Source organism: Numenius arquata, chromosome 12 (genome assembly GCF_964106895.1).
Source record: "Numenius arquata chromosome 12, bNumArq3.hap1.1, whole genome shotgun sequence".
Taxonomy (NCBI): Eukaryota; Metazoa; Chordata; class Aves; order Charadriiformes; family Scolopacidae; genus Numenius; species Numenius arquata.
In genome coordinates, this window is record NC_133587.1 from 29,460,849 (window position 1) to 29,571,844 (window position 110,996).

The 110,996-nt window shown below is 40.4% G+C and overlaps 1 protein-coding gene across 1 annotated transcript; it reads right to left on the reverse strand.

Moving 5' to 3' along the window:
- Positions 1 to 460: 460 nt before the first annotated feature.
- ARHGAP12 (Rho GTPase activating protein 12) lies at positions 461 to 74,167 on the reverse strand. The gene is made up of 17 exons (XM_074156798.1): positions 73,419 to 74,167; positions 44,328 to 44,591; positions 37,622 to 37,762; positions 35,928 to 36,008; positions 28,005 to 28,130; positions 24,376 to 24,450; positions 21,591 to 21,652; positions 19,897 to 19,978; positions 13,178 to 13,279; positions 12,737 to 12,835; positions 10,099 to 10,207; positions 8,956 to 9,075; positions 5,928 to 6,026; positions 3,702 to 3,779; positions 2,733 to 2,867; positions 2,389 to 2,491; positions 461 to 1,956 (listed from the first exon to the last, which is right to left on the reverse strand). Exons 1-17 carry the CDS (start codon positions 74,085 to 74,087, stop codon positions 1,782 to 1,784), a joined length of 2,520 nt encoding a protein of 839 aa, XP_074012899.1. The 5' UTR covers positions 74,088 to 74,167; the 3' UTR covers positions 461 to 1,781.
- Positions 74,168 to 110,996: the final 36,829 nt, after the last annotated feature.

Sequence of the window (110,996 nt, forward strand, 5' to 3'; positions counted from 1 at the left end):
GAGCTGGGCTGGGAAATGTGGACAACAGATGAAAGGTGAAATGCAGATATTTCCCCGATGTATCTGCTTTCCGTAAAGTAGGTTCCAAGTAAATTGGGGTATGTTTTAAAGACCACAAATTTATACCCATAAATTACTTCTGCCCTCTCTGAACCTTATGTTAAAACTCAAGTTGTTAAAGAAAGGGACTGGGAAAGTTCCTAAAACTGTCAGGTTATAAAGTAAGCATTCATCTTTTAATCCAGCGTGACAACTCTTTGCCACAAGTAGTATCCATGCTAAGCGGTAAGATACATCTGTCTTACTGTTTAAAGGGGGTTCACGTTGTCTGGAGCGGGAATGGCAAACTCTAAAAGAACTAACAGTTTTCTTTATTCAGGTTAGACATAACAAATATGTCAGATACAGCAGTTAGTCTAGAAAAATACATTTAAAAAAATCTTCAGCAGACCATGCTCCCTGTAACAAAATCTTTCAAAACCAATTTTACAAATTATTCTACATTAATGTAAAAAGAAAATCTTAAACTTAGCATTATGGATTCCATCAAACATCTATCTATCAAAACATGAGTTTCACTATTTGTTGATGTTAGAATTCATAATACATTTCTCTAATGTATCCTGTACATATTAAATAACCTAAAAGGCTCCTCTTGTAGTGCATTAACAATTTAGCAAGCACACTCAGTATTTCTCCAGTACCATTTGCATTACAGTTATTTGCCTGCAAATGTAATTAACATCTAAAAGTGCACACAGTTAGGTCCCCCCTCCCTCCCCATAACCTGTTTCCCTGCTGAAACCCAGATGTCCACTGGAAACATTATGCTACTGTAGCTAATCTGCCCAGGATTAGAAATGTGTGACTGAAGTGTTCTTAACTATACAGGAACTGAATTATATACAAGAATCAAAAGGACAGCCTATATTTACATCAAGAAACTTCCACTACCACAACATTATACCAAGTAGTCGATACAGCGTTACAGTTGGTATTTACTTAGGATTTTAGCTTTAAATCAGTATAACACAAAACTTAGCTCTGGAAATACCCTGAAAAAATGAATATGTTTATTAAATATGACTTCTATTATGCCACAAGACAAATATCCGTTGCTGGATATTCTTACAGGTTCAGTGTTTGAAATAGTGTGCTGTTCTATAAAGCAACTAAGAAATTCCAGAATGGTTGCTGGGGGAAAGAAAAAGAAAGAAAGAAAAGGAAAAAAGGGGGGGGGGGGGGGAAGAGGAGGTACCAAGTGAGGAATTAGATCTGAGTAACTAAACCAAACTGTTAGCACAAGGTTAAGACAGTCACTGCATGCAGAAACCCCTTGGAAGAGTGTCATACTGATCCGAGTAGGCTGTAATACACAAGCTTAAAATGTAACTTCATTGAATTTTTCCATATCAGTTGGTTTTCCCTATCGAGTGGAAGAATTTTAAGATTAAATTCCAGATTATCCAGTTTGAGATTAATAGCTTTACTCTCCAAGAAATCCAGTGTATGAACCTATATTACATTTTTCCAATACTACTTAAAAAAAGGCAAACTATAAACTTTTCAATTCACTTTTTACATTGAACTTTTCAAAGAAATCCAAAGTGTTGTCTTTAATTCGCATTAAAGTGGTCAAACATTTCTCCTGTTTCTCCCCTCCCCAAAAGTGCAAAAAACAAGTTGCTGCTTGGTCCACAAACATAATCCATCACATATATTCCTTCTGATGGAGCACTGCTGCCAGCCCATCACTTCCAGTTTCTACTCCAAGAAAAATGTCAGCGTCCAAAGATGGAATTCAATTCCAGTAGAATTAATTCTACAATCTGATTCTGGTATACTGTGTGGACTGCTATGTTACCACTCTCTTTCTCTGGTTTTAATAATGTTGGACCAAAAACTATTGCTACACTTTGATAGGTCATTCGGTTCTTTTCTCCATTTTCTACAACTCTGAAAGAGAAGAAAATACACAAAAAGAGACTTATCAGTGTTAGAGTAATAGGATGACAGGAAAAAGACACAGTCCAAAGCAAATGACTATTCACATAATATTTAATGAGTAGTCTCATTTTTAGGACATACAGCTGCTGTGATTCCCCTCTCTACAAAAAAGTTTTGTTTTCAAATGCTATTCCTGATCCTCTCACAATCCCTCGACCGTAAGGGCTTGGCAGTAAACATCACAACTAGGACACAGACTGTCTAAAGTCTGTTTGGTGCTCTGCAAGCTTGTATAAATACAGGCTGATAGATTGCTTTCATCAAGTCCAATATAGGCAAGAAAAATGCAATTTGGAACAGTCACTTAGTACTTTTAATTGGATTATTTAGCTTCAAGGAAGGATCAGCCATACAAAGCCATTCCTTCTATCTGCTACTTACCTCTTCAGGTGTCTGAAGAGTACCTGCATAGTGTCCTGATTTGGTTTTGGCAACTGTTTGATTAAATCTTTAACAGCATGGACACGCTGCCTCGGTTCTTGTTCTGCAAAAGGATGAGGTGTAGAAACAAAAATTCAGTATTTTTGTTTAAAACTTTAGCATAAAATTTAACAGACTGGGAATAAAAGCAAATGTTTTGAAGTGCTAATATAATATGAGATAAAATACTGCCACCTCCTGACCAGACCTTGCATTACTGACAGGCAATTTCCAAAACAATGACACAAACTGTACACATTGAGCAGAGCTTATACAAAAAGCACAGGTGTGTTTTCCAGACTTACTTATTGCATTGACAAAGTCATTGAAGTGATTATAAGTGAACAGCGGCTCTGGCAATTCTCTGAAAAACATCTTTAGAGCTCCTGTGATGACATGAATATCTTCCCATTTACTGTCATTCAAGTCTAGTTTCTCATCTGAGAGAGAAAAATGAATAATTAATGTTAACATTTTAACTATTAAAGCTTTTCTTTTTTTTTTAAAAAAAAATGAACTTAACTACTCTTCTGTATTTATTGCTTTTAAAGCAGCAAAGACTCTCTGCTGGGATACGGAGCTGCAGCAGTAAAGGGGGATACAGAAGCTCAACCACTACAGAGATGGCCAAACTCTCCCTGCTGCACTACACGCAGCTCCCCCACACCAAGGGCTTTTTCCAGAGGGGAACAGGAGCTGCTGACATAACACAAAATTCACTGTTAGACCCTGTCACTCAGGAAATGAGAGGTCAGACTGTAGATGGGCTACTGTCCTCTTCCTGGTTACAAGCTGATTCCCACTGAACAAAACACTGAGATAGAGCCACGTGAAAGGGGTTTACACACAGAGTATGGCAAAGAGGAGCCAAGCACCCACATACTAAAAGGCAGTAGCAAATCTCACTAAAAAGCATTAACTTATAATTTTAATGCTAGTTTAATATGCTTACTGTTTTTCCACAAGATACGAAGTTCTTTTGTTTGAAATAATCCTCCCCACCCCCCCCAAATTCTATTGCCACCTTTCTTTAGAATTATGTTCTAGCAGTCTCTACATTCTACATAAGACCAAACACCTCCAGGATACGAGGGTTTTCAAATGATGTCCATTATACACAAAGATTCTGCAATTTTGAAGTAATTTTACTTCAAAGATGACAATTTCACACGAAAGACTGCAGTTATACATTAATTTTTTTTTTTCTGAAGCTTTGAGTGAACTTCAACAATTTGAAAATATATGCAACTGTAATAAAGTTGAAGGAAGCTTACCATGATTGACTGCAAATCTTAGCTTCTGTATCACTGCAAGATTGCCACTAACTCGGTATAAGCCGTCAACATCTAATCCTAAAACAAAGGGATAAATCCATTTTAATACCTTACACATGTATGAATTCTGCAATCATTAGGGCTGCCTCTTTATATGCCTACTCAGCAAAAAGAAAAGAAACCCACTTTGTAGCAAAGAACACTTGGTTCAACAAAAAAACCCAACAGCAACAAAAGAAGTTAAACTAGCTTTTTTGATGGGCAGGGCATATCAGAAGAGCTTTGGTTTGCTGACACAGGTTTGCTAGTGTCAAGCTCACAATAACCTCCAAAACTTCCTACATAGTAGACCAGCAGTAATGAGGCAGTAGCTCCAAGTTTCCCCAATGAGACTAGGTGTCTCATCTAAGATGCTGTTGGTGGGTGGGCAGGGGGTATACGGGAGTCCAGCATGCAAGAATCAAGTATTTTGTGGATGTTCAATTTTTTAATGTATGGTTAAGAAAAAAATCAAATCAAGTCATGCATAGAGAGCATCTCAAAGTTGCCAAGTGACCAGGTTTGCATGGAGAAGGAATGATGTGCATGCACACTCATCACTACCCAACCACCTACAAAACTAAAATGGGTAGCCCTTGCCTTTACAGTACTGCACACTCAACCAGAAAAGAAGAAAACTGCGTCTCTGTGGTTGCTACTGCAGTTACTCAGAAGTGATTAGGAGGTAAAGAATTTAATTGAAACGCCAACTAAATGCAGCATGTGAGTCAGTGCCACTGAGAAGGGTGAGTGTTGCCAGAATACCTGCAGGTCCCTGTAGCTCCTCAAGGAGTTGTCTGATGCAACACAGCACAGTTACCAGCACCATCTGACATATCCCTTTTCCCCATAATCCACTAGTCATTCCTTTATAGAAAGAACTGATTTGAAGTGTATTGGCAGTAGGAAGGAGAGTTGGAGAAGTGGGGAAAAAAAGCTGTTCATTTCTGTTAGGTTCCCCTCAGGTATTTAAAAAAGGAAAACTTCACCACTATCTTCACTGCAGTCCTGTCTTTAAAATAAAAAAAAAAAAAAGAACAAAGCAAAATAACCCCTTTCTCACAAACTGCAGATCACAAATGGAATAAAGCCTGCTGTTACAAGCAAGGTGGCAGTTTGTTGAACAGGAATAAGGCAATGGAAGCAGTTGTTTTTCCCCTCCCAGGCCATAAGATAGCAGCGTTGAAAAAGAGGACTACAGGCTGCAATAAAATCCTAAATGAAGTTCCCAAAGAAATGCCTTAAAATTCACACATAGTATTCCCCTGTAACACTTACCCTGATTCTCAAGAGAATGTTCTCAGATTAACAGACTGGTATATATCTGAATGATGATTATGGAGATTCCATAATCCGCTCTCAGTCATCTTTTCCAAGAGATAGGGCAATCACAACAGCAAGACACAAGCAAGAAAACCCACACATTCTACAGCCAAGTCAGAAGTCACAGCCAACATATTTTCAACAAAAAAGTGAAGATGTCCTTTACATCAGACAACCCAGAATGTCATATGTAGCTTTTAAACATGATTTTCTGTTATTAGACTTATTTTCAATGACAGCAAACAAAAATTGAGTCATACGTGGACACTGATAGTCTCCAGAATTGCATAAAACTTCACATAACCATCTGTGTAACTGGCTGCAGGGCACCAAACCAATAGACTTGCCTTCCGGCAGTTAACGCATATACAGAGCAGGAATACAACGTTTTCCTAGAAGTTTGTTTCAAGGAAGTTTTAATATAAATGATTGTTAGCATGCTTAAACCTTCCAAAAATGAATGGCTGTGCTTTGACAGTCTCTCTTTTTCCATCTGGAAAAAAAACTCGATGGGCTGAGCTCTTTTATTACTTCTTGCAATAAAAATTACTTCTTTCATTAGAGTGTTGCTGCCAGGAGCCTGTCCTGCCTTCTCCTCCAGCTTGCAATACACTGAAGCAGATCGATTTCTCAGACATAAGATACCTCCCTTCTCCCCATTTTGGATCCCACTTACCTCCCACTCCTGAAAACTCATTGCTAACGACAGATACAAGTTTCAAATTATTTTCCCCAAAATAAGTCTACATTTTAAGCCTACATTCTAAGTCTACATTAAGTCTAAGCATTTTAAGGATCAAAACGTTCAAAATTAGGTAGTGTGGTGAGGAAGAGAGATTCAGAAACAAAAAACATCAACCATACCATGTTCCTCAACATGCTCAATGCACAGCTTCACGAACTTTGGCACCGTGCTGTTTTCTCTTTGACACAAGCTGGTGAGATTGGAACCAAACACTTGATCTGGAACCAAGTAAAGAGACTGATTTACAGTGGAACAGGACTCAAGTGACAGAACTAGTTCAGGTTAAAACAAACCTTTTAAAGGGCAAAGACTACTGGATACAATTGTCGTAGTATTAGAGTGAAAATAGGAAAGTTTTGGAAAGAGCCCTCAGCAGCTCCCAGCAAGAAAAAGCTCCCGGTGAGAAAGCGTAGCAGCAGTTACACAAACATGAGTGTGCAAGTAAGGAATTTTGCTAGTGAAATCATTTTAATCCATCAGGACATAATGTGGTAAGTCTCATAATCATTATTGTAATGAGAAGTGTAATGGATTCGAATGTCCTGTTACACTCTATTCCTGTTCCAAGTTCAAAATACATGTACTGTAATCTTTGTTAAAAAAAAATCTAAACTAGCCAAAATGAAAGCTTTTGGCATTGCTTGGGGAAAAACCCTGTAAAATTTCATCTTTCATTGCACCTACTGTTTAACCCAGCATTACGTATTGATTTACTTTAATGTAGCATCTTTAACTTCTAACAGTTTTAAGTTCTGACATGGGTTTGTAAATGACAGACCTTTATATCACAGAGCTCTGAATGGGTGTAAATATGACTACACATACGCAACCTGGCTGCAAGGTTGGAATCTAAATACAGATACTTATGGGCAAAGGTTATTTTGAGTCTTGTTTTCAAAACTACACAATCCAGGGGGAGTGTTTCCTATCCTGAACTGAAAAAAATGAAAATCAGCTTGGGCAGAGACCAGGTTTTTGCAGTGTCTTAGTGTATTCCAGCAACATGTTAAATCCTCTTGTTCAGGTTATGTTACCACCAAAATCTCTCAGACCCATTTCTGTGGTTTTCACCAAAGATGCCCTAATAATAGATGGCCTCCCCTGTTCAGATGCGTGAGACTGAAATAGGGTCTTGAGATAGAGAGGCAAAGCTCACACTCTTAAAGGGACAGAAGTTGGTTGTTTGGTGTTTTGTTTTTTTTTTTTTTTTTTTTTTTTTAACATGTTAAAGAAGGTATGTAAGTGGCCATCTTTGCAGCATGTAGTAGATCTTACTTCAGAGCTTACACAAGAGAGAAAACACTCTTGCATTTGCATCATCCATAGCATCTAGCCCATTTTTCACATTTAGTAATTTAAGCAGATTCTTTAACAGCATTTGCATATGACTAGCTCTTTGGGAAATCCAAACAGCACACCAAACCAATTACACAGTATGAAAACTGGCATGTAAAGGTATTATTAGCTGTGTGCGTATATGGCCAGTGCCCCGAAACACCTCAGTCCTGGTGCTGCTACTCAGGCAGCCAGCTGTACAAGCAGAATCAGTAGCAAGGGACTGAAAAAGCCCACGCAGTAGAAAGCCAGGCAAGAATGCAGCTGTAGCAGGTAAAGAATGCAGAGCAGGTAGCAGAAGAGAATACTAGTGTATAACAAACTGATTTGCTACAAATGCCTCTGACTTTAATAATTTCCACATACACAACAATAATATTTTTCCCTCAAATCTTAAAGTAACTTTTGTAATTTTGTTTTTCCACAAAACAAAAATTTAGCAGTTACTTCTCTGCTTAGTGCATGCTGTTTTGAGTGGTTTGGGGTTTTTTTTCTAGAAGTTTTTGGGTTTTTTTCTGCTCATACTGCGTTTGCCGAGTTTTCCATTTACTAAGCTTGTTCTGTAGCACCGACGAAAGTACACTGGGCTTTTAAATAAAGACTTCTGTATTTTTCATTCATACAGTAAATGTAAATCTGTAGAGTGCAGATCCAACTTTAAAAGTTTACACCATGCTTTTAAATAAAAACAAACTCTCCATTCCTTAATGTCTTTATTAAAAATCCAATCATCAGCACGCATGTGTACAAATTAAACTTGGCTTAGCGTTCACTGTTGCTAATGTCAGAAGTTACGTCACTGAGCCATGACATGAATACTAAGCCGTAAAGCAGAGCAAAACGTCAAATTCTGGGAATAATGCCTCATTATTCCAAACAAAAATTCCATCATTTACAGTTAAATTATATTTGCAGATACACAAATATATCAAATGCCACATGCAACAGAAGCACATCTGTTAAAGTATGTAGTTAGGCAAATCACAGAAGGATTTGGTCTGATATTTGCCTACCCATATGCTATTTTCACCCTAGTAAAGCACCACCTAACAAGTCCTGCTAAAGCACACAAATAAATAAAGTTTTACAGTGAGTACCAAGTCAATAATTTACACAAACACATTAACTTCAACTTGTTCAAATACTGTTCTCTCACAGTTTCTACAAGTGTCACAAATGGAAATATATATTAAATTATCAATTCTTTTGTAAGTTTGATTCAAGAATATCTTTAAGACTCATTGTTTGTGAAACAGTTTAAAAAATGTATACATTCAAAAAAGGTTAGGGAAAAAGATGTTTAAGTTAAGATTCCTTTAGCCTCATCCTGGTTTGCTTAAATATTTCATTCCTTACGAGATGGCATGATTGTCTGGTTCCACTCAGACTAAAATACCCTCACGAAAGAGATGAGCACATGCATTCAGCTCTGTGCCCAAAGGACTTCTTCCCCTTGTACGCACAAATGGTTATCAGCTGTCTGAAGTTTCCAGCTCAGAACAGCAAACCAAATGGATTCTCTAGCTAAGAACCACTCCAAGTCCAAACAGGCTCTTGAGCCCTGAATTTTCACTGCAGTTCTGCCAGTAATGAGCAGAAGGAGAGGACATCCTCCGTGAAGTTTAGTGGCAAGTAGCACTGCTCAGAAGAATAACAATCAATCACCACTTCCACTACACATTCAACAATTTTGTTAGAAGAACTATATACATGTGTTTTACTCTAAAACTAGACCATTTTAACCCCATTTTACACATGAACTATTAAAGTCAGATTTTCGAATTATTTCCTTTGTTAAAAAGGTTCATTTACCCTTAATGTAGCCTTTTTCACGGACAGCTTGTAATGTAGGGCGCCGTGTAAGAAACTTCTTGAGCTTCGTTTTGGTCTTTTTCTGATCTGTGGAATCTATATTGCTAGGTGTTTTCACTGCTGAAAAGAGAAACGCATTTGGCTTGAATATCCACAGACCCAACACTGCATTTATCTGCCAAGGAACCAACACCTTAAAAAAACAAAAAAACTCAAAAACATAAAAAACCTATTAAAACTTGCAATTTATCTACATTTTTTTCCTTAACTTTCTGGAACTCCTCGTAAATAGCATCCATTTTTCAAGGCACCAAGAGACAGCCCTGTCACAAAAAATTTGTAAAACCAAATGCTACCTGTGAAGCTAACTAAATGGAAGTTTAATATGGAATTGATATGTAATTTCAAAAATATAGCTATTTTTCAAAACTGGTACTAACTTTCATTAAGTTAACTATTTTGAAAGAAATAATTACTTTCTTGCAAATTACATATAAAGCACAGAAGTACGAGAGAAAATAGTCTGCCTGATTAATATATTTGTGTGCATAGGAAGAAATTTCTGTGGCTAAAAGAAATTTAGCTCCAGAATTCTGAAGATGTTATTAAAAATGTTTAGATTTCCTAAATAAGCCAATATAACATCATTAGCAGATTAGCAAAATTGCAGTTTAAGTTAATAGTGCAAATATTTACAGATGCTGTACTACAGACAAAACCCAAGTAAAACAGTTTAATTAGTTTTGAACATGTAAAAGGACAAAAGTATTCTTATTAAAAATAATTTATCAAAGTCAGAGAAAACAAGTGTCTAATTACTTCTGTGCATTTGACAACACCTTGAAAATAATCCATTTCACCACTGCCTATTTTCTCCTATTTTTTATTTGTCACACAGCAGGAGCTGAACACATTTGGTACTGTACTTTTTTTTTTTCAATTATGACTAATGAAACAAGGAAGAAAATCTCCTATCTGGCACCAAGATGTAGAATGAACTATATCAAAGCCTTTTGCCAAACTTGAGTAGTTTCTTTCCTCGCTGTCCTTTTGACTTCTTCTCTATTTACACATAATACTGAAGATGCAAGAAATAGAAACTGGCATTGCTAAAAATCAATTAATGGAAAATTTTCAACTCACAACGAAGTTTCTTAAAGTCTTTATTCTCTTTCTCTTTTTCTTTGTCTTGTTTTTCCACCCCAGGGGAATCTGGTATATCATCTTCTAACGCTTCATCAGACTCTACTACCTATTAGATTTAAGACATACAGTGATCAGTTTGCAAATTCGTAGAATAAAGCGTTAACAAATACATTTCCTGCAGACAGTTCTACAATATGCATTTCTTTCCCTATAATGATATTCAGTCGGTTCTTTCCTGAACTCTAGATGCTAAAAATATCTTCAGAGATGACGCCACTCTCACTGGCAGAGTGAATAACTTTGAGAAACACTATTTGATCATAAGACCCAATAAAGAAGTTTTGTTGGACACTGGACAAAGTACAACCCGTCTTTCATGATAACGCTTCATTACATCAACTAATTGACGACAGAAATGTGGGTTGTTGGTTTTTTTTCAAATCCAGTAGACAAACATCAGCTATTTCATGGTCTGCTACAGAAGGATCTGATTGGTAGAGCCTAAGAAACATTTCTAGAGCATCTACCCTATTTCTGATGTCTTTAATTAAAATTTTCTTAGAAGAAAATGGAACTACTAGTTGGAAAATTACACCACTGTCAAAAGATACACTGGACTCACTCTGAAAAAGTAAATATGCCAATGCCTAAAATTCTTGCCCTGTGTTATTGCTCTCTCAGCATATTCTCATTAAACACAGTCAAGTGAAATGTAGCTCATGTTGTAGCGTGGAGGCAGATACCAGAGTCTGTTAAACTGCCCACCTCCAACCTCATACCTGTGCCACACACATGACTGCAGACATATCAGAAAATAGGAAAAGAAACTTCCTCTGCTGTCAATGCAACATACTTTCTTCCAAAACCGCCTATTTCCTGCTTCTACCAAAGTGAACTTGACTTCTACACAGTTACAAGAATCTGCCTGCACAGTGTCTGTTGTTACAAGGAAGGACATTTTAAAAATAAGGCAAGGTTGTGTGCTCCAGAGCACTGAAAGAGCGGAAGCATGACTTTACCGACTAAGTTGCACTTTAACTTGAAGGGTAGATGTTAGCCTTAAATACCCTCATCCCCTGTTGCTTTTCAAAAGTTTCGGATAGCCTTTTTACACATCAAAGATTGAATATATTCAACTGCCCAATTAACGTCCCCGCTAAGGATCCCTCTGCCACTGAGGGATGTCCATTTGGACAGTGCTCTCTTCAAGAGGCCTCAACGTTTTTTTTTTTAGGAATGATAAATTTTAAAACCATTAACAGTTTTGGAAAAAAAAAAAATCACCTGGAATCTAAGTTTGCATTATGGATCAAGTCTAACTTAATAACTTTGAAATTTCTGTATGTGTAAAAAAGCAGCCATATCCTTAGCTATCCCTCTTGTACAGCATATTGACATAACAGTAGCCTGAAGGAGCAAAGAGACCAGAATCTAATCTGTACCTTCTTTTGAGGAAGATCTCGTCACACTAGAACTAGCATCTCTGTCCTGGGAAAGAGATTCACAGCTACTATACCATTAAGTTCCCAAAATTAGAAGTTTGCTTCAGATCTTATGGATTTTTGTACCCAAAGTTTCAGTGCTCCAAATTATCAGGTAGTCTAATAATGTACTTTTTGAAAATTTCCCTTGTAATCTTAGGTCTCCTGGCTCCCAGCAGCAAATACATCACCATTTCCTCCAGAATGCTGATAAACTCTCCCCATTCCACCATTCACTACCTCAACCTAACATGTAATACCTCACTGTCATCTCAGTATATCTCAGCTTTCCCATCTTCGTTTACATTTAAGCAGGGAAGAAATGGCCTCAGTTGCATTACAGGGGGCAGACAGGAGAAGGGTATTGCTGAGTGACTGCCTTGCCTGGTTATGAAGGGTCAGGACATTTTCATACCAGGAGAGAGCAGAAGATTAGGAGCCTAAACCATGAGCGCTCAGAAAGAAACTAAGCCATTCATGTTAACCTGCTGCGTTTAGGTGAAAAACAGCCATATGTGGAAAACACTATCAGAGCTAAGAGAAATGAATGCCACTAACTGACATCAAAAGCAACATAAATGGCACCCAGGCCTGTTAACTATAAAAATTAAGAATATGCATGAAGTCAACTTGATACAAGAGTAGAGGAATATTTTCTCCAAGATCTCCTCCAACTTCTTCTGAATTCAAAGACAGTAAATCTTGTTTGGCAATACCAATAACAAATGCTTGATCGCTTTTCTGTTGATTAAATAGTTGGCACTAAGCTGTCTGATAAAAAGATAATATGGTATTTTGCCAGGTCTTTTAATTTGCACTTTTAAGTGCAGCCTTATTAAGTGAATAGCAGTATCAAATGCTGATTAATGTACGCCGTCACTCCTTTGGCTGTCCTCCCTCCTTCACTCCCTCTCTATCCAAACCTTTCAGGTCACTGAAACAGAACAAGTACTTGGCCACAGAAGGAAGCTCATTTCTGAGCTGGAGGTCAGCCCACATCTCCTGGTTCTTAATCCAGTGGACCAACCACAAACTGCCATATCCTCGAACTCCTGCCTACACTCAAGAAAATCAGGAAACGAAGATGTACATGAAGCACTAGGAGTTGAATAACATTGACTTGAAAATAGAGCCTTCACTATTCAAACACATACCTGATTGTTGATGGTATAGTTAAGAACTTTATACCATTCATTAATAAAGCTGTCATTGTCAGATTGAATTAAGAGCTCAGTTCCTTGACGGGTTTTTAGCTTTAAAGAAATAAGAACAGGTATCATCAGAATTGGTAAATACACTAGAATTCAAAAGTGAAATTATAAATCAAATTAAACTTCTCCCTAGTATAACTTTTAGATAATATATAGCCGCTCAAGAACACTTACCAGTAAAAACTTAGTAAGAGTCTGCTTAAAATTTAAAAGCATATCCCATACAGACTTATTAAAAATGGACATTTCTTGCAAGTATTAAGATATATCTACATTTGAGCAGGAAGAAATGTAGAAAACTAAGTTTTTGATTTTTAGTTTAGAGAAAAAAAATCTTAAGTCATTAAAGTACATAAAATTCTGTATTTAAATAAAATCATTCACCTCAATAACATTCTTTTTGCTGGATTTGTCCTTTGAGGCCCAGTCAATCAATGCACCTTTGAGATCCACCGTAAATTCTGGCTTAGACTGATTGACACCAAACTTCTGGAAAAAAAGGAACAATGATGACAAATTTAAAAACAAAGAAACTCCTAACAGGTACAGAGTCTTGCAATCCTCCAAATATACTATATATTATTTACAGTCTATACAATTTAACCCAAATAGAGTACTTTGCCACAAATCAACAGGCAAGATATCAGGAAAACAAAAACCACACAGAAAACACCCTTTAAGCATGCCTATTAAAAGCTGCTCTAAAGCCCTTAACATTCCCTAACTTCAAACGCCAACCAGATTCCAGCAGAGCTTTTTTTCCCCATTCACAAATGGTAGAAGTTCACACAGCAGTTGATTGTAGCTTGATTTTAGTCAAGACAGTCACTAACTTTAAACAAAACCGGCTAACAAGTAACTGAACAACAACAACAAAACTTGTCAGTTAGTCAACGGTTGTATTTAAGGCCAAAAATCAAACCACATATAGTAGGTTTGCTAGACAGGAATCACATCCCTCCTGCACTTAAAGAGCACTTTCAGTTTTTACGTTTTCATTTATATGTATATATAGTGTATATATTATTTTTTTCCAACAATGCTTTTCACTTTATTTTACAATTTTCTGTAGAGCTTCTATTGAAATACTGGAGCATATCCTAGCAAGTAAACAGAACTCAATTTCACTGTCTAGCTACTAAACAAACAGAAAATAAATGAAGTGATAAAAAAAACCACAACAACCACATTTAACCCACAAGTACCCTTCAAACAATTTGGAAGAAAATATCAGGAAGCCATTTTCACATTTAGATTAGGTATCACAATTTTTAAAAATCAAGTACTTTTACTAGGGTTTCAACCTACACCACATAGCTTTGAAATACCATTCCTCAAGGAAACCAATTCAGTGACCCATACAAACAGAAAGCTCTAATTGTGAGTAAAATAAGGGAAAGCTGCTAAGTCGCTTGGTTGTGGCACAGAAATGTAATGCTGTAGTTCTAGGGAAAGCTTGTAGCATCTGATTCATCAGAAAGGTTCTTTTCTATTTCTTTAAGAAGCCTTTGATGTGTGAAGCTGTTCGTGTGACAGCTCTGGCGGATGTTAAGCCCCAGGACAAGCTCCTTGCTGCGAGCACAAGTTTCCAGCCTGAACAACAGCAGCCATATCCAAGGGGAGAAGAAACGGTTCAGAAAACAGAACTAATCTGCTGCTTCTGATTAAATTCCCAGCATGGATGTTAATTAATGCTAATTGTGTTTCAGAAAGGCTGTTTACCACTGGAAAAACTCCCTGCTTTGAGTCCTGAGGGCAATTAAGTGTTGAATGGAAAGTAGCATCTTAACTTCTTTATTTTACCCGTGAAATATCAGAATATTTCTAATTTACCCAATGCCAAATAGCACTTGGAAAAAAAAAAAAACCACCTTCCGCTTTCTAACTTAATTGTCGAAGACCCCTTCCAAGAACATTTCTTATTAATTAGAGCAGAGCTTTTGAGAGAGGCCCAGCTCTCTGCTGTTCCACAGGAACAATCTCTGGGCCATTACGGCTCTCGCGGCTGTGGGTGGCTACGCAGCAGCTGCCTGTTTGAGAGGGATTCACATAACTGTTTCGCATACAACCAAAGTGCCCCAGCCACACACTTCCTGACAGCCTAGATCAATCTTGCTGTGTGTTGGAAAAAAAGATAAATCAATTTATAGAGTTTGGCACTGGAGAGAGCAGGAGCCGAATGCCAAAGTCCTCTGCAGGATCAGGGAAGGATTCACTAAAAACGTTGCCCAGATGATGCTCAGAAGCATGGTGCTGCCAGTTGTCCTAGATATGAATCTGTCCTAGAGTCACACAGCTGAAATACAGTCAAAGTCTGACAGCTCTCCCTAGGAAAAAAGCCTAGTCATGGGATGTGCTTATGGTAGTTATACAGCAGAGAGAACTTCTACTTTTTCGAAAGAATAGGTTTGAGGTTTTTTTTGCTTTAGACATAGTAGATGCTGTGTAGCTGAAGGATTGCCTTGAAGATGTGTCCTACATCAATAAATAGAAAGCCTTTTCAATCTTTTCAGGAGTTCTCTCCAAGTTCTGGAAGCTTCCACAGGACATGCCACGCAGTCCATACCATAATATATTCCAGCATTCTTTGGAAACAGAACTGAATGTTATTTATGGGAAGACTTTGGATGTACAAGGGACACCTGTCATTCTTGTAATTCTGTTTCTAATGAGCGTTGTATAGAATGTTTTAATTCCAAGTCTTCCGCAGATGGACTGTGCAGAGCTGAGGAGACAGATGCTCCCTTGTGGCTGGTAAGGGAGCTCCAGAACTTACTGCTTTAACAAAAAAAAAAAAAAAAAGAAAAATATGAAGATATTCTATATAGACACAGTAACATGATGGAAGTTTTTTGAAACCAGTCTCTGACAGGAGTATTTGCATTCCAAATAGTTTTCATGATAATCAACTGAGCTCCTGTAGAATCAGCTGTGCAATACTAATGAACTGTAGTAACATGCACGTAACATCCTTGGCCATAGACACAGTGGTATAACACAGTAAACAAGATTTTGCACCCAGATGAAACCTTGAGAGCATTTATTTCCTTGATGTTTGAGAAGCTTACCCACTTTTGGTTAACCACCACTGATAACCTCTGCTACTGAGGACATGCACCCATTACAGAAGGTTGACAGATGAATCCTTCTAAGCAGTTACCATTTGCTGTGTTTTATGAGCCTCACTGCTAAAATTCGGCAATAGCTATTACTACTCATTCACACCAAAAGTTGACACACACCTTCTTCTAATAGTTGAAATTTAAATTTCTGTGAAAAGACATATTAAAAAATCCACAGATTACCTTGTAGAAAGTAGCATTTTAAAGAATACCAAACTGTGTATAAATTATCTGTTCCAGTCTTCCACATACATAGCAATGAATTTGACAAAGAAAAGCTAGTTGCATAATTTTTAGCACAAGGTTAATAAGAACAAACCTACAGTTACTCCCCCTTACAGGAAAAATCTAAAACTTAAGGTACTGGTCATCAAAACAGTCATTCTAGAAGTCTCAGGAATCTTAACCAAACTCAAAACATACAGCGCTCTCTCTCCACTCTTCAGGAACTACAAGCCAGGATACCAAAATAATTTTAAACATTTCAAAATCTTGAAGAAGTCAAATTATTGAAACATTGCTTTTAATGCCTTCAGCATATGATTTTTTTTCAAGAAAGGTTTAGTTTGATTCTGATAAGAGTGCTGAGAAAGCAATATTAAAAACCAATAAAGCAACCAGACAAGCTTGTTTGTTTCTTCTAATAGTAGAACCATTATCTAAATGCCTCCTCACTCACCTTTAGCAACAAGCTTCCATATTAGTTACCAACACTTTATCAGTTTCTGATAAACAGCAGTTCTGTGCTTGGCATCTGCACTTCAAAACACAACTAACTACTGATGCTTAAATTATATATAAAGATCCATACAAATTTACATCAGCTTTCTGTATGTGGTATATACATCCTTGAGCTCTTTTCCTTGCAGCTTTTTATGCATAACATTTACATTTTGGGGTATTCCAATTATAGCTAGAATTAACCAAAAACATGTACATCATTGTATCAAAGGCATCATAGGCACTTTACTAACATCCTAAATTAGTTATGTTAGAAAGAATTAGACACAAAATATCTGTTAAAAAACTGACCATATCATGCTGTTTATTAGTCAAGACACTAGTGGTCCAAATAGTCCAAAAATTTGGGATTATAATTCTGGCACTGATGAACCAGATACTCTTTTTACTTTGTTCATTAGAAAAATTACAGGATTATTGCAATAAACTTGTGTTAATTTGCACCCTGGGTGACCTTCTGCAAACAGGATACACAAGGTGTTATATGAAGTGACAAAACTTAAACCTTGGAAAAATTCAAATTTACTTTCAAGATTAGTGGCAGATAGCCTTACTGTGACAAGAGGCATGCAACAAGAACACATACAGTGATAGCTGAAACTTGGTCAGAGTTTACATAGGTGACAGCAGGTCGACGACTGAGAGCATTTTTCCAAGAAGAAAGCAGCGAGAGCAGGAGCTCAGGAATTGAGCCCCCTTGGCAAAATGACTTGATGAGAAAAAGGAAGAAAAGTGATGAAGTCACAAAACAATGCACAGAAAAGAAGATATGGTTATATCAATCACTAGATGAACGCTAAACAAATATTCTTCTCATAAGACGAAGAAATGTAATTCTTAACGATGTGTCAAACTGTTAGACTTGACTTCATTTTATTAAAATACTAACACAGATCAAAGTTTGAGAGGTGAAATTTTTAACACCCCAAAAAAATTTCAGAGAGCAAAAAGAGTGTGTGCTGAATATTTAATAACATATTTACAAAGCCAACTGTGAGTATTCAGGTATATAACATAAGGTCTTTGAAAGAGATTCTCCCTTAATATTTCCAGCTTCACTTTATTCTGTTCATACTGTTGATATTTGTCTTGGTGACCCTACTCCAGTACTTGACAGTACACATACCTGACCGTGTCACACAGAAATACTGTGACTATGATACTTTTGCTACACTTAAACTATCAAAAGAATTTATGCCTTTTTCCCCCCGCTACCAAATAACTGTATTTGGAAGGTATAAACACAACTCACACTAGTATCCCTAAGCAATAAGCAGAGTTGCATGATTATCTTTTACAGATAATTCATTTGGGCACACATTCATTCATAACAGGATCATACATTCATAAAGAGTATCTCAGTTTAGCACTGTGTCTTTTAATGATATTAACACACAGTTAAAATAATGGGGTTTTGATCTACAGCTACATTTGGATTAACAATATTAATAGCTGTAATATAGTTTTTGGAACTTGACTAGTTACTCAGGTGAAATGTTTTACTTTCCAAACATTCATATTTATACCTACAAAACTAAAGTACTTTTTGGATCCTTAGCTATAAAAGTAAATTGCAGAAGTTATCAGTTTCCATCATTAATATTAGCATGCCAGAAAAATAGCAGTATTCTTTGTGCTTTGAGACTAAATATCAAAGCTCACTTCGGAATGGCAAGGAATTTTCATTTTATGAAGTAGGGTGATGAAACGGAACTTGACTAAACAATAGACAATGACTAAAGGGCATGAAGGAAAGTAAAGGAATGAGTTTTAAAACCTTCCAAAACCCAGTACTTCCTGCTTCAAAGCTCACTTTTTAAGGTTCTTCAATATTTCTTCAACATATTTTGTTATAAAAGTTACATTAAAAAAAAATTCACAAGTTCTGTTCCTTTTCTTATGGCAGTATTTTTCTCACTGATGAATAATGGCAATTTTATTTACCTAGTGTCTCAAAGTTTACAGGTGGGAAAGTCAGCAACTTTCAGATATATACGTGTTTCTATGCCTTGTTCTGTGCTTTGTCTCAGGTACACACCACGTTCCCTTCGCCCACACACACATGCTGTGGGCAGATCCCGTAGGTCACCAAATCCACTTCCTACCAGACAGTATAATTTACCTTATCTCATGCCTCTTTATTCTTTTTCCTTCCTTTCTCGTTTCCTTCTGTTTAACCATCTTACCCAACTTTACTCTTTCCATTCTCTTCTACCCCAAATGTTATTTATCCATCCTCATCCCCCTTCCCCCCACCCCAAACACCCTTTCTATAGCAACAGAAGGACAAAAAAAATGATGTTTCCAGCTCTGAAATGAACTCTAAAATCCTTTAGAAAAGAATTGTCAATACCAATTCACTACTCAAAAAGAAGCGCAGCAGGAAAGAGTGAGCCAAGTAGAAAGATCAGCAAAGCACAGCAAGATAGTATATATCTGTAAGATGCAATTCTGCTGAAATTCGCATGATAATACACTGGAATAATGAATACTGAGTCTGACATCTCTTTAGATACTCTAGGAGACTGACACAGTTTAATGTCAGACCTCCAAAAGTAAATCGTAGATAAAAGAACCATTTCTATACCTATTAATGTGGGAATGCAGCTGGATAAATATAGCCAATTTAATTATAGTGCTATTAAACTAGAGGTGATAAAAAAATTGAATAATCATCATCTTCAGTGCGACGTTTCTCTTTAGGTCTTCATCAGGTATCAAAATAGATATAAATACCTGTCACGCACTATGCAGATAAAAAACAAAATATGGAATCCAGCAAGGCAAAGACTAAATGATAAAACAACAATACTACATTATTCAAATAGCCAAGTGCCAGACTATTTTCTCTATTACATGTATCACATTCCAAATTACCTGGTTTAAGGAAAAATATCCAAGGACAGTAAAACAAACTGTTTAGACAAACACAGTAAGGAACACAAATATTTGGCCTCAAGCAGAAACTTCAAGCTTACAGGGCACCTGAATACCTTTTTGTCAGGCTCTTACTTATCAAATATAAAAATGTTTCTGAAATATAAGAAAGTAAAATTGGTTTTCTTCTCATTCTATATCATAATTGTTACATTAAACTATTTTCTTTATAACTTACACACACTTTTTTTTCTAAATTATGCATGCATATTTGTAGGACTTAAATACTGATAAGACGGCTTTTATTACTGTGCTTTATGTGATTAACAGCAAAATGAGGGTGGGGGTTGTTCTTGAGCTTACCCAGCCAGTTCCACTTCCTTGGGTTTTAGTGAACAGCAGTGACGAACCTTGTAACACTGCCCAGGATGACATCCAATTCTTTCTGTAAATATTTGTAAACAAACACAAGATAAATTGTCTTTGATGGTAGATATTTAAACTGCCGATCATTGCTACCCAGCTGACCTGTATGTTAATACACTTAACCATATATACAGTCATTATTGCCATCAGTAAGTCTTAATTGCTATCATATTTGTAGAAAGGAACATATGTTAACAGTCCCAGCCTGACCATCAAAGTCTAAATCAAATAAAGCTAATTAGTAGTGGAAGCAGTTCACCAGGAGAAACACCATACAATTATAATTTCAAAGGGGCTAATCTGGAACACTCAGCCTACTGTGTACTTGTAGACTATGCCAAAGTACTGCATAATTCTGAAAGTGATTGATCATATCTAACTGGGTTGCAAGTGTCCCGTGCTTATGTAATAAGCTCATTTACATTGGCAATAAAATATTTGCTACACATCTAAAGAACGCAGTAAAAGAACAAAATGAGTTGTTCCAGCTGTCTGACTATTTGCTTTTATGCCTGAGTACCTGTCCTCCTGAGGTTAAAAAAAACAAAAATCTTGACAAGCCCTGACAATCTATTTCCATTTCCCAAATATTAATTATTATTCAACAGCTCTCAAAGTGACAGGATGGCCACGTCGCATCTTCCTGTGTAGCAGCCCAGTAGTACAGACCAATGATTCCAACAGATGCAACCTAAGTGGTGAGAGTCTACTGTACCAGTAGCAGCTCACATGAGCCACTGTCCACCCTTTCCTACCAAGCTCTTAGGAATGGATCCGAAGAACCAAACTGGGGGTCAGATGTGCTGCCCAGCTGCACTCGACTAAGTCAGGGTGGCTCTGGAAGATCAGCTGGGTGCTGACTATTTAATCCTCAAGAAAAGCATGCTTCATGTATCAGAAGTCTGGGAAACACTGATTTAGATAACACAGTATTAGACCTAAATGATTACATTAAAAAAAATTAAAAGTTAAAAAGTAAAAAGTAAATCTAAATTAAATCTGAGGATGTGCCATATTTCTGCAGTATTTAACACCGATTCTTTGCAAAACACCCAAACTGTAACTTAGACAGCATTACTTGATTATACATTATGATTTATAATGTAAATGCCTGCCTGTAAGGCAAAGAAAGGAAGTTAGAAATTAGGTCATTCATCACCTACAGGGAGACCAATACTCAGCGACACATTCTGCTTCAAACCCTTCACAAGCAGAGTGAAGGAAGAATTAGGGAACGCACAACATGCACGTTTCTTGGAAATTAAAGGAGATGAAGTGAAAGTCTGAAAGTCCCTCTTACACTGATTCTATCCAAAGAACAAGACAGGTTATAACCTATACAGATTTTCTCTTAAATAAATCAATCCCATTTTTAAAAGCTGTCTCTCATCAGCCCACCTTCATGAAATCACTGCCCTGTGTGGAGCCCTGGCATACATGAGCCTCTGGCTCTCTGAAGTCCACTATCTTTAGCTCACTGGAAGGAACACATACTTTGGGATAAGGAAACACTGTGTTCTCCTGAAAACCTCTAAGGCAAATTCAGCCAAAAAGAATGCTGTCCTAATATAAAAGTCAGATGCCTTACACAAACCCTTACGCACATGTACTTCTAGAACTCCAAGACTTACCGAACTTTCTTCCCATTTTCTGTAATTTTTGTCACATTCAATAATCCATACTTCTCTTGACCCTGTAAGATAGAGTAAGACAAATATATAGGAAAATCTGCTTCTATTGCCATCATGACACTGAATTCAATCCCCCAAATAATCAATTTCTGGTAATGAGCCATCTTTGCCCATGTTATAACTTCAAGAAGCTACACAGAGATCAGCAAAATCATAATTCCTCTGGGGAAGTACTCATTACCATTCAGAGGATAAAAAGCTTTCTTTCTTCAAGGCCTACGTTCTTTAGGTTCATTTGTGGTACTAGTTAGTAGAAATTTTAAACGTAAGTTATAATGATTTGTGTAACAGCATGTTTGTGTTTGTGTCTTTTACTAAAAAAGGAGATGGCTGACAAACAAACAGCCCAAATTCTCTGACAAAAATCTTCCAAGTTATTTTAAAATAATTGCATATTTTAATTAAAACATGATTGAAATGCATAAAAATATTAACATATTCATTTCAAAAACAGACGAGTGAAACACTGATGTCCTATTTTTTCCTATCCCCAAGCAAAATATTAGAATTTTAAACTATTTAGTTATGTCTTGTTGATGAAAATAATTTATACTGGCATGCCTCTGTACAAATTTGGAGATCAGTCAGCAACAGTGGAAAAAGAACACCGGTAAACAAGGTTATTTGCAAGTTTCAAATATTTGGAGTGACTATTTCTAGTTTCTATGAAAAAAAAAAAACAAACGAGCAAAAACAAAGCCACAAATGTTTGGAAGAATATTCTAGGCTAAAAAGGAAAACCATTGATTTATACCCTCTGTGACTCTGAAGATGGGCATTTTCTCCTGTCACCCCAGCCTTATCCTACCAGTCAATGGTGCTAAAGGAAAGTTAAATTTTTTTTTTTAATCAATTCCTTTTCATGAACAGCTTCCAACAGTTCCTAATTTAAGAACTAAGCCATTAGTTGAAACAATCAACCAGGGAAAGGATCCAAATTAGCTTTATCGTAACAAAAACGTCCTCAATTCTAGTTCCAAAGAAAACGGAATATATACCCTCTTCAGCATTCTCCTCTAAGTCTCAAGCTTAAGTGGACCATAATTGCAGAATACACTATTGAAGAGAAACTTTTTGCTGGAATACTGTGACAACACTTATGAAACAAATAGATCTATTTATCATCAATCTTAAAAATTTTACCTACATGTTTCAAGCACAGCACATAAAATACAAAAATGACATGTTTTCAAGGCTAGTGTTTAGCCAGCGGTTTAGATGTTATTTCAGTCCAATGGTTAACTGCTACTCCTACTCAGTCTAGTATCTCCATTGGGCTGGAATACCTTCCCAAGCCAGTGATATATACATTATTTTCCAAAACTAATATTTTCATAGAAGAAATGAGGCACTTACCTCACTCACCCTCAAAAAAAAAAAAATAGCCCATTTTTTAGCTCACTTTGTGATCCATGCAGAGCACCACTAACAGCCCTATGCATTGCCCTCTCCTAAAAAAGCTTTGGCTTTAGTAAGTGGCCTGTTGCCATCTTTCACAGTGACTGAGCAACCCATGACCACTTTCTCAAATAAATTATGGTTTTAATAAACTACTCATGGTAGAACAGGTGGGAATAGTCCAAAGGAGAGTTATTCAGAAGCAGTATCACAATGCCCTACTTAGCAGCAACACTAGGGGGTACTAATGGGAAAATTAATGTAATCAGGGAAAAGGAAGTAGAAAGCAAGTTAAGAATCAAAATACACAAAAGTTAACCAGCTTTCTTTGTAAGATTAAATCCCATGCGACAGCTAAAGAAAATACAGATTATTTTTTTCTATTATCTAAAGCAGCAGCAAGTTCTTCTACAAAATACAATTTTAATAATTCAAGATCTGAGCCATATTTAAACAAATTAGAACACATGCAGCAATAATTGCTTGTAAGACTATAAACTATGCTTGCTTAATAAACAATGTTTATTTTATTGTGGAAAACTGTCTGAAGAGTTGTAAGAATGGATCAGCATGAATAAGCCACAGAACCATTCCTCTGCGTGCAAAGTAAGAATGAAATAGGAGAAGTTGTGCCTTTAATGCCCTGAGCTACCTACTAAAGGGCTGCTAAAATTGATCAAGGCACATGTTCCAATACTGCTGTAGTACAGTTCCAATTTTTTTTAAATATAAAAACTTAATTTTTTTATTTCCCACTGTTTAAAAAGCAACAATCACATTTAAAATATTAACAGATTTTTTGTATCAGTTTAACATTCATGACTTTAACAAGCTTAAGTTTTCCTCCCAGCAGTTACTCCTCTAAATCAAAAAGACACAGTTTATTTATGTCTTTTCAAGGAGACTGAAACACAACTAAAAAAATAAAAGATATCAAATACTCCTAACTATTTCTGACCACTGACAGTGAGAGATTCTGTGGAGTGGAGGAGTTTGTTTCTGCTTTTACCTTCCAAGTTGCTAGGTGAGAAGAAATGATTGTTGGAGGAAATAACCCGAGTTCTATATAAATTGACGTAAGTTAAAAAAAATTACTGTGGAATAAAGTTAATCTCCTATCACCAAGCTGTATATAAACCAAAGATATTTACATTTTTTCTGAAAGCACAGTTGGACGCAATGCATTCCTTTTAAAACGTAAAGCCTTCAAATAGTTTTATCCCATTATTTTTCTCAATAACAAGTAGGCTTACCCTCAATTCTCTAATCATGAATAGCCCAGTTTCTACAACATCTACTTATCTATTAAAACACTTTGCATACTGACTGTGGCTTGATGCTTTGGTGAAGAAGGAGAGGACTCGTTTTCAGGAAAACTGGCCTTAGAAGCAGTTGATGATTCCTATAAAATTCAAATAGGCAACATAAGTTATTATCTTTCTTACAATTCCTTTCATTTTTTTTTAGCCCTAAGGATACTCTCTCTCTCTTTATACATGCTCACACATTACCAAAAAAAAAATATGTATTTTTAACCTGGTATGATATTCTCAGATAGTTATATTATAAACATACTTACTAATCAGTGATCTTACAAGATTTACAGAGAACAATGAAACTGGGTTAATTAGCACATATCCATTTGAAAAAAAATGTTAATACTTACTGTATCAGCTTAAAGCAAAGTTTCCATCCTTATTAAGGGGCAGATTTTTTGTATGACATTGCTATTAATTTATGAAGCACATTTATAACAGTAACTTATTACAGGGCACCATAAAATAAAAATCAAGATTTTAAAGAACAGGTGATGTTCCTGTGTGGTTAGTAAATATAAGATTAGTACAATCAACTGTTATACATATAGAAAAGCATATGCCAGCTCTATTAATTTTTGTGAGTCATGATCATTAGTTTCCTTATAATCAAGCACTGAAAATTTCTAAAGATTCAGGCTTTTGGTTTTTTGTTTTAAACTAGATGTTAACTATGAACCAAATGAAAGTACTAAATCTCTGAAAACTAGAAAAATTGCCAGTCTGGAACAAAAAAGGCATGTGCGTTTCTTCTGAACTAATGATTGCTTTGCACAAATATGCCACTTGAAGAAAAAGAATTTAAAACAGAAGAAAAACGTCACTTGTTCTGTTACTGTTAACACGCTTCTCCTCCTCCCTCTCCTTAAGTCCCTTGGTAGCTCTCCCAAACTCAGTTTGCTTTTCCAGCATTGCATAACACTCTGCACACCCGTGCTTTAAAATTCACTCGTAAATCTACCTACAGAAGTGGCCTACTAGTTCTTTTAGTAGCACAATAACAGAGAACATTAGCAATCCTAAGAACAGCCTAAGAGTTCCGTATTTTCAGATGTCTGTAGGGGGGGAAAGAAAAAGTTGATTTCAACTTTGCTCCTCCCAGGAAGGTATTTTTTCCTCTGCTTACCATTTTTTTTCAGATGATAGCTACATAGAGGTATGTGCAACAGCCAATAAACAGTTAACAAATACATCTGATATCATAAAATTCTGTCAGCCATGGCAACCCCCACTTTCACTCTGACACATTTCAAGCACTCTTTTGACTGGCTTTTTTCACAGAATTGAGTTGTGTTGTTTTTCCAGGAAAAACAAATAAGGAAAATAAAAAGAAAATAGCTTCCCCAGGAGTCAGTTAAACAGCTAACTTGAGGTTGATGTGCCTATCCAGGTAATACCAGTTGGTCTTCTGCCTATTTCATTCTGAATTTGAGATAGCTTTCATACAGTAAGCAATTCTGGAACAAGAAACCCAGTCATGAACTATTCCCTTTCCACATATATATTCTGCTTTAAATTAGTAACAGTGTACTTGTCACTGGTAATAGAATGGGTGCATCAATTTACTAAACAAATTTTGTCTTTCCACAAAGTGCTAGTTTATTGCTCCACATTTTGATTTTCCCAAATCATTAACATTGTGCTTTATATGAACTATATAGCCTTCTCACCATTAAAAAAATACATGTTGTCTCCATGTTTTGAAGCTGTTAAAGGAAATTGACACTACTGACTTAGACTTTACAAATGTGGCTCACATATACAGTTTCTTTTAGTTATTACACTAAGTATTTCTACACTTTCACATTTGCTTCACTAAGTTGAAGCTCTTGAAGGTCTTGAAGGAAAGTAAACAACTCCACTTATTCAGTGTTTTACAAGAGCTTCTTCATTCACTGCAGCATGACATAAAGGTCGTTCCAAAACAGAAGTGTATCTTATGCCAAAAAATAAGATAATTCTTCCTTTAAAATCGAGGCCAAAACTTTAAGCTATCTCCAGCAGAACTGTTCATACCTGTGAAGTGTAAACTGCACATGAGGCTAGAAGCGCCTGCTCAGCTTTGATTTACCAGGACTCCGTGTAGGCTGTCCTCACGCTGTGCCACAGAGCACTCGGTACAGCAGGATGTGTACGGAGGAGCAGGGAGGGGAAAGCAGCAGTAGAGGGACCTCGGAATCGCTCGAGCTAAACTAATGCCTGCAGGTGCAAAGTCTCCAGCTGAGCACGGTCCACTGCCTCCTCAGCACCACGTGTGATATATTCTAAACTGACAGCTCAAAAGCTTAAGATCAAATCCAATAAATCCTACTCTGAGGAACTAAGTCAACTCATGACAACCCACTCTCCTATACTCCATTTCAACAAGGGAAGCTATTAAAACATACCGGAAACAACAGGTCAAGCAAGTAACATTCTGGGCATCAGATCCATTTTAATTACAACTACTGCATTTTGTCCATTTAAGTTTGTCTTTGACATTTGCAATTACACAGGCCCACTTACAGGCTCTTCTCCAAACTCCCAAATCTATATTCATGTCATTTTTCCCTGTATCTTTAGAAGAAGGGAGCTTACAGTGCCGCTTCCTGGTATCTCATGCTGAGATTTCAGCATTACAAAGTATTTCCACTTCCACGAATCTTGGGATGGGCTGCTGTAAAGTTACAGAAACCAGCAAGTCACCACCCTACAACGTCCGTTCCAGTCCCTCCCAGCTCAGCTCACGTCAGCTCTCCTCACCCATGGGCAGAGCATCCCAGCACAAGCAGTAACGGCTGGGACAAAAATCAAACTGAAGGGAGAGCAAGGGAGAGTCTCTGTCTCCTTAGTGGCCTAAACAGCATCTGTTACTGTACAGCCCAAAACAGACTATCAAGAACATGCCCTAAGAAGGGGCAGAAGACAGCTTTTGTTGTTACTGACCCACAGCTCTTTTCAGACTAAACACCCAACTCGGCTCTAGACAGGATCAAAACCAAGCGTTTCAGCACTCTCAGTTCTGTCCTCTGTCCATATAACAGTCCCACAACCCTGCTGTAACCACACACAGCTTTTCCTCTTTCCTTGAGATATTACAGTGGAGATCAACGGAACAGTCATTAAAGGGATAAATCCCCTATATAATACTACTATTTCCAGCTTTAAGGCATAGTTTTCACTTTAGCAAGTGCAGCTTTCATTTCAATTCTATTAATATTTCAATTGCTCATCTGCAATCTTTCAAGTGTATTCTTACTTGGTGTTTCCTAAAATTAAAACATTCAGGTGTGAAATATCACTATACCTTGCATGAGAACCTCACCCACATGCATAGTTCTTGAATTCAAATCTTAATTACACTCCATAGCCTTAAGTGAATTTGGAGACTCTGAATTGTAAGTAAAATGGCTGTACACATCAAACCCTCAACTAACACTAGTTAAAATACTTCAAGGATAACAAGAAAAGAGCTACTACTCACAAACAGTAGTAAAGTTACCAAACAGCCCTTGGTTTCATCAAATGTTATACACAATGATACAATAGAACATAAGAAAAAGATTTCAGAAATTCATGCATACTCATCTCTGCTAGATTAATTGCTTTACGCATCAGAAACAGTTGGTATTCCAGCACATGCTGTTTAACTTGCTCCTACCTTATCGTTGGTGTCCAACACAATTGTGCTGTGCCTCCATTTTGTTAAAACTATTGGTTCTTGTAGCCTCCTGTCCAGACTCCTACTCTTTATTATATCTCTCTGCTGCTGTGGTGAAGCATTATACTAAAGAAGAGAAAAATCAAACTGTAAGTAGAATCTAATCCATGCAAACAAGACTTGGACACACCATTCACACACCTTCACAGTGCAAACTTTCAGATTTCTGATGTCACCCAGGGAGTGAAAATACCCATGGCTTTATTTTGCATTTAGTTTTCAGAACTGTCCTTTCTGCTATAGTCCTCTCCAAGGCAGTACCTAAGACTGGCCTGTTGGAATAATACTCTCCATCGGCAGAGAGATGTTTGATTTCTTGTGCAGCAGCTTACTGCTGATTTTGCAACCAACCAACATATTGAGAACCATCAAGGAATTAGAATAAATACAGGTTTTAAACATTAACTCATCATGTTGCCCTGACAGTACTATACTGCCTGTCCAGCTCTTGTACAAGCAAACGAAGACCCTATTATCCCGCAGTAAGGCATTTTTAGATTAAGTGTTATGATTGTCTGGCTACCATTCTTTTTGACCCAAAGGTTTAGGAAGCCTAGGAGAGGAGACACGGAATTTAGGACTTGCTTTTTCAAAATAATCACATCAAATTACTTATGAAAGGATTTGATGGTGTGAAATATACATAAGCACAGAAAATAAATACTTAGCAGAAAATAGTTTTAAGACTCAGCAGAGCTGTAATAGTCAAGGAGAGAATGGATTTATCAGGACAGAGGTCTTCTAATAACTTAAGAGCATCCAAAGATGCAGAGGCTGAGAAAATGTGAAGGCCATGAGAAAGACCCAGCATTTAATTAGATCTTAGCATTGCAGCATACTTATCATTACTAGCACTGCCATTTTAAGTCATCACCAGCAACACTAAGGTAGCATTATAAAGAATTATGAAACTATTTCAAATGAAGTTTAATACTGAAAATACAAGCAAGAAAAGACAACATCAATGTATGGGTTTTTTTAAAGTCACTAAAAACCTCTTTATTTCTATTAAGTGTCAGAAGACTGAAAGAAACATAAGGCAGCATTTGTAGAGTCACGTAAATGACTAGAATCCACTGGGTAAGAAGTAACAAAGGAAAGTCAAGTGCCCTTTTTATTTAAAAAGCCTAAAGTAATAATCTTTTGCAAGCACACTGAATTCTGTATTTCTGCTACCAATTCCTACTGTAAGCACAGAGCCTCAGGTCTTCAAAAACAGTGTGTGTAGGTATAGGTTATTCTAACAAAGCATGGCAAGATTTAACCTAAACAATATAAATGCTGAATTTGAGCTAAGTTGTATAATGCATTTACAGTTATTGCCCAAATTAAGAACCAGCACTACTACTCCCACGGCAGTCACTATGCTTGCGTTAGCTTTGTATTTTACTATGAACAGAGTTCACGCTCCACTAAGTCAATAGATACTTAAAAGGTAAATTATAACTTTAGTGTTTCATTAAATTATTTCAATATCCGCAACAGTAGTTAAACACTTCCAAGTAAATGGATCTTGCAGAACTGAAAATAAAATTTGGTAGTTCATGCGCAGACAGAAATGAATTAGTTGTCACTGTAGAGATTCACTTCTGAGATCGCACTGACTCTGTGCTGGGTTCAGCACATTTACACTCACAGGAAAACTGCTTCCTTACAATGGTGAGGTTTAAGCAACTCTGTTCCCTTGTTAAATCAAAACAGAACCATCATTCATGCTGCAGTCTAATACCAGCGTACTGTATTGCTATTACTGTATTGCCACTCAGCAGATGTTCCTACAACTCAACCTGCATCAGCAAACTAAGCAATATGCAGCAAAATTACCTGTATTACGAATAAAATCTAAACAATTTTCAATTAAACTATGTCTAAATAGCAGAACATTGCCACAAACTGCATTCCTTGCTGCAGTTCTAAAGCATTTAAGTGAGCAGTTCAGAAACAGAAACATTTATTTCAGAAATATATGCACATTTCAGTGACACTGGTGAATATTATTTATGGAAATCCTCCATGTACTTTCCATTTGAGTAACTCAAGAATTTAAGTTTAAACAGTCAAAGACTTATTTTACGGTAATTTTCCTTAAATTTAAATCTATATTGAGTCAGCAAATAGGCACAAGCCTAATTACAGGTGAACTATATTTAATAGCTGCCTTTGATACCATCACAAGCCACCAGGAGTCAACTCAGCCAACAGACAGCCCCATCTTGAAGGAGAAAGGGCCTGTAAAGTAATATGAAATTCTAGTTTTACAAATCATTTAACAAGAAAGCAAAGCAACAGTATGTGGGGTTCATTAACAAAGCACTGTTAACAACTCGGGACACTGAGCCATGTATCTTCGCAGCTTAAATTATTTGCATTGGTGATATAAACAGCGTTAGTAAACTAATAAGTCCTTAAAAGGAACATTTGACATGTTTACCCCATTTTCTCACAACAGAGGTGTCAAGTAAACATTTTTTGCTGAAGCGTTTGGGGTTTTTTTGGGGGGGTTGTTTGTTTAATTCATTACAAATAGTAGAACACACTACTAAGGGGAAAAAAGAGAAAGCTTGTGTACTTCTGGGCTCAGGACAATCTTCTACTTTTAAAATAAATGGATTGATCTGTGATGCCCAAAGAGAAGACAATCACAGTGAGATACAGATACAGTTTCAGACTGCATTATCCAGCCATATTAGCCATGCTCTAGATTGGGTCGAGCGCACTGGTTTGAGAGTAGCAGCCAGAGCTTTCAGTGGCCAGGTCAGATGCCTACACCCCTGCTACCCCTTGGTCTGCCCCACCAGCACCACCCTCTCCCCCCAACCCTCCTACTGCAAAAAGCCTTGCAGTACAGTTTTGGGGCAGGTTCACTTTTGGACACTCTATAGTCTCACCTGCAGAGCTGTTGTCTCTCCTACAGCCTTTGCAATGATATTTCTCACTGTTAACAGCAATGACAAGCAACTAGGTTGGGCTCTCCTTGCCTCCCACAAAATCTTATTTTTACATAACTCTAAGCAGGCTTTCTATGCCTAAGCCTTGGTGTAATCTTGAAGACAGAGATCAGGCAAAGGCCATATATTGCAATAAACCTGACCCATTCACGACTACACACTGCCTGGTAGGTCGATATCTGCTACACAATGTGCCTTAGTAGCATCTTCTTAGAGTGCAATGCTATTTTCTTACATCTAAAGCTTTTGATAATGCAGCACACAGCTCCGAATATACACGCTGCTGCTCCTTGAAAATCCTCCACAAACTTTTGTCCTGTTTTGCCCCATTACATTAACCCTTCCGGCACATGACCTCCATTTGCTTCCCATTTCCTTGGGGTAACCTCCTATCAAGAAAGGAGGACAGGAGAGCTGTTCATCCTCTGACCGCAGGCACCAGGTAACACAGAATTCTTGTTACAACAGCTCTTGGTGTAGGGTAAGGACACTAGCAGTGTAAATTTAGATCACACGGGGTTATTTTCATTGCTGAATTTGTTCAATGCCTTCACCAGCTATTTAAAGGCTTCCTTTGCCTCAGAATAAAATTTTCTAACTCTCTCAACTGGCCAAGTGATTCATATATCATTTTACCCCAATTGGTGGCATGGCTCAAGGCCATGTCCCAGCCTAATTGTGACTGAAATAAATGTAACACATCCAAGTTATTTGTAGCAGTTGTCCCCATTCTTATGGAGATGACACAGATCTGTCAGCTTTGAGAAAAAAAGATTTTTCTTGGTTTGCGTTAACAACATCCTCAGTCAGACGAAAGGAACTGGGTGGGTGAAGGGAGAAAAAAGTGGAAAACAAGACAGTAAAAGTTAGTAAGGACCCAAAGTTAAGCATTTTACCTTCCTGCAATCAGAGATCAAAACAGCAGCATTTAAAAGTGTTCTGATATCCAGTACCCTTTAGCATCTTATATACTCTACCATATTATTTGCAGTTGTCCCAATAAACTGTCTGAAATTTTTAATTTTTTTTTTTTTTTAATTTTAAACGTTGCCTCAGAACAAAACCACTCTTTAGTGCTACTACTGTCATTGACTTTGAATAAACTTTTTTCGTGCTGCAATGGACATAATACTTATGTTACAGCTTTTGCTTTTCTTACCAACTAAATCAGTACCATATTTTTCTTAAACCTACATTTTAAAAAGAATTTTCATCTTTTTAAGGACTTTATTCCCTTTCTTCCTCTAGGGAAATAAGAATCTTCATTCTCTGCCACAGGACAGCTGGGTGGCAGCAGCTGGAGGAACACAACCTACGCAGAACGAGGAAACCACTGGGACAAGCAGCTCTATCCCAAATATACAAATGACTGAAAGACACCTCTGGATAACCCACTTTATGCACTTTGCTACCTTGGATGTCCATTCCTTCACCTTCTAACCCCCCGGATCACTAAGACTGCTGATCTTTGAAGAACTCCAAGTCATCACTGACTGCCACATGTCCTGCTGCTTGCCCAAGCAAAAGCTGGGGGCACCTTCCCCCTGCCCATCTTATCTGGGAGGAGGGGAGAGGGGTGGGAACCACAAAACACCAGGACAAATGAGGAAGACGAGATCATGCCTCTTGAATACAAATATACACATTAAAGAGAAAGCAAAAAAAAATTACTGCCTTCTCATACTTATCTCAGGTCTGTCATATCAGTTGCTTTGTTGTCCTTAAAATCCATCTAGATCCTCACATCAGCTAAAACTATCTCAACTTTCAACAAGCAATCCCAAATTTTATAACAAGAATGTGAAGATGATTCACTATTGCTAATGTACTGCTTAGTGCATTAACTTACAGCAGATACAAATGCCAACGCACACGGTACGTTACCTCAAATCAAGTAGCACAGCTCAGAACAAGACAAATTTACCATAAGACAACCAGGCCTTTTTTACATGTTCTCATCATTTTCTTTCACCATTTGATTGCTTATCTTCCTGGTATTACCCATATTGTGTTTTATTGTAATTTTTCAGATAGCATGCTCTGTTTGACAGCATTTACATCTCCAGCAGGAGACTGGAGAAATCGTTCACCTGAGTATCCAAATTGAGGCCCCTGAGCTCATACTCAATGCTGACAGTGCACAGAGAATGAATTAACAGCCTGCTGGTCTATTAAAATTGCCAAAAAATGAAGCTCCTCTACCTAGCGCTTCCTCTGGGGATACAGCGAGGGGAGCTAATGCTGCAGGAAGTTCTGAGAAGAGAAAGTGTAATTGCAGTATCAGAGTCTCTAAATATTAACACCGAAACTATGAGTTCACTCCAGAGGCTTATAGCATACACATTTTCTTTCAAAGTCTACTGCTGGATCAGAGAGGTCAGTCCGAGGATGGTCAAGCATCACGCTGTTAAACCAGATATCAGCCTAAGTGCATTTTGAAAATCTGAGACACCGTTAATCTCTAATTTTTATTGGGTTGTCCTCTCTACCTCCCCTTTAAGCTACTTATTCAATATTTATTATATAGTTTTCCTCACTTTTTTGTCATTTTGATAGATTAGCATTTTTAAACTTTAGAAATTAGAGAGTTCTCATTCCTGAGATCAATTTAACTTTTTCCTCCCCTTAATACAATTTCTCATTTGCTTAAATTATAAAACTTTTTAGAAAACTAGGTTTCTGGAATAGGCTTGTAGCCTTTCTCAACACAATTTAGATACTATTCATTCACTACAAATGAAATAAACATTTTATCACAGTGATCTATGGAGGAATGAACTTCTATTTGCTGGGGTTTTTTGGTTGGTTGGTTGTTTTTTTAAATAATTGGAAAGAACCAACAACTGAATGCAGCAGAATGCATAAGCATAGGAGAAAACTCAAAGTCTCTTGCAAGATGTAGTGCAAATTATGGTTAAAGATTATCATCCATTTTAAAGAATATTCAGTATGTTCTCCTCATTCACTGCAAAAAGCTGGGTCACACTCATTGTGCGCTTTAATGGACTTTTCAGCAGTTGTCAAAGCTACTCTATCCAAGACATCATTTTTAGCCAGAGGCATTCAGCTATTTCTAGATCTTATTTAAATATACATGACTGGAGGGCTTTCTATGAGACTGTCTAAAGTAATTTACTTTGTAACTGCCCCCCGCTCTCCCAACATCTACCCTCACAATTTTTAACATACTTACAAGAATACTGGAAGTGTTATTCCCAAGCATGTTCACATTTACGGTATAACAGAGAAGATTTTTAGTGTTACAGTACTAGCTCAGCTAATGTGCTATTTCCAGAAACCTCCAGATGATTTTTAGTTCTAATGAAGTCCAGATTATCTTCTTTTTCTGGTTTAACAGCTCTGCATGACCATGCTATTCCATCGCTTTGTTTCCCAACAAATTTTGGGAGGCAATATTTGAACTAAATACACAGGGGGAAAATGGACCAAGAGTAGGGTTTTTTCCCTAGTAACTTTATTTTCATTTAAGCAAGAATTACAATGCTGAAGTCTTTCTACGATTTTCTCACCATTTATGAGTTTTCAGTCTAGATTATTTTTCTTCAAAAGAAGTTCTGTGGTCTACGTTGTCTTTCCAATTCATTTGTTCCTAAGCACTTTTGGAACCAGCTTCAGTAAGATTTTTGAGAGACTAATCTTCAATCACACTTCAATTACAAGTGTAAAATCTCTGCTGTATCTTCTTCAGATATATCATTACAGAAACTAGCTAAATCTTTTGCTGGAATATTTAATCTATTCCACAGCTTTTAAAGGCAAAAGCTAAGGATTTCTGGAAATACATAGGCTCTGGGACTGTGACCCCAAGAGTCAATTGCTCATTTACTTCTGTTAACCTTATATTTGCTGCCACCCAAGATTTCCTAGCTTCAAGAAGCAATTAAAGAGTACGTTCTGCCCAAATGGCTCATGTGAAATAATTTTCAAAGAAAATTTCTAACAGTAATATGCGATAATTTTCATATAAACAAGAACTAAAGCATATCAGATCACAAACTCCGAAACAGAGGCTACATTTTGTTCTGTAGGTGGCTATTAATACAACGGAACGCAGATGTCTGTTTAGAACCACTAGAATATCATGCGCTAACACACAAATACTACACCCCAATCCTCTATGCTAGTGTGCCTCAGGTAACACTTCTGGATTATCTTTGTGACCTATTGTCGTTGGATTAAAGCTAACTTAATTTGCTATTTAGTTCAAATCCAAACTCAATCTATTTTACTGGAAAGCAACTTCTTCACAGTCAAAACTTTCTGCATTGCAGAAGTCATAGAATGAAGTATTATGACAAATGTCCTATATTTTTTCAAAGTGAAAATGAGAATTAAATAGTATTAGGTACATCCTCAGACTACCAAGTGTCTCTGGCTCTGTTGCTGTCCTACAAATTCCTATTTTCATTACAAAATTAATATATACCAGAACACACTTCTGGTGAAACTGTGTCATCCTCAAATATACCACAAAACTCTGCTGAAGCTTCTATTTTTCTATACCTGTCTGTACAAGCATTTTGGAGGATACTAAAAATAGACTAGTTTCCCAGGAATGTTTTGTAGTAAAAAAAAATTTCTTTTTTCCTATAGAGGTTTTCTTTATCACAGCAAAATCACAGAAATTATTCTGCAGCTTTGCATGAAAAGCTCAGTTCAGCAAAGATACAAGATTTTCTCTGACATCTGAATAGTTAGATACATCCACTTTCCATGTCCTTGAGTATATTTTTTTCTTTTCACAGTGAAAAATTCCACAAAAACGCAGGAAATAACCAAGTGCAATATGTAAGTCCTCTTGTTGCAAGTAATTCCCATCAAAGACCCCATAGAACATTTATTGAGGAGGAGGGGAAAGCCCCCAAGTTGTCAGTTTCTTTTTTAGGTCACTCACCTTCGGTAACTCCCATTCTGATCGGGAACCATCAGCGCTGTAGTAGTAAGGTCTACCTTGTTCATCTGCATGTTTTATCCACTGTAGAAAGAAATGGGATGATAGGAAATGTAATCAGAGTGACAGTCGTAACATAGTAAATCTCTGATAGTTGGGATTTAAAGTTAATTTTTAATAAAACGATATCCACTTCAGCAGCATCTAATGCGCAATCTCCATTAACTTAACCACGGTTAGTTAGCATTGACAGCAACACAGTTTTCATCTTCCTGAACTGGGTTCACTAATATTTTTTTCCTCCTGTAACTACTCAGAAAGCAGTCCTGCAATATCACATGAGAGATTGTGATAAACAGATGTTTTTTGAAGATGGCATATCTCACTCTTATCAACATTACACTGTCAGTTTAACATAGCACAATTTTTGCATCACATCTGTGTAAGGATTTTCTACATAAAACTACAGAATTACAAGAAGCTCAACCAGCAACTGTTGATAATTTAAGAGATAATTGCACTTGTTTTAAAAACGGAGTTGTTCAGCATCAGGAAAATGAGATGCAGTTCCTAAACAAATCATGAAGATGATAATATAATTTCTGCAACCTCTATAAGCAACTCCCACAATCAAGGAGGTAAAACTATGACAACTGTGACTAGTTATGCAGAAAGAAAAGAAATGTAATGAGCAAAAGTCTACAAGAAGATTGCACAAAAATATGCATGGAAACACAGCAAGGCTCTTAGGTCAAGCAGGTTTCACAAGACTGCCTTCCAATATACTGTTTATGACAGGAAAACTGTTTTCTATAAATCCCAGTGCAATTAAAAAAAAAGTTTGCCAAAACATAGGTATGTACTCAACAGATGTTCAGCAAAAATAGGATAACCACGATAGAATTCCAAAACTGACATAAAACTTATTTAAAAATTTCTTTCAAATAAACCTCGTATATATCACCTCATATAGTGGAAAAGAGGTGGTGCTATAATACGGTAAACTACTGTTTCAATGAGCTTTTTGAAGTTAAAAAGAAACAAAATGTAACTTTAGTGAACAATTAGAGAAATGCACTGCTTTACAAATATAAACAAATATTGTCATTTACCCTACATGGGAGAAATATTTATGGTGCCCAGAATCACAGTAAATTGTCAGTAACAATTACATAATTAGAATAGAAGATAAATCTGCTGATACAGATGTACTTTAAGAAGTTTGTCTACATCTGAAAGCAGTATTGAAAATCTCTAGTAAAGTAAAGGATGAAAGTGATAAAGCAGCATTATTTTCAGTTCGAAACCATCCTATCTGGAAGGCCTATGTAGGCAAGAACAGCTCTTAGAAGACAGTGAGAAAAACATTACATTGGTATGAAGTTCATTCCTGAAGTGTAATCAAGGGGATGGGGGAGGGCAGGAATTAAAAAAAAAATGATACATGATATGTTCATTTAATGTAATCTGATACTCAACTAGAAACAAGAAAACTTTCTGATAGTAAAGAAATGGAAAAAAATAAGTCAGTTCAGTTGCTAAAGTATTGTTTAAAAATGTATGTTTAAAGTATGTTTAAAAAACAAAAGGAGATACTGCTGCAGTATGCTTTTCACTTCTAGAAACAAAATCTGTATTTCTAACAGTGAATTAGTGGAAAAGATCTAGGATAAGTGATGAGAAGAAGGAAAAAGTACCTTTTCATTAGTATAGTCATTGGTATATAAGGTTTGACCATGTTCATCCAACTCTTCTGACCAACCCTTTGGAGGAGAACCATACTGACTATCTGACTGGCTGTAACAAGAACTGTGGTCGTTTTCTTCTGATGAAAGATGCTACAAGTAGTCAGAAAGATACAAGGCAGTTTTGAGAATGAAAGCACTTTGAAATCTGAAAGATCAAAGATTATTTTACTAGAAAGAGAATAATAATAAATTCAGGGAGTTCACATTTTTATCTTACACTGAAGAATAAGAGATGCATTTTTACAGTACAGAAATATTTTATATTTGCTAGACAATTCAAAGTCTTTTCAGAACAACTGGTTTATACTGATACTTTTTTTAATTCTACTATACCAGATTTCGGCTACTTGAATTTGAACTCCAATTTTTTTGGCTGATCTAAATTTTATTCCCACAAATTTACATTATTGAATGAAGAAGAGAGTGAGTTTTAGTAATCTGCATTGCCTCAAAAAACTTGGGAGACCTACTATCTTGGTTTCCTGGCAACATCCCAACTTTCACACCTAAATCCTTTTCTTCCCTTCCCAAACAGTATCTGGAAACACAGTAATCATTAGGACAACTTGGAACTCCAGTTGCACCTCAGTAGGTCCCAGCACTTTATAGTACTTGTGCAATGCATCCTAAAATATTAGGAATTTCCACTCTCCTCCTTTCAACTCTGATGCATGTGACAATGAGCAAAGGCTTTCCACCAGGCACAGGTAGCCAAGGTGTAAGATGATTTTCTGCAAGTAAAAGTGAATTATAATGTAAGGAACAAGTTTGACATGTAAAGTAGAAAAAAAGATTTTGCACACACACATCAAAAAATTTCTGTTCCCTCATACACCTTGTTCATCTCCTTGCTAACATATTGTAGTTATTATTCAAAGCATCCATTCCATGGGTCAAAAAAAAACAACCAACCAAATCTCCCTGCATACCTCTCTCACAACAATATCTCTAACCCCAAGCCTCCCGAGGAATTCAGCGCAGATATTCTTTCACACTATCTTGGATCCTCAGCTAGTAGGACGCATAACACTTACGAGGGAACACATCCTGCTATTCAGAAATGATGACAGTTAAATATTGGCTAAAGGTTCAATAACACAAGTAAAAGGGTTTTGAAGAAATCTATAAAGCAGGAGAAAGGCAAAATTTCAATTCTAAATTACGAAAAAACTCTCCTGAAAAGCTTAAATATTACCCCAAAAAAAATCCATGGATCCAAAACTCACCAGTTTTAAAAATTCAGTGTTTTTAGAGCCTATGTGTTTAGTGACATTTCAAAATTACTAGCACACCAGGTTTTGGTGTTACCTTTCTAAGTACCTCACTGCTTGTGGAACAGAAACTCCTTGCACTGACATGAGCCAGCTTACCAAGCACAGAAACACCCGTGGAAATTTTTGTGTCATTAATAACACGAAAAATATAAGTATCCTCTACACCCTAGAGAATGTGGGCATCTAAAATATGGATTAAACAATGCCACTTCTCCTGCACATGAGGTAACACAAAGTTCTGAAGTGTCAGTTTCTAACCAGTGGGGCAAAAAAAAAAAGTCTTCAGTCCCATTTTTACACTTGAAGAGTTATGACTGAGGAGCTGATAAGAGTGCCATCGGTCCCACTTGAACTACTGTTATATAAGATAGCTAACTGTATACACATATTTAAGTTTTCATTATGTTTTAATGGTTAAATATTAAATGCATTGATATGTGTTCAAAGTAGTAGACTTTGGATATTGTTATTATTAGTATTAACAGGAATTATGACTGAATAACTCCTGGAAAACCATTGTTGTTCAATAAAAATGACTGTTAATGTGTCTATCTGTAAGGCACACGTATAATAATAGTCACATCATACAATCATTTAGGTTGGAAAAGACCTTTAAGATTGAGTCCAACCACAAATCTAACACTGCCAAGTAACCATTAAACCATGCCCCTCAGCACCATGTCTACACGTCTTTTAAACACCTCCAGGATGATGACTTAACCACTTCCCTGGGCAGCCTGTGCCAATGCTTAATAACCCTTTCAGTGAAGAAATTTTTCCTAATATCCAACCTAAACCTTCCCTGGCACAACTTGACGCAGTTTCTTCTCATCCCATCACTTGCTATTTGGGAGAAGAGACTGACTCCCACCTCGCTACAACCTTTCAGGTAGTTGTAGAGAGTGATAAGGTCTCCCCTCAGCCACCTTTTCTCCAGGCTTAGCGTCCCCAGCTCCTTCAGCCACTCCTCATAAGACTTGTTCTCCAGACCCTTCATCAGCTTCATTGCCCTTTTCTGGACACACTCCAGCACCTCAATGTCTTTTTGTAATGAGGCGCCCAAAACTGAACACAATATTTGAGATGGGACATCACCAATGCTGAGTACAGGGGGACCATCACCTCCCTAGTCCTGCTGGACACACTGTTTCTGATACAAGCCAGGATGCTGTTGGCCTTTTTGGCGACCTGGGTACATGCTGGCTCATATTCAGCCGGCATCTTGATGCTTCAAGGCTTAACTAATCTCAGATACCACACAATGTAGGAATTTAGCCTTTGCAGACCTAAATTTAAATGAAATTCCTGAGTTGTTACAAAGTGTACCAAGGCAAGGCATTCCTTAACCCTCAGCTAGTATCAACAACTGCTAAAGCTGCATCAACAGGGGTTAGGGAACAGCAGCCAAACCACATTCAGCAACTGTCAATTTAACTTTCAACACTTTTTCCTGTATTAACTGCCTGTAGGCTTTTTACGTATCATCCATGCTTTCTCTCAGAGTCCCATCCGCAGTTATACTATGCCATGTTTAAATAAAGCCATCTAAAGTAGACAGCTGTCCAGCCTTAGACCTTCTAAGAACTTGTTGTGACGTAAAACTGAGTTACAGAAAAGGTCCCCGATATCACTTTCTTGGCTTTTTTCCATTTACATGGAAAATTCTTGAGGGCAGAGACTAGTTCATCACCAGGCATTTAATAAAAAAAAAAAAACCACACAACAGTTACGGTCTTTCTTTTATCTCTTAACCAGACTAGTTTTGAAAGCTACTACTACTTCTAAAAATCAAAATAATAAGAAAAAATACTGAGTAATTAAAGAGGCTAGCATGCTTTTAAAACCCTTTGTTTATTGTGAAACAAAAAACAGGGAATGAAACTGCATCTTGGCCACATTTTAAATGTAGCTTTCAATTTAAATTAAATCCTGTTGCTTTTCTACAGCTTGCTGGTTAATTTGTTGGTCTCTAATTCATAGTATGTTCTCCTAGTGAGGTATTAAGAGCTTTGCCTTTCTCAGATATGATAACACCTCATTCCTTTTGCAGTCTTGTCTAACAGCTTTCTCCCAGTTACCGTTAAGCACTTCCCTAAGTACATTAGAAAGTCACTACCTCTGATAAAATTTATCCGTAATTCCACAATCTTGTACAGGTTCCTAGAGGCCCTGTCGATAGGACTTCATTGTTTCCCCCCACCCCATCCAAGTAACTGCCATAACCTACAACTGCTTTGTGCCGTATCTGTTACCAACATCTCTGACAAATTAAGTACAATTTGGCCTGTTTTTAACTATCCAATAAAATTCAATTTCCTAATCACAAAGTTCTAGGACCAACCATAAGCTATTGCATTTTCTAGTATATTACTTACATATTAGAATATATGATCACAGTTGCCATTTTTATGTCATCTTGCCATTTTGGTACCTAATATGATACAAACTCCTCCAGTAGAGAGACAACTAGCATTTAACCTGCCTGTATATGCTCTTCCGTTACTAAAACTGAAGGGAATCAGCGTAACTCAGACTAGTGTGTAAAAGCCAACTTAACTTCATTACAATAAATTAAATCTGCTTTTACTAATTAAGAAATATTTGCTCTAAGTCATCATAATAAGATAAAATTTGGGATGTCCTATATTTTACTGTAGCTTAGCCTCAAGTCTCAACCTTTACTGTAACTATTTTCATTTAAGTACTCAAAGGTCATAAAAAAAAAGGGTGAACATGAACAGTGGAATCTGAAGTACACTCCCAAATGCAGAGCAGAAGAAAAAAAAAAAAAAAAAACCAGCTTCAAAATCAACATGGGACTGCTGGGAAGTGGATTTACATGACCTTGCAACATATATTTCCCTAAACTTAAATTTTGATAACCCAGTCAGAGACGATATAAATTACTTAAGGAACTTGTGCTACTGTAAATATAAAATTGCATCTAGTCAAAAATTAATCAAACCATGCATCATCCATTGGTTTACAAAGACTAAAACTTGATAGATGTAACTGTCTGAAGGCCAACCTGTGATACCTCAAGCATCACAAATAAACAGAAGAGCTGAGCTGAAATAAGTTACGGGCAATAAAATAAAAAAAAAAAATCAAGCTTTTTGATCACGCAACCATATGCTGAAGTCATGGTATAGAGGTATGAGTGAGAGTCAGAGGGATCATTTGCAAGTGGGGAGGGAGAAAGAATTATTGGAAGAAGAAGGAAGAACTTTCTTCCAAAGAAGGAAGAATGATGAAAACAGAAAAACAGTTACACTTACTACAAGGAGAGTTATTACTGAAAAAACGCAATCACCTTATCCAGACTAAAACCAGAGTCCTATCCAGCAAAAGCACAGCAAGTACGAAATTAATAGACCATCATCAGAGCAACCAAAGCAACAGCCCCAAGCATTTCACCAGTTTACCTGTTGCTGCCACCAGCCTGTGACAAGAAAATTTGGCCGTTTAAATGCTTGCAGACTTCACAGCTGACATGAAGGCCACTGCCGAAGGAAAAAAGTACCCTTTGATTGCCTTTCTCTCCTGTTTCTGCTACTAACATCCTAGAGGTAGACTTCCACGACAGGGCCTCCAGCAATCTAAAATTTCTGTGCAGTCCACAATTAAAACTAAATAATGTAGTAGCTCAGGAGGAAATCCACCTAAACTACACATATTTGAAAAGGGTGTATAAAAGTGAAATATGTGGAAGATTTCTTGAAAATGTTTGCTTTTTTCTTTCAATCAGGAAACTGATTAAGTTAAGTACTGTTTGAACACCAGAGCAGCATTTTAAGAATATTTAAACAGTAATATCCATCTCCCAGCTATCCCTTTGCTTTATCTGAACCACAGCAGTTCAGATAAACACACACCACTGTCTGGCTCTCCCTAGCAACCAGCTGCACGGAATATATCCACACCTCAAATATTGTCTCAAATCATCTTTTAACATAAAGAACTTCACGGAAAGCTTCAAATCTCTTAAGCAAGATCTGCAGCAAAGCTTTGCCAAAAGGTTTTGCAAAAGCAAAAGGTTTGCATAATGAAAAAAATCCATTGGTAAATCTACAGAATGTGTTTATGGCCTAATTGCAATATATTCAAAAGCTCATACGGCCAATTGCCAAAAGCTGGGGTGGATTTCCTCCTCCCATCAGCATTTGCTACCCGTGGACCTACACACTTGGCTAGGCAGATCTTCTAGCATGGCAATTTTAATGTTCTCATCTCCTGTTCTCTAGAATATCACTCACAGAATGAAGAAAAGGATTTTCTTGAAATTAACACAATTCGGTAACAAAATACTGCTCTTAATTGTCCTTTTTCCTAGTTTGCTCTACAGCTATCCAAGGCTCCACACAGAAATCATTCACAAGTGTGTAAATTCAAATCTCCTAAGCAAATGGTTAAATAAAATGCTGCAACAAGTTATCTAGCTAAACTTGCTTTTTATATTCGCTATGATTATTCCACCTCTTTAAGAATTCATTAATTGAATTTTATTTAAGCTTGAAGCCACATATGCCCCTTTCTAAAAAAAAATATATATATACATTTCAAAAGCATCATAGAACATATAGAATTATTGATAGTCTGTATAAATCTAAGTACAAAAAAAATATATTTTAATTTGATGGAAGTTTCAATTATGTCACTATTTTTGATGCAGGTAGAAAGTGCTGTGGAACTCTATTAGGTCTGGTTTTGACTCCAGAACTCTGGAGTTCTCTACATCCATCTCAGTATGTAAATCCATCTTAATTCCACTCTATGAAAATATTTTCCTCTATAAGAAAAACATCTCATATTTAAATTTACTGTCACAGCATTAACCAAGCAGTAGCAAACACCTATATATCTTCTGCCTTTCTTTTACTGTGTATTTAAGTGATACTAATAAAAATAATTCCCATGGCCTTTTTCAACGCATCCCCATAAATCCCATTTCTAGAAGGACCATCACACTCTCCCCGCCTTCCCTGTCTCCCCCAAAAATATGCCAAATACACTGAGAAAGAGAATGTACTCCATGTCAGAGAAGTCACAATGCTTGTCTTATTCTACTGTCATTTATAGTCCTATTAGTTGCAAAATATCTTCATTTTCCTTTACCTTTAAAGGAAAAGCTGCAATACCTGCTGAGGGACAGTAAGGCATTTTTACAACTCACTACTCTCATACACAGTTCCTGTATGCATTCTTATACACAAAAGCAATTGAAGAGCTAAATTGTTTACTGCTTCATACCAAGACACATGACCAAAGAGACAAATGAAGACACTCCTTGACACCTCAAAACTCAGCAATACCAAATTCCATTGCAAAACAGCATTCATATGCATTACAGTCTCATTGCTTGTGATCTCAGAAGGAACTACCTCATGATCTGCATGGCTCTGGGAATCCCCTTTATTAATGCTTGCATCTCGGGCCCACCGCGGAGGCTTCCAGGTTCGTTCCTGTGATCCTCTGTTGTAGTAATAACAGCGTCCTGTCGTATCTTTATGGGTTTCCCATTCCCCATTTATTTGGACTGGAGCACTTGTAGGTAGTGGTGGAAGTGCAGACTGAGATATTTTCAGTTCTTGTAAATTAGCATAAACTGGTGAATCAGGCCTCCCTTGGCTTGGTGGAGTAGTTGGCTATTAAGAGAAGAAATGTATCGTTAAAGAGCAAATGAATTTTAGAATGCTCCCTTACAAATCAGAATATATTACAGTAGGAAAACAAACCAACAAACTCCCTTTGTTGTTAAGTACAAAAGCACAAAGGACAGCCACAAGATGCTGGGGCAAGAAAACAATAGATTGTTAACTATAAGGTAAATATAACAAGCTATATTTAACACTGAAACAATTTTTTAGCATTTCTCCAGATGACAGCTGATAATTATGTCTTACAGTGAATTTTAAATACACTGGTATCATCATCATAATAATAATTACATGCTTGTCTTGTTGAAAAACTTCAGCTTTACAGTTCAAGTATTGCTCAGGAACTGTAAGAAATGTGATCTCGTTCAAGACAAAACATAGCACTTCTGAGATGCCACTTATTAGGCAAAGATGGTTCTCCAACCTTTCCCCCTCCCTGCTAATACAGATGATGGTGAATGTAAAGCAGCGCTTTTATCTTCTCAGTGAGATCTAGACAGTTCAGTTGGAAAGACGAGCACAGTGTTCTGACTAAGAAACTCTGGAAAACACCTGGACGGTTTACCTGTATGCCTTTCCAAACAGATGCTTATTTAAAAATATTTTAGGCAATATCACCAAATGTTCCGATTACCACACCCTTCTTATAGAAATTAAGTGGATATTCTTATCCACCTAATTTTATTCATATACACAAACACAAGTAAAACAAGTATCTACAAGAAAACAAGACACTAATGACAATTCCTCATTAATAAATAGCTTGCTAACATGAAGGCCAGCAGAAAGCATGGTTACAAGTCCATGGCACTCACTGAAACCATGAGTACTTTCAAATAAGCCACTAATGTGTTTAGGAGAGAAATACACTTTCAGGTGTTCAATTTTTAAAGTATAGTAAAAGTATACAAAACACACCATGCAGAATGTAAGAGCATCTGTTTTCATGAGAGCTGTGATGATGAGATTGTGAAAGCAGCTGGTTATTAAACCAAATGTAGTAGTTTCCTGGTAATGCACTGCCATCTCTGTATTTTAGGGCACATTATTTAGGCATTCTAAAGGAAGGAACTATATAATTTATACCATCCCTTCCCCCTCCTTGGTTTTAATTCAGAAGCTTTGCTGCAGGCAAGTCCCTTTGCCTCTTGTTGCATCTTTCACAGGAAAAAAAAAATATTGCATTACATAAAAGATCTTTTATAATGTACTTTTAAACATTAAAATCATAGGCTGCTAATCTAAGCCACATCTAATCATAAATTATTGGAGTTTGCTCAGGCAAGACAGCATATTGTACCACACAATCAGATATAAACTGATTGCACCATAGCTAGAACCAAATACGGGCAATATCCACAACCAAAAGGGGAAACAGCTAGAGAGGAACTTAATGAGATTAAAATGGGCATGGACTTGTTTTGTGAGCCTTTAAAAGAGAAAACACAGATTACTAGATATAGCAAGTACAGGATGTTTAAGGCAAACCACAAGGGGTGGAAAAAAAAAATTGCAGCAAAAAAAAAAATCTGTTACAAAGCTTGATGAACAGTAAAAGATTATTTTTCTACTATCTAAGTGTCCCCCCACCCTTTTTTTTCTTTTTCTCTTTTTGGAGAGGGTTCAAATGGCTGGCTTTGGTAGAGTTCTCTTGAGAACACTAACAGCATAAAGCACTCTACTGTGACCAAAGCATCACCCCTCTGTCCTCAGGGATGAGCCTTGATTCCCCAGGATGGTAGGAGAATAACCTTGATCAACTTCCAGGGGCTGCTCAAAGCCTCTCCGAGGTCTCCTCATTCAAGAGTGCAGGGGTTTTTTGGTTGGGTTTTTTTTTTTTTAATAGCTTGTCATTTGAAGCAACAACACACACCTGCACCGGGGAATGCACAAACCTTCAGATTCTTCCTCTATTTCAAGGAAGTGGCAAAAGCAGCCCTGTCGCGCGCTGCGGCCGGAGGCGGGGGGCTTGCACAACACTCGCATCCTCCTAAAATCGTTCTTCCACACAAGACAATAAGGAGGCTTTGCTGTCTGGCCTGCATTTGCCAGTTGCTTTTTTGTTTTAATTCAGACCATGAAGTGCCATTATTAAAAGAACAGTTCTGCGTATTAATACAAGCGTTTCCCAAATAGAAACCCTATGACACAGAATGCTTGGTATAGGTTTCAAAACATTTTCTCAAGCACCACATAGGAATATGGCTCAGAGGTTTCACACTGAGGTTTTCAAGGGTTTCAGCATTATAACCAGAACAACTCCAGATGAAACTGCAGGACACATATGTGCTGAGCCAATACTGGAAGCTCACAGCCAACGCGCTGCCACATAACTCAGGCAATGTACTAGTTAAGTTTAAAACAGTAACATGGTAGGAAAGCGTAATGAGGAGGTTTCTTCTAAATGCTTAGTACTTCCAAATTCAACATACCAATCTCTGGTTTTCAAGAGAAAGCCAGAACTGTTGTCCTGAAAAACAAACAAGACAGCTGTTCTGCCAAGCAAGCCTCCAGCTACTTTCACTCCCTGGTGCTCTCTCTTCTGACAGATCTTTTCAGGGAGAAACGCAGCATTTTTGAAAGGCACCTGTAAGTTACTGCTTTCAGCGAAGCATAAAAAAAAAAAATGCAAGCCATCAAACTACAACACGCAGCTTAGCTCCTAAGCACGCCTTTGAGGGATACATCTTTCTTATCAGGAGCTATTTTAAATAACCACATAGCATACAACAATACTTCCTCATTCCTCGAGCCACACAACGAGGTATGCTGCTGCGTCTACAATAATGCTCAGTTCAACAGCACCCAACCTTATCAAGGCTAATTTTGTGAAGAACTTCTCATTTATTGATGAGGGAAAAAAACCCCAGCTTTTAGAAAGCTCAAAGTTTCCTGAAATTGACTTTGGTGTACTTCCTACCTCAGCATTGGCAGAAGGGTCAATCCCCCCCGTCCTCGGGAAGGAGAGTCCTCCGAGACATAGGGCCCACTAGGTGTCCCTGGGGAGCTCCCGGGCCCTCCACCACAGACCCCGCCACTTTCTTTAAGGTGACTGTTCTAAGTTCAAGACTGTGTTCTGCAAAAACTTTTCATGTTTTCAAGCCAAAACTCATATTAGTTTAACTGTATTCCTTTCATTTACCAAACCCATTACTCATTACCAATGGATAAATCAGAACAGAGACAGCATAACCGAGACCAAAACGGTTTCTGACCACTTCCCTGACTGTTTCCCTATAAACCCAGACATACACAGCTAAGGGAAACTCAAATATATCCTTAACACTAAAGAGCTCTGTATGTACATGAGGACTTCCAGCTAGAACTTCACCCCGAGCTTCATTTTTACACTAACAAGCTCTGAATGTTCATGAACGTGGAATTAAATCTACCCAAAGAGACTCCTTGTCTTCTCACTATCAGAATCACATGAACATGTCCTTCAACACGCCCGTGCACGCACACACAAAACGCCTCTACTCAAAACATTTCAGCATTCATTTGCTATTTGGTGTGCCTTTCAGACTTGCTCACGTTGCTTTCTCCTGCTAAGAACAGTGAAGGGCTCTTGCTAGAAAAGTGATAAAAATTAGAAAGCATAAATACTTCCATGACGCTACCACTTGAATGAAAATTGTACAGCCCATTAAGCACTATGGCAACTTTATGAATATTACTGAGCTCTCCCTCAGCTCAGTAATGCTCTGTATGTTAATACTTCAGAAGTCTGCCATATTTAAGTTCTATCTCACAGAAAAGTCTGCTAGCAGTAAATCCTTGCATACTGATAAGGAAGAGAGTTTCACGCAGGCAGGACACAACATTCTTCAAATAGGGACTGTACACACAGCTTTTTCAGAACATAGTTTTTATACAGACACTGGAGGAAGCAGATACGCGCCTTTAAATAAAACAACCTGTTAATCATTCATGAACGAAGAGTCAACATTTTCAACAAAGGCCACAGATATGCTATCGGGCCTCTGAACACTTGAACTCCATGCAACGAAAAGCAAACTTACTATACTTCACAAGGTACTTTTCATTACCAAAATGCATATCGCCTTCTCAGAGGATACCTTAAATTTTAACATTACCTTATACAAACGGCTTGTTTCAGATGGCAGTATTTGTTTAAGTATACAAAATTAAAGCAAACTTAGAAAAAAAAATGTTCAGTGCACTCCAACAGGTAAGAATGCAGTTCTGGGAGAAAAAGGACTACAGATCTCTTCCCTATCCACCACCTAAAATGCTTTTGGTTTATTTTCATGCAATGAGAACATATTGCATAGATGATGCCAGCAATTAAAAGACAGCAAAGTTTCCTTGAAACTGGCAATTACCTTTTTCCTTTTACAGCACTCAAATCCAAGACAAAAACTTCTAGAACATAACAACTGCTTAAAGAACAACTGCAATGCTAGCCTGCCAAACATGACCTACCACACCATCTTTCCTCCTTTATAAATAAGTTGCTTTAATTGTCACGCCTCTGTTTGAGTCAGGTGACAAAGGTGACAAAGAACACCTTTTCTTAGTGTTACTAACCTGAAATTAAAAGCTTACGTTTCAGCAGCATTCTGACACTAGCTTCAAAAAATGAAAAAGAAAAAAATAATAGAAAAGCAAATCTCATCTTAAAGCTGTTATGAGGTTACAAGCAACAGATTGTCCATACTCGTGCAAAAGAGCAGCACTACAATGAAGGAAAATGAGGGAATACCAGCTCTTTGCAGCAGTAAGCTGAAGAAAGGAGAACAGGCACATCCCACAGCAGCCCGAGACAGGGAACGAAGCATCCCAGTTCCCTCAACAACCAAGCTTCTTGCCAAGGAATTGCCACTGTCCTTTTAGGAAGGCCTGGGACTTCAATACCAGCTTTATTCAACAGGAATTATATAAAAGAAATCTCAAAACCTCTACAGTTTCATTTTCACAAAGTGACAGCTTCAACTGGAATAATTAGCTCATCTCCTCCTTCTGTCTTGGCTTCTATTTTTACAAACACGTTTTGGATCATACTTTCTTTCTAACATATTCAGGCACATTTAAAACTTACTGTAATACCCAAAAAACCATGAGGGGTATTTTTCAGCAAGTCCTCTACTGCCTCAGAGATGAAGATGGAGAACCAATTTAACAAGCCAAGTTGAAATGGGAACCCAAGCAATTTGTTATGCACTAACCTTCTCCAACCTAACACTTAGCTAGATAATTCACTCTGTAAGTCTAAGGAACACGTAAAAAGAAGACAGTAGATGTTATAAGCCTGTTAATAGTTGACTATGAATTTTGGACAAGCTATAGTAGTGTAAGTATTATTTAACTACATTGAAGCTCTCATGTTCAGTTGAATCAGCTATTATAAAGTGATAAGAAAAAAATAAATCACATTGCAAAGCAATGCAGAACTAAAATAATCCCATATAAATCTTTCAAATATATTCTTCTAGTAAAGGTCATTCAACAGTTAAATGCTTTAAATGTCCCATTTAAAAATTAAGCAGATACACTCAAAGTAATTTTTTTAAATGGCCAGCCAGTAACTTTCCATCAGATTGAAAAGAGTAAAAATCAGCAACTGATTTACTTTCACCAATTCTATCTTTTGGTCAATTTTGCATTTTACTTACACTGAATTACAGGCTGAGCTATTACTTTCTTCTATTTCTGGAGATATTTACATACAACTCATTGTAATATAAATACATCTATTAATATTTTGCTTTATGAAACTAGATTATGGAACAAAGAGTCTTAGTACATAGGACATTGTGTTCTGCCAGAAAGCGCTTGTGTTATTTAAGCCATTTAAGTTCCCTTCTGCTTTAGCTTTCCCATAAACACTGGAAAAAGATTCGCAAAGTTGATGAAAATATAAATCTTTCTGGTGATATTGTAATGCCTTATCAATTAAAAAAAAAAAACAAATCTAGATGTGTAGCAAAAAGCCTCAACCTAAATACATTCCCTTTTCTTGGTAGCCCAAAAGAAGTGACTTAAATTATTTTCATACTCCTCAAGACAATAATTCATTAAATGGTACTGCAAAAATCCTGCAACACAGAAAGCCAAGAGGTAGCTGGTTCTGTCACATGCACAAGGAATTCTGAAGAGGAGCAGAGATCGGCTGCAGCAGGAGGGCTCTCTGGTACACCCTGGGCTGCGGTGGAGGGGAGCAGATGGCTGTGGCTCTGAGTTCCAGAGACAACCCTCCCAGACCATCTATTATAATGGACCGATCAATGAAAACTGATGGAAAACCTTTTTTTCCTGCACACTCTACAGATTTCCCATTCACATTTCTGTAGTGCTTATGACCATCTCAGTGAGCAAAATTATTACATATGAACTTAGGAAGTTTACAGCAATAAAAGAAAGTATATAATTGAAGGATTGCAACAGTGATGTCAAATATTTTAAAAAATGGAAGTAAGATCTTACAATGGGATCCTTTGTAAAACACACACAAAGATGACAGTGTTTACCCTACTTGTACTTCGCCACTTGCACAATCTAGATTCTCCATTCCATAAAAAAGCTTTTGTCCAAGGATATAGACAAAGCTGGTTTTCCTATAGTAGGAAATTTAAATACCATATGAAACACTTTACTTATATATGCTTACACAGAAAGCTTATCCCAATTAGGAAAGAGTCGCCAAATTTATCATGTTGAATAGTCAGCCAGTAAATTTCCTTAACTCCTTTTTTACTCTGTCCACCATATAAAGCACTGATACTTCTAACAGACATAATATAGTATCTGTAACCTATTTCAGAAATTTAACCACCATCATGAACAACCTGGACACGCCATACAGTAGTAGATTTACGCTTTTTTTTTTCCTCCCACCTTCATGAAAGTGGTATCAAATTGGTATCAACAATACTAGTAGAAACACCAAGTTTATTCTGGCATTTCAGTTTAACTGCTGTCAATTCTTGACCTCTGGGGAACCTGCAGTACATGTGTGAATGCAGATTTTTGAAGAATAAAGCTGTTAGGAATCATTTGTGATGTATCTCAAGGATTATTGTTTTTATAAAAACTAAGTACAGTAACACCAGAAAAAACTAACAACTTCTCTCCAGCGGAAAACTGTCCTGTAATATGGCCAACAGCCACTGCTTTTTGGAAGGGCAGTATCACAAGAGCAGAAGTTCTTCAGTTGTTTTAGTTAGTTTTAGTGTTACAGCAGAATAACCTTAGAGTTACTCCTTCAGGAGTACTGGAAAACCCTCACTTAACCAGCCATTTGCTTTTTTAACTTATTTAATCTTTAGCTGTACATCTCATTTGCCTCACAGAGGTTAAAGTAATTTTTAAGACAGATTATTAACATACTCATGGAATACTTCTGTGTCATCACCATTACAGTACTATAGGACATCTAAAAAGTTAGCTCCTATGATACATAATTGTGGGGTTGGAATGGTGTTATTTGAACTCGCAATACCTGAACAGCCAAGAAAAAGTTTCCATTAAAGTCACTTCATTTCTACACTTTACATTTCTACATTTTACATTTTCTACACTTTACATTTTCAAAAATACAGATCCCATAGCATCGAAGTGTACTTTTGAGTGTTCAGTGCTTACACAAAGCCATGTAAAGCTGGGCCTCCACATAAAGTAAAGATGGGAAAGTAAACGTCACCTCCAATAAGATTCCCAAGTTACTCAAAAGTTACTGAAGTGTATTACTAAGCCTAAAAGATAGCCTGAGTACCATTTGATCAAACAGAATGAAATATAACTATTCCCATGCAAGTTACTGAAACCCCATGACTCAGAACAAAACTTATTCTAATATTTAAAAGAAAAGGAAAAAGCCAGAGCCATTAAGAATTTAAAAACTATATACATGTATAGTAATGGCTCCTTCCACATATTAATTTTTTTTTAAATAAACAAAAGAATAACTTGCAAGAGACAGTTCTATAACATAGCAGTCATCAAATCTGTGTTGTCAGAAAGGGTATTTAATTCCAAATACTTGACAAGAAAACACAGAACTCCCACACAATTTACAGCTGTTGTCCTTTTACTCTGCTGTAAAAGCAGATTTCACTTGTGTGAAACTCTGCTTCACTAAATGTTGCTTGTGGCAGCAAATTCTGTAAACATTTGTCATGCTAGTATTTCTTTGTTAGGTGTTAGAATAACTTCAAAATATCTTCTTGAGCTTATGAACTGCAACGTTTACAAGTTTTTAATAACATATGCAGCTGCAGGATTTCACCAGTATTCAAACAGTATGAGAAATGCTAATGTATCAGTACACTTACTGGTATACTGGAAACATGTTATGGGAATAAACTGAGACGACAAACCCCAGTAAATAACAGAGCTAACCGGCCTAGGAAACAACCATGGTATGGTATGAAATCAGATATTAGAATGATTTCTGTTGACTTGCCTTACTAAATATATTAACAAGAATATATTCTGTTGTGTAACTGGTAGGCTCTATCCTTTCCTGAGCAGCCAGGCAGCTGCACTTTACACAGTTTAATGGGCAGCTGCCACCCTCCTCATCTGCTTCTTGGAGCTTTCCCCGAGTTTATTATTTGCAACTACTATTCCCAACGTCCTGTGCTACTCACGTGCCCCAAATCTCCAGCGGGCAGTTTCCTTGATTAGAATGTACCACTTGGGAAGGAACAGACAATCCCTTCAGAAAACAGCCAGTGTAGCTATTTACATTAACTTCCATAAACATTATATTAAAAGCCCGAGAAACAAGTTTCAGTACTGCCTAATTTATAAACTGAGAGTAACATCCGTAAAGTATGTTCTAGAGATCCTCGCTTGCCTTACAATTCCAAAATACATGATTTGAAGAACTACTTTTTACATAGTATCATGCTAGCTCTATACCTCTACAAACCAAAAATCAAATTAAACACCCAAAGTCTAGAAAAATTATGACAAAACCTGTCCATCAAGTATTTTATTCATACTCTAACATAAAACAGACCTAGGTTAAGGAATGTATTGAGTTCGCATGGCAAGGTTTTGGTAGTAGGGGGACTACAGGGGTGGCTTCTGTGAAAAGCTGCTAGAAGCTTCCCCTACATCTGATAGGGCCAATGCCAGCCGGCTTCAGGACAGACCCACCACGGGCCAAGGCCGAGCCTGCCCACAATGGTGGTAACACCTCTGGGATAACATTTTTAAGAAACAGGGGGGGTGGGGAGGAACCCCAAACCTGCACAACTGCAGCAAGAGAGAGGAGTGAGAGCATGCGAGAACGACAACCCTGCAGACACCAAGGTCAGTGAAGAAGGAAAGGGAGTAGGTGCTTCAGAGCAGAGATTCCCCTGCAGCCTGTGGTGAAGACCATGGCGAGGCAGGCTGTGCCCCTGCAGCCCATGGAGATGTTAACAGTGGAGCAGATATCCACCTGCAGCCCATGGAGGACCCTATGTTGGAGCAGATGGATGTGCCTGAAGAAGGCTGTGATCCCATGGGAAGCCCAGCTGCAGCAGGCTCCTGGCAGGACCTGTGGACCTTTAGAGAGGAGCCCATGCTGGAGCAGTCTGTTCCTGAAGGACTGCAACCCCGAGTAAGGGGACCCATGCTGGAGCAGATCACTGAGAACCACAGCTCAGTTGGGAAGGACTCAGGTTTGAGAAGTCCCCAGGAAACTGTCTCCCATGGGAGGGACCTCATGCTGGAGCAGGGGAAGAGTGTGAGGAGCACCCCCCTCCCCGAGAAGGAAAGAGCAGTAAGAGATAATGTGTGGTGAACTGACCACAACCAACAAATGCTTTTGCTAATCCAGTTCAAATCACCAAATTAATAAAGCACACAGTTCAAAGGATTGAGCCAACAACTTGTTTAGAAAACAAGAAAAAGCACAAATTTATGTATTTCAAAAAAAGACTACTGATACAGTTTTAAGAAATAGCTAAGCCAGTCTACTGGCCACCCACTACCAACAGGAGCAACCCCACCTTCCTTCCCCTCCACTCCCCCCTCATCCTGATGTGACCTTGCAGCAAGCTGATGGAAGAAACTAGAATGGCAGTAAATTAACCCCATCAAGACTTTAAAAACAAAACAAAAAAACAAAACAAACAAAAAAGCACCCCATATTTAGACCCTTCAGGTGTTTGCAGGTCACTGCAAGCTCAGTCAGAGATGCCTTTGAAGTCTCTGACCGAGGAGACAGGAGAGCAGGACCTTCTCTTTCAGAACCTGTTAGCTCTGAGGGAGGTTTAGCTGCATCATCCCAGCCCAAAGGCGGCTGGGAGAAGGAATTATCTTCAAACATCTAAAATGGAATCAGAGACAATAATAAGTAAAGACTTGTCTATTTCTGCCACAGACAAGAAAAAAAACCTGGCTAAATTAAAAGAGTTACTTACACATGGAGAGAGGCAAAGTACAAGGAATGAAACCTTGCAACAGCCTTATTAGGAAAACAGGGAACTTTCCTTGAAGGTTTAAGGGCAGGTTAGTCAACAACTTTCAATAGCTCTTTTCGTATTCCTGCTTCTGTCCCTATGCAGCGAGAAAGAATCACATTGGGGTTCTTCTCTATTTTTATTACTCTCGGAAGGTTCTGTATAGCTTCACATATTCGCATCCCTCATCCTGAAAGGCAACACATTCACATCTGAGGTTAGAAACAAATAGAGCAAGCTATTAAAAAATGTACAGTAAGAAGCCGTTTTATTGTACGAGTATACACAGCTAAAATGTTGGGCTTAAGTCGTTTTTTCCTAAGAAAAATCAACAGCCTGTAAGGACAAACTATAGTACCACAGTGATCAGAGCATTAAAGGACGTACCTGAAGTAGCAGATGCCTCATGCCATCAAAGGAAGAAAGAAGTACTCCAAGTACCTCAGTCAAAGAATAACAAAGTTGTTTTTTTTTTTTTTTTAAGATGAATAAGGACAGCTGTTCCCATCACGTCAGAGTACAGAACACACCAGAAGTATGACTGAGCAAAGAGAGAAATACAGTTTTGCTCACTAGCTCCTATTGGAGTTAAAAAACTCACCTCTGAAGAAAGTATTTTTGTTGGTATGTTGAGAAAAACTATTTTAACATAAAATAAAATGCATGCAATACTTTACAGATGCAACATAGAATAAAATATTTTTCTTACAGCCACCCAACCCCTTCCAACCACAGGAAAAAGGGTATCATGCTGGTGGCTGATGCACCTACAAGATAAAACCTGATGACAACTTTACTCTTAATGACTCTCTCGGGCAACAGGTAAACCAAGGTAACTGCCAAAACAAGCACATCTGGGGAACTCAGCTGTTGCACAGACTTAGCAGTAAGGCATTCACCAATTCTGGCAAAGCTAAAGGCCTTCTACCAGTCTGCATGGACAAGCACGAAAAAAATGCCTATCACTCTGCATCAAATATATTACCTTACAGAATTAGAAAGAAAAGGGATACTTTTGCCACAGTTGTCATCAAATGAGATGGAACAGAAAGTATATTAGTCCTTTGCCTCGCTACAAAGTCTTAGCTATGTTGGACTGTTATGTCTGTCAATTTTTATTTTATTTTCTTTCAGAAAAATAGAAACAGTACACTGTTCAAAGTGCTTATAGTTACTCTTGCAAACATCAAGAAAAAAACATATTATTAATATTAATTTGTAGTAGAAAAACCTGGGTCAGGTATGGTGGGAATATCTTGATCAATTTAAGCAAGAAAAGATGCTATATTTTCCTGTCCTCTGCAAACCTCCAGGGTATATCAATACTTAAAATAAATTAGAACCCAGAAGAGTTATAAAACATTCAGAAACACACCAGTAAGAAAAGGGGAGATTCCCCCCCCCAATATAACAGCTGAGGACAATTTTCTTCAACCTGTAACAAAACTGACACTGATAAAAGCAAGAAGTTTCCACTGGATCTAGTCTTGCTTCTGATTTCAGACACTCCCAGAGATCCAAGAGATGAGTTTTAGAGAATGGAGCTTCTCAGATTTCAGAAAAATAAGGACATGCCCCCATTCACTCAGTCACATCAATCCTGTAGTAACTCCTGTCCTGCTCACTGCAGTGGCTAACCTGAAATATTAATAAGATAATAACCAAATAATAAACAGATAATAACCAAACCAGGCAGGAAAATATACACAACACCATACTTCCTGGGATTAATATATACATTTATCAGAGCAGGTAAGTTCAACAATGGACCAACCCCCTTCTGTGTTCAGAGATGACCACAACAACAGTGAAATCATCTCTATACTAAAAAGCTTTCCAGCACGGAATTTAAGTCACCTGAAGCAATATCCTGAAACATGCCAGACAACTAGAAATGCTTGTGCTCCAGTTATTCTTCCTTGACTATGAATTATGACTTCACAGCCCTCAGAAATGGAGCTGGTAAGCCAATTCCCAGGTACAATTTGCAAGAAAAATCCCCCAAATATGATGAGTTGGATGGCAAACCCCACATGTTTAACTAAGAGCAGTTTTGCTGCAACGTGTGGCCGTGTCCCCCTGGTTCACTTTCACAGCTGCAGCACTGACAGGAAACTTCAAGTCACTTCTCTTCCCTAAGAAGTTGCAAATAAGCAAATGATGAAACGAGTTGCATTTTGTAATACAAAATAGAGGACTTGCAAACTAAGTGAACTCGGCTTTAGGGCATTTTAAGCTTCTGGGTAACTGTAGTGCAATCTAAACTTCAGTATTTATCTCTTCAGAAGCAGTTAGTTCTCATTTTTGCAGTTGAAATGTAATTTCAGTGTGGCCATTAGGATAAAAAACAAAATTCTGTGGACTACATGCTACAGTAATTGAGAAAGAACCACAAAATAGCATCAGTGCATATGGCCTATAGTATGTCTATCGTATCTTAAATCAAAGAATTGGTGAAGGAACTAAGGCAGTGTCACATGGGCTAGAAACTTACTTTTTCTTTATTAAAATATTCTTTGAATAATAACAAATGGTGTCCTCAACAACAGATTAAGCCTATCTCCAGAAACTCAGCACAGCCATCCACCGTCAAAAGCCAAAACTAAATCGAAGTATCTCTCCTCCTCCAACAATCTTCCTTAAACATATGTTACAGGTTTCACACAGAAAATTACTGTATTATGTTCACTGGTACATGTTACAAAAGAGATGTCAGAACAGGTTCTATTGGTCCCTTATGTCCTACATGAACAATTGAGCAATTCAAGTTAAAAAAATAAAAATAAATCAAACTTTAACACTCAACTGAAAATTATGACAAAGGAAAAAAAACTAAGAAAACCACTGAAAGTATCTCCACTGCCAGGGTAGTATGACTACTGGTGAAAGGGCAGCCATATGGATTTTAGTGGTCAAGCACCATGAGAATCAAGAGGTTACAGGCTCACTCCATAGAAAAGCTACCAAATTTTAAATAAGAAATTAAATCCTTTGAGAATTAGCATGTCATCAAGATTTCAGTAATTAAATTAAAATACATGTTTTATTTTCTGACTCCTCAGATAGGACGTACCACCACTTCAAGTACTTCCAACTGTACACTGGTACGAAAACTGAAATAAAGGAAGGTTAAACAGCACAGATGCCAGCCAAATTCCTTATAACAGACTTGAGGATTATTTCTTTTAGGCACCCGTTTTAGAGAGGTATGTTGAAGAGAAAACATTTATAGATTGGACTGACCATTAACATGGTCAACAGAAATATTTCCTCTGTTTCACTGTAACTTTTTCTACAGTTTTCAGTATAAATTAGACTACGAAGACAATTACCCCTGACTGTTGTAACTTTGAGTTCTTGGATAACTCAGGAAAAAAAAAAAAAAATTAGCCTGCTACCTAACATTTGGCATACTAAGTCGAAATTTCTCACTTATAGGCTTGGAACTATCTGTTCAAGATAAAATGCTGTGTTTGCTGTAGAATCCAACTGTGTAAATAATAGGACACAAAAGTTAAAAAAAAAAATCCACACTTATTCCGGCTTTCTGTACTGATTTCATTCCTTCAGAATGAAGGAAAGTATCAACAACTAATCATAATTAAATGTTTAGCAGAAGTCCCCCTGCTTGTTTGCAGGTCCTTCTCAAAGTTTTCGTAGGATGAAAGGCCTGTTATGAAGGGCTGAAACAAAGAAGTACGGCCTGCCAGAAACAAGGGGGAGAGGAATCAAGTATTTCGATATTTCAATAAAGGCTCCATCTCCAAAGGCCTGCTGTCACAGTTAGATTAACCCAGACAGGGTCTGCTAAAGATGCACTGATCATAAAGATGACATCTGCTTTTCCCACGTATGGTACTGCATTCAAACTAGAGCCATCCCAACTATGAGCAGCACTGCTGGATTAAGACTGTAAAAAAACCTCTCCTGAAGTCTGGCTCCAGGAGCGAGATAAGACCCTCAGATGCGATAGAAATGAGTGAACGCAGCTGTAAGTGAACCAGACCCTGCAATAAAAATATGAAGATGTGTTCTTCACCACTTCCCTGCCCACCACCCCAGCAGCCTGCCTGGTATCAAGGTGGGAAACGGGGAAACACAGGGACCCTTCCTGCTTCTCCCACGATTACAAGACTGTGACCAGTTTCACAAATTATTAGAAGCAGTAAAATAAACTGACATAACCATATTGGCTTTCTGCCATGGAACACCATTTTTCACAGCTGACAACTAAAAATGAAAATTGTCCCAATCCCTAGATATCAGAGATCCATTCCAATTAGTCAGTAAAATGAAGAAGTTCTTAAACTGCCTCTAAAAAAAATAGACTAAAACTGCCTCTAAAGCAAAAGGTAGAGAGGAAAAAGAAAAAGTCAGATTCAAGTATCTGGCACTAGCCCTCTCTGCAACGTACTTCTGATGGTCTAAGTGAAAGAGGCCACCCTAAGCCCCCGCACATCGCGCAACCCCGCTTACAAAGCGGGACCTAAAATACTGGAAGGTAATTTAAAAAAAAAAACCAACAAAAAAAAAAAACTACTCACAAAAGTTCTGTGGTTTTTTTGACTGAAGTACGAAGTCTTCCGACAAATGTAAAACTTTGACAAAATTAAGAGAGTACACTAAGATGGACTAATTATACACATGCTTTTGTTGCCAGGAATCGATTTTATAGAATACACTAGAATTATGTCAAAAGCCTTCATGTAAGAAAACTTTCATTAGGAAAGGACAAATAAGTTACCAGCACTTGGTACACAGGAATGCATTTATGGTATTCTTGTTATATACAATGTGAGGGAGTTTAGAAAATGCTGTCAAACTTCATTAAGAGGAATGTTATGCTACTTAAAATTACTAAAACATTCCAGGCTTTTTTGATTACCCTATGCAATAAAGCAAACCTATTAGCAGTACATTATAGCTGAGATGGCAAGAATTTGCTAATAGTTTCATGCTGATGAAGCAACACGCAGTAAGCGGTGCCCAGCCGCGGCCCCCGGGCTGCTCAATTCCAACCCCGTGCTCAGCAGCCAGCGGATCAGCTGGAGCCACCAGCCTTTGGAGAACATTCTCATTGAGACTACAAGCATAATAAAGTATTGCAGTACTATCTGCCAAGCTGTTGGGAAAAAAAAATGTTTCTAAGGACATGTATGCATTAAAAAAACTCTAGGCTGAAGCCTAGAGCGAAGCTCAGCACATAAAGCTGTTCTTGCAGCTGCTGAAAAGCAGCTCTTCAGCTGCAGAAAGCACAGGTTGGATGCAAGTGGAATTTTCTGGGAGTCTCCAAGAAAAATATATACTAGGGTAAAGGGCATGTTATTTTTCTACTACGGTCACTGGTAAATGATGCACCTTCAGAAGTCTGTTGCATTTGTTTGATGATTTAGCTACAGCAGAGTATCACAAACAAGTGGTAGTTAAAGCATTACTGTTTCTAGAAAAAAAAACAGTAGTTTGCCATGAATGAAGCAGACAGAAAACCAAGCCTATTTAAAATTACTGTATACAAGAATACTTTGCCATTGATTTCTATGCTGTTTTCTAGAGACGTTTACATTGAGTTCCTCTAAAAAGGTGAATTACATGCAACCACAGGCATTAGAGGAGCTCCTGGTTCCAGCTCCCATGAGGGTCTGTAAAGCAGCAGCTGCCCAGCCAGCATCCCAGAGCCTTCTGCAGCGCTGCCGTCAATAAATCCAGCTTGTTTGGCTTGATGACTTCAGACTCTCCTGTTCAGTCACATCTAGTACAAGTGCTATATTAAAAATATACAGCTTATTGAGAAACTTTAAGTACCTGAATAGGTTTCAGGCTAACATGACTCCAAATGCTTTTGTCTTCACAAGAGCAGTAATCTGAGTATATAGAGTGATTAGATATATCTTCTAAGTAACGCTTACTGGAAGTATTAATAGCTGTGCCTTTTAAATGGCATTGAAATGGGGGACTAGAAGATGGGAAAACAGTCTGGCACAAACCATCCAGCAACCACAGCAAAACCTACAACAAAGCCCCAAGGCAGGATAAGCCTTGCAGCCAACTTTCCTCTAGGGGAACACAGGATAAGAGTTACAGGAAGATGTCAAACTGCTAAATTCTGCTAAGAACACATGTGTATACTTTACATTTTAGCACAAGGAATCATCTATATCGAGCAGAAACTCCAGTTTTATGCCACCTTTCACCAAAGCAGTAGAGAGCTTTTGGCCATACTGCCATACCATAAAAAAATGGATCCAGTAGCATCAAGATATTATAAATATCCACTAAAAAGTCACTCTTGTCATAAAGCATGCCTTTATCGAGATGCTTAGCATAGCAACTTGATATGAAAAGATCCCCCAACTTGAAAAGGATTTAGAACAAGAAGCTGCCCAATGTGTTTTTGATAGCTTCTTTCTCCACCTAAACTTTTCCTCAAGTATCACTGAATTTTACAGATTATACAAAAAAAAAAAACCCACACACATTTTCACACACTCTTCATCATTCTTCACATACATAAACATACTTTCAACTAACAAGTAATCTTTTAAATGGTTACATTAAAATTAGATGTTAACCTCACACTTCATCATTCAGGTCATTATTAAAATAGATTACCTAAAATTTCATTATTTTAACATCAAAACTAATTTTCACCTGGCAGATTTCAACTAACAGCAAACAGGTTAGATTTTCCTGTCTTTAAAATCCACCAGTCCCTGTACTGGATCATCCTGTACTAAAGCTGCATTCGGATCCAGTATTCTTTCACATTTACTGTGTATCACTGAATGGAATTGGTGAGTTCCATGACAGACAGCAAGATTTTGTAGAAAGTGCAGGATAAAGTCAATGTACAACAACTTAGAGCAGAGACTGCAATTTGATTTCTATAGGAGTCTTTGGTATTTTAGGAGACTGCGTTTCTTTTACATCCTTACTGTCCCCCAGAACCCTGGAAAGGGACGTTCACCAGCCTGCCTGAAGCAAACAAACCTTAAGGCGAAAAGAAAAAAAAAAAAAAGAAAAAGGAAAAATGTTCGGCATTAAAATGAATATATTTTTTGTTTTTCCAATACTTTAGATGTGTTTTGTGCTTAAAACACCCTCTGGCCAGGAAAAATGCTTCTGATTTTGGCACTTATGGAAATGAAGTTCACACCTCCACTGGAAAAGCACTTTAAAATTAAATTCCCATTACAAGTCAGGCTTTTTACAGGACCAGAAGCTGGGTATTTATGTATTGTCACCTCCATTATACATACCTATCAGCTTTTTATTTTGCATGGTAAAGTTTCAAATAAACCATAAAAATTCCACATATATTAGCATCCATCACTGGAGTGGGGGGTGGGGAGCAAAAGATACTGATTGATGTGCTCTGGGCAACCCTGCTTTAGCAGGGGAGTTGGACCAGATGATCTCTAGAGGTCCCTTCCAACTCCGACAATTCCGTGATTAATAATACGAAAAATTAAGACAAAACGTCCCAAGTCCTCCTACATTCAGACAGCGCTGCCTCCACAATACACCTGCTCCAGCACAATCAAAACTTCTAGGTTTTTTTAGCGCTGCTTGAACTCATGTTCAACCTCGTGCATTTTAGTGACTTAAGACAAAGAGCATCTACTCTTACATCATGCATAACATTTTCTTCTGGCAATGAAGGATAACGTAGAAGCCAAGTCTCACACCAGGCAAGACATACACACACAACAGTTTAAGTCAAGACTTCAGTTTAAAATTCTGCCTTAAAAGACATAATAGGACAAACAAAATGTTAGTAGGTGGCACATTTATGAGTTACTTCAAAATTTGAGCAAAGTAAAAATACTTCCTTTAGTAGCTGTTTAAGACTACACAAAAATGCCTGTAAGTAATTATGCCATGGTGCTTCTACAATATTTTTTCATTCTCAATTCTCAACTGAGCTAAGATAGGCTACATTCACTAATTTTAACATTGTGATTCCATTTAGCAAAAGTGTATGAAATAGTAGGATGAATACTTTTAGAAATACATCCGAGCCACCATGTATAACTTCTTGAAGTTAGAGATTTTTTTTTAAGATCACTTTTGAGGTTTTGGGTTGGGTTTTTTTTAAGTGCTAAAAGGCAAGTACACAGTTTTACTATCTCAAATTCCCAGAAAAGCTCAGCAACAGGCTATACACACTGCTTACAGCAGAAGTAAGCAGAGCAATAAAATTCTCTCATAGGTATCGCAACTAGGTCGCATCCTTTTTTTCCCCATACAACAACTAAAAATATACATATTTGTCCTTTGGCTGTATTTCTTAGTCTGTTTCTCTCTATTTGCAGAGAGGTTGGCACCCAGTTTCAAGGCAGAAAGCATGAAACTCAGCCATGCATTTCCGCACTTTCTTCCCCTTTATTTTCCTTACACTAGCAAGAATTTGTTTCATTTTTAAGAACAGCTATTTCTGCAATTCAGTACCCAGACTAAGTACCTTTGTCACTTAATTGTGTTTCAACATTAAAACAGATGTTAAAACAAAGTAAGTCTGCAACTGCTACTTCAATAAAAGTAGATATTAAACCAGCATTATTTTTTTTCAGATGACAGTTAAGACAACATAAAAAGATTTAGTATTTGTGAAATTTTATTTACTTTACAACCATTCTAAGGCTGCACTAAAACTCAGATCCAACCATACCAAGGACAACCCAGAAGCCTGCTCCTCATACCACAGTTTGCAACATACCACATAGTGAAGCAAAGTAGTAGCAGTTTCTGGACAGACAGTAAGTAGACCCTGGGAGATGACGATGTCAGAGCAGAAGTGTATGGAATTCCCGAGACCACCTCTAGACACAGTATTTAAATACAGCCCTTTAAGGTACAGTCAAAAAACTTTCTTCAGAAATTAGCTGCAAACAAAGAAATTGTGTAACATCATCTTAGCCCACAACATTCTCTTTGTTTTAATAAACAGCATACCAAAGACATACAGCGGCTAGAAAGCACTGTCTTGCAGCCCTCATAAATGCTGTATGGAGTATCATCACACCATAAGTTCGGACAAAATCTGCTCAGGCCTTAGAAATTTACAAAGCAAGAAAAGAAGAATAAAAGAGCTTAGAGCTAGATTTTAGCAAAGCACTTGGGATTTGGGGTTTTCTGGTTTTCCGTTTAAAAAAAAAAAGCACAAGCACGTATCCAGTTTTTGCTCAACTGATGGTTACAATATCAAATTATAAACTAGAAAAAAGCAAAAAGGGGATGCAATACAGGTTTGTGGGGTGTTTTGGGGGTTTTTTGTTGGTTTTGGGGTGGGGTTTTTTGGTGGGTTTTATTTGGTTTTGTTTTTTATACACACAGTTAACTGAAAAGTAGACAAACTTAAAGGAAAGTTTACACCTTGGTGTATCACAACCCACATCCTGCTACAGGAGCAAGTGCTCTCCAACTTGGAAAGAGAAGGAACTGAGACAGGACTCTCCACGTGAGAAGAACATGGAAGAAATACAAGAAAAAAAAATATCTCTGAAGTTTTACTTCTCTCACTCTAGATGTCCTCTCTTCTCAGGCAGTCACATGAAGAACATAACCTTTCAAGCTGGAAAAGGCAAGAGGAAGGAAAGCAAGCGAAGCTGAAGGCTGAAGCTTGTTACTGCCAAGGCTGCAGTGGACAACCCAGTAGGACCCACCACAGGCACAGGGGAGAGCAGCTGAGCTCAGTGAGTGAGCGAGCAATGAGCAAAGGGCTGGAAGGACCAGGCTGGGTGACAGCTGGGCCAGTGGCAGGGCCGCACCGCCTCTTCTCCAAGGAGCTCAGGCTCCAGCTCCCTTCTAAAGCAAGGCTGTGAAAAGCATGCCTGGGAGGAAGCGATGAAGTCCTCCAGCAGGGCTTGTGGGCATGTGTAGTAAGGAGTAACACAGGTCATGGTATGAAAAGTACAGAGTCTTAGGGTAGCATGAAGATGTCATTAAAAGTTAGAGTGCAGCACCTGGGAGGGAGGATAATGGCGAAATGACTTATTTGGCAGATTAAAAAAACAAACAAACAAAAAAAACCACCACACCCCGAACAATACTTACATCTCATGAGGTTTTTGTGAAGGAGTTTAAAGTTGGTAGCTGCTCTAGATGAGGTGCAAATCAAGATCAAAGTGCTATCAAGAAATGGAACAGTGGCCCCTGATTTTTTATCTTTCTATATATAATTATATACAGAAAATATACATATATACATACATACACACGTGCCTAAAGCACAATGCAGTTATGCATGACAGCCATCTATTAGCTCTGTGAAATGGATGCAGATAACCAGAAATTAATACAGATAGTGCCAAGTATGTTGACAGATCATCATCGGGAGCGAAAGCACCTTTATTCAGTTTCAACAGGAAAAACAGTCAAATCAAAGTTGCTTAAGAACCTCGTATTTAGTGTTACAACACTTTACCACAGGATAAAGCTTCTTCTAAATACTTCAAGAACAAACAATGGTTACGTGCAACACAGTATAAAACTTCTGTTTTAGCATGAATCATTTCTAAACAATATCCTGGCAATCTGTCAAGCTGTCTAGAAAAAAAAAAATGTGTATACAACATCATTAGATACATTGAACAACCAGTTGAGAGTCCAGAAAGTGTTAACAGTATTTTTGTTTTTATCAGGCATAGTATTTTAGAGTATTTCTTTACATTAGCACATTTGTTGCAGAAGTCCCATCACATCAGTGAGACTAAAAAGGCAAGTGTGTCCAGTCCATCAGATCTGCAGGCTTCGCACTACCCTATCTATGATTATTCAAGTTGCAATAAAGGAGTATGTATGGACTGATGACATACTTGATCACAACATGGCTTAAGCCAGCATCACTCCATCTCGGTGCTGACCTTGCAATAAATGTTTGTAGAGTCAGGTGGTGACTGGAGCAGCAAAGTGATTCCACTGAACGATTATCCACGAAAGCAAGAGAAAGATAGCAACCGCAGATGCCAGGCACCACCAGAAAACACAGATAAAACTCTGCTCTTGAGCACTGCATTTAAATTAAGTAACTTCCCTGTGTTCTGTTTAACTGGATGATGTGAAGATCATCCAGAAGCCCCAGGCAAACCATTTAAAGAGGGAACAATTAAAACTATGTTAATTAAATTCAAAATGTAAGATGTAATTCCAGATCTAAGACAGGAGCCGGTAAGTTCTAATCATGAACTTGATTACCAGCAGAAGTTGAAGCCAGATAATGTAACATCAAAACCCAACATAAGCAATAAGTTCAGTCCATTCAGACAGCTCCTCGACTTTTAGCTTTCATTTACAAAACTGTTTTATCAGACAGAGAACTAGAATTGATTGAAATATAGACTCCAAACAACTATGCCAGTCTTCAAAGCATCACTGTACACATGCTCAAAGTCACTGTCAACATAGTTTACAAAAGAAAAGATGGGACAAGCAGATAAAATGTTGAAAAAGAGAAAAAGAATACCAAAATTAAGGTTGTTTTACTTCTCAATCTCTCGGTCGTTTTAGCACCAATAATTACAATACCAACTTAAAAAGCAAGAGTCCTCTACACGCAGTACCAAATGTGCACCCACTGGCATACAAGGTTTTTGCAAAGCCTTCACACAGGAGCTACTCCACATTTTTGCTCGGACTTTTCATCTTGTCTATGCTATTTTCAGCTCTATTACATGCTTTTCAAGACGAGAGCAGCTGGCAATTGCACACTATTTAAAATACAGAAGTGCCACGGAATTAAGAGTTCTGAATTTTTATTTTGTTATGTTTCCTACTAGTGACATTCTCTACACTTGTTTGATTGCTCCCTGCATTAACCTACACTTCCATAAAACAATCTCCTAAAAAGTTACTATCTTTCCCAAGAACTAACTCAGAAGCCATATTAAGACAGACTAAATTCAAAATTGATAAATGTAATCTAACACTATGTTGCCCCATTACTCACCATCACAAAACTCCTCAAAAATCTGCAATTCTTACTATCCTGAAAAGTTGTTTTATCCAAAAATACTGTCCTTTAACATTAGAACAAACTCCACATAAGAGCAAAACCTGTTCCTCTCCGTTTTAAAACCAAACATATCTGGCAAGGCACGTCAGAGAAATATCAGCTGTTTGGGTACTAGATACACATAGATTTTACTTTCCTTTTTTTTAAGCACAAATGTCTACTATTCCAGAGAGAGCTGCCTAAAAAAAAAAAAGAAAAAAGTGTTCTGCATTTTATTCTACCGAGTCATACGTTCCCTACTGTTTTGTCACACTGCTGTGAAACAAATGATACTCTCTTTAGAATTCTACAAAATAACAGCACATTTATTTCATTGGCAAAAGCACTGTGATATTAAAAACTACCTAGATAGTAACTAGGTAAAGACATACCAAATGCAATTGTTTATACTCAGTTATGTGCAAGAACAAGATATGATCAAATATTTTCAAAGGGGTTTTTGTTTATTACAAAAAAAAAAAAAAATAGAGTTTGTTCTGTGTCTGGAGGTTCCCAACTTAAAAGCACCAGAAGGGCTGCCAACAAAGAACAAGCAAGTCCCTGGTATCTCCAGTTGATTTCAGTACGGGCAGCAGACAGACAAAACACCCGCTCCTCTTCCTCAGGCGGTCTTTCTTTAAAGCCTTTACTGAGCCATCCATAGAGATTCTGCTCTCACCCCTGCCGAGGGTGGGATTTTGCACTACTTCAAAAGAAAAGGCAGGTGGGACAGCAGGCACCAAAGCTCATACTGGACACTAGAAATCACACTGTTCTAGAAGACAAAAAAAACAGAAAACCTAATTCTGTATTAGGACTGTTATTTCTTAAGCACCGTAGCTTGACCTTCATTTGAGCTAGTAAGAAGTTCTACTAGGATTAAAGGCACAGGTTTATGAGTACAAGTTGATACCTTGGAACCTTACTTTATCATTTTCTGCATAAAATTAAGATAAATAGGGGTGGAAATTTGGAAGACTGTTGACACTTGCAGAATTTTAGCAGGGCTCTAGGTCTTTGTTTCAATTCTGAGAGCACAACACAAAAATGCAGGTACCAAGTAGACCTGGATCTTACACAGCTGAGCATTCAGATGCCAGTATTGGAACAAGCCAACTTGTCTCCCCGGTTATGATTCTTCCAGAATTGTCTCACACAGATGACACTTTTTTTAAAATAAAAGAAAAAAAAAAGTAAAAAAAGTCAATCTGATTTGCAGCAGGGAAGTTCAGAGGAGCACAGGGGCTGTAGGCCGGATTAGTGGGACACAGTGCCTTCTCCTTCCAGGGCACCTAAATCCAGAATTACTCATTCAGACCAAGAGGGGTAACTGCCTGCCGGCTGACTTACACAATAGTTACATATTAAAAAGACAGAGAGAGCTGATCACAAACAGCACCACTGTAAAGTGAAACTATCCAGACCTGCTGTCACTGAGTAGGGAAAAAAAAAAAAAAAAGACAGGAAAAGTGTTCCTTAAAGGCTCCAGACAGACAGCATTCAGAGATTCAGAGTTATGGATGTAACTTAGGAAACATTTCAGGCTGGTTACAAAGTTCTAGCAGCAGTAATTGGAATTACCAAAAAAATTGTTTTAGTGTTTTACAAAATTCCTTAAATTACAAAGCTTTGAGTTCCTTGTCATTTAAAGTTATTCTTCACCTCATTATAATGGGCATATTTCAGCATTTAACATCATTAGAATAACAAATGCTGATTTTAAGGAGATAAGAGATTAAGAAGATAGTACTTAAAACATAATTCAAAGTATTACATTACACATGCCACCATGAATCTGCAAACATGTTCAGTTTTATTAGGAAAAAAACCTCTTGTTTATAGCGTGCTTCCTTCATACTGTCAAATTATCTATTCCTCGGGCAAATGAACGAAACAAAAAATACCATGAAATTTCTTATAATAGAAGCAAATTAATTCTAGGCCCCACGAAACCAGTCAAAGCCATTATTCTTAGAGGTTTAATGTTTGACCAACAACGTAGTCTAACACTAATGATTTGCCACCAGTCTTTGAACTAAGTGACAAAATCAAGAATGCCAAGATCTCCAGAAGACACACTCTGACATCTTCTATGTAAACACAAAAAAATTTGTTTTCTTTATTAAAAAAAAAAAAAGTTACAGCAAACCCACAGAACTTGCAGAGGTAAGACAAAAAGGTCTCTTTGCAAGACCTTTACTGCTCAGAATTAATCAAAGCAAAACAGCCATCCTAGTGATAATCCCCTTTAGTGCTTCACAGTTTATGCAATAGTCAATTACTAAAGAGGATGAAAGACAGAACAATCTTTGCAAATAGGTCACTGTCTATATTTATAATGATTAAACCCAGCCTGCTACTAAAAGCAACTTTTAATGAGCATAAAAAGTAACATTAAGACAGTGAATGTATTTTACTCTTAAGTATATTCTACGTCTCCTGTGATAGAAAAGGAGGTAACACTCGTAAGAAACGAAGTTATCCACATAGGTTATGCATTAGCATTGCTGAAGGCAGATTTTAATTTCTGTCTGTAGCAGTTTTATTCCAATGTATCATCTTCATAAAGATAACACCTAACCATTCTTGACATGATCTCTGAATCTACCCAACACTTTCCCTGTCTCCATGCCTTCTCTCTCAAGTCTTTAGTAGATTTTACCTGCAAACACTGCCCAAAGCTCCTTTTCAAGGCCACTTCTAAAGTCTTCCACTTTTGTCTCAACTTTTCTTTCCTGTTTAGGCATGCCTAAACATGTACGTTTCTTTCTTCAAAACAATTACTTGGGGCTCTGCTGCTTACTGCTGGCACCTCCCATCTGCTTCTTCAAACTATCATCTGTCTCCTGCTGCAGAATTCTCCTCTTGCAAAGTTTCCCTTTTCCCCCCATCCCTGGCCTCTCTGAGGAGTATCTTCTGCCCCTCCTGTGGGATCAGGACATCACACCTGACACCATTTTCCTAAAATTTTACTGAATTTCACTGATTCTCATGGCTTCAAGCACCATCACTGTGTCAGTGATTCTTATGCCCAGCTGTGCGCTCCTGAACCACTTCATTCAATTCCAATCCTACTTGCAGTTACCGTCTCCAACAGAGATTTAAATCTGGTTACGTTGGAGCTTGTTTCCTCTCAAGCCCTACTTCCTCGAATTACCTCCAGCCCTCCTACAGTTCAAGTCTGTAAACTAACATCCCATTTTACAATGCCTTATGCACCAGTGTTGCACCCAACAGTTAGAATTTCTTTGCATAAAACGTCAAGAACATTCATTTCCCAGTCCTGATCTTTCTCTTGAGCAGATCATTTGCTTACATCTTCATTAGCAAATTCTTCTGCTCACACTGCCACCTCTCTATCCTCCACTTCATATAATATTTCAGCTGCTAAAAAAAAAAAAAAAAAATCAATCCTTTCTTTATGCAGGACTTTGGAGACTCTGGATCTTCCAGTATTTCCACAGCCAGCAAGCCTGTGAGCTGGGGACTGTACAGATGCAGAACCTACACTTCATTACTGGAAAGGAGAAGGAGGATAATCTTCAAAGAATAACGTAACCACCTCTTAGAAGAATCTCATAACAGCAGCATTCCTCTGCATCTCATACATTTGTATTCAGGATACTGAAAACACACTGAAGGCTGGGCTATGGCTGAATACCATCACCTCAATCCCCTCAGAAAATCATCTACGCAAAGGTATTATAATTAAGGTCGTTCTCACTTCTCATCTTACAAATTTAGGAGAAACCACCTGTAGCCTAGAGTTTATTATAATGCAGACTGCATAAAACTGAACTCCACAGCAAGCAGGGGAGGGAGACCCACAGTCAGTCTTGTGAACTGAAATCCTGTTTGTCCGTGAAAGCTGGGAACTTGATGTTCTCACTACAGACTAAGAGCAATAAAAACAGCTTTCTGAGCCATTAATTTCTGCACAGCTGATTTCTACCAAACAATGCTCATTATTGAAAGAACTCTAAAAAAACCACGGGGCTGTTCCAGTGAGAAGGCTGGCACTCTGAATATCTAGACTGAGCTAACGGTGACATCAGCGCTACTACTGCTTTAATCCCCATGGCTACTAAATGTCAAATATTTTCATTGTATTTAAAGAGCCTGTGATTGCGCACGATGAGATTAAATTAATTCACAGTTTTAAAATAAGACAACTGCAAGGCACAGTGAGCACCCGCACTCTTGTCACCTAAGACCACAATAATGGCAAATTCTTCAGTAACACCAGTCAGAAACTGCCATGCTTTTCCCACAGCCGAAATGTCGCATTTTTAGGATTTGTAACGTTTAAAGCCCTGTGAAAACGCCCATCTTCTGACCTTCTACAACCTAGTGAAGTCTACAAATACGTGCATAGATGCCCCACTCAAATCCAAACTTATAAATAGGTTGTAGCACTGAGTCAAGTGTATTTGGGGACGTGGGAAGGGGGAGAGAAAGGTGGAAAGACTAAATGTCACTGCATCAACAGTCACAAAGTCCAGTGGAAACTGAGCAGCAAGCCATGTATTTCTTACTGTTTGACAAGAGACACCGATGTAACATTAATTTCATCCACTTTAGACATGGAGATGCATCAGACTATAGTCAGCACAGTAGAAGGAACTGTCTTAACATACGGTATAAACTTCAGTCTGCTAAATGATTTGAAGTAGGATACACTTTCTAAACATTCCTTAGTATTTTCATAATTGTTTGGCAATTGATTACTACAGAAGTAGATGGGCTATCACACATGCTTCTAAAATAAACATCTAATAATTATTCTATCCTTCTAAATTCTAACTTGCTCATATCAACTACAGTGAGCTAGGACACTAGTATAAATAAAGTGCAAGAAAACTGATCAATCTTCACATTGCATAAGCAAGAAATCACTAAAAAAAGAAATTAAATTCAGTAATCCTAATTATTCCTTATTTCAGGGGGAGGGAGTGGGAGCGCAGGGGGAGTTAAAATAAAATTGTCATAAAAGATACAAGCCAGAGGCATGAAGTCCCATAACTAGAGAAATTCTGAATTTAAAGAATAAGGCCAAGAGTAGGATACTGAAAAACTACCGATTCTGAGTATTTCAATAAATATGTATGAGCTCACACAATTCAAGACTACAGAAATCACCCAATCAATCCTGTATCTTTAAGATCTGCCCACACTCACTCATTAACTAAGCAGCTTTGTCGTAATGGTGTTCTATTAGCGACATACTGATTCACAGCTCTCCATGATAAGATTTTTATTTCTAAAGTTAGCATCAATTTCTATCCGAATACCACACTCGGATACCACACTCACTCAAGAGTTCCTTTGGTCATTTGAATACATTCTGGCAAGCGGGGTTTACTATAATGATCAGTTTGTACCCAAGCAGCAGTTTCACATTACAGAGTAAGAAAGTTCAAGGGTAGGGAGCTCTTAACCTTAGAATTTTAAAATTATCTAACATGTCCCTACAGAAAGATGGGGGATAAGGTGGGGAAACTATCTATATACACACACACACATAAATATATGTATGTACACATAAATCATTGGTTCAAGAACAAACCTGGAATTACAATAGGCTAATTAGCTTGGCTACCCGTACCATAAGTGACCTGATTACCTAAGTCAGAGTGCTAATCTTTTGTTGGGGGTGGAGGAGGCCTGTTAAAAGAAAAAATAAAAATAAAATTAAGAAGTGAGAGAAACCACTTTACTAAGAAAAAAAGGCCATCCATGCTCAGTTTTAGCCTGAAGTGGGAGTATATAATTCCTGAGATTCTTCCATACTAATTAACAAACTCACATGTTTTGAGTTTTAATCCAGAGTAAAGATGTGAGAAGCAGAATGGCAAGACTGACTCATTACAAGAAGAGTCTACAAATAAAATAATCAAGCCAGAAATTAAACTCCATATAAATCTTTAGTGTACCATTTTTAAACTATTAAACCCACTAATACATCCATTTACAGCTCTTAAACTATCTATACATATACTTGGAAAAAAATGACAGTAAGTAGCACTATCATTTCAACAAGCCAAGAAGAGGAGTTACTACAGTAGTTTCCCTTCCTATAGAAGAACATATATCTGGCACTTTTGAGTGCCATCTCAAAAGAATCTTAATAAAGAAAGAACAACAGTGTTTCTGTAACATTCAATCACAGGATAACGTAAATGGAATTAATCCCCAAAGCAAAGTACTTCTGTAAGGAATAGAGCTATATAGATCAACTGTTTGGACTTCAATAACCAGTTCATGCCGAGACAAAACTTTTTCACTTGAACAATCTGAATTTATCAGGAATAAAACTCAAAACACTACTAAGCAATTATGGCAATAAGGAAATGAAAGGGAAAAAAAAAGACCCACACACAAATCTACAAGGACCAATTTTTACCTTACCTGCACTTGTTCTGTGGAGCTACTACTGAGTTCATCTCCAGACTCTGAATCTTGGTGAATTTTTTCTGAGCCTTCTCCTGCTGAGTCACAAGATTGTTCATGCAAAAAGCTGGTTTTCTCTATTTCCAAGAACTCTGGACATGGGAAATGACCCATGGAGATGGTTCTACACTGATTGGAAACCTTGGGAGATTGCAACTCATTGTTAAGTTTTCCGTTGTTTTGAGTAAGGTCCAGACTCAAACCAAGAGTTTGACCAGGGCTACTGTTTGGTCCCAGATTTTGATTGGCATCTCGAACTAAGCAAGACACTTGAAGTGGAGAAGATTTTCCAAAACTAGAAAGCTCTGGTGACTTATTCACATTTTCAGTTGATCTCTGTAATCCATGTGTCAACTTCAAAGCATTATTTGGCAGCATGCTTGCTTGTTTAACAGGTGGCATCAGTGCTTTCCGTGGTATTTCCTTCACATACTGTGCTGGCACATAAAAGGGTTTGGAATTTTCATCTCTTTTAACTTGCCACCAGTCATCGTTAGTCTTTTTCACTAAGATGTATTTCTCCCCTTGCTTAATCACAATTTTCTTGTCCTTGGCCTCATACTCATAGTCGTACTCCACTTCAATGTACAATTGTCCTGGAAGGATCTTCCCACCTTTATCAGCCATTTCTATTTGAGAAGATTTCACCTTTTCAGGCAAAAGGTAAGCCACATTCTGTTTCAGAAGTGTTACTTTCCTGTTAATAATCAGAGCTGTAAGAAAAAAAAAAAACACACCTATATGTAATATAGTAATTGTCCAAGAGCACTTCAGAGGAAGATAAACTGAATAGGCAAGGTTTTTTTGAAATTATGTCAACCTCAGACAAATTGATGCAAGACGTTCAGATACCTCTCTCAGTCAGAAAGTCAGTAGAACAACTTAGTCCCCGATTTAACTCTCCTATTCACACAAGCCTCCTGCTATCAAGTTGCTCATTAAGCCTGTTGTTTCTATTACTGAACAACGATGATCACCAGGGGCTTGGTGGGGGGAATAGTCAGTCAATCTCTTGCTTACACATAGGCTTAATTGCTTCATGGAATATTATTTGCTTATTTTGATTCCTCTTTCAGTTCCATAGTTCCTTCAGAGTGCTCAAGAATCCTTACAAAATCCCTTAAATCTTCCTCCAATGCTACACTCCGTCTACACTCAGGTTCAACATGGGCTGGCAATCCTCACCCCCCGTGCACCGCACGCTCTGCGGAGCCTGCTGACCACCACCTCACTGGAGAAGGAGCCAACGACTGGGGAGCTCAGCAACCCACAGGGGCTGAGGCTGCAGATCATGTTGTCTCCACAACTGGCTGTTGTCTTTAAAAGAAGTGGTATATAATCACTTTTTTATTTATTTCTTTAAATTGCTAGTATAACTGCAACACAGAATTTCATCTATAGCCATGGTAGTATTAAATAAGAGTATTTAACATTTCCAAGATACTTTGGTTTCAGTGGTTTGAGTTCTGCATGTTTACTTAGCTGTTAAGAGAGCTTTTTGTGGTATTTACCTTACAAAAAACCCAATCTAACCAAAAGTTTAAGGGCTAAAAAAGAACACAAACAAAAACCCCAACAATAATGAAACAGGTTTATGAACCAAAACCAGATAATAAATGACAGGGTAATACATGAAAATTTTGAAAAGGATTTTTACTATTTTATAGTCCAGACAACCACCGCTGTATCTGCACCCATGAACTACAAGTTCTCTCTATTTAATCATGTAGCATCAATGTCACAATTCATGAGCAGATAAGCAACAGTCGTGCCAACTTACATTGAACATAGTAAATTAACATGAAAGGTATGATTTCCTAATCTGGAAAAAAGCATGTAAGTAAAGGGGAAGATCTCTAGCATTCAAATGGAACGTAGGAGAATTCAAGTAACACGCTGGCACATTTAGTCTTTTAAAGATTAACAAGTAAGTCTTTTTAAAAAATGCATACTTTATGAGTGAAAATAATTTTGTAGAAACTTGCAGCTCTGCAAGTTAAGACTTAGTGATGAGATTTGTAGCATTTACCCTGCCACAGAGTGGAACTAATGCTATTCCAGGCAGGCACACACACGCAAAGTGAACTCGGCTACCCCTAAACAGAACTAAGGACAGAAAACAGCAAAAAAAGACTTCTGGGGAGAGGTGAAGCAGAAACCCCTAACAGTTCTCAACTTTTCTTTCACTATTTCTCCTATTTGGTCTGAGCCTTGGGGGGAAAAAAGAGGAAAAAAAAAAAAAAAAGATTCCCACATAACTTGGTAGAAAAAGAAGCTAAAAAGCTCAAGTACGATGCCAAGCAGAAGTGCCCATCTTTAAACTGTGTCCCACAGCCCATCTCTTTTACTTCCAGGAAGAGTTTCCTACCATTAACTTGAAAGCTGCCATTGTTTACAAAACTCCAAATGGAATCACAAGGTCAGACTTACAATTTTATTGAGGACTTGGCAGAAGGAACGATGGTACCACATTCAACAAAGCTGACAGTAGGAACACAAAGCGGTAGAAAAGAATGCTAGGATTCTGGTGTTTACTCTCGAGGTACATTGAAATTCACAGCATTTTAGTCTATTTACAGCCTCCGTACAAAATAACTTGCTTACCTGCTGTTCTACATAAATAGGTATTTTTAAGCGCTGCTCTACAGTTGTTTAGCAACCATAACAGAAGGTAAACACGAACAAATTGCAGCCATTCCCATTCTCTTCCTAGTTTTGGAAGCTCTGCCATAAAAATGCTATTTTTTCCTTGTTACTAAACCTGACTCCTCCTTCTTCAAAGCTGCTACCAACCCGTCATGGCTTCAAGGTCACACAGCAGAAAAATGCAAGTGCTTCCAAGTTACAGTCTACCTCTCAGGTCTTCTACCTTGGAAGTTAAAACATAGAACAAGGACCCATTCACACTATTTTGCTTTCTCCCATACAAAAACCAAAAAGAGAACATTTCCCACAGGGCTACCAAGTGTCTAAAAGCTTGGATTTTTCATTTCTATTTTGCCAATTCCATATAACGATTTATTGAGAATGCATGTTTGACAATTTTTCCAAGGCAGATAGGCTCAATAAATTGCATTTTATGCTTTAAAAAAAACAGAATTTTGAGAAATACAAGTTAAATAAAATGCAGTAGCTACAAAAATAGCTTTATCCACTTTTGAAGTCAATTTTGCAGCCTCATCCCCTTCCAAAAAAACAGAAAAAATAAACAACAAAAATAAGCAGCACAATTTTTTTGTTCTTTCATCCAAGCTGCACAATTATCAAGTCAATAGCAAACATTTGGTAATGTTGAACATACGATCAAAAAAGAGACAGGCTGTGTTCTGTGTTTGGCCAGAACACTAACACAGTTTTATAAACAGATCACATCATCAGGATCAAGCAAGGCTCTATTCCTCCACCCCAGAGAGAAGCAAGAGATACCTGCGGTAGAGGTGGGAAATCTTTCTCAGTGAGCTTAACAAATATCAACATCAATCCCATAGGTCTGCAAACAACTACCATGGCCTTGATTTCACAGATCCAAATGCATTAAGTTTTATTTTGTTTGAAATTTTGTGGTTTTTTTTTTTTTTTAACACAGCCGTTGTGCCACAGAAGGTAGACTGCCTGTACCCTATGTGCAGCCCAGATGACAGCTAACTGTAATGTCCTTTCAAGGGTCCATGAATCTGTCTCGTAGAACTCAGGCTGAAGAGCCGTGGAAGCCTTGGCCAAACCTCTGCTCTAAGGGGCTTAGAATAATTCAGCTGTGAATGCACAATATCGGCATTTGGAGCACTGACTTCATTGTGCTACTAGTCAACAACGGAAGCCATACAGCAGCTCAGACCTCGTAACCTCACTGTATTATTATTTTTTTCTTCACCATTACCATTAATGCTGGGTGGCACCCACTTTGGTAAAGAAGGTTGAAGAACTCTAATTAGAAGATGATAAGCATGAAAAATTATTTACTTCCACAGAGGACATCCGTAAGCTTTAATACCTTAAATAAAGCCTCAATGCCTTATTAAGAGATTAATAACAATGAATGGCCCCACTGACAACAAAGGCTTAAGAAAACTTATTCATGAATACCAAGAAACAGACTCAGGCCAAACTTTTCTTCCGGTAAAGTGAAACCCGAATGCCACAGGGTAACTAACTCAAGGTGGGCCACATCCCCGCGTGGAAATACATTCCACCCTTCCACAGAGCATTCGTGCAGCCCTGGAGAGAGAGGACATTCGCGGTGGCACACAGGGCCCTGGGTGCAGCAGCCCCGCACCCCCCCGCGCTGGGGAAGCCAGCGGCGAGGGGATCCTCCGCCCGGTGCCCATCTTCTCGGGCTCCGACTTCCCATGGGAACCGTTCCCACCTCTGACTCAGCCAAGGCTGAGTAAGGCTGGCAACCCTCCGTGGTTGCAGAGGTCAGCTCCTCCCTTCCCCCCTCCCGCCCCGCTCTCCGCCGCGCCCCTGCCCCGGGCGGCACGGCACGGCCCGCTCCGCTCCTCCCCGCTCCTGCCCCGGGGGGACGGCCCGCTCCGGTCCCCTCCGGGCCCGGGCCCGCACCGCGCCCCTCCGCAGCCTCCCCCCAAGGTGTGTGTGGGGCGGGGAGGGGGGGGGTTGTGTGGGTGGGGAGGGGATGCAAAGGCGGCATCAGTGAGTTTGCATGCACACACCTGCCTCCGGCTGGATTTCATGTGCATCCACACACACCGGGACCTTTTCAGACCCCAGTAACTGCGGTGACAGCTTCAGCCACCGTCAAGAAGGGCTGGGTTTGGAGAGCTTCAGCCCCCCCTCCCTGGGGCAACTTCAACCCTACAGCAAGGTGGTCACCTCCTCACAGCTCCCAGTCTTAACCCCACAATGATGCTCACTACACTCATCTTGAGGCACATGCAAATGGTCTTAAAAGGAGCTTGGTCCTAACACACACAGGCACATCCACACAGGTATAGTCATATACGAGGTGTATACAATATGATCATATAAGGTATGATCCCCCCTAACTTCAGCATTATCCTAGAACTAAAGACCATAAAAAGTATAAAAATCAAGGAGGTGTTTCATACCTCTCTTTTGAAATTATCAGGCACAGAATATTTCCTTCCTTCTGATCTTCTAGAACCACGCAATTGAAGTGTGAGATATACTAAAAGGACTTTTTGCTATTTATTTTCCTCTTCGAAAAAACCTTACTCACCATGGCTATGGAATTGTTACTTACTTTATAACAGAAAGGGATGATAAGTTATTAAGAATGCCACTGAGGATATTAACCAATTGCCTTAAAATTCCTCGTGTGACCTTGTTCACGGTGTCCTACAAAGCAGCAGCAGTTGACTTGTGTAATCTTTTTCCATTTTCAGCATCGAACTTCACCCGCTACTGAAACGAACCCTTCCGCAGTGCTGATACAGAAATAAACTCAATTACTGAAGCTAAATGAGGATAAATTCTTATTAGTTCAAGACAGATGAGATACCCTGGCTACAGCTCACTGGATTCTATGATTCTGCTTCTCCCTGGGCAGCTTTCTTAGGAGTTCAAGCCACACTGCACGACCACTGCTTGGGAGGCAGGACCCACAACAACCTTGTCAGAATTCAGCTTTATTCGTACCTTTCTTCCCAAGGGGCTCAACTAACTCCTCAGCTGGTATTTTCATGCAGGCAAACAGCCCTCCTCACCAGTGCCTGTAAAAACCACCATCTGCAAAGCGTGCATCTAGAGCATGCAAAAGTTGTACAAAAATAGAGGCAAAGATGCAAATGCAAACAACAAATATAGACAAAAGACAGACAACTTAGAAGCTTTATGAAAACAAGCTTAATCCTTTGCTGTCTCAGGTTAGAAATCGAGCACTGCTCCCAAGTGAGCTAGCTTCCCAGAGCTCACACTTCCTTAAAAACTAAAAGGTATAATATAAGTAACCATATAATAATTACCTATGACTCAGAGTACTGAGCCAGCGATACCTTTTAAACAACTGTCAGGACAACTTTTCAAGCCACACCGCAGCCCCCCGCACCTCAGCGCGCCCCCAGCCCATCGCCGCCCCACTCGCCCCTCGCTGCGGGCTTTTGTTAAGTTGTCGTGACTCCAACGACCGGCTATAAATAAATAAGCGCCGCAAACCCGCACCGACTCACCCCGGCCAAACCGCCCGGAGCTGCCGCGCTCAAGTTAACACAACGGCGGCAAAATCCACCACACACACACACGCACACGCACACACCCACCTCCCGACCCCCCGCACCAGCTCGGGGGGGGCCCGGGAACGGCCGCCACGCCGCCGCTGCCCGCCGCCTCCCTTTGTTTGCCGCCGGCCGCGGCCCCAGCAGGTGAGCGGCGCTGGCAGACGACAGGTCGGGCGGCCCTGCCCGCCCCCCGCGCCGCCACCGCGGAGCCCACCGGCAGCGCCCAGGTGCGGGGCTGCCTCCTCCTCCACCGCCGCCAACCCGGCGCTCCCGGCGGCGCCCGGGGAACGAAGCCGCCGCCAACGGGGGCACGGCGGGGCGGCGCCGCCCAGACCCCCCACCGGCCGCCAGGCACGGGAGGCGCTCCCCAGCGGCGCCCCGCGGAAGGGAGGGAGGGAGGGAGGGCAGGCGGGCGGCGCCGTGAGCCGGCCCCGGCCCAGACGTGCCCTCCGCCCGCCGCAGGGCCACCCTGCCCTGCCCGATTGTCCCGGCGGCGGCGGCGGCGCCGCGCTCCTCCCCCTCCTCCTTCCACTCACCTGCCTCGGCGGCGCGGTCGGGTCCGGGGCCCGGGCCCCGCTCCGGTGACGGCAGCGGCGGCTGCTCCCCGTCACGGCTCCCCGGCCGCGGCCCCTGCGCCCGCCCGCCCCGCGCCGAGTGTCAGCTCCGGGGCACGGCGGCGTCACCGCTCCCCCGTCACGTGCCGGGGGCGGGGCGCGAGGGGCGGGGCCAGGCGGAGGTGGGGAGGGGGTGTGGCGGGAGGGAGCAGAGCGGGAGCGTTCCCGCCACTCCGATCCGATCCGATCCGGTTCGGTCCGGCCAGCCCGGCGGTGGCGCTCGGGCCTGGGCCTGGGCCTGGGCCTGGGCCTGGCCCTGAGGAGCGTCGGGGCGGGCGGCCTCCGGAGGGGATGCTGCTGCCGGTTTGACTCCGGTGAGCGCACAGGGTGGTCCGTCCGCGCTGGCGCCCGGCTCCGCGACGGGCTGATGGAGTGACGGGGGGCCACGGCCGGAGGGAGGGGATCGTCTTTAATTGGCGTGGTGGTATCAAACCCCCCCGCCCTCTCCCTCCGTGAGAGAGGGAACCGGTGGAAAACAAAACCTACACCCCTGCCCCGCTGCGACCAGGGGTCTGGCTGAGTGTTTCCGTGGTTGGTAACTGACGAAACCACAGTTTTTAAACAGTCTGACCAAAAAGAGCACGTTACTCAGGACTGCATCCAGGCGGGTCTTGAAAATCTCCAGAGAAGGGGGCTCCACGACCTCCCTGGGCAGCCTGTGCCAGGGCTCTGTCACCCTCACCGTAAAGAAGTTTTTCCTCATATTTGAATGGAACTTCCCATGTCCCAGCTTGTGCCTGTTACCCCTCATCCTGTCACTGGGAACCACTGAAAAGAGTCCGGCTCCACCATCCTTCAACCCACCCTTTAGATACTTGTAAGCATTAATAAGGTCTCCCCTCAGCCTTCTCTTCTCCAGGCTAAAGAGCCCCAGCTCTCTCAGCCTTTCCTCATAAGGGAGGTGCTCTAATCCTCAGTCATCTTTGTATTTGTGATAATAAATAACCCTATTCAGTTATTCCGAGTTAACTTGCATAGTATCTCTTATGATATTAGTAAAAGTTGTCCGACATCCAGTTTGGGAATATTTATGTGGCCTTCACAGCATTTTCACATAGTAACTAATCTTATCTTTCTTTTTTAGAAAATGGTGTCTAGTCCTCATGGTTGCAAAGATAACCTTGAAAGCACAAACTGACTGTAGCTGATAGAGTGGTATCTGACTGGATCTGCAAACATCCTGAAACAAAGGCACTGAGACGGGTAAACTCTCTGCGCCCTGTTCCTCTAATCAAGGCTAATGTTGGCCCTAACTTTTTCTTTGATTATTTTAACACACGGAAGAAGGAAGGAGACAGAAAAATCCTCAAAAGGTGGGAAGAACAGGTTTGCTGAAGGGAAAAAAGGCAACGGGAAGGGACCTGAGGAGAGCAAGCAAGAGAAAGGAGAAACAAAGATTCTGTTTGAGGAAAAGATAAAAATAACATCAATAGGTATAACCAAACATGTGGACACATTTTCATATTAAATGGTATTTCCAATATCGATATTTCTTTGATGTCTTGTATCAGGTGGTAAGTGACAACATGCAAGACAAGTAGTAAACACTGCAAATAGTTTAAAGCTTTGCTTCTGTGTGACTTAGCCTGAATACTTGTGAAAATGCCCCCTTGACACCAAGGATCATTTGACTTTGGCCTGTCTGTCCACAAAACGTCATTATTAAAAATTCTCTTGATGTTGTAAGGCTGGTACTGCCATCACAACTACGCGTTCAGCAGCTGTTCACAGACTCTGGAAAAACAGACTAGAGACTAGCATTTCCATTGTAAGGGAAATAACATCTTGCATATAAATGTCTATTATTTATCATGATAAGGCAAAAGAAACATGGAAAAGGACAGTAGTCTTGTATTCATACTTTTTCTTTTATAAATTATATATATGTGAAAAGATACAGAGTAATTGAGGGTATGGTGCTCAGTGGGATGTTTTTGTCTAATAGCGTTCTCTCTCTATGCCCGGTTTTGTGGTGGAATATAGTATACTTAGGACCCTTGGGTATTTCTGAGCAAGCTGACTGCATTTTAGCTACTGACATGCCTGAGGTATACATAAAAGCATCTCAAAAATCAGTCATAGTAACCACATTGTAATTATCCTTCCTTACCGCCAAGGCTTTGCTGGAGTGCTGCAGGATATGGCATTAGTGATTCAGTCTGAGGAACTCTTCCCTCTGAGTCAGTATTGAACCAATGGTCCCACATAATATCAACATGCATAATAGAGCCCAAGGTGCCAGAAGATATGTAATTTTGAGTCCCTGCCCAAGTACAGTCATGAAAGATTCCACATTACAAATAAACTGTCCAGCCCAAGTTCCAATTTTAGCATCTCTTGCGTATTCTGCCTATGAAGGGTTTCTCTGTCATTTCACTGGAGCAGAAAGAGCTAGAGTTCGCAACCTTCACTCACCGTGACTTGTTTTTGCTGGAGATGTAGGATGGCTGTCATAGTGACACCTCAGATGGGGCTGTATGCACATGTTAGGTGGAAAGATCCAATACACGTAGTGACCTCACGAATCTCAGGTTGAAAGAATTGCCAACCGCAATTGCTTTACGTAGTTTATGTGAGCTATGGTAGAAACTACAGGAATCTTAATTCATGCATCTATTGTGTTCTGAATGTTTTATATCGTAACACACACAAAGACATCCACCTCTCTCTTTGTAAACTGATTCCTTATGAAAAGTCAGTGTTTGAATGGTGTCTGTCTGTCCTGTTACACCAGACTTTCACAACCTTTGTCCAAATTTAACTATGTTTGCCAAAAGGGAGTTGTCTCAAAGGTAATTAAGCTCCTACACGTTTTGTGAAAGCCGGCAGCCATATAGAGGTGCAGGAGAAGCCATGTAAAAAAGTGACATTATAAATGCCTCAATTGTGGAGAAAAAGTTCACCTGATACTTACAATCTACCATAAGCCACAAATCCATAGAAAACAAGTTTCATAGTTCTGAAAATCCAGTCTTGGAAAAATCCATTTTTGGTGTTCCAATGTAGATATAGAAAGCAAGCTTTCTCTCCTTAGATTCAAAGTTTTGAAATACCAGGGTCGTGTGTATAATAGTCTGAGCCTATTAAATTTGAAATCCCATTTTACTTTTTTGCTATTTTTTTTTCTTCTGAGTTCTCTGTTTCCAGTTTCTACGAATTCAGCTGTCCTTTGTTTCATGCCTCAATCGCAGTAATCCTAGATGTGTGTCATGTTTTAATTAATTTGAGCTGCGTATCTGAGATTGGATGTTGCTGTCCTGTTACTCATAATGCCAGGGCTGATGTTAGGTAACCAGCAAAAATGTGCTGCTTTAAACATGATCAGTATTAAATCTGGGTTGTTTATTCAGCGTTTGCCACCCCCCCTTACCAAACAGACTAATCTCATTATGAACTATGTTGATTCCTTCTTTCGGAAATGACTGAAAAGGCAAATACAAAAAGCTTTCTCACATGTAACAGGCAGATACTGCAGATATCCACCTTGCTCATTTTGCTGTCTCCTTGGGTTTTGACTCCTTTTTTCAGAGACTTGTTCTCTGTGTTTGGTCTTATAACCTCAGAAGTGATATGCGCTAGAGAAACCATTTTGAATTTAGACAAATAAATGCACTTAATGAAGCAAACAGTTCTGATATAAATAGAGAATGTTTTCATTTTACTTCAAATCCTACTTACAAGTGTATTTTATAAAATGGTTCAGCTTGCCTGATATAAAGTACATTACCTGGGGCATCTCCTGTCTACTCTGCTCCTACTCTCAGTTTCTTGACAGCTTCTAGCCTCTCACCTCTATCTAAAAATACTTTTACCACCTACACATATACATACAATCAAGTCCTCCTTTCTGTTCTTTCTCACTACTACAAAAGCACTTTTTAACAAAGTGCAGAAACTGTGGGCTTTTTGCATGAACTTGTCAATTTACTCTCTATCTCCTGACTCAACTAACAGATGAGCAATTTTTATTTATATAACTGCGCATTATAAGGAAAATCAATTGAAAAGGGAACAAAGAAAGTAAAGAATATAGAAAAAGGAACTCAGATTTCTCAGAAGTTCAGTGAAGAACTTCTTTCACCATGACACTACAGAGGAATGTTCTCTGCCTTAAGGAGGAACTTTTATCCACAGTTCAGAGAAGATAATTTGGTTTACTGTGAAAAATCGGGGAGGAATTTGTAAGATTTTTCCATCTTGCCCGCAGATTATTTTTTGTAAATCGCATTAGCCAGAATGGACTGTGGTCAACACATGCTTTTTAACTTTGTTCTGTTCATTGACCACATGGTCACTGTGGTGTTCAGTATTTGTATCTCTGAGATCATCCAGTGGAAGCTGTGACAAAAATTCAAATGTGCCTATTGTTTGTAAGAGCAGTCTCCGTTTGCAAGTAGAGAACAATTTTTTGCATCTATCTGATTGTAAGCATTACCAAAGAACAAAGTAATGCTTGTTTTGGTCAAACAGACCCTTTAATTCTGCTCTTGCCAAGACCAGGCTCACTAGTTACCTGCAAAGTTAAATTGTTCATCTCTTTTCTCTTGAGCATTGTATTCCAAACTGTGTCACATCTGTGTTGAGCATGAAAAGACACCTCTGAGTCACAGCACAGAATTAACAGTGGAGAAAGATACCAAATGATTTTCTGACAGAATCGCTAAAGCAGACAATAGGTGAGGGAGGACATTTCTTTGTGCTACCTTGAATTTAAGACCTTTGCCTAAGCTAAACCTTAGCTCTGCACAACTCAGTCATGTCTTTATCTAACCATGGTTTGAGCTAACAGACAGAACATACAAAAGGCACAGTTAATCTCTTAAATAACAATACCCCTTTCCTGGGATAAGCTTATAATGAAAGGTATTGATATTCAAAAAGCACAGTGTAAATGTCCATTTACACCTTGGAGAATCAAGGAAGATCCTGCACCAGTGTCTTTAATTTCTAAATAGCTTATTTTTTGTCTAACAAAAAGGAAGGAATTTGGTTTATGAACCACTGATAAGGATAATTGAAAGAAATATAAAGAAATTACATAGCTGTGCAAAAAGAATGAAATAAAACCTTGTACGTTAAATGTTTTATTCATATTTAAGATCATTTTATTATACTGCACAAAATTCAGGCTAGGAAGAGATGCACGAGGGAGTTTTAGAGAAGATGCACGAGGGAGTTTCTGGTTCCCCAAATCACACAAGTTCAGGATTCGCTCCAGTGCAAGGGCCCGACGTGCTCGCTTCTGGGCCCTCTGAAACTGGAAGTTCAAACTCGTACTGCGCGATGCTAATCCCGTGCAACCCCAGAGGCTTCTCAAGGTCCAATAAAGTTCCCATGGGACAGTCACAGTGAAGTTACGTGAGGTTGTCCAGTTTATACTGAATGCTATTTTTGAGGAACAGCAGAAACTGATAGAGTGGGTGGGATTCATCTCAGCTTAACACATAAAGCTAAAAGTCAGGGGAGCGATTCATCCTGCCCAAGGTCCTGTCCGAGTTTTTTGGGTGTCTATTAACATGTATGTACATGAAAGGTAGATGTCTAAGCTCCCTGGAGAATCAGTGGAATTGTATTTGTTACAGTCAAAGGAGTCTGGAGAGTAATTCATCTCATCTTAAAGAAGGCGCCCGTATGTGATCAGAACAATTGCACTCTAGAGTCTGTTGATGTAGTTAAGGATGGAAATCATTGCTACTGGGATTGGTGAATGCCAAAAATTCCATATTCAAAAGAATCAGACAAATTAATGGGAAAAAATTAAGATAATTAGAATTTTAATTTTCAGCTGCCCAAAGTGAATTTAATCCTACCTATCCTCAGAAGAATAGACATGCATGTGTTATATTTGTGTTTTTCTATGAAATTTTCTGTTCTATAAGCATGATATTTTCTCTTAAAGATGTTGCTTGGTCACAATGGGGTTGGTCTTGAAGACAACAGAGGCAGAGAGCAATCCTGATGGAAGAGGTTTCACTCTATGGATCCCAGTGATTCAGAAAAATATTTCATCTGGTAACTGTGGTATTTGACTCAGTAAACATTTTTGCAAGTCACAGTCTGAGGCTATGGCTGCGCTGGAAACAAACGGGGCCACCCACCATGTTACACTGTTCACACGCTCCCTGGCATGGGTTTGGCACGTGGTTTTGGCCAAACTGAATCTCTCCACGTTCAAGCAGTTTGAGAATTAGCATGGACCAGAGACTGTTGCCATTAGGCACTTTGGATGCATCCACTCTGGGTTTGAGGGTGGAAGAGTTTAGCTGACGGATGCTGCCGGTTCCCCAGAGCCAGAGGACAGCCTTGGCCTGTCTTATTTACTAGCACAGGCACAGCTTTAGTGGCCAGGGCCGGCTGTGTGACCGGGCAAGCTGCTGTTGCAGGAAATACTGTACGTGCAGGGTGAGTCTCCTATCGGAGCTGTGAATAGGTGTGAGCTGGAAATTAGGAGGTGCTTTCTAACCATAACAGAAAAAAGAATCGGAAGAACCAGTAGCAGCAAAGGTAAAATATCCTTTTTTTAAACATTCAGCATGGAAGACACTATTTGTAATAATGTGAGCGGTGCATTCCACGTTCCGCAAGGTCCCTAACCATTTCCATATTTCACATTTTGTTGAACATAACAAAGGCGAAGAGGGATTTTGATCCCTCTCTGTAAATATATCAGGGGAAACACCAACAGAGCTTTTCCCTCTAAGCAAAATGGATGCAAATTGGCCTTGTTTTTTGTTTTTGGTTAAGGCTTTTTGCCATCAGGAGGGTGGAGATTTTGAACGGCTTCAGACAGAGCACTAGCATCAGGAAAAATCTAACTCGTTTCGAGATGCTGTTAGATACATTTAGAGACAAGATGTGACTGTTGCTTATATCAAAGGAAGAAGGACGTGAAGGTCCCTGAATTCTCTGTGGCTGTGCCCACACCAGTGAGTTAAACAGGCCTGAGCATCTCTCAGACAGTGAGGCCAAACCAGCCCAGAGGGCCCGCAGCCATACTGTTAAATGCTCTTACTCTTCAAAATCTGGTGTTTGCATCTAAGCTACCTATTGGAAAAGGTCTCATGGCAGGACGTGTGTGGGAGAGGGCAAGCTAGCCTCTGACCAAAACCATGGGAAGGACTGTTCTAACAATTTCACAGTATAGATGATCAAGTTCCAGTGCCTGTGACCATGTTTAATTTACTAGTACAGGTGCCACCTTTTATTCTTCCTTCTCCAGTTCCTCTGTTCCATTATAGCCCCTGCACATGCTCTTCTCTATTTAATTCTGCTTCCTCAGAGAGAAAACAAACCTTCTGTGCCAATAGCTACTGCAGAAGGAGTCAGGTAGAAGGTTATGACATTTCCATGACACGCTGTGTTTCTTTCTTTTAGTTCTGTGTTTTGCTTCTGACAAAAAAGTTATTTCAAGTCCCTGAGTGGGCTGGTATGAAGGAAACTATGTGCTGGCTCAGAGTTCTTTGTAATTTCAGCGTATCATAGCCATTCCCAAGGAGTCACTGGAGTTCAGGGACCAAACTCTTTCCAATCCTGTCACTCCTTCTTCAAACAGAGATATCTTCAGGAATCCAAACCTCCATTTTGGTTTATGTTTACTTTCCTGCAGGTTTCTGTGCTGATTTTCCTTGCTCTTTCTGTTTGCCCAATTGTTTTCCATTGAAGAAGGAAAAGAAACCCCTACAAAGTATTTCATTGCTCTAAGGCTGGCATAGCAATAACGCTGTAGGTGACACAGCCAATGCCGCCGTTAGTTCTGTTGTCTCAGCTGCTTCTAGCCAGAAATGAGTCATTCAGGTTTTTCACTAGAGAGCAAACCATGGGAGAAACTCATAAAAAGGGATTGGCTGGGGTTTCATTATTTGTATGTGTTTTTTAAATAGTAAAATTGATTTATCATTAGAAAGAATGGAAATTTGTAGTATTTTGGCTGCCCAGCATAGGTTTACACCCCAAGATGGCATGAAGGATGCCCTGGAACATTTTGAGTAGATCATAGCTTGACTTTACAATTGCTCTGTGATAAAGAAAGGGGGAAAAGAAAGACCATGTTAGCTGTGGCACTGCATCGCACCTCTTCACCATAGCTGTTGTCTAATGCCTTTTCCCCCAGGCTCAGTCCTTCACTGTGCTGGCATTCCCTAAAGCATTCGTGAAAACTTCTTACCTGTATCGCTGTCATTAAGCCAATCCCCAAATTCTCTTATTTTTCATGTAATCATGTAATTCATGTAATGTGATTCATGTAATCACAGACTTCATTTGAAAAGTTGTGTTTCAATTTAATAAAAGAAATTAATAAATAAAAAATAAATATGTCTTTTAGTTAAAATGTTGATGGCAAATATAAACATTTTTGGGAGGGGGAGAGGCTTGTATCTCCTTTGAAGCCCATGAAATAAAAACATGTTCAATATATGGACATTTTAGCCAGCTGTAATTAGCTCAGTTCCTAATTAGAAAGGCTAGGAGCCTCGTGCATCTTGGTTATGACTTTAGCAGTACATAATATGTAAGCTCCATCTGCTGTTTTACATAACTGAGGTCATGGTCTCTTCCTGCAGAGTGGGAAGAAATGCAACGCAGCACCTGTCTGCCCGAAGGACAGAGCGACGCTGTGTAGGATGCTGGTTTCGGTCGGGATGAAACTATGTCCTGGAAGGGAGGAGCCCCAGAGCCGCTGCAAACAGCTGAGCCAAGATAAAAGCTATTAACACTGAGGCAGGTTCACAAGGAAGTAATAGCAGAGCTGTAAGTATCTATTATGCTGCTGATAAAAGGATACCTAGAAGGTGCTTCCAATTACGAAATAATAGCTATACCTTAGGGATGAATAAACTCCAAAGCCAAGTGAGAGGTGTTCGCTGGCTCAGAGTTTTGTTATCATTACGTTTGCAATTAATGAAAAGGGAGGGAGAGTTCTCAGGCTTCCTGCTGAGACAAAAAAACTAAGGAGGAAAACAAAATTAAAAACAGGCCCTGACTTGGGTCAAAACAAATTTAAATGTGAGAGTTTTAATGGCAAAACAAAGACCTTGCAGTTCAGTTCAAATGAAGCAGAAACTGGTTTTAAAATCATGTTTACCATCTCCTCCAGATTAGCATCCTAACTGTGAGACAGTCACCCTAAAGTGGGGCACCTTTGGTCCTTCTGGCTGGCACCGTTCTGGGGTGTGAAAAATACATGACCAGTCATTTCAACAAAGGACGTGAATGCTTCCCAGCCCGGAGCCCTCCTGGAGGATGGAAGATATCTGAAGCTTAGTCCCTCTGCCAGTGAAGATTTAATTATTAATGCTAAGTGGAACAGCAGCAACAGGATTGCAAGCACCCCAGAATATTTAGTGGCACGGCAGTTAGCGATGAAGGACTAAGAAGGAAGTGGCGGAGGGGGCTTAAATCCTCTCCAGCAGACACTGAACCTGCCTCTTTCAGTCTGAGAGCGAATGTTCAAAGAGAGGCGGCCCCCCTCCCCCAGCTCCGTGATGGGAATACAGTGACATTGCTTTTCCTTTGCTCTCCCTAGGCAGCAGCGTTCAAATGAATTCAGATCGAACCTATGAAGGTTTTGAATGAATGAGACTGTATTTGTTGTGATTTCACTATTCACTGGGAAATATATCACCCATTCCTACTCTTTACTTGTTTAATGGAAATTGTTTCGTGCCCTAATAGCCATAAGTTATCATCAAATAAACACAGTATTTATAGGCATCTTGTCTCTTGGTCAGAAAATAAAGCGCAAGAGCAGGTCTCTCAAACTGCAGTTTTCTGTGCCAGTCCATCTGGCACAGAATGATAGGCATTCCCCTACCTGCATCAGCTTCATTGCAACAGAAGAGTAAACTAAAGGCAGTGCTGGCAATCTGGACCACATCCTCCATGCGGTATCTCATTAGGTGCTGAACACACAGTAATTCAAAAATAATCATGAAGCAGGTTGTTGCTGTGGAGGCTGAGAAGCTGTCACACCAGCAGAAGTTAAAACAGTTCTGCTGATGCAGTGGTGGGTAAATAATAAAAAGTCACTATTTTTTAATAGATGTAGGTCTTCAACTAGTGCTCTTTCAATTACATTACTATTAAGATCTCAATCACATACCCACCCAAAACAATTATCTCCCTCAGCCCTTTTAATTTGCTTCTTGGAAGAGGGTAAGGGAGACATAAAAATGGAAGAATTGCCTTTTCTTATCAGAGCAGCTCAGTATTTTTCTGCATGTTTTATGAGTGGGCATTGCCTGTTCTTCTCATTTTATTATGCCTTTGTTTAAGAGATTGAAGACTTTTTTTTTGGAAACGCGATAGCAACAATGTAACATCACGGTAAGGAGAACGCAGATCAAAAGTTTCTAATTGCGCTTTTCCATAAAAAGAAAAGGAAAAAAAGAAGGGAACATTCCCTAATATAGAAATGTTACAAAGTAGAAAGTGAGAAAGTTTTTCACACAAACTAGAACATGATACTTGCTGCCAAAGCCTTTCACTGAGGCCGAGAGCGTAGCGAGATGAGAAAACAAAAGGAGCTTTACGCAGGTAGCTGTGGAACAACAGTGGTTATAAATGCCCAAGTTTTACAGCACAGACCAGCCTTTTGTACCTCCCACCGTGAAGAGAAAACCAGGGCACGTCTCATTTGCTATTCCTCCAGAAGAGCTTGATTTTTTAGACTTTTAGAGGTGGGATATTGGCACAAACAGACCTCTGAGCTGAGAGCGTGGGTCTATATCTGTGTTGCTTTCTGTAACACCAGTAAGAATTTTGAGGCCTTTAATCTTGACAAATGCAGGCTGTAAGTTTATCACATGAAATCATCACTTCTAGACACAAACACGCTTTATTCCCAAGGAAACACTCTTTATAGACTCCAGGTTAGCCAGCCTGTGTTGTTCTCTCCCGTTCCCCTGTTTATTCTGGAGAAACACAAGAAAGTTAAACAAGTTTCCCTTTGTTGTGACAAAAGCCAACCTCACATAAAACCCACAGTTTGCAAAGTGAAAGTAAGCAGGATGATTTACTGTGAATCACAAGACAGAAATTCCTCCAGAGTATTTTCAGGAGCTATGAAGTAGCTATTGACAGGATAGTACCAGGATTTTGTCCCTGTCTTTTTAAAGCTCACCACTTTTTGCCTGCATTACTGCAGGTAACAGTCATTTTTAGGTCATGCTTCAGTCACGCCTTGGCATCCCGTGTGTGACCAGCCTCATCACCTGACAGATGGCAGGACGGTCGCTGGGTCACCTTTGAGCTGTAAGGCCCACAAGGATGAACAAGAGCACACTCCCACTGCTGGAAAACTTAAAAAAGAAACAAAGGGAATGTGCAACCCATCTCTCTTCCTTATTTAAAATCCCCCCCAAGCAATTATAGATGAATTATGCACTCTTCCCCTCTCCTGTGTATGCACTTTCTAGCTGGATAGATCTTAGTAATCTATTATTCATTGGCTTGCTCTCTCTTCCCTGCTTTTCCTCTCCCTCCATGCCGCCGGGATTTGGCAGGGCTTCTGGGGAGGCTCCTGCCCCACTGGTGTGCAAGCCCCCGCTCCTCCCGCTCACCCATTATGGGTTATTGCCATCTGCTGGAAAACCAGAGTGGACTGCCAGAGACGCTCATCCCAGTTCCTGGAAGTCAAGTCAGGTCCCTTAAATTGGGTGACTGAGCTGTGGGTTGGGGCTTGCTGCAGCACAAGTGGCATCTTTGGGGTCACCGGGGCTCTGGGTGAACCCCAAAGTAACTACTGTGCAGCAAAGACAGGATTATTAAGCAGAACAAGGTCGTCACACAGTTAGTAGGCTTTCTTTTAAATACAGATCTTTTCAGGTCATTTTGTTAGATATACAGAAAGACTTTTTCTCCCAGGGTTTAATTAATCCCAAACACAAGTGAGAAGACTCACATTTCAAATTCCCCTAAGGAAGCAGGTATTTTAGGAAAAGTAAGATCTGCAACATCTTACAACAACAAAAAAACACTCTGGAAATAGGGATACACTCCGATTCCAGGCGCTCCTGAGCCTTTCTGCAGCCTCTGACGAACCATCTAATTGTCCTGCTGGACGAAATGTGGGGGGAAAAAGATCTACTGTACTTTGTAGGATCCCAGGCAAATGACTATCAATATGCACTTCTAAAAGAAGCTTTTATGCTTTTGTATCATGTGTCGTTATGTTGAAGCTCAATTGCTATTGCTGTCAAAGGAAAATTAATTAATCTCTTAATGGGAGATGAAATGACAGCTCCAATTTTCTGTGTTACCTTTTATTCTTGACTGTACATTGCAGTCATTTAATATCCCCCAGATAGCTGCTTTTATAGAAGTATACAGATTACTTTTTATAGTTCTAAATCTTCCTTCATTAATTACAACTTCAAATAACTTTTTAATTGACTTGTCAGATAGCAAAAGGCTAAGTAAGGTACTCAAGGTGTTAATAATCCTGCCCAAGGAAAATACAATGTAGAGGAGAGACAATTACGTTTACTAACTAGCCTATGGTGTGTCACAAAGGCTTAGATAGAATTGTAGATAAAATTGCAAAAAAGACTTAGATTATAGATAAAATTGCAAAAAAAAAAATTCCAAATAATACCTTTAAAAAGGGTGGATCTGAGAATCCAAACACTTGGTCTGGAATGATTTTTAATTAAAATCAAATGTTTAAATATCTTCATTTTAGTATCCTGAATATTTGGCTTGGTGTGAGTGCTGGGAAGTTTAGCAACACTGCTAGACCACGGGCAGTGTTCAGCTTAGCTTCCCAGGCTGAGGAAATCTGACAGTTATTCATCTCCAGACAAATCATAGTCTGACAAGATGATGTGCTGATGACTATCTATTTTCTGTAAATTCTGCAATTTTTCATTCCATGATTGCACAGCAGGAGAAAGACAAATGACCTTGTTAAAATCAATGCTCCCAAAAGAAAAAGAAGCCTTTGATTTGGTCAAGATCACCTCTTATTATCCGGCAGTTACATGCGAAGGCTGTTGAAACTTTACTATACATTGATTTTTGAGCATCAGAAAGAGAAGCAGGAAATGGTTCTGCAGAGGCTGCAGGGCCATCTCACATTGGGCTTTTGTCACATGAGTTTCGTCCACAAATCTATTTTTGTTAATTGGCCATAAAATGCATATTATTATTTTATTATCCACCTGTGTGCTGGAAAGTATATAACAAGAGAAGTGCTCAGTTGTTCGCATTTACAATCTATGCTGAACAAGTAATAAATAAAGCATAGGAAAAATGTGGCTTCTGTGCTGAAGAATTAATACTAGATAAAAGAAAAAAGTGGTATGAGGAGAGAAGAAGATGCTGTGGGCACTGGGCAGCCTTGCTGCTGCAACCCTATTGCGTGACAAAGAAACCCCTGGTGAAGTGCTCGGAGCTGCGTGAGGGCACTGCACTTCTCTGTTCCCCTCTTCTCCTCAGGGAATCTACAGTTCTGGGCACCCCAAAAAATGCTGTGGTTGAATAGCATCATTGGTCTTCCTGCTTGATTTGGGGCATGCTTCACTGGAGTGTTTCATTGACTTTTAGCCAGAATTAATCAACTAATGTACCAAGAGCACACCATGCCTAACCTGCTGGTGGTCCATTTAGAGGTATGATTTCATTTTTTGGGGCAAGTTATTGATTTTAGAAATGTTTTAGTGTAGGAAGTGAGGGGATGTACCTCATTCTCACAATTTTGTGTTCATTTGATTTAGGGGCTGGCTTGGCTGATGCAGAGCTCTGTGATACCAGGGCTGTGCGCAGGTTGGTGTCTCCCTCTCTCCCTGCCACTGGCCCACGGGGTGCCATCCTTGGCCCCATTTACTGTGTAAGGGAGTGGTTCTGTCCTCCCACGTGATGCCCAGGGCTGGGGGGGTGGCAGGTGCCCTTCAAGCCTCTTCCCAGACCCTGGGGAAGATCCCAGCAGGAACCCGCCCACAAGCCAGAACAGGGGGTCCTCAAGCCCACTGCCCTGTGCTGCAGACACCTGGGAGGGGCTCAGAGAAAGGCTTGGCCGAGGAGGGCTGGGGACACCAAAGGAGGCTCAGCTGGGACCAGTTCCCCTGCAGGGAAGGGGAAGCAGCAGACAGAGGTGGTGGTCACCTCCCGGCAGAGGTTTCTCTACCTCTAACCTAGGAGACACACAAGTTTCCATTCACTCCTCAACATGCCTTAGCAGCATCAGGCTGCTGTAGGACACGGGTTTAGGACAGTGAAGACCTTTTGTTTACAGGTTTCCATTTCAAAACCTGGAAGGTTTTATATAGCAGGGTAGAGATTTTTCTGTCAAGACTAATCCAGGCCAATGCCACGCCATAATCTCCTAATTATACTATGCAGTAGGATCAGTCTCTGTAATCCCTAATTATATCTTTGCTTGGAAAATGTTCTGTCTCACTTCTGTCTCTTCTACATGGTCTCCACCTGCCCAAAGGATCCTCAGAGCTGCTAATAGTAATTAAGAGGGAGATCTCAGCAGTTTCTTAGAAGGAAACGGCAAATTCTCCCCCAAAAGTAATTCAGTCATCCCAAAACAGTTCATAAATTTGACCTAAATAGTTATTTATAGGAAAACAAACAAACAAACAAAAACATGATTAATTGGTGACAATTCTCCCCACTACAGAGGGGGGATGCTGCAGGATGCTCTTGGCCCCTGCTTGGAGGCTCTTCCAGTTTGCACCACTGAAAAACACTCACCCCTAGGCATGGGAGACTCGCATCTACTCCAAATGAAACCTCACCCATTAGGGAGCAGCGATTACCCTGCTATTCAGGAGAGCATCCCCGAACAAGACATGATTTATTGGTCGATTGGACACAGCGGCAACGCTTTGGGTCAGCGTGACATCCTGGCAGAGCCTTGTCATTCACCCAGCACAATGGGGAAACAGCTGCTTCCTGAGGGAGGACGTGTCAGTGTGGCACTGGCTCCCGTCGTCCTCTCCAGCTTGTCTCCATGACCCTCTCTCCTTTCTCCTTACAAAGGCTTTTATTCATATGATTTCCTGGAAACCTGCTGGGGGGGGGAGGGGGGGAGAAGAGCTGGACTGTCTCTCCCAAGGCATTTGGCCCCCAAATACATGGCTGTCCCCAACCCCTCTGGGCCAGCCCGCTCCAAGGAAGCCTCCACTGACACTAAATGGCAGATGTGGGTTTAAATTTCCCTTATTTTGCTGACTTTTCCACCTGCTGTATGAGCTACTATTGGTGAGGGACAAACTTGGGTGTGTAGGAACAGATCTGTGTATGGAGCCTCTCCTCATTTTTGTTTTTATAAATGCAAAGAAAGAAAATGTTTTGCTTTGAGTCAGATGGGATGTTTTATGCGGACAAAGCTTTTTTTAACCTAAAAGAAACACCTTCAAATTTTACATACTGCTCTCTCTGATCTTTGTTTCTTTGTTTCTTTTATTAACATTTTGGTTCAGCAGCTGAAAAAAAAAAAAATCAGTAATTTTCTCAAGCCAGTTCATAACGCTGGGATGGGGCTGCCTCCCTGTTCAGAATAATAATGGCACTTGCAGGTGTCGGTTTAGTGACCTGTGGAAGGTCTGCAGTGAAAATAATATTTGGTTATTCTTGAGTTCTGTACGACCCACAAACCACAAGAAATCAGTGGTGTGTGGATCAGGCTCTACCGCTGTAGAAGCTGCTTGATAATACTGCATCAGGATTCAGAGATTTAATACAATTACTATGTGAAAAAGATGCAGAATTAAATTAATCTTCCACTATTCAAAGTGGGAGCAGTAAACATCGTAAGAGGACCGTTACAGGCGAAAGGTTAAAAAAGCTGATCCAGCAGTACCAGCAGGGCTTGGGGGCAGGTTTGAAAGCAGTATTCACTTCAAAATGCGTAAGAAAACCAGTAAGAGGCCATGAGGAGTTTGGGGTATAGAGGCAGGAGGCATTTGGTGAAAAAAACACGTTTGCTTTTTCTTGAAAATCAAAAAGAGCAGTGCTAATGGGGAAACTGAGAAGCTCATGGTCCCCCTCCCTCTGCTCCCTCTGACAGGACCGCAGCACTGTGCCATTCCACCCACACCAAGCTCCCTCTTTTATTAAGTGCCTTAGCATATTAAAAGAAGCAGGATTTTAAACTTTAGCTTCAGTGAGGACACCATTTTTTTGTCTGCCCCTTGTTCAGTAGGCAGCTAGTCCAGCCTTTCCCTGCATTCAGAGGTGACCATGAGAGCACCCTCAGTCAGTTTGCAGATGACACCAAGTTGCGGGGGGAGTGTTGATCTGCCTGAGGGTAGGAAGGCTCTACAGAGGGACCTGGACAGGCTGGATCAATGGGCCAAGGCCAACGGTATCAGGTTCAGGAAGGCCAAGTGCCGGGTCCTGCACTTGGGTCACAACAACCCCAGGCAGCGCTACAGGCTTGGGGCAGAGTGGCTGGAGCTGCCTGGCAGAAAAGGACCTGGGGGTGTTGGTCGACAGCCGGGTGAACATGAGCCGGCATGTGCCCAGGTGGCCAAGAAGACCAACAGCATCCTGGCCTGTATCAGGAACAGCATGGCGAGTACGACTCGAGAGGTGATGGTTCCCCTGTACTTGGCACTGGTGAGGCCCCACCTCAAGTACTGTGTCCAGTTTTGGGCCCCTTACCACAAAAAAGACATTGAGGTCCTGGAGCGTGTCCAGGGAAGGGCAAGAAAGCTGGTGAGGGGTCTTGAGCACAAGTCTTATGAGGAGCAGCTGAGGGAGCTGGGGTTGTTTAACCTGAAGAAAAGGAGGCTGAGGGGAGACCTTATTGCTCTTTACAGCTACCTGAAAGGAGGTTGTAGTGAGGTGAGGGTCAATCTCTTTTCCCAAGAAGCAAGACAGGACAAGAGGAAATGGCCTCAAGTTGTGCCAGGGGAAGTTCAGATTGGATATTAGGAAAAATTTCTTCACTGAAAGGGTTGTCAAACATTGAAACAGGCTGCCCAGGGAAGTGGTGGAATGGCCATCCCTGGAGGTATTCAAAAGATGTGGTGCTTAGGGACATGGTTTAGTGGTGGTTTTGTCAGTGTTAGGTTGATGGCTGGACTTGATGATAATAAAGGTCCCTTCCAACCTAAACCATTCTATGATCCTATGAAAGGCGCTTCAGATCTGGGACAGGTATTTTAGATGTGCAATAATGGAGGTAGGATACCCATGGACAAACTGAGTGACCCGGTCGTTTCAGTGGACAGCATCACTGAGCCGCAGACGCCAAAGCAGGCACTGATCAGTTTTGTTCACACATCTCCAATGGTACAGGCAAGTCTGAGATCTGTTCCACAAACTGGTAGGTGTCAGGTAAGGGCTGCTGGCATTTGTAAACCTGGCCATATTTGACTCCAAGAGCAAGAAAACATGATTTTGTGAAGCTCTCAGGCCTCGAGCCCCTCGGGCAGAGGAGAGCACAGGACCTGCAGGGCTCTCCATGCTCCGTGTTTGAAGAACAGGTGAGGATGTCTTTTCCCACGTCCTGTAAGGGAGAGACACTCACCTACAGTGTGTGCAATACTCACATAGCCTGGTGGTGACTGCGGCAGGGGGAAGTGCTTCTTGGCCGCTGCCACCGCTGTCCTCTTCCTCTTTGATGTGTCAGTGGGCTGGATCCCTTAGACTCCTGTTGCATGTCTGCTTCCCACTCTCCATGGAAGGGGAGAAGCTCAAGAGGGAGGGAGGGGGCTCTTGGAGGTTGCACAGGAGGAGACTTCAAGCAAGGAAAGGCGAGCAGGATGCCCTCCAGTATTCACTGACTGGTTTTTGCTGGGAGGGAGCTGGCTCTCATCTGGGCTCAGAGTTACTTTATCACCTAGAGACGTGCTCCAGGACAGAGGGACTGTCATCTCTCTGGAGATCAGGTTGCAAGAGAGTTGCTGGGAGTTGCAGACAGTCCCTCTGCCTGATGCTGCACAATGGATTAATACTGCCCAGGACAATTTGTACAAGCTGGGCGGGATTTTTGGCACAACAATTGCCTTAAATCTCTGGAATTCCTAATTGCCGTCACAACCTTCTCATTGCATGACTGATACTCAGCATGTGACACAGCATTAATTGTGCATTTCAATTCGGAAGTTGCAACTAATTACTGTTGTCCTGACAAGTGCTTCTATACGTCCTCCTGTTCGCACACAGGGTTGGTAGGAATACATCAAAGATTTGATCTATCCATCCAAGCCAGTCATTCAAGAAGTATAAACTGACAATGAATCTTAGGCAAGTAGTGCCAGCAAGAGGCAGAGGGCCAGCTGGAGATATGTACCCATGTCATGATGTGAGAGTGAAATTCATACATGCTTTCCTCAAGTAGGAAGAGCAGATTTTGACTCCCTGACTTGTTAACCCTCGCGCCTTTCCTGGCATCGCACCCAACTTCTACGTTTATCTAGTGAAATACGACTGTGAATAATACTCCTCCGAACAACCTAGTTTCATCATTTTTAAAGAGGAAGGGCAGCAGAAGGAGGTCGCGTGGCAGCGGACGCGTGCCCAAGCCTGCCGCGGCACAGCCGGGTGGTGGCCGGGCGCCCCAGGGCCGGCAGCACGCTCCGCTGAGTCACCGCTCCCCATAGCACCCCGGTGCCAGCAGCTCCTCCTGCACTCGCCTCCGGCACCTCTGGAGCTACCGAACCAGCAGGCAACTGGAGTTGTGGCTCTGGCACAGGTGACACCCCAGACACTGTCGCAAACAGCTAGGAGTGCTCAAAAAGTGTCCCCAGACACAGTGACCCAAGCGCCACTGGTGTGGAGTCTGATAGGTGCCTGTTCTGCGACAGGAATGGCAATGTGTGCCAGGGCCCTGCCACCTGAGACCCCAACCTCCCGTCCGGCCGCAACGTGCCCACGGCTGCCTGTGGCATCCACCGACATCCTGGTTCAGGTTCATGCTGTGGCGGCCACTCACAGCCACCGAGGATGTGAGTCACCAGGAGCGAGTGAGCGGGCTGGCTCCCTTCAAAGCACAGTGCCCTTTCTCGGGGCTTGGGGATTGGCTTTTGTTTTTCTTTTAAATTCCCTTCCCTATGGGCAAAGGCCTGCCCTGCTTTGCAAGGGGAGACAGGGAAGGCCAGGACACAGCTCAGCTTGCACAGATGAATCCTACAGGCAGAGGCAAGCTGTTGCGTAAATCCACTTCAGAGCAGTTTAAGAGGCAGGCGAAGAGCACGGTGCTTTGGTCTGAACACAGCCCTACCACCCCATCCCCTCCATCAGCATCGTTGTTATTAACATTAATTATTTAATGCCTAATCAATAACAGATATTCTAGCTCTGCTACTAACATACTATGAGACTTTCAGAAAATCATGTGCGATCTTTACATGGAAAAGAAGTCTGACCTCTGTGAAGTGTTTCATAAACTAAGGGCAATAAAAATGGTTTTCCCCCAGGAGCTGTTTTCCCCTTCTCAAGCAAATCTTTCCCAATATTTGTTTGTCTGTTTTTCATTTTTAAAAAATAGATTAAAATGTTTAGCAGTAAGAAGTGCCGTTATAGAAACAAACTGTACAGAGTCTCCAACACGTGACAGTCCGGGGTAATCTCAGTGATGGTATTGCACATGCATTAGTGCACACATCAGATGAAAATAACATTTTAGAGGGGAACATATTCCACGTCACTCCCCCACATGAATATTTCAGAGGGTAGGAGAGACCTGCAGCTGTTTGGAAAGTATGAGTCTCATTGCACAGTGAGTCAATATTTAGTGACATATCTTTTTCCAAGTAAATCAGAGTACAGGACAAGATCATCCACCTCACTGATGCTCTGGGGATGCTTGTGCAGAAAGAGAGGTGGCAGCGAGCAACTTCCTACCACCACCTCCCCAGCACAGAAGTGACAGCAGCCACCGATGCTCCCTGACAGCCAGGTGCCGGAATTGCCAGCTGCCCCCTCGTCCTGCCCCAGCACGAGCAGCTGGTGCGTGGCTGCCACCAGCAATGGCAGTATGACCAGCCTCAGCGTTAGGATGACACACTGTGCTTTCGGGGCGTTGTGTGCTCCTTAGTGAATGCTCCCGCAATGCAGGACTATTGCCAACTCAGCTTGCCTTGGTAGGGGGGATGCTGGGCCATGGCTGCTCTGCTCCCTGGAGCGGCAGGATCTCCGGCTGTAGCCTCCCCGGGCACTGGTGGGGCTGCCGGTGACTCCAGGCTGCGTGGGCTGGGGCTGCGTGTGCAGCGGAGAGCGGCCCAGCCTCACCCCACGCTCCTGGCGTAAACTGAATTAGGTCATTTCAACCAGAGAGCATCGGCAAGCCTGCCTCTGTACCACAGGGGCAGCAGAACAGAGCTGTCTCCAGGAATAAGAAATCCAAACATAGATATGCATGCCTACAGCCATACATATGTATGTGGATATACATACGTATTTATTTGTATATGTCTCTATATTTATATATTTTTATAGATAATTAATTAATAATTAAATAAAATTTGTATATATTCCTGGGTAAATACTGTATACATTTTGTAGTGTTGTGAGTAGCTTGAGGTATTTGGGGTATTAGACAGCAGCCAGCTTCTATCTGACTTTAATGAGTATTTGTTAATGAATGCTGAGTCAAATATAAATGCTTGTATCAGTAATATATATAGAACACAAACCTAACTCCTCTGCTAAATGCACTGCCCTGCTCTCCTTTATCTGGCACTTTTGGGCTTCAAGCCTAGAAAACAATCCTGCTACAATCATCACACCCAACCAGCTGCAAACACGGACGCGAGTCACAGGGATAGTTTAGGCTGCAGTAGCACCCTGCGATATTTAACTTTTTGGCTAGCATTCATAGTGTCCCGACTGCACAGTGGGCAGGGAAGAGGTAGGTCGGTACCCGCAAGATGAAAAGGCAGCGCAGTGAGTGCAGTGGCCCCAGGCAGCCGCTGGAACAGCTGCTGAGGAGGGTGGGGAGAGCCCAGCCCCAGTCCCCATGAGGGTTTAAACACCACTTTGTAAGTATTCTTTCTAATCCCATCTTTCAAAAAAAAGAGAGGGGAGGTTTTTCAGCTCTTTGAAGGTATAAAGGAGGTGGAGCAGGGAATCCTCTCTGTATGCCCGTACATGAATCATGACTTTCTGTTTTTGTTCGTTTAGGTGCTGGGTTTGGTTTTCATTGCTGCTACTTCCACCCACTGGTGTAGTGGTTAAAACAGTCAGCCAAGATGTGGGAAACCCTGGTCCAGCCCCTTCCTCCACCCAAGGGCAGTTGCAGGCTCTCGCTGCCCTCTCAGCTCCACCTGCCGAAGCTCTCCCTTTTTTGTACAGAGACCATAAATATTTATTGGGTCAAGTCAGCGTGAGTCTCTGGTCTGGAGGTCACCACTCATCAGCAGAGGTGGAAAAGCCCTTTCTCATTCTCGCTCCTATAATTATTGAATACCAAACACCGAAACGTTCCCTGCAGCACGTTCCTTGCCACTAAGAGTTCCAAATTGTGTAAGAGAGGTCAACACCGCCCCTCTCCCTGGCTGCAGTGGCCTGGGAAGCTCCAGCTGTGAGACAACCTGTCAGATGTGTCCCTACACCCCATGACTGGCACAGGCCGTGAGGAGGCACCAGACTTCACCCATGAGCGCTGGGGAGCCACGCTACTGTGGCTACAAAGAGGCAGGGCCTTCAATCACTTCGGGATTGCAGGAGGAGGTAACAGAACTAGATGTTTACAGGATTAGGGCAGGTTGCTGTGAGTACACCTCAATGTTGGGTTATGAAGTTGTCTCAGGCTTGTTTTAGACGTGTTCAGTGACGTGTAATCTGCACTGATGTAAAGAGACGACAGGAATGAAAATAAGAGGTGGTCTCATTAATCTTTTCCTAAAATATCTGAGGTCTATAGGAGTCCAAAACTTCCCCATGGAGACTGGATTTTGTGTTGATGATCCTGCCAATGATGCTGCCCACTGCCAGTAGCAGCAGCGGGCAAAATCTTGCAGCTCTGCTCTGTTAAAGGCCCTAAACCAAGCTAATACAATAAAATATTTGCTTAAGGTGAAAGGCTTTTCCTGGGATAGCATTCAGGAAACATGGGGACAGGGGAAGAAATGAAATTAAGGGAAGAAAAGCTCTATAAACCTTCAGTCCTTTCCAGACCAACACAACAACCGCTTCTCTGAAGAAGTGCCCTTGACTTTCCCCCAGCCACGTGAGCTATTTTCTCTATTTAAATTCTCTCCAGCCACATTTCTTTGTTTACTCTTATGGGCATACTTCACTCTTCCATTTCTTCTCTCACCAGACACAATTGCAAACTTCTTACAGCAATGCACTCGACTGGCTGAACTCAAAGCAGAGCATCATGAAGCCCATCCTTAGCCCTGTGGCAGACTGGTCCTTCTCGCTGATGTTGTACCCACCACCTCACCTCACCGAATATCTAAGCATTAAAGCAGCGAGGGACCTGCCCCGGCAGGGAGGTGCGCTTCAACCAGCAGAAACCGATAACGGCAGAAGTATTTTGCTGCGTCAAATCCCTAGCAGTGCCGTAGCTACATATTTTCCCGATAGTTATCTCCTTCCCTGGGGTGCTTTGTGGGTGCAGCACAGGGGAAACATGTTTCACCAAGTCAGCACCAACCTGCGCCAACTCACCCTTTTATACAGCAGCAACAAGGTGTTAGCATCTCTTCCAGCATGTCCTCCAGCAACCGGCCCTTGGTGTTGCCCAGAGCGAAATGGAGACACAATTCACACCCTGCCACTGTCTGGGATGGGGAGGCGCCTCTCTCCTCTCCCCTCCCTGTGCCTTGTGTTCCCGCTTTCCCCCGGGCTCTGGGGGAACAATCCTCGCCTTGTTCCCGCTCAGTGACCTTGTGCTGGGATTAACACGCGTGAGCGGCTGCGCCATCTGCACGGGGGAAAAAATGCCGGGGCTGCGGCCGGGCATGAGTGGCCAGGGAAAAGGAGGCTGCCTCTGCCCCGGCAACTCATGCCCAACCACAGCCTTCTGCTGGGATGGGAGGAGATTTAACATACCCCAGGAAAGACGTTGCAAAGCAAAAACCCCTAACCCACCCTGCTTTTTGAGCAAGATGAAAAGAAGAGGCTGATATATGGAGCTTCTTGGGTGGAAAGGCCATCTGCAGGGAAAGCCTTGCACCCCGTTGCTGGTGTGGCTGCGGGGAAGAGGACTGCACAGAAGTGGGGGTCAATTCGGTGATAGTTAGAGTGGCAGAGCACCCGGAGGACTTGCCCACCAGCCGCAAGCTTGATTTCAATAATAATAATAAATATAGGCCCTTTGTGGGGTGCTGCCAAGAACCTCAGCCCAGCCCGAGGCTGCACACCCCAGGGAGACCTCCCACACCGGAGGGGGAGCTGGGGAAAGCAAGTGCCAATTGTGGGAACACATTGATGCCACCGAAGCGTTTTGCAGTGATCACCAACCAGGGAGCTGATGGGAACATTTTCCAACCCGTACCTGGGGAGCGGGGGCCAGGGGCCCAGGGAAGGAGCCTTCCCTTTGCCCTCTGCAATTGTCTCAGGGTTGTGCTCTTCAGCACTTCCAAAAGACTGTTTCTTTCAGCTGCTGAAAAGATGACGTCAAGGGTTGAATCTCTAAACATTTTTTAGAAATATCACTTATACCCATGTGTAGTTTCTTGCAGACTTGACAAAGGCAGGCAGCCACAGCTGGATCTGACTTTCTGCTCTGGCTGGAGGCTGAGGGCGGTTCTCCGCTTGCCTTGCTGGAAAGCCCTAAGGGAGAGTAAGGGAGGCAACAGCATCCACCCACCACTTCATTTGACTGTTCCAGCACCACCATTTCCAAGTGCTAGCAGGATGCTGCTATTGGGCAGGATGAAGAAACACTGCTCCGAATGCTCTCAGAGCCAGACATCAGAGCTGGAAGCCGAGGGAAGAGTCATCCCGCAACGCAGGCCAGGTTACCTGTGGGTCCCCTGCTTCAGAGGTGACTTCTGCCTGAGTAGACATACCTGAGAAAATCCACGATAAGAACAACCTGGTGGTGCCAACCTCACAGGGTCTTCAGGCATCAGAGTGCACTTACAGAAAGTTATAATTCCAGTCTATCATTTCACCTTAACCCTTAGGCACATTTTGGGAGTGTCTCTTGCCCCTGAGAGCTGGAGCAAGCCCTGCTGCCGTGGGAAGCGTTTGAGAGCCCTGCCTGGCTGGGTAGCAGAGGGAAGGCTGCAAATACATGCTCCGTGGCGCTGCTCATCTGGGGTCCGTGCCCTCAGCCCGCCCGTGGTGCCTGCAGCCCAGCGGAGGATAGGAGCAACGTGGGACCAGCAGAAAGGACTCTCAAGACACCATGTGCATCCATGTTATTCTCTTTCACGAGCTTCCACAGTAGATGTAGCTGTCAGAAGATTTTGTTCCTATGCATTATTTACTGTACCAAATTAGAAAATTCAGAATTGAATGCAGAAGAAAGAGTTACTAGTCGCTTAGTAATTTAAATGACCTGCTCCCCCTTACTCCATCTTTTGTGAAGTTATGTTGACATTTGAAAAAAAAAAAAAAAGTTCTGTTGCTATAGCTACCAAGATGAGCTTCCAGCCATGAGATTATGATCAATAAAACGTGCCAGATGTGGCTCCAAGAGTTTTCATTAATGAAAAAAAAAAAAAAATGAAAGTGTGATGAGAATCTTTAGAATAATTCTAGGGGACACGAATGAGATGCTTTTAAATAACTAATCTGATGAAAAGAAAAAAGCAACTAGCACGCATAAGATTTTATCCCTAGCACTAACTGGAGCATTGCTCTTACCGAGACTACACGCAGCAAAACAGCCTTTCAGAAACACGCAGCACGTACAGCTGAGCGCAAGCGAAAGGGGAACCCTCTGTTTGAAGAGGCTGCCACTGTTCCTTCCCCTCCTGCAGAACTGCTGATGCGTAGAACAAAACCCTGGGGCAAGTTGTAATAACAAAGGCTGAATTCCCTGTCCTTGCAAAAATGTCTCCTTCTTTGCAAGTTGTGTCAAGATCTCAGTGCCTTGTTCCCTTTAGAGTATCTACCCATATGTGTTATAAATTCAAAAGAAAGATGCATTCACTTTTGGGCCTAATGAAGGCACCAGCTATGCATCCAGCAGGAGGGGACAAAAGCAGCTGAGGAGAAGCCGAGAGAGGAGCCTCAGAGGCAGGTCTTGCCCGAGGACCAGCAGCACCCTGCCCAGCAGCACAGCAGGGTGCTGAAGGGCTCAAGTCACCCTTCAGGCTTCAACGGCCCTTAGTCTCTCTGCTGTGGATATCTGCTCTTGTCTGATGGAGCTCCTTCATGCAACAGTTTCCAAACACCTCTGAGTCTCGTTCTCTACAGCCGAGCCTTATCCTAGGTTTCCAAACTCCAACCAAAGAACATGACAAAGCCAAACTCCACCATTTGCCAGGCTGCCAGCCTGATCTCTACCAGCTTCATCAGCCAAGCATATGAACCATGGATCCTCTTCTTCATCTCCACACATACTTACCCTCCGCACTCGGGTGTGGGTACAGTTCTCCTCCCCTGACAGCTCCTGCACAGGTTCTGGCGACAGCTGGATGAAAAGGAAAATGAAAATGTTTATTAAAACTGACCATGCTTTAATGCTTATTTTTAACTGTGCTTTGGCTCTTTTTTTTTTTTGCACATTCTCTCATTTCCCAGTTCCCAGCTCATTTTCACCAGTGTGTCTCCAGGTTAATAAACTCACTCAAAGCTACACGGATGCTTTGAGTCCAATTCGAACACTCCGCATCACTGATTAGCCCATAACAGGCGAGGTATTTGTTTGCTGCCATATTGTCATTGAATTATCCTGCTCTGGAACTGGATGCCACTGTTTGTCACCATGGGAATGAAACATTAATTTAATGCTATCTGCCTTTATTAGAGAGCAAGCCCATTGTATGGGCTGCCAAGGGAAACTGACAGTCCTCTACAATAATGAGCATGGGGGGAAAAAATCCATTTCTCATCAGGAATGACTCTTCCCACCTCTCTCATGCTGCTCATGTGTCTATGGATCAATCGAGACAAGTCAGCTGGAAATGACAGAAAAATACAAAAATGACTCAAAGCTTCACCTATGAGTGGATTTGATAATGACTCACCCACTGCACAGGTCTGACTTTCTGCATCTTATATCACTATTTTGCAGTTCAAATAAATTTTGTGACATTTCCAAGTATCTTCCTGCCAAAAGAAAATTGTTTAAATAAAAAGTGGGAAATGCCTAGGAGGATATTCTTATTAAGAAACTTATTAAGAAACACAATATGCAGATTTTCACAATATTTTAATGTCAAGATTCACTTGTATGCGGCTCTGTGGGACAGAAGAGTTTTACAGTCACCGCTTTATATATCATGATACAGAAAGACACACATAGGATCTGCTCCCAGGGTGTTTCTTTGTGACAAATGGCCCTCGTTCTGCATGACAGCAGTAAGGCAAGTTGGGTTTTTAGCACAAGTATGAGTTCTGCAGGGTTTGTTTAAGCGACTTTAGAGAGAAGGCCTGAAGGAGGTCTGCAGGGTTTCTCCTCACAGGTAGGTGGATGCATCAGGATGGGCTGGGAACCAAGTGGCTGAGGGGCAGCCATGTGGCAAAGGACATTGGGATTCTGGGGAACACGAGGCTCTGTATGGGCCAACAAGGCATGGAAAAGGCAACCTGGCTGCTGAGCGACAGCGGGAGAGCCAGGGGCAGGCGGTCGGGGCTCACACAATTTGGGTGTGCTCAGCGCTGAGGAGGCCGACGGCAGTTTTTCTGCGACCTGGTGAAACGTCCCCTCTGAAATCAGAGATGGGGAGGGGGTTTGTGGGACGGGAAGGAGCCGTACAAAATACAAACGCGTTTAAAGGGAGAGAAACACTCGGCAACTTGGAGAAAGCTAGTAAAGTGTCAGCTCTCCGGCCAGAGAGCCGCACTGCGGCCTGGCTGCTGCCCGTCTGCCGGCAAGTCTATGCGAGACAAGGCAGCTTTGTGGGGTGAGAGGGAGGCAGACGATCGGGCGGTGAGGCACGGGGAGCCCCGCGCTGCCAAACGCACACGACCTGCGCCGCCCTTTGCGGCGACCCGGGCCCGCAACCGCCGGCTTCCCCTCAGCGCCGCCGCCTGCCGGCCCCGGCGGGCCCTGGCGCCCCCTGGCGGCGCCCGCCCGCGGCCGGCCCGCCCCGCCGCTCGGCTGGGAGCAGGCCCAGGGCCGGGCCGCCCGGCGCGGCGGGGGAGCGGCAGTGGTCCCACGGGGAAAACGGAGACCCGTAGGAGCAGGAACACAATTTCCTCCAGGAGAAGCAGGCAGGTCCTCCCTCCCCGGGCACAGGGACAGTCCCTGAGGCCAGGGTCCCAGGGCGGCCGGAGGGAACCCCCCAGCCTCAAGGGGAGCGGAGGCAGCGGGGGCCGGGGCCGTCGGTGGCAGGACCGAGACTCCTGCCTGGCCACTCGTGAGCAATGGGAGCCACGCCGCCTCTGTGAAATAACCCACAAAGCGAGGAAAACCGACAGGGCAGAGTTCTGAGAGCTTAAAAGAGAGGAAACCCTCTCCCAAAGGAGCTTCCCTCCCCCCTCGGCAGCGGGAAGGGGGTCACCCCGTGCCGGCCCCGCTGTCGCCACAAACAGAAAGGCCTCGCAGTAAGCTGTGGTGGAACCAGCGCTCCTGGGCAGCAGGCTGAGATCCGGCATGGTTTCTGCTGTAGGGTGTTTCTTCCAATAAAAGCATTTAAAGAATGATTTACGCCCTCTCAGTAGAAGAGCCGCACCAAATAATCTGCAAATACCTGCTCGTTAATAGGACGCTGAATGATGGTGTAGAACACCCCAGGCTGATCAGAACCAGACCTGACGATGGGGGTGATAAGCAGACGGGGTAACACTGACACTGACATTTTGCTGACCTAATTTACTTTTTAACATACCTTTTAATGCTGCTGCTGACAAAAGCCAAATCAAGCACCCACTGGACAGCAGGTGGCTTCACAACCATCTCCAACACGGTGGTGTCAGCTGTGGAGCATATACGTCTCTGGTTGCAGAAGACAATTTGAGCTGACTTTCAGAACAGGACAAGGCCTTGCAGGTACTCCTTACTCATGGCAGGCGAAGTAGCTCTCTGAAAACACACCCGGGGGCACCTCGGAGTCATTTCCACACCCAGTTGTGTGGGTTCAGGAATGTGGAGAATGTTATGCTGCTCTCCTGACTTGCTGGAGGTACGTATCAACGCTTCCCTTGGTACTATAGGTGGAGAAGACAGCCGATGCACCCACCAGCAATACCAGCATGCCTACGCTGCGTAGAGCACAACAGACCCTTCAGCGAGTATTCTGCTGAAACATACACCCACAAGGTTTCCAGGGTGCAGGTATGCCACACCATGCTACGCAACACCCCTTTCCTTCCCTTTATAATCATTAACCTCTTGTTTTCCTTTCCAAAGTAAATAGGCCGAATATGCTCTATTACAATATTCCCACTGGCACGTATTTTTGTTCTTCTTTTCTTTTGCATTATATTTTTCTTCTTCGGGTAACTCTTGCTCTCCCCATTACACTGGCTAGCCTAGCTGACTGATGCCCTCTGCACATTCAGCTTTCATAATGAAACACTAAGAGTCAGCAGCTCAAATTACTCTCCCTACCCAGTCCCACTTCACTTGTCATTCCTCCCAGCACGCACTGGCTACAGATAAAATGATGAACGGTCCTGTAGGGACTTCAGAAAGATTCATCAGCTCAAAACTCCACAGGCAAAAAATTCTGACATACCCATCAGTCTTCAGTAATCATCTTCCAGGCATTTTCTGTGTCATTTTATGAGGTTCTATTCTGTACTTAAGTGACTCGAGATAGTTTTACACATAGCACATGTTAAATATGGTGATGCATTTTGACACTTCCTAAATTGGTGTTAAAATTTCTTAATCCATTCCAAAGGGAAGTCACCCCAAGCCAGAAACTTGTTCTGTCAATTAATTCCTTAGCAGTTTGTGGGTTATCAGAGCAGGTAACCGCACTTTTTCCTTGTCAGAGATGTAATAATATTTCATTCTTCATTTCAGAAGTAATTTCAGATTATTCCATTGCTCCATAGGAAACTTCAGAGTGAGAGGAGGTTTATTTTCCTTTTTGAACATCCCTTAGTCCTTATTCGCAATTAAAAGGGTTTGAGCTGGTCATCCCCTAGTGGAGACACAGATCTATCCAAATGTGAGCACGTCACCAGTGTGACTGAGCCATCTTCTGTTAACAGCAAGCACTATGAAATATTTTATAGTATCAGGCCGTTATTGAGCAGTTTTAAAGGTGCAATTTCTTCCTCCTGAGATCTTTTATTTTACATAACTGTACTGGCAGACAAATCTAGGCCTCCTTTATGCCTTTTTATATATATGTATATTTATCAAAACTCTACAAATTTAGCTAAATCTTTGAGAAAATTATCCAGAAGATGACTGCAGCCTCACATAACTAGATTGCTCCATAAAAACCACCAGTTTGACAGCACACAGGAAAAGCAGAATCAACTGTTACAGATCACTGGGAAAGGAAAACGAGCCTTCAGAAAGAGAGAGAGGTCTACAAAAGTCCAGGTGGCACAGAAATATTGGAAAGGGATTAATCACTCCGAAACAAGAACAAGGGGTCACCAAATCAGCAGAATCCAAGTTCAAAAAGCAAGAGGGGTTCATGAAGCAAGCAGTAACTCATGTGAATTCCCTTCCACTGAAACCAAACAAATTCACATGGATTCCAGACGACTGTCCGAGCCTGTGGATAAAATGAAAACTTTGAGCGTCACCACACAGACAACTCACACCACACTCACTAAAGCCCCTGAGGTAACTCGTCTAGAGAAGACTATTGAGAGGAATCATCACATTTGACTGATTTTTTGGGCAACCCATATATCTGGCATCTCTGGGGACAGATTTAGCTACACAGGCTCTCGGTCTGACCCAAACCAGCCACTTGGTCTGTCAGACTGGCAGAAGAGATCTCCATGTCACTTCCCTCCTTCGCTGGCAGCTACAGCTCAAGCTGAAAATAGACTAGGCATCAGGTGCTGCAGGTGAACTGGCAGTTTTCAGAGTTTGTAATCTGCAGGCTGAACCGCTGCCAGCGGGCACCCGTTCTTTGCGCATCCCAAAGCGGATAAAGTGTATTGTCATCTTAAAAAAATCTTTACAATTGGACTTCTAAGGTGCTCAGAAACTGTATCAAATGCACATCAGGTGGCCAAATCCTCAACCAGCTTCTACATTGTTTAATTTCAAAGTTTCATTTTAAAGAGTTAAGTATGGACTGTAAAGAGTGTCTGTGGTTCCCTGATTGCCAGGAGGCCTGAATTAAGGCAGTCTCCTCCAGTTCTTAAATTTCCTTCTGCTCCTGAAAAGAAGGAAGTAGAGTTGTCTCTAACCCGCCTCCAACTTACTCTAGAATGCTATCATTTAAGAAAAAAAAAAAAAAATCCATATCTAACTTCCAATTACAACTAAGAAATAACTACCTGTAGATACACCTCAAGGAGAAGAGGGTTGAGTCTGGAGGTTTGTTTTTCAGGTCTGTTTTTGAAAAGCAGTTGAACACTAAAACATCAGTGCACTGGAGACAAACCAGCAGCTTCAACCAAAAGAGGAAATCTCTCCTTTGAGAGACAGAACACCCACATCTACACCCATAAGGGAGAATTCTTTCCATATCAAAGATAAAAGTGGAAGTTGATGTTTAGAAAACCAAAACATATAACCAAGAGAAACCATTAAAGTGGATATTAAATAGGCATATTTATGAACT

What these genes read in the sequence shown, in the direction of transcription:
- ARHGAP12 (XM_074156798.1), bottom strand. Translation starts at nt 74,087, where the DNA reads ATGGCTGATAAAGGTGGGAAGATCCTTCCAGGACAATTGTACATTGAA. An exon ending in ATGACTATACTAATGAAAAG is followed by an intron (nt 36,009 to 37,621) that starts GTACTTTTTCCT and finishes TTCTTTCTACAG; the next exon opens with TGGATAAAACATGCAGATGA. An exon ending in CTCTTCAGACACCTGAAGAG is followed by an intron (nt 1,957 to 2,388) that starts GTAAGTAGCAGA and finishes CTTCTCTTTCAG; the next exon opens with AGTTGTAGAAAATGGAGAAA.